At 54.1% G+C, this 139981-nt stretch overlaps 2 protein-coding genes and 1 non-coding gene across 4 annotated transcripts; 1 reads left to right on the top strand and 2 right to left on the bottom strand.

Annotated features, from left to right (window-relative positions):
* The first annotated feature begins 39308 nt into the window (after window positions 1–39308).
* Window positions 39309–51098, top strand: MEAK7 (MTOR associated protein MEAK7). Of its 2 annotated transcripts, none has more exons than XM_075537260.1 (8): window positions 39309–39361; window positions 40981–41143; window positions 43670–43900; window positions 45089–45233; window positions 46893–47321; window positions 48693–48811; window positions 49236–49412; window positions 49652–51098. In XM_075537260.1, exons 2-8 carry the CDS (start codon window positions 40991–40993, stop codon window positions 49763–49765), a joined length of 1368 nt encoding a protein of 455 aa, XP_075393375.1. In that variant the 5' UTR covers window positions 39309–39361; window positions 40981–40990; the 3' UTR covers window positions 49766–51098. The 2 variants fall into 2 exon arrangements, with proteins under 2 accessions (XP_075393375.1, XP_075393376.1); XM_075537261.1 differs by having other exon boundaries at window positions 48693–48816.
* Window positions 51099–55653: 4555 nt separating this feature from the next.
* Window positions 55654–103156, bottom strand: ATP2C2 (ATPase secretory pathway Ca2+ transporting 2). The gene is made up of 27 exons (XM_075536748.1): window positions 103061–103156; window positions 85176–85286; window positions 84006–84122; window positions 80668–80757; window positions 78629–78664; window positions 78433–78494; window positions 77682–77790; window positions 76025–76174; window positions 75865–75933; window positions 74194–74269; window positions 73204–73270; window positions 69535–69659; window positions 68764–68861; window positions 68069–68170; window positions 66031–66120; window positions 64429–64530; window positions 63237–63393; window positions 61123–61293; window positions 60557–60654; window positions 60343–60393; window positions 59698–59864; window positions 57787–57855; window positions 57588–57704; window positions 57230–57377; window positions 56289–56387; window positions 56058–56199; window positions 55654–55859 (listed from the first exon to the last, which is right to left on the bottom strand). Exons 1-27 carry the CDS (start codon window positions 103154–103156, stop codon window positions 55654–55656), a joined length of 2925 nt encoding a protein of 974 aa, XP_075392863.1.
* A 20724-nt stretch (window positions 103157–123880) lies between these two features.
* Window positions 123881–123941, bottom strand: LOC142432883 (U7 small nuclear RNA). Its single transcript, XR_012780980.1, has one exon. It is a non-coding gene; the product is annotated as a U7 small nuclear RNA (small nuclear RNA).
* Between the last annotated feature and the right edge of the window lie 16040 nt (window positions 123942–139981).

Here is a 139981-nt window from a genome sequence, read left to right as displayed (position 1 = left end):
CGACCGTCGATTGAGCAAGAGAGAATCAACTGCAGAAGACTTCTTTATGGTATCGGAGAGCAAGGATGTCACGAGGAGGACTTGGGCGCCCCTGGCCCAGGCCATGGTATTTTCGGTCACCTGGTTTGCACGTCAAATTTGGATGTTGAATAAGGAAGACCAGAGAAGAATCAGTGAATCTGAATCACGGCATTGTTGAGGGATATTGCAAGTATCATAGACGGACAAGAACTAATATACCTATCACTCACGGTAGGAAGCACAGCCAGAAGGCGCCTTAGAGGCCAGGACGGCGAGACTTCATCTCGCGTAGTTTGGACGTGTTGTCAGGAGGGACCAGTCCTTGGAAAAGGACACCGTGCTTGGTAAAGTAGAAACGAGCAAAGGCCTCAGTGAGCTGGATGGACCCAGTGACCACCATCCTGGTTGCAACACAGGGACGATTGTGAAGATGGAGCAGGGCCCGGTAGTGTTTGGTTCTGCTGCTGTGCGTAGGAGCACTGAGTCGGGACCTCACACGACAACATGTTTCCGTGAGGCAGGGACTAGCAGCGCTTCATTTTGTTGTATGTAAGGTCACTGTGGGTCTGAGGCACCGTAGTAAGTACCGGACTTACTGGGGGTCCTTCTAGACTGTGGCCTCTTTGACTCCCTTCAAATATGCACCTGGGCCCACCTGACAGGGGTCACCTTGCAGGCAAACACCAGACAAGCCTAGGAAGTGAATAGTACACTGTATATCCTCGTGTATAAGCTGAGTTTTTCAGCACACTTTTAATGCAGTTTTTGTGGTAAAACTAGGTCCCTCAGCTGATATTCAGGTCAGCTTATACTTGATTATATATGGTAACAGGATACATGCATGTAACAATATACCAGTATGTATTTGTCTATAACACGATGACAGTATGTATCAGTATGTAATACTATACCAGTATGCATCCATATATAACACTATGACAGTATGCATCAGTATGTAACAATGTAACAGGATAATGTGCTCTCAGAATAATTAACCATACAGACCAAAGGGGCAGCATTTTCCCGCAAAGCTCAGACAGAAAGCAAGAACGGCAACGTAACATGGGAAAGCCCAAGAAGGCAGTGGGCAGAGGGCTGTCACGCTGAGGGGATCACAACAAATGCCCCCATCCCTGCAAATCGTGCAATGGCTGAATGGGGAACGAATGTGCTCTATACATTTCCACCCCACCCCCCACATGTTTTAACAATGTTATGGGGTCATAATCCAATTATCATACAATTCCACACTTCACTCACATCAAGAAGTGTACCATCATCACCACAATCAATTTTAGAACATTGTCATTTTTGTTATCACCTCCCTGTTCCCCTCCAACCTCCCCCGCGTGCCCCCAAGGAAGCTTTAATCCAGCTACTGTCTCTATGGATTTACTCATCCTGCATTGCACAGACCGAGAGACATATAAAAATACACCACGAAGAGCCAAAAAGTCTAACAACGATCGAATAAAACAGAAAAAACTTGGAAAGAAGACAGAAAATACGAAAAACTAGAGCAACTTTAAAATGGGTCAAAGGAAGATCAGGCGGCAAGGTGTTCGATGCTCAACCTAGTTACAGCTGTCTCATCCCCTTGCTGAGAGCAAGGCTGCTCACATTCCCGTCTATGCTCAGAGGGAAGGTGCCGGAGGCGTGCGGCATCCACACTTAGTTCCTCTTCCCTCTTTTTAGTACTTTTAGATGTTTCAAAAGGAGATCAAGTCAGATGCTACATTTTAATCTCCTATAATCGTCTCTACACAGTGCTCTGTCTGGCATCCAGGCTGTTCGCATCCCTCAGCTATGTTCGAGGGGAATCACCGGAGGCTTCATCTATGTGTTGAGCCTGAAAATGGATTTGGGGGCTCTCACTGAGACCACTAGCCTTCTGTAAGGCAGCAGTTCACAATTTAAACTCTGGTACCATCCCCTCCTTCAGACTAGGATTATATTAGTTATAGTCCCGGGATCACACAGGCTGGTGTGCTGCTTCCATCCGGACTCAGCTGGCATCTCACTTAGATGGCTTCTTGTTTGAAGACAAGCCTTTTAAGATTACAGATGGTATGCTTTCTGATAGCTGGGCACCATCTAACTTCGTCGTCGCATTTGCTGTTAACACGCTTATCTTCACTGATCTCGTCATGAGGGTGAGTATCCAGCAGGGCCAGGTCATAAGAACTAATTATCCTTAGAGTGGGGCTAGAATTAAGTGTGAGCCCAACTCATCTTTCTCCCTTAGAGCAGCTGGTGGTTTTGAACTGCTGACTTTGTGAGTAGCAGCCCAACGTATCACCACTACACCACCAGGGCTCCCTTCCTAGACTGGAGCTGCTTTTGCCCATTTGATGGAGGCAGCCTGTGAGAGGAAGACTTACAGGTATTTAACTGTGGATGGGCACTCCTGAGCACAGAGATCCCATGGTCAACCTCCTTGGGACACGGCGGTCCCTCCCACACCCGCATGCCACAATGTCCCAGTGGTTTCTCAAAATGTTGACTGAGTTCTAAGTGCCAGATTGAGATGGCAGTACGGGTCTTGCAAATGTCAGTGGGGACTGCCATTTTCGAGGGGGACGAGCCCCTGAGTGTCTAACTGTGGAACCTTGCCCCTGATCTGGAAGCACTCCTGTGGAGGAGACAAGAGAGCCTTTCAGCAAGGGGTCCAGGGCGGACATTGCCAAGAGAGCTGGCTGAGGGTGGTGGCTGGTGCAACTTGATGAAGGTGCTTGGCTGCAAATTAAAAAGTAGGAGTTCAAACCCAGCCATTGGTGCGGAGGAGAAAAGGCCTGGGGGTCCTCCATTACATACCCTAGGGGTGCAGTCCTTCTCTAACTCACTGATGTCCGGAGGGGAGCAGCCCAGAGGCAGTTTCAAGCAGAAGGGATGCACGTGCTAAGGCTCTGGGGCTGCAGCTCAGTGGTACACTCAACTCACCTGGGCAGCCCAAAACAAACAACCTCAAATCCTGGCTAATTCTTGGCCCCACCTGAGACCAATTGGACCCAAATCTGGGGCTGGGCCAGTGTTTCCAGCTCTTGAGCTCAAGTAGGGAAGTCTGTGGAGTCTTCGCAACATTGAGGCTTTCTCCTCCTGTGAAGATTCACAGCCTCGGAAGCCCATGACCTATGGGGGCAATTCTACTCTGTCCTGTGGGGTGCCTATAGGTCTCGATGGCAGTAAGGTTATTTGCTTGTATGCTGGTTTTTGAGGCAATGCTGAGGGCCAGTACGTTCCAATGGGCAGGGCAGGGTAGTGATTTCACCCCACACAGAGTCGGAGCTATCAAGGGGTTAAAGCAAGGGGTGTTTGCACATGAATTAAACACATATACACACACACACCATTATTAGTCATTTCCGCTGGAGACTGAAGAATCGTTTCTTACAGAATTCTCAGATGCTGTGCTATCTCCATGACTCACATCAATACACCATCAAAGTAAAAGAAAAGGGCCCAAAGGTGTGAATCATTGGGGGTGATTGTTCCATCCTCTCATCTCTGAGGCTCAGCCGGGCAGGGCAGGTTGACTCAGAGGTTGAGACTCCAGAGCCCTCTGAAGGGCTGGCAGCTGGTGAACCCCAGAACAGGCTTACTGAAAACCCAGCCTTGGTGGGGGTGGGGTCACCTGATCCCACTCCCAGAGAACGTGTGTTTAGATGCAGAGAGACAAAACTCCAAGGGATAGACTCCCACCAGCCCCCGGGAGCAGGCCCACTTCTCAGGACAGGAAACACCCAAACGAGGGTGTTTATCCCTCTTTATCCCGGCAGAGCCTGGGGAGGCAACTGCCAACCACCTGTGGGAGCTTAGCTAGCTACGCACCAGTCCGGAGCCCCCTGGCCTCCGCCTGCCCGCTCCCACCCTAGTTGGTTCAAATGGGAATTTCTCTATCATGAAAATGAAGAGAAACATGATTTGATTGGATTTAATGTTTGTTTGGTTTTTTTTTTAGCGGTTTTATTTAGCTTTGTTTTCCCCAATATTGCTGCTCAATTTTGAGCTGTTTTCCCACTTTAGACGCATCTCTCTGATCCTGCCCCAAATGCTGGTCCAAGCCAGGCCTTTGTAGAAGCTCCTCCTTGTCCCAAGAAGCCCCGCAAGTGAAAGGTAAACTCCCGAGGGGCTTAGGGAGGGTGCTGTCTCTCTAGCCTTGGTCAGTCCTCTCCCCTTGGTGACTCCCACTAGCTGAGTATCCTCCCTGTGTCTTCTAGAATGCCCCAAGCCACCGGAACCTGCCCCAGAGCACCCACACTCCGGACGAGGGAGTGTACTGGTGGGCCCCCATAGATAGGCCTGCCTCCTCAGCCCTGCAGCCTGTGGGCACCACCCCTCATGGGAAAAGGTGGGACCCAGGGAAGGATCTTGGGCTGAGGTTGTCCTGGATTGGGATGGGGTTCTTGGTGCCCTGACATGAAGAGGAGGGGCCCCAGGCCTGGAGGAGAAGCCGCGTGAAGGCAGAGGCAGAGGCAGAATGGCGAGGATCCGGGCGGCAAGCGAAGAAGATGCCAAATGCCCTCGGAGCGGTAAGGGGACACGCGTCTGTGATTCTGAGCTGTTTGGATCACCACCACTCCGCCTCCCCCTTTTTCCTCCCCGGCTCTCTCTAGTCTTAGGGACCTGAGGAAGCCTCTCGGTGGGAGACTGAGGGCGGGTGCACCTGGCCCTTCTTGGTTACGGACAGCGAGCTGCGCACGGGCATTTTCTCTTTGGTTGTTTCCGTGATGATTTCTGTGGCACGCTCGGCGCGCTAGTTCTAGGTTGGACTTTGGAGGAACAACCTGACCATCCCCCTGGTACGCGGTCACTCGCGATGGCCGGAGTTCCAATCTCAGAGCCTCGACATATTAGCTGTTTTCTTTAGAGTCGTTCTAGTTCTGCTGTGGAATGAGCCTGTTGCCCCTGCCGGGGAAGCGTGCTTGGCTGCTAACTGCAAGGTTGGCACTTCAAGCCCACCAGCCGCTCCTCGGGAGGAAGAGGAGACTATCTGCTCCTGTACACCTGCAGTGCAGCTGCAGAAACCCCTGTAAGGTCAACTCGATGGCTGCGGGCTTTGATTTGCAGGAGCCTGGGGAGCATTGGGGCTGCGAACCAAAAGGCCAGCAGCTCGAATCCACTAGCCGCTTCTCGGGAGAAAGAAGAGGTTTCTTCTCCTGCAAAGAGTTCCGGTCTCAGGAACCCACAGGGGTAGTTCTACGGTCCTGCGGGGTCACTGAGTTGGAACGGACTCGATGGCAGTGGGAGTGGTTCGTGAAAGGAGCCCTGGTGGTGTAGGGGTTATGCATTGCACTGCTAGCAACAAGGCTAGTGGTTCGAATCCACCAGCTGCTTCGAGGGCGAAAGATGAGGTTTTCTGTTCCGGCAAAAGATTTATAGTCTCAGAAACCCACAGGGGCAGTCCTGTCCTGTCAGGTCACTATGAATCAGCATTGGCATGGTAGCAGTGAGCTTGGTTTTATGAGGACTTGGTGGCTGGGGCTTGGGGTAATGGTTGCGGAAGGGTCTTGGTGGTATAATGGTTAACTATCTAGCTGCTCTCCAAAAGTTTGGACCCGCCAACAGCTGCTCAGGAGGAAAGGCCTGGCTCTCTGTTCCATACGTTGACAGCCCTCTAAAACCCACAGGGTCCATTCTGGCACATCCTTCAAGGTCACCGTGGTCTGAACCGACGCCAGCACCCGGCTGCACTCTCACTACATGCTCGGTGGCCACTGGATCATCTTCTCACTGAACGCACCCCCACTTTCTTAATGGGGTGGGGTTTGGGGGTAGACATTTCCATATGCGAAGGGAGGATCCAAAGCACCTGTGGGAAACGCCGCTGTCCTTTAATTCCATTTGCCTGTGACCGACCCTTTCCAAGCCCCCTGGACGTACTTAAGCTGCAAAGTCGAGGCTTATCAGGCAGATGACTTTCAGAAATGCTCTCCCGGGCCTGTGCTTTCATTTTTTGCATGACGTTCTTTGAACATAAGTATTTGCGTGTGCGTGTGCAGACGAACAAGCGTGTGCACGGTGACAGTTTACTTGGATGGCGGCAGAAGCCCCCTCGGGAATCGTTGGCTTGGTGCACACGCTTCACATGGAGAAGAGAAGTCGACCATTGCAGACAAACCCCGCTCCGTATTTAAATGTTCCCGGAGGTCGCGGTGACCAATGGTGTATCCTGCTTTCCCTCTTCCTTCTTTGTTGGGATAACTGAAGCTGCAGCCTTGGCCTAGCAGAGGGAGGCTGAGGTCGGGCGGGGGTGAGAGGAGGTAGCACTGTGACCTGATGGACTGGGGTGGAGGCCAGCAGTGTGACTGGGTCACAGTGGGCTCCTGACCCCCAAGTCCGGCTCAGCAGTCATGGCCTTGGGCTGGACGGGGCACCGGGGAAGGGGCAGCAAGTAGTGCGTCTCTCTCAGGCCCAGCTGCTCTATGGATGAGAGCAAGGAGCTCACTCTGGGGTCAGGGCAGGGGTCCCAGCCAGGGGTCATGGCCCAGAAGGCATTTTATTGTTGGCATCCACAGGGCAGAAGAAGACACTCAAAATGAGTTCTTGCCGGGCTTCTGGAAGCTGGCACTTGTGTGGGAGACAAGGCGTGGGTCCACTCCAGCATGGCCGTTACCATCACTGCCCTTGAGCACCAAGAAGGTGGGCTCCTGGGCTGGGCAGTCCACCCTTCCTGGTTTCTCCTCCTCCTGAGAATCATCCAGAACTCTTTACCAGCCTGGGAGAGTCAGGCTGACTTGGGCTTCCTCCCTGAGCCTCAGTCTCCTGATCTATGAAATGGGGATATTGCTCTAGCCAGTGAAGAGCAGGGCAGCCAGCAGCCTGGGCACAGCTTCAGCCCTGCTGACTTTTCAGCACAGGCGCGTGCTTTTTCAGAGCCCTGGTGGCATCAGGGTTAAGTGGTGGGCTGCTAACCATTGGGTCAGCAGTTCGAAACCACCAGCCAAACCAAGGGAGAAAGATGGAGCTTTTTACTCCCCAACAGAGTTCTTATTGCCTTGAGTCAAGGCTGGCATATAACGACTCCCTATGGGTGTCTGAGACTAACTGGTGATGGGAGTGGGAAGCCCAGTGCTCCCTCAGAGATGCTGGTGGTTTTGAACTGCCCACCATGCAGACCCGGCTCACAGCCCACCACCCCACCAGGGACCCCTAACCGTTAGTCTCCGAAACCCACAGGGCAGTCCGACCCTGTCCCCACAGGGTCTCTGTAAGTGGGCCTCAGCTTAGTGGCAGTGAGTTTGGTTTTGTGCTTTTGTTATATCTGATACCCCTTCATTAAAATCTCGGCCCCAAGCCACGCCCCTCCTTTTTCTCCTAAGCATCTTGGGGTTTCAGCTTTCCCACTGAGGCCCTAGGCCCACTTATGTCTGTGCTCCTTTTGGGTAGCGCTGTCATTTTGCTTTAAGAGAGCGGAAAGAAACCCTGGCGAAGGCGCTGACACCTGCGTGAGGGGCAGGTGGGACTCTGCCAGGCAGTTCTTGTTCCCCTCGGGAATACAGATGTTTCCAAACGGGGTTTAAATAAACAAAAGGATTGGAGAGCACCTGAGCCACAGAGGAGAAAAGGTGACAGCACACCTGAGCAGGTGACTAGCTTTGAGGTCCACAAAGGCCAGGGGAGCGAGGGAGGCAGAGCAGAGAGGCCAGTGGCCTTCCTTCAGGGGGTGGCAAAGGAGAGCAAAGAAAGGTGGTCCTGAACAGAGCATTGCTCTCACTCAAAACGCAGAGGCGGGTCCTGCTGGGGACTACCTTGTCGCCTCTAACCGGGCTGGCCAACTGTGGCTCTTTAGCCATGTGACCCTGAAGCAAAACTGAAACAATTTTTTTTTCTTTTTTAACAATTTATTGGGGCTCATACAATTCTTATCACAGTTCATACATATACATACATCAATTGTATAAAGCACATCTGTACAGTCTTTGCCCTAATCATTTTTTTCTCCTCTTTTCTTTTTTTACATTTTATTAGGGACTCATACAACTCTTATCACAATCCATACATATACATGCATCAATTGTATAAAGCACATCCATACATTCCCTGCCCCAATCATTCTCAAGGCATTTGCTCTCCACTTAAGCCCCTTGCATCAGGTCCTCTTTTTTTCCCCCTCCCTCCCCTTTCCCCCCTCCCTCATGTGCCCTTGGTAATTTATACATGGTTATTTTGTCATATCTTGCCCTATCCGGAGTCTCCCCTCCCCCCCTTCTCTGCTGTCCCTCTCCCAGGGAGGAGGTCACATGTGGATCCTTGTAATCAGTTCCCCCTTTCCAACCCACTCACCCTCCACTCTCCCAGCATCGTCCCTCACACCCTTGGTCCTGAAGGTATCATCCACCCTGGATTCCCTGTACCTCCAGCCCTCATATGTACCAGTGTACAGCCTCTGTCCTATCCAGCCCTGCAAGGTAGAATTCGGATCATGGTAAAACCGAAACAATTTAAAGGACATTATTATTCAGATTGTGATGATGTCGTTTGTAAAAATATCCCGATGACTCTCGAATAGGCTTTAACTCGTGAGCGAGGGACAGGACCAGTTCCTCTGTCTCCGAAGTTTGCTGATTCCAGGCCTGGAGGAAGGCACAGGGAAGTGACTGAGACGGCCCCCAGGTGCTCCTAGTGGCCCCCTTAGGTGGCCTCCCTCAGGACCTGGGATCCCCACTGTTCAGGCCACCAGGCCCACCTTCCTGACATCACCAGAAGCTTCCCTGCTCCAGTCCATGCCCCACTTTGGTCTCTACCATCAGGCTACTGGGAGGGCAGGGCCTGTCTCCTCGCACACCTGCCCATCAACCTCAGCTCCTAGCTGTGACCTGGCCAGTTGCAGGAGCGCAAAAATACTCTTAACCCCTCTCCTGGTCCATACACCTTCGGCCTTGGACAAATCATTGTCGATCACAAGGGCAGTGTTGACCTGAGGGTGAGGTTCTGAAGGATTGGGAAACAAAACGGGGATACGGGGGATGTAGGATGAGTGATGGGGCCTTGCGGGGATGCAGTCAATGAGATGAAACTAAGTGTGTACTAATTGTCTCATGGGAAACGATCCTCTGCTTTGTAAACCTTCACCCAGTGAGCAGGAAAAGTTGCACACACACACACTCCCAGCGCACAATTCCCTTGATGGTGTAAGACTGGTGCCCGCCTCCCAAAATTTGTGCAGTGCCCAACCTGCACAACCATACCCAAAGGCCCTGCCCCCCCATTTAGAAGTCAAAAGGTTTCATATTTTAAAAAATTCAATTGATTTCCCCCTCCCCTTCCGCCCTTTGGCAAATTGGAAGTGCCTTAGTACTGGGGCCACCATTCCACAGAACAACAAGGGCTAGACGGAGCGGTGAACTGCCTAGTCCGGATGAGGGTGCCCATGCCTCCCCAAATGAACTCTTATAACTGAGTGGTTCCTGCAGGCATCTGAGTTGTGCTACCCTTAGCTTGAGCCCACAGCTGTCAGGTCGGTTCTGACTCACAGAACTGCCCATAGGTTTTCCATGGCTGTAAATCTGTCCAGAGGCAGACTGCCTCAGTTTCCACCTAGGAGGTAGCTGGTGGGTTTGAACTGCAGCCCTTTGGTTGGCAGACCAAGGTTTAAGCTAATTTACCACCCAAACCAAAAAAGTAAACTCACTGCCATCGAGTTCATGCCAACTCACAGTGACCCTACAGGACAGGAGAACTGCCCCTGTGGGTTTCTGAGACAGTCACTTTATGGCAGTAGAGAGCCTCATTTTGCTCCCTTGGAGTGTCTGGTAGTTTCAAACTGCTGACCTTGAGGTTAGCTGCCCAAGGTGTGACCCACTAGTCCCCAGGGCCCCTTCTTTGGGCACAGAGACCCACACATAGGACAGAGCAGCCCAGCCCCCAGCTTTCTCTCCCTCAGCATATCTGGGGAGGGGGGTGAGTCCCTGAGGTTGGGGTTGAAGGTTCAGCTTTAACCACAGTGCCACCAGGGCTGCTTGCAGCCCTCCCCTCGGCAGATGACACTTTAAAATCTTTGCTGAATGGATGAAGAAACCACTTTCCAAAGCCACAATAGCCCAGAGACAGAAAAGGCCTCCTTTATTCAAACAGCCCAGATGGGGTGTTGCTATGGCAACCCTGGGAACATATTGTAGCCTGCTCCAGGGGCAAGCAGTGTATCCTCCTGGGAAACAGCCCCCACCCATCCCCCTTCCACAGGGAGACATACATTCCCAGTGTGGAAGCGACTCCATTTGTGTTTCCCTTCGGGTGGGGGTGGGTAAGCAGGCAGGCTTTCAGGATCAGGCTAGACCCGGGCAGGGGGCAGTGGACAGAGATCACAGAGCACTGTCTGTCCTTGTATAGGGAGCCTCATGGTGCTGTGGGCTATGCATTAGGCAGCTAACCATAAGGTTGGCAGTTCAAACCCACCAGCAGCTGTGCTGACAGAAGATGAGGCTGTGAGCTCCTGTGAAGACATAAGTATGCTTTCGTGTGTGTGTGTGTGTGTGTGTGTGTGTGTGTGTGTGTGTGTGTGTGTGAGTGTGTGTGTGTGAGAGAGAGAGAGAGAGAGAGAGAGAGGGAGAGAGAGGTGTGTGTGTGGGGGGGGGGGTGCATGTGAGCTCCCTGTACTAGGGCGCCAATATAACATTCTATGTAAGATTTACAGCCTTGCAAACCTCGCAGAGGCCTACTTTGGGAGAAGCACAGTAACGCCCCTTTGCCATGGCCCCCACTGCCCCAAAGGTCTTGCTCGGGCACCCAGCCTCCAGCTCTGGCTCCTCCTCTAAGCTCCTTGACCAGGGACACCTGGGGGAGGGCAGCCCCACCGGTGGATCTCTGTCCACTGCCCTATAAGAGCCTAGGTGAGGCTGGGAAGGAAGTCTGAGCGGAGAGGCTAGAGGAGGACAGGTATGAATGCTCAGGTGAGTCCCGAGCTGCCTCCCTCCTGACCTCTCAGGTAGTGCGGGGACCATTCTCCTTGCGCAGAGAGAGAGGGCCCGAATGGAGGCAGCACTCCCTCGGCTGTACCTGGCAGAATGACGTTGAGGTTTGCACTTAGAGTCCTGGAGTGGCAGAGCATGGGGTAGTTAGTTTGGGGCCGGGAGGCTTTGACTGTCCAGGAAGTTGCCTCGAGGAGGATGGAGGCTGAGGACTAAGTGTCATTACCCTGGCCAGGGACTGGACCCTCACAGACAAGGATGCAGACAAGGGGCTGGGAGGAGTGGGACTAACCATAGACTGGGACAGACTCAGCCCAGGGGCTCACAGTAGGTTTCTCAGGACCTATAATCCAACCCACTGCCCAAGTCCATTCGGACTCATTGTGACCCCATAGGGCAGAGCAGGACTTCCCCACAGGGCAGCGTCCAGAGCAGTAATCATTACAGAAGCAGACAGCCTCATCTCATGGAGTAATGGTGAGTTTGAACTGCCGACCCTTTGGTCAACAAGAAAATGCTGTAATCACTCTTTCCACCAGGGCTCCTTCCTCTTACGCCCCTCAAACTCACTGCCAGAGGGTGGATGCTTATCATAGTGACCTCGTATGGGGTTTCCAGGGTTAGGGGCCTTTATCAGAACAGACTGCCTCAACTGTCTCCTGAGCGCGGCTGGTGGGTTTGAACTGCTGACCTTTCTGCTAGCAGCCCAGCATGGACTCCACTAGGCCAACAGGGCCCCTATGCACTTTAGAGGCAGGGGGGGGAGGGGGGGTAGAGGCTCGAACCAACTCAGCCTTATCCCCAAAGTACTTTTCATGGTTCTGCCCCACATGGAAGCCCTGCTGGTGTAGCAATTAGTGCTCTAGCTGGCTAACCACAAGGTTGCTGGTTCAAACTCACCAGTCACTCAGAGGGAGACTGATGGGGCCATTCTGCTCTGTCCTGCAGAGTCTCTGTGAGTTGAGATTGAATTCGGTGGCAGTGTTTTTTGTCTTTTTTAGTGGCTCCACGTGGAGGCTTCCGCCCCTCACAGGGGAAGCAGGGAGGTGGGGTAGAAAGCAGGGGACATTTTGTCTTTCAGCACCAGATCTCTTGCCACCAGAACAAAAAGTGTGGGGACAGCAGGTCCCCAGACTACAGGAGGCTTGGAGAGCCCCAGACGGCTGTACCCAGCTCCATCTCCATGCACAGCCTCAGATCCAGAACATTCTCTTCAGCTTCCCTAGCCCCACTGGCTGTTTCCATGGCATTGAGGGTGGCTGGGGAAGTAGCAGGCTTGTGTTGGTTTGGGGTTCTTGTCTTCCTCGGAGAGTCTGAGGGGAAGGCAGGCCTGTGCTGTGTTGTCTTCCTAAGAGCCTGAAGCATCCTGGAAACTCAGCGGACACACCCTCACCCCACCACCTTCCTAGTGCCATGGCTCCGCCTTTGGCCTTTGTTCTTATAACTTAGGGACCACCCTGAGCAGATGGGGTGGGAGGAATTGTGCTGAGATGATGTTGGGGGCTGGGGCTACTGCTTTGCAGAGAGTGAGAGAGGGACAGTCTCTCTCACTCTCTCTCCAACCACAAAGCCCAAGCTCAGCAATAGCCACTGTCAGTGTGGGCAGTGCCCTGGTGTCAGGAATGGGCAGTTTTAGCAAGTGCCCGCATGATCTCTGGTGACTGGGACTATTCTGTTTCTCTGGCTCTCAGTGACCCCAGCGGAGAGGCCGGTGTTCCCCGACGGTGGTGCCTGTCGGAGTGGGGATCTGGGCAGTGATTCCAGATGGTGCACCCTCATTTGATGGCTATGTAATTACTGGCCTCTGTGAACACTTCATCAGCGCTTCTGTGCTTCCCGTCTGCCCAGGACCCTGGGGAGGCCATGTTCAGGCAGATTACTGGGCCCGCTCGCCCTGCCTGCAGGTGGACAGTGTGATCACGCCGTGCTTGATGGCATTGCAGATACTGTGTTTCTTTATGCAACTAAGGCTGGCGGCTGCCCTGCACTGAGCAAGCCTTCTGGCGCCATCCCCAAGCAGGGGCTGCTTTGGGGCCTCTGTGGTCCATGTTGGTCATTCTCCCAAGATTTCCAACTTTTTCATACGATTAAACACTTCGAGCTGGACAGCTCACTGCAAGGTCAGCAGTTTGAAACCACCAGCCGATCCTCAGGAGAACGACGGGGCTGTCTACTCCCCGAAAGAGTTTCAGCCTCAGAAACCCACGGCGGCAGTTTACCCCGTCTGATGGGGCCGCTGTGTATTGGCATTGACTCGATCCGTGGCAGCGAGTTTGGTTTTTGGTATGAGGAGCAATCAAAGAATGTTGCTTTTCGTGAGAAAGTCTGTTTTCTTTTAAATAATAGTGGTCTCACGTGACGTTTGTGCTTTTGTGATTGCTTCCATTCACTCAGTACGCTGCCCTCCAGGTGGGTCCAGGGTAGGAGGCCTTTGCCAGGGTCACTGTTGGTCTTTTCCATTCCGCCATCGGCTGTTGTGTGTGTGCGCCAACTTTGATGGAGCGTTCTTCCACAGATGGGCAGTCAGGTTGTTTCATGTGTGTACACACACACACACACATGCATATTGCGGGCTCCTACCGCTCTTACAGCATTCCATGCATCAATTGCATCAACCTATTTGTACATATGTCGCCATCATCATTTTCTAAACCTCTACTTTCTATTGGAGCCCTTGGTATCACCTCCTCTTTTTTCCCTTCCCTCCCACTCTCGTGATCCCTTGATAAATTGCAAATCATTATTCTCACATGTTACACCAGCTGCTGTCTCCCCTCGCCCCCGTGTTCCCATCTTTTTGCTGTTGGGAACAGTGCTTAGACGACCAGGTGTGCATGTCTCTGTGTCATGGCCGGCTCGTGGCTCTCTAGGGTACATACCCAGCGGAAGGAGGGCTGGATCCTATGGTACTTCCCTTCCCACCTTCTTGAGGAGGCTCCACACCACCGTCCACAGTGTTTGGACCATTTTACAGTCTCACCAGCAGTGGTCGAGGGCTCCAGTCTCTCCAGACCCTCGCCAGCATCTGTTTTCTGTTTCTTTTGTATTGATGCTGGGCGGAAGTGATAGTTCATTGTTTTCTTAATTTGCATCTCTTGAGTGGCTAATAACCTCAAACCCACTGTCATTCAGTCGGGATGCTGCCTCTATAGGACAGGGTAGAACTGCCCCGGTGAGTTTCTGAGACTGTGACTCTCGATGGGAGTAGAAAGCCCCGTCTTTCGTCCTTGGAGAGGCTGGTGGTTTCAAACTGCTGACTTTGCAGTTAGCTGCCCGACTCGTCGCCAACACGCCAGCAGGGTTCCCGGCTATGATCTGGAGAGCATTTGTCCATATGTTTGTCGGCTGTCTGAATGTTGTCTCTGAAGCTTCTGCTTATGTTCTCTGCCCATTTAAAAAATTGAATTGTCGATCTTTTTCTCGTTGCGGTATTAAAGTTTTCTATTAAATTTTAGAGATTCTCCCCTTGCCCAATAATGCCTTTGTCAGAAACCCCCCCGCCCCCTGCCTGTGGTTCTCTTCTTACTCTTTTGGCGAAATCGTCTGATGTCCCTACACATGTGATTTCTAAGGGGTTCCAGTCACGGTTGCTTCTGTTGTTTGTGTGCTTTTCATTGTGCCATGTATTGGGCACCCAAAGCTTGTCTCTATATTTTTTCATGGATAATCTTTTAAAAATAATTCATTGGGGGCGCATACAATTCTTATCACAATCCATACATACATCAATTGTGTAAAGCACATTTGTACACTCATTGCCCTCATCATTCTCAAAACATTTGCTCTCCACTTAAGCCCCTGTCATCAGCTCCTCATTTCCCCCTCCCTCCCTTCCCCTTCCCCCTCCCTCATGAACCCTTGATAATTTATAAATTATTATTTTGTCATATCTTACACTTCCGACATCTCCCTTCACCCACTTTTCTATTGTTCCCCACCCCCCGCCCCCAGCCGCCAGGGAGGAGGTTAAATATAGATCCCTGTAATTGGTTCCGCCTTTCTACTCTACCCTCTGGGTATTGCCACTCTCAATACTCATCCTGAAGGGATCATCCCCCCTGGATTCCCTGTGTTTCCAGTTCCTATCTGTACCAGTCAGTGTACATCCTCTGGTCTAGCCATATTTATAAGGTAGAATTAGGATCAAGATAGTTGGGGGGGGGGAGGAAGCAGTTAGGAACTAGAGGAAGGTTGTATGTTTCATCGTTGCTACACTGCACCCTGACTGGCTCATCTCCTCCCCGTGACCCTTCTGTAAGGCCATGTCTACAGATGGGCTTTGGGTCCCCACTCCGCACTCCCCCTCATTTTTTTGATAGCTGGTCACCAGCAGCTTCACCACATTTGCTTATGCATCTGCTTTGTCTTCAGTGATCGTGTTGGGAAGGTGAGCATCACAGAATGTCAGTTTAATAGAACAAAGTGTTCTTGCATTAAGGGCGTACTTGAGTGGAGGTCCAATGTCCATCTGCTACCTTAATACTAAGCCTATAAATATATGCACACACATCTGGATTATCTTTAAAGTTCTAGGTTTCACATTTTGGTCTTTGATCCACATTGGGCTTGTTTTTTTGTATATGGGGTGAGATATGGACCCTGTTTCATTCTTCTGCAAATGGGCACCCAGTTTTGCCGGCACCATGAGTTGAAGAGACCATCCCTCCCTCCTTCAATGTGTGTAGTCCTTTATCAGAGATCCGCAGGCGGATGGGTTCACCCCTAGGTTCTCCAGTTTATGCCATGGGCCCGCACAGCTCTCTGTGTGCCAATGCCAGGCTGCTTTGACCACTGTGGCCGGGGAGTCGGTTTTAAGATTGGGAAGTGAGAGAGCGCCTACCTTTATCTTCTTTAGGAGAGTTTTGCTTATCTGTGGTCTCTTTCATTTCCATAGAACGTTGATTAGTATTTTCTTAATATCTTGTAAGAATGATGTTGGAATATGGATCAAGATTTCATTATATGAGGGTTACTTCACCAAAAAAGGGATTTTTTTCAAATCTATGTTTGTTTTTTTACAAAACAACCTTATCCCCTTCAAAGTACTCTACATTATACTTAATACATTTGTCCAACCTGTGATTCCATTGTTGGCAACATTTTTCATACGCAGCTGCTTACATGGCTGCCAGCACCTCCCTTGTGTTTTTTCTTCACCTCTTCTACATCGTCAAATCACTGTCCTTTCATGTCCCTCTGCATTTGAAGAAACAAAGAGAGGTCGCATCGAATAAGTTCAGGTGAGTAAGGTACGCGGGGCAAGAGAAACATGCTGTTTTTTTGCCAAAAACTGGCGCATTGAGATTGCTGTGTGAACAGGTGCATTGTCGTGGTGGCAACACCAGTCCCCTGTCTGCCACAAATCAGGCCTTTTTTGTCCCCCAGTGTTACGCAATCTTTTCAGAGCCTCTAAATAGAAAGCTTGACGAACAGGCCGACCTGGGGGAATGAACTCCAGATGCACTGGGAGTCGACATTTTTGTCCGTTCAGGAAGCTGACGACGTCCAGAATGAGGTTTGTCATCCTTCCGCATTGCATCCTTCTGCATTTTGTTGAAAGGAGAAAACCCCTCGTACACTTGAGTCTTCCCACAGCGCTGCCCTTGTAAGCCGTGTTCAACATCACAACAGTTTCTGCAGCATTTTTTTCCCCCAGCAGGAAACAAAAGTTTCACAGCGGCACACTGTTTTCTTAAGTCAGCCATCACAAAAAAGGAGGTTTAAGCAAAACTGCTTTGACGAAAAAATTCACTGTGACCAGAGAGAACCTTCTCGCTGGGTGCACTAACTCAGAGCAAGTTGCTTGATACTCGCCTAGCGGGAAAAAGTGCGTACTATGAAAGCTCTGCTCTGCCCAGCATAATTCTGTTTTTTGGGGGGCGAGGGGAGTACTCCCTAGTACTTGTAGATCGCTTTGAGTAGTATTGACATTCTTAAATTTTAAGTCTTCCTATCCACAAGTACAGTATATGTTTCCATTTATGTACATCTCTCTTGATTTCTGTAGTCCTGTTTTGTTTTTAATAAATCATTTTATTGGGGGCTCATACAACTTTCAGAATCCATCCATCTATTGTGTCAAGCCCTTTTATACATTTGTTGACATCATCATTTTCTTTTCTTTTAAATCATTTTATTGGGGGCTCGTACAACTCTTATCACAATCTATACATGCATCCATTGTATCAAGCACATTTGTACATTTGTTGCCATCATCATTCTCAAAACATTTGCCTTCTATTTGAGCCCTTAATATTGGCTGTTCATTTCCCCCCTCCCTGCCCACTCCCCCCTTCCTCGTGAACCCTTTGTAGTTCATAAATTATTATTGTTTTGTCGGCATCATTTTCAAAGTGTTTTCTTTCTACTTGAGCCCTTTGGTAGTTTTGTAATTCTCTTAATACAGGTTTTTGTTTCTCTGGTTGATGTATTCCTAAGCAGTTCATCTTTGGGTGGCGAGCATACATGGGGTCATTTTCCTGCTTCCCTTTGTCAGAGCTTTGTCAGCATAAAGGGTCTGAGGGGCTTTGTCTGCTGACCCTGGCCTGCACTTGGATGAGTCTTTCCATCCATTCCAACTGTTTTCTCGCCAAGTCCTTGTGGGTCCTTTTTCTTCTCCATTCTGTTCTCTGTCTCTCTCTTAAATCCTTTAAAATTCTCTTACAGTTCTTCTAACCATCCGTACATCCATTGTGTCGGGCACATCTGCACCTTCGTTGCCATCATCGTTTCCCAAACATCTTTCCATTTGAGCCCTTGGTATCAGCTCCTCTTTCCCCCTCCCTCTCCACCCCTCCCACCCCTGCTGTCTGCCGAGTGGTGCATTTAATCCTTTCAGAGCCTGTGTAATTATTGATAGGTAGGATTTATTGATGTGATTTTGTTATTCCCATGCACTTTATGAAGCCCCCTTCTAGCTATAGATCACTCATCCTGACCGGAAGATTGTATCCGCTGGTGTGACCACAGCACAGGCAGTTAGTTGGTCCATTCGACTGAGCCGCTGCAGGCTCTTCACTTGGGGGACACGTGACATACACACGCTAGAACAGTACATGTCCACTGCTGTGTAAGCACACACTTCTATGAGGATTTGCCAGGGAGGAATGCCTTGGTCACAGGCAGGCAGATGTTCTGAGAAAGGTGTGAAATGTCCTTCTTTTTTGCACGACAGAAGCCAAATTAGTTTTTTTTTTTAAAACAATGATGACATTTTGCAGCCAGATTGAACCTGCTGGGGCCACCTGTTCACAACCTTCCTCCTAGGTGGGACTGTACCTTTTCGACAGGTATAAACAACTTGTTCATTTTATCTACCTCTGGAAATATCGGGCTTTTTACCATGAAAGAACTCTAACCACATTATAGAAAATTGAAGGGAAAAAAATATATCCCTGAGAGTTTGGCTTCCTTACCTCCATCAGTTAGCCCCACATAGATGGTGCCCAGATGCCTCTGGTGACTTCTCTGACTGGGATCACAACAGAGGGCCTTGAACACGGGGGTGGGCTGGGGCATGGGGGCAACGTAGAACAACAACAAAATCAAATTCACACGAAAAGAACAGCGTCGCTAGCCTGACAGAGACTGGAGGAACCTCTGCTAGTCTTTGACCTCATCATGCCCGTTGGGCCTGAGACAGCGGCCATTCTTAGGGGCCGGTTCCACCCTATAGTGACCCATGGGCAGCAGAAGGAAACACTGCCCGCCCCGGTCCTGCCCCGCCCTCACCATTCTTCCTGTGCTGCAGCCCATGTTGAAGCCCCCGCGTCCGTCCATCCCATCGAGCGCCTTCCTCTTTTGCTGCCCTGCTACTTCACCAAGCACGACGCCCTTCTCCAGGGCCCGGTCTCTCCTGACAACACGTCCAAAGCTCAGGGGAGACCACGTCTCGTCCTCCGTGCCTCCCAACAGCTGGGCCCATGAAACAAAGCAGTCCCATGTGAGAGGGGCGGCTTCCTGGAGGCTATCACTTCTTGGAGATCAGAAGGGCAGCGGGCACCAAAGGCAGTGATGAGGCCGGAAGCAGGCAGAGAATTCAGACAACACAATGGGGGGTGCGGGGTGGCCCTGGGGCGAGCGCTGTGTCACGGTGGGGAACACGGCCAACGCCACGAAGCATTTCACCTGCTCAAAGGGAGGCGGGTTTTGCTCCATAAACGTTTCTCTCAAAGCACAGTCTCCACGTTTTTTTTTTTAATTTAAATGATGCACCCCTCTAACAGACACGGCAACATTTTCACGGATCTTGTTCTAGTGCCTTTTATTTTGGCGCGTGTATTTCAAATGCTTGTTTAATTTTACAATCCTGCACCAATGTGCTCTACATAAGCCAAAACTAAAACAAAAAGAACCACCCCTCCCCCACTGCTACTGAGTCGATGCTGACTCGGGACAGGGTGGAGATGCCCCTGTGGGTTTCCAAACTCTTGTTTTCCTTCCTCTCTTTTCAATGTAATTGATTATTAATTGGGATGCAATACATGTATCATTCCGTGGTTCAATCACGTCAAGTAGAATTGTACAGTTGCGACCACCATCAGTTTCTAGACATTCTTATCTACCTGGACTCCGTGACATCGTCCCCTCTTACCCCCGCACTGTAACCCCCTGCCCCCTAACCCTGTACAGGAGTAGAATGCCTCGTCTTTCTCCTTCAGAGCGGCTGGTGGTTTTGAACCGCTGTCCTTATGGTTAGCCGCCCAACTCGTAACCACAATACCACTGGGGCTCTCATGTTCTGCATACAGGCTTTTAATCTTCTTATAGGTTAGTTATTACATGGTTCTCACATCCAATTACAGTTGGTCTGAGAGGCATTTCATTTCCTGAGAACATAGGCTCTGATGCCTGCCTCTATTTTCGGGTTTGTCATTATCTCTATAAATAAAAGGCCTCCTGCAGGGGGACTGGTTTCTCCCATCAGCCATTCTTCCAGGGATACAGGAAGTGGTCTTACTAGGCTGGGTGTCTGCAGCCACATGACTTGACTTTGGAATCCCCGGCCTACCTGTTCTCCCTCTGGACCATTTGCCGGATCCGTTAAATGGGTACAGCAGGCAGCCCCTCCCTGCAGGTCTTCCTGAGGCTGGATGGAGGCAGTACTTGTAAGACGCTTGGCATCTCGAGGGGGAATCAACTTCAAAGCAGTGTGGCTTCCGCAGGTACCCGATCCCACAGCCTGTGCTCATCGCCCCTTAAGATACCCAGCCTGTGGGGGACCCAGGCCTCCTCAGATGACACAGGGACAAAGGGACCGTCCCTTTGACGAGGTAACTCTGCTTCAGCGGAGGCCAGCTGGGTTACTGCTGGGGCTGGCTCTTCCCTGGGGAAGGGGCAGGAGACACAGCAGCCCTGAGGGGGCCGGGGGGGGGGGGCCCTGCAGCTGTGTAGGCTGTGGTCGGGGATTGCCATTCGAGAACTTACAACTCCTTCCTGAAGAGGCCACCAGGTCGAGGTGGTGCAGAATGCAGAGGAGAGGCTGGGGGGAAGGGAGGCACCTCAGGGACACAGAGCCTTTGTTCCCTGCAGGGAAGACAGGCCGCTTCCCTTGAAATCCGTGTCCAGAGGAAGGAAGCAAAGAAGATTTATGTTCCCAGCCTAATAAGCTTCCTTCAGAAAGGGCCCCGCCTGCCTCTCACCGGCCTCTCAATGCCCGAGAGAACTCGCTGCCTCGAGAGATAGCGGGTCCGGCCCTGAAAGGTCAGGGATGGAGAGCCCCCTGTGCAGGCTCAGAAAGTACCCGCTGCTGTGTGTGTGTACCAGAGAACCTTCCGTGCAGACCAGCCAGTGGTACAGCTCTTGTGATGGCTCACACTTCCAGCCTCCGTGAGAATTTTTGTTTATATGGTTTTTTCAAACAGGAGGGGAAATAAAGGGATAAGAGAGACTAGGATTTCCCTCAAGGCCCCAGAGCAAATCAATAGCTGGGCTGGAAATGGAGCTTGGAGATCAAAGGCCAACTAATCAATCACCACGAACATTTGAGGCCCCCTTGCTGGAAGGGACAGGCTGTGGACGCGCTGCACAGGAAGTCTCGAGGCCTGTCAGCAGCTGGTGCGGCTGTGGGCCTCCACAAGGAAGCCATGTCTGTGTCTCCAGCTCCCACTTGGAAGCCCCGTTGGCACCGTGGGCGGGACCAAGGTGGGCAGAGCTGGGTGGAGCAGACTGTACACCTGACTCAAGCGGGGGCCCATCAGTTGCTCTGCCAAACAAAATGGCCATTGGATGCAGAGGTGCTGGTTTGGGGCAAGACCAGCAGTCTCGAATGACCCTTTCACAGGAGTCGCCCGATTTATCACAGTAGCAAAATGACAGTGATGGAGTAGCAACGAAAATAATTTTGTGGCTGGGGGTCACCACCACATGAGGAACTATATTAAAGGGTCACAGCATGTGGAAGGTTGAGAACCACCAGTGGAGGCAGAGCCTGGAACCAAGGAGATGGGATTCTGAGGGGGACAGAGAGACATGCTGTTTCTCTCCCAGAGAGAGGAGCACACGGACCCAAAATCTCAATCTCTCTCTCTCTCTCTCTCTCTCTCTGTCTCCCCCTCCCTCCCTCCCTCTCTCCCTCTCTCCCTCTCCCCCCCTCTCCCCCTCTCTTTCTCCCTCTCTCCCTCTCTCTCCTCCTGGACCCCTCCTGTGTGTCTCTGCTGCTAGCCCTGTGAGACCTAGCCACAGGACTGGAAATCTTGCTGTAGGGTTCTTTGAGATTCCGTCTGCCTGCCTGTCCGGTACATCTCCCCTGTGTGGTCATTCAGAGTACCAGCATGACTCTATGGAGAACCAGCCACACCGTTCTCCAGGCCCGGTGTGGGGGTGTGGGCTCAGCGTGGACTACTAAGGCCAAGGTCGGTGATTCCACCTTGTCAGTCGCGTCTTCTGAGGTCCTGGGAGTCAGAATCGCCTTGACGCGCAAATGGACAAATGTGGTTCTGAATCTCGCTGCTGACTGAGAAGACCGCGGTGTGAACCACCAGTGGCTCCATGGAAGAAAGAGGCGGCAGCCAGCTTCCGTGAAGGCCACAGCCTGCAGAGCCTGTCGGGATGGCTGTGTGTCCAGCCGACAGCAATGGGTTTTGTTTTAGCTCCTGAATGATTACCAGCCCAAGCTGTAACCCACGGTGCCACCAGGGGCCCTACTGATTGATAGGCATGGTCAGGTTTAGTTGGTTGAGGGATTGGTAGAGTGCTGGTTGGGCTGCCAATCACAAAGCCAGCAGTTTGAAGCCACCAGCTGCTCTCCGGGAGAAAGATGAGGCTTTCTACCCTGGTAAAGAATCATCATCTTGGAATCACCCCACCCCCTGACTCCCCGGAAAGTTCTCCCCTGTCCTATAGGGTGGGTGCGGATCAGGAATGGCTTGATCGCAGGGAGCTTTTTCTTCTCATTCTCCATAGTAGCTTCAAAGACCCCCTGACTTTTTTATTGGCGGGAAATGAGAAGTTGAAAAGGCCACGTCCCTTTGTGAATGGTGTATGCGAGTTGAGAGTCCAGCGCTCGTTTGCAGGAGGCCATACTGAGAGCCAGCATCCCTTTTGTGGCCTGTGTGCATTCCACCTCCACTGCATTTTGGTCTGGCCTTCCAAGGCCATGCTGCAGCCTTGCCTTCAGGCAGAGGGCATCAGACAGTGGGTTCCTAGGGATCCCTGAGCCAGTCCAGGGAGGGAGGGTCTCCCCCTCCAGGGCTGGCGAGGAGGTATACCCTTGATGGAACCTTGGGGTGCTAGGGTCGCACAGTTACACATCACATCCCTGACTCCCTGGACCAACCCTGGGAGTTTTTCTGTCCAGCATGACTTACGTGTCTGAGCCATGGCCCCACCCCTGCTTCTTCAGTCCTGCCTGCAACCGTGAGCCGCCCGAGGCCCCAGTCAGGCTCCTGTGACAGTTCTCTGTCCCCCATGTCCAGTGTAAGCCCCCGGTAACCTGTACACCCTTGGCTGCCATGAAGAGCTGGTGTAAGGGTCTCCCTCATCCAGATAATGAGACTTTGTCCTGAATTACTCACTGTCGTTGAGTCAGTTCTGACTCACAGGGACCGAGAGGACAGGGCGGAACTGCCCCTGTGGATTTCTGGGAGTAGAAAGCCCCCTCTTTCTCCTGGGGAGGGGCTGGTGGTTTCAAACAGCTGACCTTGCAGTCAGCAACCCAATAAGTAATCACGATACCACCCGGGCTCCAAATGTTCCCCATGGCTTATATTTAAGATGTGGTTCTCTCTCATCCCCTACAACACTTAGAGAAAGCTCTCCAATGGCTGGTGCCGGCGCTGGGTGCAAGGGGAGAGGCCAGTCCCAGTGGCCTCTGTCCACATCTCCCTGTACAGGGCCAGGGACCGACTACAGGGCTGGGGGACAGCCTGCCTCCCCATCTTCTTCCAGATCTCTCAGGAGCCTGTGTGGGAAACAGAAAGTTTTCCCCAGGTGGTCTCCCCCGTAACATACACCAAACCCAAGGCTTGACTATACACTTGGAGGTCAACTGCTTAAAGATGATCTGTCTGAAGGTTATCAGCCATCTAGAGCAGTGGTTCTCAACCTTAAAGATGATCTGTCTGAAGGTTATCAGCCATCTAGAGCAGTGGTTCTCAACCTTCCTAATGCCACAACCCTTTAATACAGTTCCTCATGTTGTGGTGACCCCCCCCCCAACCATAAAATTATTTTTGTTGCTACTTCATACTGTCATTTCACTACTGTGATGACTTGGCTGACCCCTGTGAAAGGGTCGTTTGACTCCCAAAGGGGTCTCCACCCACAGGTTGAGAACTGCTGGTCTAAACCAATCACCTCGTATTAATAAGCAGTTGGGCACCGCCTCAGCATAGCCTCGTCTGCCAGGTTAAGAAGCATCCGCTCACAACTACTTGTCCCTTGGAAATACCGCGGTTGTTGGTGTTGCTATGTTCCCCTTTGCAGGTTCAGATGCGTAGTGAGTGGTGCGGAACAGAAGGAAACGTAGCCCGCCCTGGGCCATCCTCATGATCACGGCTGTCTGAGCCCCTCGTGGCAGCCACTGTGTCCACCCACCTCCTTGAGGGCCTTCCTCTCTCCAGCTGCTCCCGGGCTTTACCCAGCATGAAAGCCTTCACCAGGGACTGGTCTCTCCTGGTCGCACGCCCCAGAGGCTCGGTGCTGTTCGACCATGAAAACCTGCACTGGGTGTGTCCTCTCAGCCTCCCTTCCTCCCCTGATGAAATGGTGAGAAGGGCCACCTCTCCCGGCAGCAGGGACTCTCCTGTCTGGGCAAGGGGACTTGTGTGCGTGCAGGCAAGGAGTGGGAACTCCCATGTGCCGGGAGAGGTTTGCAGAAGCCAGGAAATGAGCTTCTGGACCTGTTGCCAGCCTGCTTGCTGCTCCGGGGAATTCCTCCCAAACACTGGCCTCCTTTCCTGCAAAGGTCACTGGCGGGCTTGCTATCCCCGCCCCCACCGCCCTGAGCTTTGTGAATCAGACAACTCCGGGGTGGGTGGAGAGGTCTTTGCCAGAAATGCAAATCAGCAATTGAGATTTCCCAGAAATTTGCAGCTCAGGAAAATTTTTGCATATTCCTCATTCAAGTTCAATTTTTTAAAATTATTGATTCGATTGGCATAGCGGTCACCTATCATACAACGTCACCGTTCAATCGTACTGTGTTGCGCAACGTCACCACTAGTTTCAGAACGCTTTCTTCTCCTCATTGTTAGCTCCCCGCTGCCCCCATCCTCCATGCGTGCCCCTAGGCAGTGATCCATGCAGTTCCTGTTTCTATACATCTACCCATCCTGGAGTTCCTGTCCAGGAAGCCATATAGAACACAGACAAATGAACAAAACAGTAAGGACTAGACAAAAACTCAATCGAAAAGAAAGCAGAACAGATTAAAAACCTTCCTGAATGATATGTGAAGTAGACACCGATACAACCATTTAAAAAGAACATGAATGAGGAAATGCAACTTTGAAATGGGTCAAAGGAAGATCAAATGATAAGGTGTTGCATTTTAACCTAACTACACCTGCATGCTCGACTTTCCAGTGCTCTCGATGGCGAGGGGGTCACGTCCCTAGACTTCGACGGTCTCGTGGACGCTCCAGAGGCTTAATCCATGGGGTGGCCCTGCAAATGGATTTTAGGCTCTCGCTGTCTTCCGTAGCCTTCTGCAAGCCAGGTGTTTGGGATTTGAGCTCTGATACCACTCCCTCCTCCAGATATGGGTTTTATGATTTACAGTCCTTGGATCCCACAGGCCGGGGTGCTTCTTCCATGTGCACTTAGTCGATGCCTCACTTAGACGGCTGCTTGTTTGAAGACAAGCCTTGAAGACCCGACACTATCTCCCAGATGCCTGGCGCCATCGGCTGCCTCACCACACTGTGCTATGGCATCCACACCGCCGGTGATCGCTTCCTGAAGGCGGGCATCAAACAGGGCCATGTCTCGAGAACGGATTGTTCCTGGATTGGGGCTAGAATTAAGCATGAGCTCCAAATCCATTCATCTATCTATGTTTTATACATGCATCTGGTTCATGTTACAGACATCATCTTTTAGGATCCAGAACCTTATGAATCATTCCCCTGGGGTATAAGATCATTTTATTGGTAGTATCTTTCTTCCTTCTCTCTCGCTCTCTCTGTCTGTCTGTCTGTCTCTTTCCCGGAGTACTCACAGCGGCTCAGAGTAGTTGTTCTTGGTTCTATAGGAAGACACAGCTTCTTGCTGCACTAGCTTGTAACGAAGCTCGCCGTCTGCAGAAGCAGCGAGGGGTCAGTGAACGAATGCGTGCATAAGCCCACGATGAAGGCATGCATGAACACATGCATGCATTAGCACCCCAGCACCCCAGGCTGCACTGGGGTCGACCAGAGAGTGGAGTGAGGAGAACAAGCTTAGCGGTGCCGCACAGATGTGGTCTCCAGTTCTGTCTGGGTCCTGGTGAATGCGGCCGGGTCCTGGGACCACTCTGAACATCTCTCATGGGGCGACAGTAATTCGTGCCTGGAGTGTTGCTGAGTTTGTGTGTCTAACGTGTAGCATGGAAGGTCCTGCTAAGACTGGTAACTCCTCAAAGTTTAACAGGGAGGCATGCTGGCAGGGGGATGTGTAGAATTTCTACCTTCCTGAGGGCAGAAGAGAAGGGACATGTGGGAAGATCAAGAAAGCACCAGGAAGTTAGCATTCTCGCTCATCCCACCAGGAATGCTGGGAGGCTGAGCAGGGAGCTTCAAACTTGAATGGGACACAGGTTCCCTAGGGATCCGTTCAAACTTGGCAGGGGAGTGGCGGTGGGAGCTGAGGTTCTGAATCTCAGACAGCTTCCTGGGGATGCCGAGGCTGCTGGCCCAAGACCACAGGCAACTCTCACTTGCCTTCCCATTTCACAGATCAGGAAACTGAGGCTCGGAGAAGAAGCCCAAGTCAGTCTGCCGGTAAAGAGTTCTGGATCATTCTCAGTAGGATAGGAAGAGAAACCAAGGAGGAGAGGCCACCCTGCTCTGGGAGCAAAGGGACAGATAGGGGACACTGATGAAAAGCCCATGGTCATTGGGCTGAGTCTGACCCACGTTGATCTATAGGAGACGGAAGGCATCCAAAGCCATGGTCTTTGTGGATGCAGACTGCCCTGTCTTTCTCCCGGGGGCAGGGTAGGAGGGGGACTAGTGGGTTTGAACTCCCTACTTTGTGCTCGGCAGTGGACTGCTTAAATGTTGTCCACCAAGGCCCCAATTAGAACATGATTCAGGCAGTTAGGGCCAGAGAGGGGCCAGTCTTGGGCCCTTTATGATTTCATACAGAGGAGGGAGGAGACTTTGTTCTGAAAGCAGAAACTGGAGTCTGCCTCCCATGTCCTGTTTGGAGAAGCCCCAAGCCTGCCTCCCACAGAGTCGCTGGGTCAAGCCTGCTGCAGGACTGTCGATGGGAGCTGGCACTGATGCTGTTAGGGGCTGTCAAGTGGGCTCTGACTCACTGGACCCCGGGTGCGTACCACGTAGCACCTCCCGGCCCTACACGGGCTTGGCGACTGTTGGGACGTGTGAGCGCATGGTTGCAGCCACCGTGTCAGTCCCTCCAACAGAGGATCTTCCTTTCTCTACTTGACCCAGCAAGACGTCCTTCTCCAGGGTCAGGTTCCTCCTCAAGACGTGTCCGAGTACTTCCTGCCGATCAGGTTGGGTCATTGTCCTTGGGGTGGGGAGCAGGGAGCTGTGTGTGTGCTCATTGTGCGTGGGGTTGTTTGTATTTTTTGGCAAAACCATAAAACACTTCTGTAATGATGCTCTGAGTCTAAAGAAATCTGGTGGCCTGCCTCATAGCAAACGGTTTTATTTTTTAGAAGCTGGAGAGCATACATGATGTTTTGAGACCACTGCAGCATAGGCTTGCTCCTGTTATGTTTTTAAAATAACAACACATAGAAAAGATCCTGGTTGAAGAATCCATGCTCCTGTTCCTGGAAGGAGGATGAGGAGGTGGTGGTGGCATGTGTATGCGTACACATGGGAGTGTGCACGCTGGCACACGTGAGCGTGAGCAATCTACTTGGCTAAGAATCAGAGTCCCGAGTCCCGATCGTCTGGGTCCTGCCTCTTCCTCACTTACGGTGTGACTCTGGGCAAGCTTGGAGTCCAAGCCCCTGCACTGGCCTGTGCAGAGGCAGGCTCCAGCACCCTGTGTGCCGGAGTCCGGAGAGAGCCCGGGGAACTCGAGGCGAGAGGAATGGAAAGGCGTCTTTTCCTGGCCTCTCCTGCAGACAGAAACTCGGAGAAGAAAAGCTGGCCCTGCCCCCCTCCCCCCCCTCCCCCCTAGGGCCTGGGAGTCTGCATCTCACAGTATCACCCCTGTTTTCCACCTGGGGGCTGATGAGGGGCCAGGATTGTCATCATCAGCCTGGAGCTGGCAGCCGTGCCTGGGCCCTCGGGGGCTGACAAAGAACATAGTGGGCTGTGGGCCTCCGAGGGGTTCGGGAGCCTGTGCAGGTCATGCCAGCCGGCCATAGTGTCATGTGACTTCTCTAGTGAGAGAAAGCCCCCTCCGGGTCTGTGTGGTGAGGGGACAGCCTCTGGCCAGTGGGGCTGATGGTGAGTCCCATGACCTTGCTTGGCTGACTCAGCTGAATAAGGAATGAATGGAGGCATGGGGCTGTAGGGTGGGGCAGGGGCAGCAGGAGGGGACCTCTGCCTCTGGCCTGGGGTCAGGCAGGAGTCTGCACTGGGGCCAGAGGGCGGAGCGCACACTCCCCATGTCTGAGAGTTAGGATGGCTGGGAAAGGACCCAAAGCTGGCTGTGGAGTGGACACCCTCTGAGACTCAAACACTCGAACTCACGGCCATCGATTCGATGCCGGCTCATAGTGACCCTATAGGACAGGGTGGAGCTGCCCCTGTGGGTTTCAGAGACTCACTCTTTATGGGAGGAGCCTCATCTTGTCTATTAAGGAATCCGTCAAATCTTATCTTGATCCCAAAGAGAGGTGGTGGTTTTGAACTGCTGACCTGTGGTGAGCACCCCATCACCTAATCCACTTAGTACTGAGGTAGACCCCCTGAAAGGCGGCAGCAGACCACTGCGGGCCAGGGGCTCCTTTCTCAGACTGCTCTGGGTAGGTGGTTTCAGTCCTCCAAGTTTGATTTGAGGGGGGCTTCAGAAAGTTGGGGAGAATGGAATAAAAGGATAAGGAATATCCCATGAACTCCCTGACCCTTCTGCAATAAGGGATGCTGGAGTCCCTCCGTGCTCTGACGGGTGCTCACTCGCTCAGCTGCTGACCAAAAGGTGGGAGGTTTGTGGCTGCCCAGAGGTGCCGCGGAAGAAAGGTCTGGAGGACTACTGCCCAATCCAGCCTTTGAAAACCTCCTGGAGCACAGGTCTCTGCTGACACCCAAAGAAGCACTCTCTGCGAGGGAGGCTGAGCTGGTACGCTCGGGGCACTTGCCCCTGCGTAGTGGGTGCTGGGAGCTAAATTTCACTGGAGGAGGGTCTGTCTGAGGAGCAGGGATAATGGGCCTCCTGTTGGATGGGCAGGTTCTAACAGGGGCCTAAGGGCAGTCACCTGGAGCTGCAGATTCTATAGGGTGGCCAGTGCCTGTGTCCGACACAGAGTGTGGTTTCATCCAGGGGGTCCTCAGTGCCCCAGGTGGCCTTCCAGGTGAGGAGCTGGGGGCCCAGATGGCCCAGAGAGCTCACTGGCTGTCTGAGGAGCCGGCTAGACGGGAGTCCATGTTCTCACTTGGGGACAGGCGGCGTGCCTCTCTGCAGGCGGGTCTTGAACATGCCTGCCAGCTGATGCCAATGCTGTGACCCTTGGATTTAATGTCTCGTTTAGTGCCAATGGTTAAGTACTTGACTGCTTGCCAAAGGTTGGCGGTTCAAACCTGCCCAGGGTTTCTGATGGAGGACAGCCCTGGCACTCTGATCCAGTAACCATGGCAGCCGAGACAACCCAGAACTCTGGGCTGTTCTGATTCATCCCATGGGGTGGGGTGGGGTGGTGGTACTGAGTTGGAGCAGCCGCCACGGTGCCTGACAACACCTAGAGTTCATCACGTCCATTCTGACTCTTGGCCATGCTGGGGGACAAGGCAGAACTGCCCATAGGCAGCCTGAGGCTGTGGCTCTGCCTAAGCAGACGACCACCTCTTTCTCCAGCAGAGCAGCTGGTGGGTCTGAACTGCCAACCTCTGGGCTTTGCAGCCAAGCACAAAACCACTGCTCCACCTGGGCCCCTTAATCTCACATCAGATTGAAACGCCGGGCTTCCTGGGTGAGGCAGGAAGGTGCCGCCTCACAGACAGGGAGGGTCCAGCCTGTGGTCCATGCTTCCTAGCACCTGGGCAACGGGGCCCTCTTGGATCTACTGACCGGGCTGCTGGCTGCGAGCTCTGGCAGTCTGTTCACTGGCATGGACGTGGGAGGGTACTGCCAACGGATTGCTCGGTCAACAGCTGCCCAGATTGCTTGCTGGTCTCCTTACGTACCTGCTTGGAATCACCTTATCTAAGCAGCTCTGTCCAACCGCTGAGTGAGCAGAGAAGCAAGGGGAAAGGGCTGGTTTAACAGCACAGAAAGAAAGTCCTGAGCGGGCACTTGCAGGAGAGCTGGCCCCGGCTGTTGGCAGGCGAGCCAACCTCTGGGACACGGTGTGGGTGTGTGGAACCCTGCTCCCTGGGGACTGCCATCTGTCTTCCCTGGAAGAGCCGCCTTGCACAGCAGCCACGGTGGAGCTGTCAGTTGTCACTGGGCCAAGACAGCAAGCAACAAGGAGACCATGAAGGAAGTGTCCCACAAAACTCAATGCATCTAGTCTAGTCTTAAAACTGAGGGAAAAAGATAGCAATGATGGATGTATGACCCCTACCCCGACCCCCACCCCAAGGGGGACAAATAGCAGAAATGTGGGTGAAGGGAGACAGCGAGGATTCACAAGGGTGGGGGGGAGGGAGGGAAAAAAGAGGAGCTGATACTAAGGGCTCATATAGAAAGATAAGGCTTTGAAAATGATGGCAACATATGAACAAGTTTGCGTGGTATAATTGATTTATGGATTGTTATAATATCTGGTAAGAGCCCTACAGAAAATGATTTTTTAAAATGATTTTTGGCTGAAGTTTTAAAAAAAATTATTTTATTGGGGGCTCGTACAGCTCTTATCATAATCCATACATCCATCCATTGTGTCAAGCACATTTGTACATATGTTGCCTTCTTCATTTTCAAAATTCTTTCTTTCTACTGGAGCCCTTGGTATCAGCTCTTTCCCTGCCACCCCCACACCCCCCGCCATGAACCTTTGATCATTTATAAATTATTATTATTCATGTCTTACACAGACTATTGTCTCCCTTCACCCGTTTTTCTGTTGTCCATCCCCCTGAGAGGGGGTTATATGTATATCATTGTGGTCGGTTCTCTCCCCCTCCCCCTTCCCCTCCTGGTGTCGATATGCTCAATATTGGCCCAGATGTTTTTTTAATTTGATGAAGAAAAAGGTGACCTTGCCTTTGCTAAGATCTAGGTGTCTGGGATGTAGCCAGTTGATCGGCTCTTCTCGAGACAGTTCCTTCTGTGATGTGTCATCATTGGCGACTCCACCGCTGTGGTTGATCCCATTTGGGGGAGGGAGGTCTCTGAGCAGGTGGGCTATCCTGGTCCATGGAGGCAGAAGCTAAGTGGTCATGTGACTGGGCAGCCAAGGACCGGAAAGAGACTTGGCTGCTGGCTGTGGAGGGCTGCTGTACGCTTCCTGTGTATGGATCCCGACTTGTGCTGACCTGTTGCCTGTGCTAAGGAGCCGCGTCCCTGTGAGCTCTGTGTGGCCACTGCAGTGGGGACGGAGCCCCCACAGGAGATCGTGCCGTGAGAGGATTGGTTGGTGTCCCAGTAGGGAAAGATGAATGGACAGTGAGGGCATGTCCGGCCCCTGCCGCCTGACAATCGGGAAGCCAGATGTGGGCAGATACAGCCACCCCCTCCTCCCATGCAGTTTACCACAGTGTCCCCCAAAGGAGTCTGGCTGGGCTGTGAGGTAAGCGCTGGACTGCTCCACTGGAAGGCTGGTGGACTCCACTCTGGCAGGAAGAGGTGTCCCTGTGGTTTTGCTGACTGAGACAGAGGTTGATAAGTGACAATGAACGTGTGTAAAAGTGCCCTGCTATGGCCACACATGAAGTACAGGCCGCCTCCTGTCTGGCCCTGGGTGTTTGTCAATTGGCCCCTGAAACCCACAGGCCCGGAGACCTGGACCCCCAGCTGTGAGTGTGAAGATGCGTAGACATGGGCATCCACCAAGCGCAGCACTGTGTCCACTGTCTGTCTGCCCACCCGCCTGCCCAGTGGGGGCCTGGAGTGAGATGACACGTGAAGATGGTGCGGATTGGGAAAAGGCCGTTTTGTTGACGCTCGCCAAACCCACCCGCCGAGGAGTTGGAGCCACCCCGAGGGGCAGAGTGGAAGGGCCTGTCGGGGAGCAGGGCGGGGCTGGAATCGCCACTGCCACACTGCTCTCCTGCAGAGCAGCCGAGTCAGCCCACAGCCCAGGCTCTAGCCTCCGCACAGGCCGCTGCTAACGTCGGAGTGGAATTCCGATCCTAGTGACCTTATCAGGGGCCCTGGTGGCATAGTGGCTCATGTGGCACCAGCCAGGTCCTCAGAAGAAAGACGAGGTTTCCTGCTCCCGTCCATTGTGAAAGTCTCGGAAACCCACCGGGCCGGATCTGCCCTGTCCTACAGGTGGCCATGAGGCGCTATGGTCGGCATCCACTCGATGGCCGTGAGGGAGGAAGCGGTAGTCTAGAACAGAGAACGGGGACCGCACGCCGCACAGTTTCCGAGGCGGTAAAGCTTTATGGAAACAGACAGTCCGTCTTCCTTTCCAGCAGTGGCTGGTGAGTTCAGCCCACTGACCTTATCATGAGCAGCCCAAGGCTTAACCCACTGATCCTCCAGGGACCCGTGTGCGCGATGCACATGCTCAAGAGGTTGGAGTCGTAGTACTCTTTCCGCGTGTTGTGTTGCCTTTACTTCATGTCCGATAGTTTACTTCTAGGCCCTAATGTCTATCAGAACGGCTACACTGAACACACACCATCCATGATGAAAGGCTCATTAAGGGAGTTAACAGGCTGTAATGTTACCAAGTTCTTTCCGGTCTGCTAATAACTGCCCAAAGGGCATACCATTCTGCCCAGAGCCTCAGCCCACAGGCATTCCGCTCAAGCTCGGGGGTCAGCAAACCCGCTCCTGAACTAAGTGCCCAGAGGCCCCCCACTCCTGTAAGCCTCACACCGCTTGCTACTTCCTCCCGGCTTCCTTTTGCTATGCCTCCTTTTCCCTGTGTCCGCTTCCTGTCTGCTCAGCCTTGTTCGGAGGCGGGCCCTGCCCTCTGGCTGGCTGACCTGAGGGCCCGTTCCGCAGGAGTCCGACTGCTCCCTCTGTCATTTGGCTACAAGGGGATGGGGGCCTGTTGTTGTTCCTCCAGTCCTTGGCCTGGCTCCTGATGGCCACGGTCACAGCAGGAGGAAAGGCCATCCCGTCAGTCTCAGAGCATCGACCTCATGGTCGCCGCTCTGTCTGCTCGTCTCCCAGCTCGGCATCAGGCTCCGCCAGGGTTCTCACCGGCTGATTTTCAGAAGTAGGTTGCCCGGCCTTTCTTCCTAGTCTGTCAAAGTCTGGAAACCCAGTGACCCTGCTGGATGGGAAACCTCTGTGACAGAGCTTCTGCTCCCCCCCCAACCCCCCGACGAGAGTCCCAGCATCCCATTTGGAAGAGCCGAGGGCATCTGGTGAGGGTCAGGCATTTTTCAGCCCAACGTGGCAGAACAAGGGTTAGGTGCTGGGGGGTGGGGGTCATCGGTTTGAAACCCACCCAGCCAGCAGCTCTTGGGGAGAGAAGCCCTGGAGATAGGATCTTGTACAGATAAACAAACAAACCTACTGCCATGCGGTGTCAATTCCATTCCTGCTCCCAGCGGCTCTGTAAGAGCAGCACGGTCCCTGTGGCTGTCTCCCAGATGGCCACTTGTTACCAGAGAAGCAACCTCGTCCTCCTCTCTCCGAGAGCCTGGTGGGTTCGAATGGCTGACCTTGTGGTCCAGGCCCCCTTTCATAAAGAGGGTGGTGATTGTCAGGTGCGGGTGGGTCCATTCCAACACAGGGCAGCCCACTGTGAGACAGAACCGAGCCCTCCCCATCCCGCCCCGCCCTCACATGGTTCTTATGTCTGAGGCCAGGCTGGGAGCCTCTGTGTCCGTTCATCTCCGTGAGGGTCTTCCTCTTCTCCCCGCCCCTCCCCTCCCCCATGAAGATTACGGCATAGCAGAGTCACGGGCAGAGTCCAGCACGGTCCTTCGGAGTAGCTCAGAGTTGGAATCCGCTAGGTGGCAGTGGGATTTGGTTTGGGGTATTTTGTGTGGGACCAACCTGACAGCACCCAGCAGTGACAACGGCTCAGTGTAGCCTCCACACGCCACCTGTGTCCACATGCCACCCATGTCCACACGCCAACTGTGTCCACACGCCACCCGTGTCCACACGCCACCTGTATCCACACATTACCCATGCTGAAAGCAGGTGGAGGCAGTAGGGCTGTTGAGGGTGACCACTGTGGGAATGTACTCTGTGATAAGGTGACAGAGGATGAGACCCGCGGGATGCTGGGCGAGGTGGGTGTTATATAGGGGTGGGTGGGGGTGGCGGGTACCCAGGCCTCTGCATTCTGTCTTTGCATTGCAGCTTCCCTGGAATCTCACGGAACTTCCAAACAGGTTTTGACAGAAGCAGCCGCTCTGCAGGAGGATGGCGAGGCAGTCTGATTTGGTGAGAACGGGTGGACAGCCTTGGGGCCATGTTTGCTTGGTCCTGTAGGGTCTCTAGGAGTCAGAATGCACCCCTCCCCTGGGTGGGCCCGAGGGGAGTCTATGATGTGTGATGATGGAGTTTTGAAATGTTGTGACAGTGACCAGCGTAGGACACAGACGGAAGAACTGAGCTCCTGCTGCTGGAACAATGTGCCTACAGACCAGCCCAGGGGCCGGCTGGCCACCAACCTTCCATGTGTAGAGAGGGCAGTCCCTGCTAATCGCAGTAACAGGAAACCAGCCTGTGCTGGTGACAGACACAGTACCGGCTCCCCCCGCCCTCGCCCCCCTCCCTGGCTCCTGTTCCCCTGCAGGAGGGTCCCTGGGCGGTGCTCTCTGTCATCTGGCTGTAGAGCTAGAAGGGGAAGCCCCCTCCCAGTCCCTCTGGCTTTGGCTCCAAGCTCCTGGTTGCCATGGATACCTGGGCCTTTGGGGAAGCCAAGGCCTGTGTGAGGCCTGCCCATCTGCAGAAAAGGCTCAGGGCTGGGCAGATGGGGGACTTCCTTTCAGAAAGCCCTGTAGCTGTGGCAGCTTTTCTCCATATAAGGCTATCCCTTGACAAGCTGGGGCGACACCAGTGAGGTGAGGTGAGCTGGTGGCTGCGTGGGGCCCCTCGCACCCAGCAGAGTGCACTGGGGGTTGTACCATTTCAAATGACAGAGGAGGTGTGTGTGTTGGGGGGGGTGGGGGAGGGAGACGATGGAGATGGCAGCAAGACCACTGTTACTGGAAGGACTCACCCAGAAGTACTCTCTTCAAGGAGCCCCCCCACTGTTTTCTGCTGTCAAACCCCAAGTGTCTGGGGACCCCCTGCCAGGTTGCAAACCCCCACTTTGTTTTCACTGCTGCAGCCAGCTTCCCCTCTGCCACTCCACCCATCCTTTCTGAAGTGGCAGGGCTCAGGGGTTCCCATGGAGTCCCCTGGGTGGCAATAATGCATCAACACTGGCCATTACTGGAAAGGTGGGAGGTTTGGACGGACCACTGGGAGACTCAGAAGAAAGAGCTGGCAGTCTACGACTGATCAAGAGCAGCCGCTGTGAATCGGGTAGAGCACAACTTTCCCCTGTCAGCACGGGGCCTCCATGAGTCAGACCTGATCAGACAGCCGGGAACAACCTATTAGTGGAAAAGTCGGTGTTTCCAGCCCATCAGCCGCTCTTGAGGGAGAAAAATGGGGACCATCCGGTTCCCTAAAGATTTAAAAGGCAGAAGCCCCATGGAGGCAGTTTCTACTCTGTCCTATGGGAGCAATACAGATCAGCATCAATAGCAGTGGGTTCAATAGATCATGTCCTAACCCTATCGATTCGTGAGTGCCGTTGGGCTGATTGCACTCAAAGGCAACAGTGGTTGTGGTTTTGGGTGTTGTCTTTTTAAATTTTTTAATCTTTAGAAAAGCAGGCTGGAAAGAGGAGGTCACGGGAAGAGGGAAGCTGGGGAAGTCCAGAAGGGAGACCTGGAAGACTGGACTGTAGAGAGTACAGCCAGGGCGGTGATGGCAGAATGCACCTGTAAAGTCACGTGATGAGAAGGGTACCCAACCTCAGGTCTCTGCCACCCCTCTCCCCTCACCCTTGACCCAGCTATACTATGAGAACACCACTCGAAAAATACCTAAGACCTGAAAGCAGGTGTGTGTGTGTGTGTGTGTGTGTGTGTGTGTGTGTGTGTGTGTGAGAGAGAGAGAGAGAGAGAGAGAGAGAGAGAGAGAGAGAGAGAGAGAGAGAGAGAATGAACTTCTGAGAAGCTGCCACAGTCAAGAGGAACCTAGGAGACATCGATGACAAAACGACACGAGATCCTGATGGCATTAGGATACAGAAAAGGTGTGTGTGTGAGCTACAGAAATAGAAGGTAGGGGCTTTATTAGTGACACTCAAAGCTCCCTGCTATGGGGAACATTCGGCCTCACAGCAGCCCTGCAGGACAGGGGAGAACTGCCTCTGTGGGTGTCTGAGACAGGAACTGTTGACGGTAGTAGCAAGGCCCGCAGAGCTGCTGGTGGTTTTGAACTGCAGAACTTGTGGTCAGTAGCCCAGTCCATAACCCACTGTGCCACCAGACACATCAAACTCACTGCCATCAAGTCAGTACTGACTCACAGCCACCCCCCTACCCATCCCACCCACCCCCGGTGTCTGTAGAAGGCCCAGGCTTTTTCTCTGAACTGCCAACCGGGCGGACCGCCGCCCACTGTGCCACCAGGGCTCCTCGATTCAGTGGTAATGTCTCAATATTGGTTTGTGTGTGGTGCCAAAGGCCAAGGCCTGAGTTCTCTTTCCTTAAGTCTGTGTGTAAACTCTTCTGAAACAGGTTCTCCTGAGAAACAGGACCAAAGCCAGGTGTTCTGTGGTGTTGAGCGCCACCTTGTGGATGTCTGGCTCGTCTTGCTGTGACGGCTCTACGGAGAGATGAATGCAGTTTAGTGCTTACGAGTTGGGCAAACTGCAAGGTCAGCAGTTCAAAACCACTACTCCTGTAAAAAGTCATAGTCTAGGAAAAGCACAGGGGAAGTTCTACCCAGTCTCTTATAGGGTTTATATGAGTCAGAACAGACTAGATGGAAGTGGGTTTGGTTATACTAAAAAAATCACATGCTTATCTGAAATTCAAGTTGAACCAGGCAGACTTTGTTTCATATATGTGTATATATGACTAGAGGGAGGGGAGAGAGAGGGTCAGAAAGCCTGTGCAGGACAGATAACAAACTCGTGGTGGAAAGCAACTTACTTATTTCCTCTCTGTCCCTGTGGTCAGAAGGTTGACATCGCTCTAGGGCAGAATCTGTTCCTTCACATCCCTCAGCTGACCGAGGCCACATGTGTCCCTTGGCCCGGGGCTCCTTCCTCATCCTCACAATTGTTATTTGAGCCCGTTGCTGCAGCTCTGCGCCCATATCATCGAGGGTCTCCCTCTTCTTCACTGACCAAGAGAGATGTCCATTGCATATATGGAATGCTATAGAATAGAATGCATGTGTGTGTGTTTATTATATATGTAAAAGGCAAAGCCTCACTCGACATGCAAAATTTTAATTAATATAACCAACCTAACAAACTCACTGCTGTTGAGTCAATGCTGACTCATAGTGACCCCCTGTGAGGTTCTGAGACTATGGGAGTAGAAAGCTATCTTTGGCTCTTGGAGCTGCCGGTTGTTTCAAACTGCCAACCATGCGGATTCATCCCTTTACACGACCAGGACCCCTTATGAAATAATGTAAGTCTCAATTTTAAAAATTGAGAATACTTTCATGAATACGTTCTTTACAAGCAGGTGAGTGGGAAGCTGTTCCTGGTATTGCCACAAGGTGGCAGCCCATCACCCCTGTCTGGACAGAACTGCTCCACAGGATTTTCCTCATCTCTAGTCACTGTGGAAACACATCACCAGGACTTTCTTGCTTGGCGCTGCTCACCAAACTCCAAACTCACTGCCAACTCGTAGTGACTCTATAGCAGGCGTCCTCAAACTATAGCCCGTGGGCCACATGCAGCCCACCGAGGACATTTATCCAGCCCGCGGGGTGTTTTTGCCCCATTTGTTTTTTCACTTCAAAATAAGATATGTGCAGTGTGCAAAGGAATTTGCTCATAGTTTTTTTAAAACTATAGTCCGGCCCTCCAACAGGTCTGAGGGAAAATGAACTGGCCCCTGTTTAAAAAGTTTGAGGACCTCTGCTCTATAGGATGGTAGAACTATTCCTGGGGGGAGTAGAAAGCCATGTCTTTTTTCCTCAGATGAGCTGGTGGTTTTGAACTCCCAACCTTCTGGTTAGAAGCCCAGCATGTAACTAACTTGCTAACTGTCAAGCCCAAACTGTGGTGTCACTTGCAATACTTCCCAAGAAGGGGTGGTAATCGGTCTCTGACATTGCCACCAGGCGACACCACTTGAAACACCAAAACATCCAAACTCACGGCTGGCCCGGGCTCTGTTCTGACTCAAAGCAACACTTGGGGTCAGAGCGGACCTGCTCAGGAGGGCTTCAGAGGCTGCAAACCTTCATACGAGCAGACAGCCTCGTCTTGCTCCCTCTGAGAGGGGTGGGTTTGAACTCCTGACCTTTCGGTTAGCGGTCAAGTGCCTAATGCACAGTACCATCAGGGCCCCTTGATGTCATTTTAGCAGCTAGCGGTTCGCATCTCTTCACGCTGCCATGGCGGTGAGAATTCAGTCTGGAATTACGTGGGGCTGTGGGTAGTGAAGAACCTGGTACAGATGAGACTTTCTGCACCGGTAAAGATTTTCAGCCTCAGAAACCCACAGGGCAGTTCTTCTCTGTCGTACAGGGTCACCATGAGCTGGAAATAACACAATGGTGGTGGTGATGATTTTTGGTGTTTGACTTCTGAGCCAAAACATTGGCCTCGTTGCCGATGACTCTCAGAAGAAAGGCCTGGCAACCTGTTTCCACATGGCACCTGGAAACCCCGCGGAACACTTTTGCTCGGACACAGAGTCCCTGAGAGGCAGCTCAGGACATCAGGAGCCCTATCTGAGAATGATGGAAAAGGCCGCTCCGGTGACGTTTCCGTCATAAAGGTGGCGGGGTGGTTGGGGGATGTGTGTCCTTAATCGCCTGTGTCCAGGGTCTCACGGTCTTTGTGCCGCCCCACCCCTTCATCCACAACCACACCTGGCCTACCTGCCCCTCTAACTGCTATGTTCCCTTCAGCTGGGGTAACTGCCTCCCTCCTGCCCCACGCCCCCAGGCTCTCCTCCCTGCCTCCCCAGGCACTGCCTCCAGCTTCTCCAGCCTAAGGCCCGGCCCGTTCCCAGACTTAACCACTCCCAGAGGCTGCCCATCATAGACACACCCCTCCAACCCACCCTCACCACACCAGGCAGCTACCCGACTCCGGGCCAGCCTACCCAGCCCACTCCCCCCCCTCCCCCCGCGGCGAGCTGCCTCACCATTGGCTGACTCCTCCTTGGGCTCCACCCCTTTCTGTTTACTCTCTGGCGATTGGGGAGCATGGCTGCTTGTCAGCAGTGTTTCCTGGCAACAGGACAGGCCCCGCCCTCAGGCCAATCCTGCGCACCGCAGACCGGAAGTGTCTGGTTCCCAGCAGGGTCCGGGAGCAGGTGAGCTTCGGGAAGCCTGGCCAGCTGCGCAGGAGGAGGCCGCTGGGCAGGGTCCGAGCTGGTTGGGGCCAAGGCGGGCGGATAGGCAGCTGAGGGCTCAGATGGAGGGGCTCTGAGTGTGTCACATGGCTGTGTAGCCAAAGTTGGAGGTCGTGGAGGTGCGCCTCCAGCCTAAGACCTTGCGCTGGTTGGGGGAGTCGGGGTGGAGGGTGGGGGGTGAGTATCCCGGTGGGGGTGCGGTGGGGGTGATGAAGGCGCGGGAGCACGTAGGATCTTGGTCAGGGAAGAGTGTCCGTGTATTTGCACAGCGGGTGGAGAGGGGTGGGTCGGGTCACATTCCTGTCAACTGGGGTGGGGTGTAGAAGTCCCAGGTGGCCCGCAGGTCAGGTCGGCCAGCCCCACACTGAGACCAAATGTGGGGCCGGGCTCTAGGACCCAGAGAGGCTGCAAGCCGTCATGTCAGTCTCTCAGGTTACTGGGTCTTAGGGGAGGAGGGTGGAAGTGGATGGAGGGCACCAGACTAGGGTGGGGAGCCCTAGAGGGCCAGTTTGAGCACCTCGGAGTTGACTAAGGCCTTAGGACACCCACCAGCAGGGAAGGTGACCTCCCTCCCACCCACCCCCAAACAGCAGCCTTGAGCAGGCCCCTCTGAGTTTGTTCCACACGGCTGGCCTGCGGCAGAAACACAACAGAAGTTTGATCTGGAGCCCTGGTGGCTTAGTGGTGACCACAGGCCAGCAGTTCAAAACCAACAGCTGCTCCAGGGGAGAAAACAGAGGCTTTCTATTCCCATAAGAGTTACAGTCTCAGAAACACCGTCCTGGGTGTTTTGCTTTTGAGGTGGAATCTACCCCATAGCTTCGGGTCTGGGTGTCTGATTTAGAGTTTCATCGTCGTTACTCCCCGCTGCCCCGAGGTTGGTAGCACTCTTCCTCACTGAGGTTTGGAAAGGCTTAGTCACGCACACACAGACCGAAAACCATCAAGTGTCAGAACTGAACCCAGGGCCCCCCTACCCCCTCTCTTCATATCGACCCCCCAGTGTGAGAGCATCAAGCATCCTGGTGTAGGTGCACTTTTTCGGGGGGACCATCTACTCTGCCCCCTTTGCTTACATCCTTGGAAGGTCGCTTTCTCACACTTGGCCTGACTGAGGCTGGGGCTCAGATTGCTCTTCGTGATGGGGCTGCCTGCAGCGTGGGATATTCAGTACCGCCCCCTCCCACATGTACCAAAACCCAAACCCAGTGCCCTCCAGTGCACCCTGACTCATAGTGACCCTATAGGAGAGGGTAGAACTGACCCTGTGGGTTTGCGAGACTGCACCTCTTTATGGGAAGTAGAAAGCCTTGTTTTTCTCCAAGGAGCGGCTGGTGGTTTTGAACTGTTTACCTTGCAGTTAGCAGCCCAAGGTATAAACCCTCATGGTGTCTCCAGATACTGCTAATTAGGGCCCGGGTGGGGGGCAGGGGCAGCAGCGGGGATGGTAAAGCTGCCACGCAGCAAGCTCCGGGGAGAACTTGATCCGCCTATGAGTCAGCATCCATTGGACTGCAGCTGGCTTGGTTTTTGGTGTGTGGCATTGGTGTTCTCTGACGTGGCCTCTCTCCTCTCTGCAGAGCTCAGAAGATGGGGAACAGCCCCAGCCAATCGGCCCAGAGCTGCCCTTCCCAGCTCCTCCCTCAGGAGCAAGCCAAGGTGGACCGGCTGTTTGATACCCTCGCTGCCCATGGGAGCCACTCACACGGCTCACCCCGTTCCTTCTCCCTGCAGGCGCTGAAGGTGAGGCCCGAGGCCGGAGTTACTGCTGGGGCCAGAGTGGGGCCCAGAGCTGGGCCTGTCCCCCTCCGTGCCCTCTGCCATGCCCCCACCAGACTCTGCTCACCTGCGTGTGTTGTCGCACTTTGTATCACTGACAAGAAGTGTGTGTTCTGCAGAGGGCCAGGTTCCCCCCCCCCCCCCCCCCGAAGACCTGGGACAGATGTCACAGTCTCTGCGAAAGTACTCAGAAAGCAGCTCCCAGATGGTGTCCCCACTGCCCCCATGACCACAGTTTCCCGCCTGGTGGTGCAGTGGTTATACATTCGACTGGGATCCACAAGGGCAACAGTTCGATACCACCAGCCGCTCTCCAGGAATGCGGGACTTTCAGCTCCTATAAACAGTGACAGTCTCAGAAACCCAGAGGGACAGTTCTGCCCTGTCCTGCAGGGTTGCTGTGAGTCAGCATCGATTAAATGGCAGTGATGTTTTTTTTTTAAAGAGAGGAACTCAGAGCTGTGCCCTCGTGAACCACACCTCCTGATTTGGGGCACGTTGCCGACATGCGATCAGCACCCCAGGGTCAACCCTGCTTTCCTCCCTGATCCCTGAGTCTAGTGTCCCCCTCACCCCAGAGACAGGCTCCAGACAGAATGAGGGGCCTTCTCTGTAGGACCTTGGGGACATGACATCCCACATGTTCCTCTGCCTCTGACCTACTAGAGTCCTAGTGGCATTGAAGTTTCACATTGACCTGCTAACAACCAGGTCAGCGGTTCGTACCCATCACCTACTCTGCAGGAGAAAGATGAGGCCTTCTACTCCCGTAAAGAGTTACAGTCTTGGAAACCCACAGGGGCAGCTCTACCCTGTCCCTTAAGGTCGTTGTGAGTCGGCAGCGTCTCAATGGGAGTGAGAACGAGTGAGTTTCTTTGTGAAAGTAAAGCCAGACCTCTAGCCATACCATCGATGATCCTGAAGGACCCTGAAGAACTGCCCCTGTGGGTTTCTGAGACTAACTCTTTACAGGAGTAGAAAGCCTCATCTTTCTCCTGAAGAGTGGCTCATGGGTTTGAACTGCTGATCTTGTGGTGAGCAGCCCAGCATTTAATCCAGCAGGGCTCCTAAAGAAGCAGTGGAGGCTCAGCTCCAAGTCTCACGGAGCAGGTGTGCAGGTGCCGTCAGGCCACTTGGCTAGGTTTCGGGGAGAGATGGGGGAGAGCATCCCCTCACCTTCATTGAGTGGGGGAGGGGGTTATAACTGCCCTGCCCTCAGGATGGCCTGAGTGGGAGGTGACAGCTCACTGGGCACATGGGTGGGGGTGGTTACCGGGAGGGCACAGCTGGGTGGTAGATGCTGAGTGTGTACATGTGCATAGCTCTCTGTGCTTGTGCGTGTGTGTGTGTGTGTGTGCGCAGAAGCAGTCACTCTGGCCACAGGCCGGCTGGAGCAGCCTGAACAAGACGGGCCCGTTCCAGCATTGATGCAGAAACAGGCCCTGCTTCTCAATCTCGATCTAGATAAGCAAGGCTAAAGCTGATCTGAAAACTCTGCAACGCATCAGGCTTGCCTTCTGTGGGACCTTGGAAACATCAACAGCACGCTCTCTGGTGGTGTAGTGGTCACAGGTCGGTCTGCTAACTCCAAGGTCGGGAGTTAGCAGCGAGTTGAGTTGTTGAGTTCACATAAAACAAAAACAAACAAGTCTATGCCGACCCAGGGCGCCTCGTAGGACAGGGCAGAACTGTCCCGTGGTTTTCCCGGGCTGTAGCCCTTTATGGTAGTAGAAAGCCCCGTCTTTACCTCACAGCAGCTGATGGGTGTGAACGGCCCCAGGTAGTAGAGGCTGGCTATTTGTATGCTAAAGTCCCTAACTGGGAGGCTTAACTACAGGTGGACATGAGCTTTCTGCCCCCCCCCCCCAACAGTGACCGTCTCAGAAACCCACAGGGGGTTGCTATGAGTCAGCAGGGACTCGATGGGAGGGAGTGAGTTTGGGAATGATTCTGAGGAGGGCAATGTGTGTCCTTGGATTTGTCTCTCTAGTCAACCCGGTCTAACACATTATGGTACCAGGAGTGGGGTACTAGAGAAACAAATCTTGAAGATGGCGAGTAGATACTTGGCTGACCTCGGCCTCCTGGTAGTGTTTCTGCTTTGCCTAGCCAGAGGTCAGATATGTCCATGCAGTTTACTGGGTTGTTTTCTGGAAAGAACATGGGAAGTTAAAGTTTTGGCCATTTTCTTTGGTTGTTGTCTTTGGTTACTCCTGTGTGAAATGGTGAAAATGAATGTGATTCATGTACGATTGATCTTAGATACAAAGTTCTCTCTTACACACATACGAGTGTCTATGGATTTGTTTTTCTGGTCCACCCACCCCAACACAAGGACACTGTCCAGGATGCTGTCTGAGGGCTTCAGCAGGGCCTGGGCAGCACACTTGACTTTTTGAGAGGTCCCAAGACTGATGGGCATCCTGGACTCTTGAAGCCAAGGCTGTGCCCACCCCCTGATCTGGGCTTCCTCCCTCTCATCCCAACCAGGCCCATGTTGGAGGAGCACTCCCTGAGGCCATGGTCACCCGGCTGTATGATGGCATGCGGAGGCTGGACTTGCCGGGCAGGCACCCAGGCCCCAGCGAGAGGGTCTCCCAGGCACAGTTCACCATGGCCATGTCCCATCTGCTGAAGGGCAGCTCCGGCGAGAAGAGCCTGCTGCTGCTGAAGATGGTCCCTGGCAAGGGCAGCTCGGTGAAGGCCAGGGACATCCAGAAGGTAGCCAGGTCGCAGGGCCGGGGGTGGGGTGGGGGCTGCTGGGGGTCCCTGCACCAACACTTCTTTTGCTGTCTTGCTCTGTTGCTTTGGGTGAGAGCTTGCAGAGCAGAGCAGTTTTGAACTTCTTACTGTGACTTGAGCAGATCCGTTTTCTGTTGAGCAAGTCACATACCTTTGTTTCATCCCATTGACTGCAGTCCCCACAAGGTCCTGTCACTCATCTTTCTCCCTCCCGGTGGTGTCTCCCGGTTCCTTTTCTCCTCCCCTAACCCTCCCGACTCTGTCCTGGAGCACACAGAAGCTGCCTTTCCATCGCACACCATCGAGTCCTCTAAAGAACACCAGCACCCTAGTGTTACGGTGTCTCTTATAAGACCCGTCTGCTGGTTGGCTGAAAATCGAACCACAGCGGCGAGTTCAATTCCAGGCCCGAAGGGTGACTAAGGGACATGGATTTGGAGGGTCCCTCCAATCTCTAGCCCACCAGCAAACCTGGTTGGTTGGTTTGAAAAACCTGGTCTCCCGGTGCACGTAGATTTTTCCAGGCCATAGCTTGTACGCATTTTGTTTCGCAGCATTCCCTTAATATAACAGGACTCTCCCCACGTCCTTCCCAGAATCCCTCTATCACCCCCTTCTTTCTGCCCCTCCCTGGTCATCTTTATGATTTCAATTTTGTTTTACACTTTCTTCCCATTCTGCCCGGGGCCTCTGATGTCCCAGTCAGTTTGGCTGACTGTGGTAGAGGGGCACTGCCTAGTGCCTTGGGCCTCAGGGTAGTGTCGCCAGGGGGTTGAATGGTCCAATTGCCCTTTGGTCTAACTATCTAGTTGAGTCTTCTCGCTTCTTTCCTCTGGACAGCTGCCGCCTAGACGATTGATCCTTGGCTTCTAAGTTCCCTGTCCTTGCCACAACAGGACACCGGACATTTAGATCGGGGATTGCTGAGTTTAGAACTTTGAGACTAGGCTGGCCCAGTGTCTCCTTAGAAAAACAAATGCAGGTAGCTACGCTGAGGAAGACCCTCGACCCACTGGGCTGAAACATAAGAACACTCGTGAACCGACTTACAGTGCTTGATAGCAAGCCCCGACCTGAGGTGCACTGGGCTCTCTCGAGTTGGGGCCTCCTCTCTCTGACCTCACATGCTGACTCAGTACCCATGGTTGGTCACGCTGTGTCCTGCAGTTCACAGAGGAGCTGGTCAGCTCTGTGCTGCATGTGCTGGACTTCAGACGGGAGCTGAGGGGCTGGACGTGGAAGGAGACCCCGGGCACCCCGTCCAGGGTGCAGGTGATGGCTGCCCAGCTGCTCTCAGAGATGAGGCTACCAGGCAAGTGCCCTCTAGTCCTGAAACCCGTCCTGGTCTTGATGACCGTTGCTTTGTTCTGGGAGGGGTGGGTGTGGGGTTGGGCCCCCAGGACGGCCAATGGATGTGCTCTGAAAGGGGTCTAGAGAGGAGGGCGCAGTCTGAGGGCTGAAGTCCAACCACTGTCCCACAAAAGCATAGCGGGAACAGGCATGGCCATCTCACCCCGGGCTCTGAACCACGTATCTACTGACCCCCTGGAAAGAAACCAGATTCATGCGAATTATATGCTTATTTCACCCAGCCCAAGGAGCCCTGCTGGGGCAGTGGTTACGCGTTGGGCTTTTTTGTTTGTTTTTCCCTATAAATATTTCCAAGTCTGTTTTTTGACCTTTCACAGTGTTTTCCCATTGAGTCTGGTGGGGTGCCACATTCTGTCCCCAAAGTCTATTTTTGGTATTCCCAGGGATTTCCTTGCTCTGCTCCCCTTGCTGCTCTGCTGCATGCCCTTAGTGTTTCCCCCGCCCCCCAGTGTGATGGGGTCAGATCGGGCACAATTCCCACAGTGTCTTCAGTGTTGTCCCCATAGCACTATATATGGGTCAATGAGGGACGTTGTGTCTCGTGGTGGGGCTGGCCCTGTGGTCCTCTCTGTGCGTTGTCTGCTCTGAGCAGGAATATTGTCCTCTGGGCTTGGTGGGCCAGGATGTATTCCCCTTACCACCCCTCTTCATTTCTCTTGTGTGCTCTTACAAGTTGGGGTTCTAACTGCAAGGTCAGCAGTTCTAAACCACCAGCCGCTCTTTAGGAGAAAGACAGGGCTTTCTACTCCCATTGAAGAGTCACAGTGTCCGAAACTTGGAGAGGTGGTTCTACCCTGCCCAGAAGATCCCTAGAAGTCAGAATTGACTTGATGGCAGTGAGTTTGGAGTGGTTTGGATCGGATAGGATCCAAGGCCTGAGGAGCCCTGGTGGCAGAGTGGGCTGTGTGTTGGCCTACTACCCACAAGTTCAAAACCACCAACTGTGCCTTGGGAGGACAATGAGGGCGCTCTGCTCCCATAAAGATGGACAGATTTGGCAGTGGGCTGACTTGTTGGCAGTAAGATTTTTTTTTAGAGATCCAAAGCCTGGTGTTAACAGTGGGTTATGCATTGAAACCCACCAGCCGCTCCAAGGGAGAAAGAGACTCCCAGCTCCCGTAGAGTTCCAGCCTCTGAAACCCACAAGGACCATTTTACTCCCGCACATCCTCTGTCAGAACTGACTCAATGGCAGTGGCGGTTTGGTTCAGCAATCAAGACACAATTTCAGTAGGCAATCAATGGAAAACCAATTACCGTGTTAGCTTACGTTCTGCTCTACACACAAATTCCCCAAAGTGGTTGTGGGTCTCACCCCTACACCATTTCCCCCGGCCTCTGTTGGGCAGCGTGAATATCATTCACTGCCATCAAGTCAATTTCAACTCATAGCGACCCCGTAGGACAGAGTAGAGCTGTGAGTTTCCGAGACTGTAACTCTTTGCAGGAGCAGAAAGCCTCACCATCTTCCTGCAGAGTGACTGGTGGGTCCGAACCACCAACCTTGCAGTGAGCTCAGTGTATAACTGGTTCCGCCCCTAGAGCGAGGCTATAAGGAAGTGAGATGGCCCTGTTCACACCTTCCCCTCCCTCCCTGCAGGTGGCAAGCAGCTTCTGGAGGCCGAGCAGCTGGACTGCATGTGTGGCCAGGCCGAGGTCGAGGACTGGGTGTTCCGGGTCCCCCTCGTGGCCACGTTCCTGGGCGTGGTCATTCGCCAAGGCCTCCAAGTCCTGACGGCATCCCTCAGCCTAGCCGATTTGATCCCCAAGCGCCACGTGGACCCGGGGCAGGAGGTGGCGAGCCTGCTGGATGTACTGTCAGTCATCTACCTCAACGGCCACCTGCCCCAGGAGCATCGCCGGTCCTGGCGCCTGCTCTTCTCCTCTGAACTCCATGGGCACAGCTTCGCCCAGCTGTGCGGACGCATCACCCGCCGGGGGCCCTGCCTGCTCCTGCTCGAGGACCTCGCCGGCCATGTGTTTGGAGGTTTTGCCTCCTGCTCCTGGGAGATCAAGCCCCAGTTTCAAGGTAGGATCCAGAGAGCAGGGCAGCACTGCCCCCGGTGGCTTCCCAGGCTGGCTGCAGTCTGTCTCCGCTCCCTCGATCCCCTGCCTGTTCCCGCAAACGGCAGAGCTCTTCAGCTACTTAACCGGCCCACACCAGCAGCCCGGTGGAGTTGATCTGACTCGGGGACGGCTGTTTCACTCCCGTCAAGAGCCAGTGTTAGAAACCCACCGTAGCTGATCTACCCTGCCCTGTAGTGTTGCTGTGAACCTCAGTAGTGTTTTGTTTTCCCCTTAAATTTTCTTATAACAACACTATCGGACAGGGTAGCCCAGTCCACGGGGTTTCGGAGACTGTTGGTCTTTGTGGATCTTTCTCCGGCAGAGCAGTTGGTGGATTTTTGAACTGGCCACCTTTTGATAAGGAGGAGAGAGTTTAACCAGGTGCTCTCAGAGCTCCTCTCTGTGAGACTGCAGGGAAATGAAACGCCGCCCATCTCACCCTGTGAGGTCCTGTGGTCGGCTACCTGCTCCTTTAACAGAAACTGGATGACCAAATCAAACTCCCTGGCATTGGCCTATAGGAGGGATGGAACTGCCCCTGTGGGTTTCTGAGGCTGTCAGTCTTTAAGGGAGCAGCCGGGAGAGGTGGGTGATTTTGAACTGCCGACCTCAGGTAGCAGTTCAGTGTTTAACCACTACGCCACCAGGGCTCCCCGGGCACAGCAGCAGAGTGCCTGATAGACGGGGCTTGTTGAGGGGATGGGTTTGCCTTTGAGGGAGGGGTTTGCCTTTGAGGGAGGGAGGGCAGGGATAACTGTGCCAGGGGACCCTGGCTGTACCCAGAGCCTCAGCCTTTCTCTTAGTGGCCCAGGTGCCCACACGTAGCCCATGCCACTTGTTGCTGCCCACCACCTGCACCGTCCCAGGGACGACTGGGCACCCTGCTGGATATTGCATGTTTTCAGCTGGGGACTGGCCTACACAGCCCCACAGCCCTGCTTTCTGAGGGCTGCCCAGGAGGTGGGGGGCTGTGGACCAAGGTTGAGAGGTCAGGGACCCGATGTTCCAGGCAGCTTATTTCCTCCCGTCCGTCTGTCTATCCACTCTAAGCTTGTCACTGTGAATGAGGTGCAGCCTTACAGAGCAGGCCGTCAGTCTCACATTCAGTATTCTGTGTATGGCTCATGCACTGTGACGCCCTCAGGGCACCGCCATGCATCCCCTTCCTCCCCATGTCTCCCGTTCCATCCCCTGCCTTTCCCAACCCTTTTGGTGCCAAAAGAGTTGACTCTTCTCACAGGCCTGAGTTCACTGCCAGACCCGAAGGGTGGGTGACTTCCGGGCTCAGCTTGGAGACCGCATGGCTATTTCCTGTCTCTCTGGTCACTTCCAGGGGACAACAAGTGCTTCCTGTTCTCCGTGTTCCCACGCATGGCCGTGCACACGTGCACTGGGTACAACGACCACTTCATGTACCTGAACCAGGGGCAGCAGACAATCCCAAATGGGCTGGTAAGGTGAGTGGCTCCTGGCTCCAGCGTTCTCCTGTCCTTGTTTCCCTCCTGAGGCCCTCTACCCCGGCTCGGGGTTGACCCTGGGAGGTCAGCATGGCTGCCTTCCTCTCTCTGTCAGGAAAGCCACTGGCGGTCGGTCACTCATGGAGGCTGGATGAGCTCTTTGGTAACCAGGACAGAATCTGTCCCCTGGGCTGACAGGCAGGGCTCGGCTTCTGTTGGGCCATCTTGGGGTCTGGGGCTGTGGCAGGGGCCCCAACACACACACCCCTGGCCAAGCCTCCACCTGCAGGGCAGGCTGGAGTCACTGAGTGGCTGTGGCAGTGGCCTTGAGTGTCACTGCCTCCATGCCGCCCCCTGCAGGACAGGCTGGGGCCAGCCCCCAGGATGCTGACTGCAGTGCCATGGCTCTGTCTCTGTAGGGCATGGGTGGCCAGCATGGCTACTTCGGGCTGTGGATCGACGTGGACTTTGGGAAGGGACACAGCAAAGCCAAACCCACCTGCACCACCTACAATAGCCCCCAGCTGTCTGCCCAGGAGGACTTCTGCTTCCACAGGATAGAAGTGTGGGGCATCGGGGATGCGGAGTCTCAGCCGGTGAGCACAGACCGGCCCTTGGCTGCCCCTCCTCCTGGGGCTCCCCCACTGCTGTGTGCATATCTGTGCCTCCCATAACACCCTCACCCTCTCAGTGGTGGGGCCCCCACCCCTTTGCCTTGGGAAGTTAGCACCTTCGGGGCTTGAGGACTGGCAGGAGGCCCTCTACCTGCCCTTGGTGATGGGGTGAGGGAGGGCATGCCACTCAGCACTCCTGAGCCCCCTGCTTTTCCTTCCAGGCCAGCAGCAAGAAGAGCATCCTGGACAGGGACCCTGAAGCCACTGCCCTGCTGGAGATCAGTGGGCGGGGCCGCCACAGCGAGGGGCTCCGAGAGGTCCCGGATGATGCGTGAGGGTGCCGCAGGGGCTGCGCCCTCGAGTTCTCACAGCACCTTTGTCAGGATGTGGGGGGCAGGAGACTCGAAGGCCAACTGGTCCCAGGGGGCAGGAGCCCCAGCAGGTGCCGAGGTGGGGTTCTTAGATAAGGCCCACCTTTGAAGCCGTGTCTCCACGCTGTTTAACCAACTGTGCCATGAGCCGCGTGGGCAGCAGAAGTGCCTGCTTCTGTCGGGGCCTTAAGTGGGGGCAGCCAGGGGGATCCCAGCACTGGGGCAGCATTGGCACCGGAGAACGTGCTCTGGGGGTGCAGAGGGTGCTGCATGCAGCTGCTCACCAACGGCCCGGCGGTGAACCCACTGGGAGAAAGCTGAGACAGAGCCCTTCCATGAAGACCTACACCCTGGGAACCCCGCTGGGCAGGTTCCCTCCCCCTGCCCCCCAGTCCTCTGGGAGCCACCGGCATGGGCTTGGCTGGGCACACCCACATGTCACACGTGTGCAGCCATGCACGGCTCGTCTCTAACCAAACCCATGTCTAGCTGGGGCCTTTTGGAAACTGATAGCCATGCTTTTATTCCGCGGCACCTCTGGGGGGCATGTCACCAAGTGCCTCGTGTCTGCACCACCGAGGGACACCATAACGTCTCCAGGCTTGTCCCATGAGGTAGAGGAACTCACGTCTCTGCACACATGCCAGCTTCCAGACCCGCCCTGACACGAGCTCCTTCCCCCTACTCCATCAGTAGTACCCTACACGTGGTCTGGATCACCCCCAGGCTGGGTTCACTTAAACACTCCCCCCACTGAATCCACATGCCAAGAATCACCTAGTTGGGGTATCTGAGGGGCTGGGCCTCGGCAGAGCTGCTGTCTTCCAACCTGAAAGGCCCTCTAGCACACAGAGAGCCCCCCACTCGCACCACCAGCCGTGAGCTCCATGCTGGGGAAGCTGTGTCCAGGGGTCTCTAGAGACCCAGCCCTTCTCTCGTCTTGTGCCCTAAGTGCAGCCCCCTCTTAGGTTTCAGGAAGGCCTTGTGAAGGAAAGAGCCTTCAGGAGAAAGGTGCCCCCACTCCACCAGGTGGCCAGGAGATGTGGGCATGAGGTGAGGTGGGTCCTTGTGGCAGTTAACGACCTTCCTTCCTTCCAAAGTGTTGGGACCAACAGGGCCTGCGGAGTTCTTCCCCAGCCCAGTTCTTCCAGTATTCAAGTCCTCTCGCACCTCTACTGTAAACCCGACGATGCACGTAGGCTCAGGGTTCAGGTGGGGAGGGCATTGTTTCCCCTGGGATGTTCTCTACACCTATATAATTAAATACCTCATTCACCAAAGGTCTCCCATGTCCCTGCCTCTGCCGTCCTGGGTCTCACTGTCTGGGGCAGCTGCCTGGAGAGTGGGGACGCTGTCTGAACACACCATCCTGTGTCGGGCTGCAGGTGGCTGTGGCAGCTCACCACGGACAGCTCCCACCTGTCTCACAAGGCCCCCTACCTTACAAAGGGCAAGGGTGGGGAGTCCAGGGCCAGGTGTCTGGCGCCTTGGGAGACTGGGCCCCTGTGAGGGGTGCCGTGATAGCATCGGGCTTCTCTGAGGCGTGGAGCCTGTGTGGCGGTATTGCCGTGGGGTTCTGCACACACACAGACGCATCTGGCACCAGCCTGGGCCTGGGGGCCCTAGGCTTGACAGCTGCCAGCCTGTGCTGCACTGAGCCTGGGACACCACGGAGCTACTGTCACCCAGGAAGAGGGCCACTTTGTCCAACTGGAGGGAGAAGTCACGAGGATGCTGTTTGGTGCCCAAGGCCATTGTGAGCAGAACAGGGTCCCTGCAGTGTTTCCTAGACCGTGACCTTTGTGGGGCAGCCCTGGTGGCTCAGTGGGGAAAGCGCTCAGTTGCCAACTGAAGGGCCACTTTGAGTCCCCCCCTGCCCCCTGCTGTTCCGTGGGGGAAAATGAGGCTGTCTGCTTCCGTAAAGACCTAGCCTCAGACACCCACAGGGCAGTTTGGCCCCGCCCTGCTCTACAGCGTCTTGGTATTTTTTTGTATGTATATATTTTGTGTGTACACACATACGTGTGTGTATGTGTTTGGGGGGGGTGTTAATCTTTACTTTGGACATGTTACCAGGGGAGACCAGTCCCTGCAGAATGACATCGTGCTTGGTAACATGGAAAGCCAGTGAAAAAGAGGCAGACCTGCAATGAGATGGATTGACACAGCGGCTGCACCAGTGGGCTCAGGCTTAAGGACAATGGTGCTGATGGTGCAGGACCAGGTGGGCCTTCGTCCTGTGACACGTCAGGCTGCTGTGAGTGGAGCTGACCCGAGGCCCTTAACCACCTCCACCTCCACCAGCGCATACCCACTGCGTGGGCCTTGGTGGGATTCTCCCTGCAGGAGGGCCTCTCAGACGCTCAGGTACTGGTGTAGGAGGTGTGGGTTTTTACATTTTAAATGAACCCAGCCTCGCTCCGCTCACTTGACATGCCTGGTGGGCTGGAGGGGTTGTAAACTGTCTTCCCGGACACTGTATTCACTATCACCCAATAGGTGGAAGTGATCATTTTATTTCCCCTCTCAGGAGTGAGAAAGCTTCATCTAAGAAAAGAGAAAGCACTGGTGTGGGGGTCAGTGTTGGAATGCTAACCATGAGGTCTGCAGTTCAAATCCCCCAGCTGCTCCAAGGGGACAGATGAGGCTGACTGCTTCCAGAAAGATGAGTCTTGGAGACCTTATCACAGGGTCACTCTGGGTCGGAATGGACTTGGTGGCCATGGGTTTGGGTGTTCGGCCCTGGACCTTTCCTGCCCACTCCCTGCTTGTTGGCTTTTCCTGGCATCCAAGTGCTGGGGAGGGGGGGGAGTGCTGAGGGGGGCTTTTGGTTACTGTTTGTGAGGGTGCTTTGCCGCAGGGTAGTGCCTGTTGTGCGCAGTGTCTAATCCCCTCGCTGCACTTTGTACCAGAGCCCTGGTGGTGCGGTGATTACACATTGGGCTGCGATTTGCAAGGTCAGCAGTTCAAAGCCACCAACCGCTCTGCAGGAGCAAGATGAGGCTTTCTATTCCCATCACCATTACAGTCTCAGACAAACCCAAAGGTCCGGTTCTACTCTGCCCCATAGGGTCACGAAGAGTCCGCAGGGATCGTTGACAGTGGGAGATGTCTACATTTTGTAATTGCTTATTGACAAGACCTGCTCTGCCAGGAGAATGTTTCAGAAATGCATATTCTGCTCCATTTTCACCTCCCTTCCTCCAATGTTGTTCCTTTCACACCTGTTTGAGCTCTTCCGCTTTCTCCGTCTTCCCAGAGAAGTGTTGTCAAGAGCAGCATTTCTGTATCGTCAGAAAGATCCTGCTGGCCCCCCTCTTGGGAATTGGGATAACCCCGCACACCGGGGGTGGGGCAGGCCCGCAGTATAAGGCCCAGGAAACCATCCCACCAGCGAACCACCCCATGCCTCACCAGGAGAAGCCGCTCCAGCACTCACGTTAGGGGTGAGTTCATTCCATGTTGGGCCAGAGTGACCCGAGAGTGGCCTTACAAATCTCCACATGGCCCTTGGCAGAAAACAAAGGCCCAACCTCTGCTGTAGCTCATAGGCCCCATACTTACTTAGCATACCTACCCCCTTTTTCAGGAAAACGTCACTGGGTGCCCCTTTGGTGGGTAAAAAACTTTTGTACCGTAGCCCTTGATCCGGGATAGAGTGTAGACATCTGCTTTACAGCGGTATCATAGCCCACTTTGGGAGCTGCTGCCCTTGACCGTGGGGAGAACTGACCAGGCAACTACACTGGACGTTTCCCCCATGGACTCGCTGCCTCCTGCCCCTCAGTCACTTAGTTTCCCTCACGCTCTCTCATTAGCATTTGGTGGTTTTCCGCATAAAGGTTGTAGACATGCTTTGGATGTTGACACCTAAGTATCCCCGCCCCTTCCCCCCAGTGTTTGTGAACGGTTTTCTGCCAGTGGTCCATGACACAGATCCCGTCTTGGAAGTACAGCCAGGATGCTCCCCAAAGTCTCCTGTACTTTGAACATGTCATTGGGGACACTGGTCCCTAGAGAAGGGCGTCTTGTGATTGGTGGAGGAGCAGCAGGTACAAATGGGGCACCCACGATGCCCTTCCACATGGTAACCATTCTCTCCGCCCTTTTCCCCAGGTCTGAACACTGTGCACATCAACTCTGTGCCCCCCGCTCCCTCCCACCCTTGGTTGGCTGTGAATCATGTTTGCTTTCCCAGTCTCGGTTACTTTCCTAGAAGCGAGCCCATCGGCAGTCACCCTCTTGTGGCGGGCTTGTGTTGTGATTCCATTTCTTGGGCCGGCCAGGCCACCGTCCATTGTGATGTAGGGATGTACTGGTTTTGCAAAACCAACCCAACGAACAAAACCCCATGCCCTCAAGTCAATCCTGACTGTGGGACAGGGTAGGACTCCCCCTGTGGGTTTCTGAGGCTGTCGATTTTTACGGGAGTAGAAAGCCTCATCTTTCTCCTGGTGGTTTTGAACGGCTGACCTTGTGGTTAGCGACCCACTGTAAAACTTACCCTTCCAACGTGGGAAACAGAGAGGCTTTTAATATGTCCACAGGGTTGTGGCACCAATGTTGGATTCTAGAACACTTTCATCATCCCCAAAAGAAACCCCTTCCCTGTTAGATTCACCCTCTCCCTCCCAGCCCTCGGCAAACAGGGGTTTCATTTCCGGCTCTACAGATCCCCTTTTCAGGAGCCCTGGGTGGCACAGGGCCTCCCCAGATTGTGCTACCTCACTGCAGCGTGTAGGAAGGGTTGCCGAGTCCTGGATTATAGGTGTTGGTAGTAGTGTGGTCTTTTCCGTGTTTATTCAAGTGCCCTTAGATGGGGCTGGATCAGAACCTAACACCTCTGTGTATCCATCCATTTCTTCTTTGCTCCGCGGCTGCTGTTTCTAATGTCATAGAGGTCCTTGCTGGTTTCCTGCCCAAAGGAGGCAGTGGTAGCGCTGCCGGGTAAGCATGGGCTGCTAAGCCACAAGGTCAGGGGTTCAAAGCCACCTACTGTTCTGCAGGAGAAAGACGAGGTTCTCTGTTCCCATATGCTTTCCAGTCTCAGAAACCTGTTGTGGGGCCTCTAGGAGTCAGCATGGGCTCAGTGGCAGTGGGTTTGGCTTTTTTATTTTTTGGTGGGGGGAGGTGGTGGTGGTGGTGCTTCCAATCTCTTGTTAGATAGTCAAGGGTCTGATTGAAATCTTCAGTTGAGAGGGCTACTGGACCTGCCTTGCTGTCCGGTCCATTTCTGCTCTCGGGCCTAAGTGTTGAGGATGGTTAGCCTGCTTTCTGGACTCTCATTGATCCTTGCACCCTTATGATATAGCCCATCTTTGTACCTGGCAAATAGGACCCCTGGTGGGGGACCAGTGGGCTATCTGTTGATCTGCGCGAACTACAAGGTCAGCGGTTCCAACCCACCAGCTGCTCCACAGGAGAAAGATGAGGCTTTATGCTCCAGGAGAGAGTTACAGTCTCAGGAGGGTCGCTGTGAGGGGACCTGAGGCAGTGAGTCTGGCTCATCCTGACACCCCCTAAATGTTACTGGCGGGGGCACGTGTGAGCACGGTATGTGTGCATCTATTTCTATAGAGGACCCCTCCCCACTCCCCTTAATCCTTTACCAGGACACATCATCCGCCTGGGGCTGAGCCTGGATGGGGAAGAAGCATCAAGAGAGTGTGGGGCGGCAGGGGAGCCCCCCTATCCCCAGCAGGAGGCCTGTCGGGGTCACTAGAGGGCATTGTTCGGTGTGGCAGCCTCTGCACGTGTCTTTTCCTGTGGATCTTTGCTTCAAAGAACGTCTTGAGACGCGGGTCGTAAAAATCATGATTTAATAAATAGAGACGTGTTCCTGTCCATGCTCCTCACGGCGCATCCCCCAACGGAGGGGCCTTCCAGGAAGGACCGCATCCTGCTGCTTCCTCCAGCCGCTCCTGGGAGGATGGGGAGCGGGTCCCAGTCCTGGAGTGGGAGGGCTGGTGGGTGGCCGGGCAGCTGTACTGCTCACAGAGCTTCAGCAGCTCCGACAGGATGAAGACTGATGAGGCCAGGCCGGTGAGGAAGAGCAGATCTGGCCACGGGAGGGGAGGGGAGGGGAGGGGACCTTAGCCAGGAGGAAGCACCGACGTTCCCGCAGGGGAAGATAGAGGGAACAAACTGGGGGACCAGCTCCTGCCTGACTGCCCAGCAGTCTCAGCCCCCCCCCACCCCCATGAAAACTGCTGGATAATGAGACCCCGTCCCAGACTGCCTGGGGCCCCTCACTCACCGAGGGCACCCAACTGCTCTGTCTGGAAGACCCGCTGCAGCGGGGGCAGGTAGATGACAGCGAGCTGTCCCAGGAGCGAGCCCAGCACCGAGTAGAGGAAGGCGCGGTTCCTGAGGAAGCCCACCTCCCAGATGAGCTTGGTCTGCGGGGAGAAGCGTTGAGGAGGGGCATCGGCGGGTGGACACAACCCCTGTCACCGCTGGATCCCCCCCTGCCTGCATGAGGCCTCACCTGGGAGCGACAGGTGAGAGCGTTGAAGAGGTCAAAGAGCACAAAGCAGGTGAAGGTCATGGTGGTGGTGCGAGGTGTGCTGGCCTTGTTTTCTGGGATCTGAAACCCGGGGGGAGAGGTGAGCAGGGAGGTGAGTCTTGCCCATGGGCCCACCCCCCCTCCTGTGATTGTGGAGGACATGAGAATTGTGAAGGTGGGGGGAGGAGTTCCGAAGCTGGAATCGGAGCCGGTCACCTTGGGTACACTCAGCCAATTGGGCTGTTGACACCCAGGGGATTCTCACAGGACCGGCTCAAACAGCCACCCTTATGGGAGCAGAAGGACTCCTGGTCTGAGCGGCTGGTGGTTTCCAAGGACCGCCTTTCTACCAGCCTATCACCACCGTGCCGGGGGAGGACAGGTGTGTACCTCTATGCCTGAAGCCTGGACAGGTGGAGGGAGAATTCTATAGTGATCTCGTGGGGCAGTAGGACACCCCCCACCCCCCCGCCAGGTTTCCTCAGCCATCAGTTTTAGGGAGCAGGCATGCTTGTTGCTCCAGGGGTATACTCCAGAGGTGGTGACACCCCTATAATGAATCTGCCTTAAGTGATGACGGACCAGGAAGGCCAGGGAGTGGACTGCTGGGCCCTGAGCACTGCCTCCCCAGGAGTGGGACAGCAGGCCCCTCCCTAATAGGAGGGCTTAGAGGCCCACAGGCTGAGGTCACTTGCTGGGCTGCAAGCTCTGGGCCCAACCCTAGACTAGCTCCTAAGCTCAAGGAGTCAGCAGCTCAATCCCAGCAGCTCCTCTGGAGGAACCTTGCCATCCTTTGGGTTATTACACCCAGTGTCTGGAGGTGGCTCAGGTTGGGGCTGACGGATGGCAGTCAGCTGGATTAGAGATGTGCTGCCTTCAGCCTGCAGCTCAGTGGTCTCTGTACCACCCTGCCTGTCACGCACCTCCTTCCAGAAGACGAAGAGGGTCCCACTGATGACGACGGCTGCAGACAGCAGGATCTTCAAGATGAGGGATCGGCTAAGGATCGTGTCCCCAAGGCTCCTGGGTGGCTGGCGCAGGGTGTCCTTGTCCACTGGCTCCATCCCCAGGCTACACAGAGCAGGCCAGTGACACATGGCTGAAGGTCAACACTACAGGGCCCTGGGCCTGTCGTCCTCAGCTCTGGCACCCCCCGAGTCTGATCTTGGCTAAACTGGTCCTCACTCTTGGGACTGGTCCTCACTTTTGGGGAGGGAGCTGGCTCCAAGCAGACATCTCCTGCGCCCCCTTCTCTAACCACACATTTATTGGGGGACCCACCTCTGTGCTGGCGGCCCATCCATGATGATGTTAATCCACAGGATCTGCATGGCATTGAGCGGGTTGGGCAGGTTCAGCACTGTGGACAGCGTGATGAGGCTCAAGGCAGAGATGCTCCTGCAGGTGAGGGCCCCACTGTTAGTTCAGCCCCAGAAGCACAGACCTCCTCAGCCCCGATCCCAAGGGCCGGCTGACTCACGTGCTCAGCTGGAAGCGGACGAAGTTCTTGATGTTGTAAAAAATCCCCTTGCCCTCCTCCACAGCGTCTCTGGAGGACCGGAAGCAGCGGTTCAGAGAGAGGTCAGTTGGGTAAAATGAGGCTGTGGTTAGTGTGACATCAGGCCTTCTTGGGGGACACGCTGGCTCTCAATAGGTTGGGCTCTTTTAGACTACTTACTCATCAGCCCGGGGACCACCTGGTACCAACATTAGCGTGACCAGTCCAGGCAGTGCCCAGGATCCATAGGCCACTTGCTGACAATGGCCACCAAATGTATCTGCCCTGTGAAATGATCGAGCCTGTCCCTCTAACCAAATTCACCAACCTGCCCCTCTAACCAAACTCACCGTGACCCTGTAGGATACAATAGAGCTGCCCCTGTGCCTGTCCAAGACTGTGGCCCTTTACAGGAGTAGAACGTCCCCTCCTCCTCTCTGGGAGCAGCTGGTGGTTTCGAACTGCTGACCTTGTGGTTAGCAGCCCAGTGCTTAACCACTATGCCACTCTGCCTTTAAAGGCTGAGTCTTTTGTGCATTAAACCAAACTCACTGCCTTGCTGAGTCAATTGCCACTCGTAGAACTGGCCTGTGGGTCTGTCTGTCTTTAGCAGAGCAGACAAGCTCCATTCTTCTCCCATGACATGAGCCACTCACTGCCACCAAGTCAGTTCTGACCCACAGCAGCCCAGCTGCTTCCCCAGGCTGTCACACCAGCCTTCATGCGAGCAGCCGGCCTCACCTCCCCCTCCCTCCCAGGAGCAGTTGGGGGTTTGAGCCATCTGTGGGGCTGTGAGCAGCCCGACCCCTAAGCCCCAGGGCTCTTGCTCCTGCCTTAGGGTAAGGCTCTCTGAGGACGGTACCTACCTCAGGGACCAAGGGGACTGCCTGGCCGGGGCCAGGTGAAAATGGGGGAAGGATGGGGACCCTGAGTCACTGGATTAGACCCTGCCTACGTAAGACATGTTAAAAAAGAAAGGGGGTAAGAAAGGCAGGGCTGTAGGTGCAGTGGGCTGCCTCTCAGGCTTGCTCCGCCTCTTTGAACTGCGAACAGACCCCAAGGTTCTGCAGTGAACCCAGTGTGAAGAAACCCTGCTGCTGGTAAGTGGATCAAAACCCCACCCACCCACCTACCTCGCTGCACTCCTGATGGCTGTGACTGACCCAAGCAGCCTCTGTTAGGAGCTGGTGTGGATCCAGAGGGAAAGGATCAGACTGAGAGGACGACTACAGAAGCCTAAAGCAGCCCTGGTCTGCAAGGTCTGCGGTTCGAACCCACAGCTGCTCTGCAGGGGAAAGATGGGGCTTTCTGCTCCAGCAGAGAGTTACAGCCTCAGAAACCTACCCATCCTGTAGGGTCATTGTGAGTCAGAATCCACTCGAGGGCAGTGAGTTTTGTCTTTTTGAGTCATCAAAATATCTATTAAATGTTTCCCAAATAAGGCACGTTAATGAATTGGGGAGGGGGGGAGGTTAACGCAAGGACTCAAAGGTAACCAGTGCCCAGGAATGTACTGCTGGAAGCTGTCTTTGGGTGTAGACCCCTCAGTGTGTCTACTGCCTGCTCTACCAGACACTGACCTCATTTTATACCTGCCTGTGAACAGGGGCTGGGATCATGCCTTTTCTGCCTGCAACCACAGCGGTGTGAGTGGCATTTTCAATGACCTATGAGGGACACTGATGGCATTTCATGGTGTCCTTGGGACCCCTTCCAGAACCAGGCTACAGGGGGCCGGCTTTCTCAGCCCCTGCCACCAACCCAGAGCTGTGAGCCCATCTGAGCCAGAGCTCAAGCCCAGGGTGTGGGCTTCAGGGTATGTGGGTGTGGCCCTCCTGCTGCAAGCAGCCTGTTTCCGGCTGCATGTCCCACTCTGCTGAGGGCACAGCTTACACAATGGCAGAGAAGTCATCGTCCACCAGCACCATGTTGGCAGCCTCCTTGCTGACATCTGTGCCTGCCTGCCCCATGGCGATCCCGATGTCCGCCGACTTCAAGGCCACTGCATCGTTCACCCCATCCCCTGTCATGGCCACGATCGCCCCCGACTCCTGTAAGGCCTTCAGACATGGAGGGGAAGGAGGCCAGTCAGAGCCTGGCTTCTGGAACCTTCAGCCCACCCACAGCGGGTCCCCCTCTGGCAGACTGGGGCCTTGGGCAACTCAACCTCAATTTCTCCACCTGAAAATTGGGGTCACAGGCCCTGAACTAGATGGAGCCCAGCACACCATCGATGCAGTGTCTAGGCCAAACCATCCCCACCCCTCCAGGCCCAGTCTCCCATTTTTTGCTCAGCCAGCCCCAGGATTAGTGGGCACAGCCCCCTCCCTCCAAGCTGGCACTTGTACATCCCAGCATTCCTTGCAGCCAGACATGACAGGTGACCAGGCGCAGCCAATGGGGTTTGAGCACTGCATGCTCCTCCCACTGGCTGTGGAGAAGCAGTGGCATTGGGTGGAATGAGGCAAGGTCTGGACAGTGGCCTGGGGGGCACGTGCTGCCCAGCCCCTGCCCACCCCCCCACCTATACATACCCACCTTGATGATTTTGAGTTTGTGCTTTGGGCTGGTTCTGAAGAACACGGATACCTGGGGCAGATACACAGTGGGGCAGTGGGGCAGGGACAATAGTGCTGACTCAAGAGCCCCCCATGCATCTACCCTAGGCTCCCTACCACCCTATAGCCAGGGAACACTTCCCTGGGCCCCCACCTCCACACAGAGCCCCCCCCCCCCATCTGTGAAGTCCTACCTTTCTGACGTGCTCGGCCAGCTGGCCCTCCTCCATGCTGTCCAGCTCCTCCCCAGACATGGCCCTCAGCTGCCCATTGCACAGGCCAATGCTTCTTCCTTGGGGAGGACATCCCTGAGGGCATGCTCCAAGGCCTGAGAGCTGGCCACCTGCCCCCACTGCCCCCAGCGAAGAATAAACACCACCCACTGCTGACCCAGCCCTGGCTGTGTGCCACCCTTTCCTGCAGAGAGGAAATAGAGATATGCCATCCCCCCCAAGGGCATGCTGCTGAGGAGTGGTCTCACTGAGGCCAGAGCCACCATCTGCCTTGGGGCAATAATGAGAACAGTCCACTGGAAGCAGAGCTGCCCCTGGAGACAAAAGTCGGGCTCCGGCAGATACTCAGACACAAGGGCTTTCTCCATTTGGGGGACCCCTCCCCCACAGGCAGAGGGGACAGAGACCCCATGGATGGAGGAGCACTGGTCCAGGACTCTCAATCTTTTGCCATCCTAGTACCACACCTGTTTTACAGGGTGTGGCTGGGGGGCTTTCACTCCTCCACCTTCTCCCACCCCACTTACCGATGGCCAGGGCCGTCTCCAGGGCGTCCCCTGTAATCATCTTCACGCACACCCCCGACTCGGAGAGCACCTGCACGGCCTCCCTCACGCCTGCCCTCAGCGGGTCGATCATGCCTACGAGCCCCAGGAATGTCAGGCGGCCTAGCTCGGGCCCAGACGCCAGAGCCAGCACTGAGGAGAGAGCGAGACAAACGGGTCCTTGGGGCCGAGGGGACATTGCACAGAGGTGTTCACCCTGTGGACCTCAGGCAGCAGGCCAGTAAAACACATAGACATTCTCTTCATCAGTCTCCAGGAAATCAGTAGCACTACCAGGACCCACAAGAAGGAGCTTCAAACTGCTGACAGATGTTTGTTACAGTGTAACATCTTATAACATCAACAATGTTACAGCGTAGCGCCTTATTACACGAGCAATGACACAGTGTAACCTTATTACACGAGCCATGCTACAGTGTAGCACCTTATTTTATGAGCAATGCTACAGTGTAGCACCTATTTTATGAGCAATGCTACAGTGTAGCACCTTGTCATCTGATCTCCCTTTCAAGTTGGTTTCCATTTTCAATGTGGCCTGCTTTTCCCTTGGGGTTTTTCTGTTCCTGGTTGTAAATGATTGAATGATTACACCCTATCAGAGTGAAGTAAATGCTGTAAAAACTTTTTTTTTAAAGCTCGTGGAAAAAAGACTTCTGTTGTCTTTCCTTCCCTCTCCTTGCATTTTTTATGGCCCCTTAGACAAGGCCTATCTGCTTTCTGGCTGGTTCTTGTGAACCAAGACATGGGCCACGGACTCTCTCCTAACTACCAGAGTGCCTTCCAATAACAGGAGAAACGGAGGCACGCCATTCACCCTTGAGCCCGAGGCAGCCATGCACCCTGGAATTGATCCCAACTCACGGTGACCCTCTAAGGCAGTTGAGCTTCCTGGGTGGGCCCCTAAGGGACTGTCTCTAAGGCTGGGATTGCCAGGTCTTCCTCGGCAGCACACCGGGAGGATTTGCACCACCAGCCTCAGGTCCCCAGGCCAGTGCTTACCCGAGGCTCCCCCAGGACCCCTGCTGCACTGTACAGACTCCCCTGGGGGGGTCAGTAATATGTGAGACAGCTCTGTTGGGGGGGTAGGTAGGTACAATGGCTCTGCCCCAGTAAACAACAGTATCCCACACCCGAGTTCTGCCCCAAGAAAGGGGAACATGCAGCGGGGCCCGGCAGGCAAGCTGGCGGGGCATGCAGGGAGGCGTGTGTGTGTGTGCGTGTGCATGCATGTATATGTGTGTGTGTCTGCACCACTTCTCAGGAGGGAGATCGGCACTGCTCAGAAAACCAGACATGGCCACGTGCTCATACAACTGGCCCTCTGGAGCCTGTGGCAAGGAGGGGTTCCCTCTCATCACCCTGGAAACCCACGCATGGTTACGCACGCTGTCACACCGATCCCAACAGGGGCCCTGAAGGGTGGCGCAGATCCTCTCCACGGGCCTCCGATGGGGCTAGGCATCCTCATTTTCTCCCTGGGAACGGCTAGCAGACTCCACCCACCGACCTCTTGGTTCCATGTTGAACTGCCAACCACAGGTCAGCAGTTCCAATCCACCAGCTGCCCCGTGAGAGAGCGACGAGGCTTTCTACTCCCATAAAGAGCGAGTGTCTCAGAAACCCAGGGGGCAGTCCTACCTATCTCGCAGTGCTGCCCCTTGGGCGTCAACTCGGTGGGTTTTTGTTCAGTTTGAGGTTAGGAGCCGCCAGGGCTCAGGGCATTTAGGGGCGGGGGCCGGGGGTCTTTATGGTCTGAAGAGGCTCAGTGAGGGAGTTGCTGCAGGGTGCAGATGGTGTTAACCCACTTTGCTGCCCACTGAGAGGCTGGAGACCCCACTCCACCCAGAGGGCACCTTGCAGGAAGGTGAGCTACTGTGGACCCTGGTGCACAGCTCTGCTTGGGCACACAGGGGCACCACACTCAGTTGGGGTCCACTCTTGGGCCCCAGCTTGCTTCCCCTCCACCCCCCCCCACACCTTGACACAGCAGTGCGACGGCCTTTCTGCTAGACACCCTGATGGACAAAGGACCCCTGGCTGGTGCCCCTGAAAGCTCAGCATGCCAGGCCACTGACCTCGTAGGCCCAGTGAGGCCAGCCTGGTCTCCTCCTGCCCGTACAGTGCCTGCTGCTGGGGGGTCAGCGGCAGCGGGAGGCCCCCGTGGTTGTAGGCGGTGCAGTGCCGGGTCACTTCTTCCAAGGCCCCCTTCATGAAATAGACCTCATCCTGCTCCTGGGAAGAGATCAGAGGGAGGAACCCCGTTATGGGGCACATCCCTGCTGGGCAGCGTGCACCTCACTACCTTGCTCCAGCATAGTCATAGTGTGTGTGTGTGGGGGGGGGTGGGGTGAGGGGCTTGGGGGTCGTTATTCAACGATTGGAGAGCAGTGATCTCACCATGGAGCCCACCCAGAGTCCCCAGGGAACACAGTATCCGTATGGCCTCATGCAGGGGTCTGGGGAAGGGCCCAGGTGAGGCTCGCCTGGCTGGCCCCCCGGCCTAACCTGAGCCAGTACTTTAGACCGAGGGCCCCAGGAGATGGCCCCAGACAACCTCAAGTTCCAACTTGTACTTTAGAGTCCCTTAGAAACAGATTTCAAAGAGGCCTGGTAGCGTGGAAGTTAAGCACTTGGCAACTAACTGGAAGGTCAATGGTTCCAACCCGCCAGGGGACCCACAGGTAAAAGATGTGCGTTCGTAAGATGCAGCTCAGGAAACGGTGTGCCAGGTGACATGCACCAACAGCTACAGTGGGGGTCCTGTATGTGTGGGTGGGGGTAAGTGGGAGGTGGGGGTCATTACTCAGCAACTAGGGGCCAGTGGTCTCACCCTTGAGCCCAGTCAGAACCTCAGGCTGTAGATGTTGTACAGTCTGCAGATCATTGCTCTGTCACAAAGCGTTGCTAACTCAAAAAATCAAACTTGCCACCATCCTGTCAATGCCCATGTACAGTGACCCTATAGGACAGGGGAGAAACGCCCCTCTGGGTTTCCAAGAGGGTAACTCTTGATGGGAGCAGGAAGCCTCGTTCTCCCTTGGAGTGCCTGGTGGTTTTGAACTACTGAACTTGAAGTTAGCAGCCCAGTGCATGGCCCACGGTACCACCAGGGCTCCTACACAGGGTCGCTGTGAGTTGCAAACTACCGGGTGCTTAACAACAATGGGGACACCCCGGAGCTTGAATACCTTCTCTCCCCCATCTGGGTTTTGCTGTACATTTTAGAGGGGCCGGGCAGGAAGGGGCAGGGGAGCCGCCAGCACTCACCCCGTTCTTTGGACTGCATCGCACAGCCATCCACTTCTGCTCCGAGCTGAAAGGGATCTCTCTGCTCCTCACATAGCCATCTTTAACATCGCTCATGCCCATCTGTGAGGAGGAGACGGCGAGGGGTGTGGGCCGAGCCCACAGAGCCCAGTCCACATACCACCTGTGGCCAGGGGCATGTTGGGGGTGAGGGTGCCCCGGTACCAGACTCTCTTAAATGCCCCACCCATAACAAACTCCTGCTGCCTTTGTCTGTTTTGATGTGTGGGATCTGAAATCTACTTACAGACAAAAGGCCGTCAGGAATGTTCCAGACTTGCACCCTGCCTTGCCTGCACATCCGGTCCGACCCGTGGCAGCCAGGGCAGTGAGTCAGGGCAGAACTGTGTGCCACGGGGTTTTCACTGACTGGGTTTTCAGAGCTAGGTTGCCAGTCTTTCTTCTGAGGTACTTCTGGGTGGACGCCAACCTCCACCACCTTTTAGTTTAGCAGCCAGTTGGGCTTAACTGTTGGCAGCATCCTGAGACCCCTCTAGACTTGACTTCCCCCAGATGGGATCTTGTGTCCACCCTGGGCCAGTGAGGTGGCCCTGATGGGTTATCAACCCAGGATCCTGAGCCAAGGCTAATGTTTGTTCTGACAGCTTTGGAGCCAAACCTGTCCTAACCCAGGCACCCCATTACTCCTACAGTGGGCAAAGAACGGCTTCTTGGGCAACAGAAAATCCTTCTGAGTGCATGAGACACACACATACACAAACACACATATAAATCTATAGACACACAAACACATATACTAACACTAACACACACATATACCACAAACACATGCACACACACAAACACATGCACGCACATTTACACGACAAACACACACAATACCTAAATATATGCTCAGGGCATCTTTGTCCCTAAAATTTCTAGTGTGTGGTGGGGAGTGACGAGGGGGTGGGGAAAGTGAAAAGTCTTCCCAGGAGAGCGAATCAGGGAATCCTCGTTGGAAACCGAACCTCTTAGCCGGAGCGCTGGCTGCATGGGGTCAAATGCTGGCTGCTAACCCACAGGTCAGCAGGTCCAGGAGGATGAAGAGAACAGAGTCCTACAGCATGCTAATGGCACAGCGCAGGAACCTTAAACCCACCCTGCTGAGCACAGGAGCCGGCTGCACAGGGACACACGTGGTTGATCTCTCGTCCATGAGATAGGTGGTAATCCAGACACCAGGATGATCAGTGGCCATTAGGGGTGGGAGTGAGGGAGGAGAAGAGCTTTTGCTTCGAGGACACAGCATGCATGCTGCCGAGGGAGGTGGGGGAAGGGGGTGCGCTGGCGAGGGATGCAGAAAACGACGGGGAAAATGGTTCCACACTTGAAGAACATTGTTGGTCACTGAGTCACACACAGTTGCTGAAAGCGGTAAATGTTTCTACTGTGCGTGTTTTCACTGTAATAATAATAATAAATAACATCGCCAAAGAGGGGCAGATGGCCTTCAGTGTCTTGGACATCCTTCCCATGGGCAGCGCAGGCAGAGCATACATGCTACCACCCACCCAGCGTGGAACGGAGAACGTGCCCAGGGTAGACTGCCAGCACCCCTACCTTCATGGCCAGGGCGACCAGAGCCCCCTCCGTGGGCTGTCCCAGCACTGTCCCCTTCCTGATGATGGCGTTGTTGGCCACACAGCCTGCCTGCAGAGAGAAGGCCCAGGAATCTCAGTGGAGGACCCCGAGGCAGCATTCCGGGAGCATGTTAGTCCCTGGAGACTTGCTCCAGTTTCCGAGGGCCGTGGGACAGCGGACGCTAATTACAACAAACACAGCAAGCACTCAGGGGGAAGGGGTGGGGGGGGAGGGGTGTGTGTGTGTGTCTCTCATAACACAGGTGGGACGATGTCATGATCTTTTCATCCCGTTTTCCCACTGTCTTTCGGAAGCCCTCTCTGACTGACGGACATTTCAGTGAGCTTGGTGCTTTTCCTTTAAAAACATGCCCCCCCCCCCAAAATAAAAACATGTCCCCAGTACAAGGGCTCAAGGAGAAAGCAAATGTTCTGAGAACGATGATGGTAACAAACATACTAATGTGCTTGACACAGTGGATGGATGGATGGATGGATTATGGTAAGAGTTGGATCAGCCCCCAATAAAATTATTAAAAAATAAAATAAGAAGAGCTTATGACACGGAATCCAGGACAGATAAACCACTCAGGAGCAGTAATGAGATTAGTGATACTATGAGGGTGGGGAAAGGTGGGAGCGAAGGGGGAGAAAGGGAGGACTGGTTGCAATGATCAACGTACAACACGACCCCCACCCAGATGAACAATACAACAGAAACGTGGGTGAAGGGAGCTACTGAACGATGTAAGATAGGACAAAAACAATAATTTATAATTTATCAAGGGTTCGTGAGGGTTGGAGGGGAGGAGAAGGAGAGGAAAAAAGAGGAGCTGACACCAAGGACTCAAGTAGAAAGACAATGCTTTGGAAATGATGATGGCAAATGTGAGTGATACAATGGATGTATGGACTGTTATAAGAGCTGTAAGAGCCCCCAATAAAAATTATTAAAAAAAACAACAACATGCCCCCAAGTCTCCCGGCTCCACTCTCCTTTGGAAAAGTGGACTCTAACTTCCTGTGAGTGTGCCGTAGGCTGCCATGTGTAGCTTGCTCCTTCTAAGGGGCTTCCACCCCCTGCGGACCTGTCCCACTGCGGGGCCGCCAGGATGCTGGAGGAGATGCTGCTGGCAGTTGCAAACCCAGCAGGGTCTCTGGGGGCGGACAGGCTTCAGCAGAGTTTCGAGACCAAGATGGTGAGCAGCCAACACTAACCTTGAGTTTCCTACAGGATGTGTTCGGCTTCATGCTTTGGGAATGTCATCGGGGCGTGGGGGGAGGGGCGATGAATTGTAAGAGAGAGCCATTGTTTGGGGTGATGCAGAGGGCCAGGAAGGGAGGTCCTCCATGAGAGGGGCTGCCATCGTAGCTGCAGCAATGGACTTGAGCATCCTGGGGCATGTGAGGATGACCTGGGACTGACGTGTAGGGAGGAGCCGAGGGCAGAGGGCACTTAGTGACCAGGACCGTGTTGCCATTAGTTAGTTTCAAGGTGGCTCCAGGCACCACTGCCCCGCCCTGCACTACCCCCATGATCAGACCTGGGCCCCTGGGGTTCTCCCCAGCTGGCTTTAAGAGCTAGATCACCAGGCCTTTCTTCCAAGTCCAACTGGGTCTGGCAGCTCTGCTGACACCTACTCAGCCTCGAAGCAACACGAAAGCCTCCATGGGAAGGCGGGTGGAGGCTGGGCCTTGGCTGGGAATCGAAGCTGACTGTGCTATGTGGAAGGCAAGAATTCCATACCTGAAATACCAGCCTTCACCACAACAACCAGAAGCCTTTATCTTGTGCCCCCTGGCCAACATCCGATTCTCCGTGTCTCCCCAGGAAAGCATTCCAGCTCAACCCTTATGTCCCTCGGGCATTTTGTAGGCCTGTAACACTGCACCCCTGAACCCTGCAGTGGCCCAAAGGTCCCCAAGCACAAGTAGGTCTAAAGACTATCTCTCTTTTAAGAGAATCCCCATCTTAAACAAGTCATCATGAACCAAGGTGCTTTTAAAAATCTGCTTACCTCCACCAATTTTCCCACAGAGACGTTGGAAAATTCCTTAAGAACTTCCTTGCATGGCAAGAGGCACACGCTCCCTTTGCCACTGTATCCAACTCCGCTGACCTGCAGGGGGAGACCAATGGGGAATGTCACCAGCAGGAAGTCACCAGCAGTGCCTGGTCTGGGAAATCCTGGCTTCAGCCCAGCTCTGGCTGGCTGTCATGGCCGACTACACGAAACCAGAAGAGACCCGAATTTGTAAAATTGGATGCCATGGAATGATCACCAGAGTGGGAAAAATTCCTGGCTGGTGCCCTAGAATAAGAGACTTGGAAGAGGAATGGTTAGTACGTTCAGGAGCCTGATGCAGGAGACTGGATTAGCGGCCAGACTGCAGAGAGCAACACACACTGGCCGCCATATTTGAGCCGGACACCATTGTTCCCCACTCTGTGGGGCAAGACTTGTTTGCTAAGCAATGTGCCCATGGACCCATGAAAGGAAGATTAAACTTCTGGCTGGACTGCAGCTATAAATTTCTCTTGTTCCGGTTATCACACTGGGTCACTCCCAGTGTAAAACTTTGGGGTGGTTCTGATGTCACCCACCACACTTTGTGACGGAAAGGGGTGGAACCAGTTTGAAGCCCTGGGAGACACAGGATCTGGGCAGGGCAAACCTTTGGCTTACACGGAATCCGTTCTCAAGGGACCCACCTCAGCGTGGAGCCCATCGGAGGTCACCAGTTGGGTCACAGTCATCTCATTGGCCGTCAGAGTCCCTGTCTTGTCCGAACAGATGATGTTGCAGCAACCTGGGCCCAGGAAAGACACATGAATTTGTGGGAAAAGACGTCATATTACCACTAACTCTCAGGCTTACAGTGGTGTGTGAGAGACTCCATGCCTGCAGAGTCCCGTGGTGCATGATTCAAACCCACCAGCCTCCCTCATAAACAAAGGTGGGGCAGTTAACTTCCATAAATATTCATAGCCCGAGACCCTATGGGACAGGAACTCGACTCTGTCATACAAGGTTGCTATGAGTCAGAATCAATTCAGGGGCAGTCGGTTTGGTGGATGGAAATGAAGACTCATGGTGGCATCATGATGAAGCATTTGACTGCTAACAGGTCAGTGGTTCAAACTCACTAGCCACTCCTTGGGAGAAAGATGAGGTTGACTGTTTCCATCAAGGTTATAGCTTTGGGGAAACCCACAGGGGCAGTTTTCCTTTGTCCTCTAAGATTGCCATGTCAGAATTGACTTCATGGCCATGGGCATAATTACTAAGTGGTTACATGTTCTGCTAGCCACTAGGTTGGCAGTTCAAACCCACCAGCCACCTCTAGGGAGAAAGATGAGCCAGTGTGCTTTTGAGAAGATGACAGCTTTGGACCCCCCATGAGATGGTGCTCCTCTGTCCTCTAAGGCCTCGGGGAGTTGGAATCCCAGCACTGGCAGCGGGCAGGGCCCACAGTCCCTCACCTAGCGTCTCCACGATGGGCAGCTTCTTCACAATGACCCTCTTTTTGGCCATCCGCAGCACTCCCAGGACCAGTGTGACCATGACAACGATGGGCAGGCCCTCCGGGATGGCAGCCACAGCCAGGCTGGGGAGAGGACAGATGGACGGGTCACCTGTGATACATACACTGGAACGCCATGTACATCAGAGTGGTCACGTTGCCCGGCTAAGGAAGTGTGGCCTAGGTGTCCTCTAGGCCCACCCTCTCCCAGTCTCCACTCCTAATAATGTGACATTCACCACCTCCTCCTTCAGGTGTCTTCCTATCACACACCCACACTGTAGTCTGAATTAGTCTGACAGCCAGGTTCCCACTGAGTGCTTCTGTATTTAAATATGTCTCATTTGTGGGGAGAAGAAAAGGCGCTCTGGTGGCAAGTGGGTTAACCATTGAGTTGCTAACCACAGGTGGGTGGTTCAAACCCACCAGCCACTCCGAGGGAGAAAGATGAGGTTGTCTAGTTTGAAAATGATGGAGAGTTCCGGGAATCCTCCTCTGTGCTGGAGGGCTGACGTTTGGGTGAGAAGAGGAGGAGGACATTGGTGACCGGCGGGTAAGCTATGAGCACAGCTGCTGGCCAAAAGTTCAGCCCAGCCCTTCCTCAGGCGAGAGCTGAGGCATGCTGGCTCCATCAAGACTGAGGGTCTTGGGGACTCTGTGGGGCTGTCCTACCCTGTCCTCTGGGTGACTGCGAGTGAAAATAAACTTGATGTCAACAGGTTATCATGATGTAGAATGTTACATAACTATATTGCCTATCACATCACTATTATCGCTTATATACCGATATACAACACAGGGCTGATACACGACACAGGCTGAAGTTCATTCATCGGAATGAACTTGATGGCAACAGGTTATCATGATGTATAATGTTGCATGATAATATCACCTATGACATCACTATGAACATGATTCCATCACCTATTAAATCACTGTTAATGTATTTAGAGGTGTCGGCAATGTTCATGGCCCAGGGCCTTCCCGTGAGGGAGCCACCAAGGACTGAGGCGGGAGTGGGGGAGCCAAGGCCCTCATGTATTGCAGCACATAAGTTTAGGGGTGTCTGCTGTTCTTTCTTTGAACAACTTTCCACACCACAGGGCTCCATTCCCCCATACATGGTACTGATTGGCTGAGAGGAGGGCATGTGACTCATGTTGAACCAATGAGAGTCTGTCTTGGGAGTTTGGAGTGGGGCAGAGGCACATGGACGCCCCTCCTGTGGCTGCTCTGGTCAAACCTACTGCCTGCAGTAGGGAGTCAGGACTGGACTCCCTCTGTCTCTACTTGACCCATGGCTCCAGGACATGGAGGCTGGCTGGTTGATGACCTTCCAGTGGGGGATGAACTTGAGATGGGTAAAAGGTGCTCCAGTGAGGGGCTTCGAGGGGACCGTCAACTCTCTGGAAGGTGCTGTAGGGTCCCTCCTGAATCAGGAACTGCCACCAAATATCCTGTGGGCGAGTGTTCCCAAGACAAATCCCTTGGGGCTCGTCCTTCTTAACACCTTTCTCCTAGCCCCTCTGGTGCACGGAGTGACATATAAGACCCAACACTGCCTTTGTTTTGTCTTGTTTTTAATGAAATAACACTGGCCACCCCCCCAACAGCACGAAGCAGCAGAATTTCTCTTCAGAGAGGTGATCAAGTGAAAAATCACCGTGCCTCCCAGAATCAGAGAAATATAGGTTTGGTATGGTGACCTTTCACCTCACCGTCCAGGGAACACCCAGGATGGGTGAGGTCAGCCAAGATCACCTTGTGTGCCATTTCCATGTTCTCCGTGTCCTGGGGCAGTCTGGCAGGAGGAGCTAAACTCACCCTCCTGAGAGCTATCACAGGGAATGCCCTGTACACAGACCTCTGGGGTCTCAGCAGGGTACACACAGGTTTGGACCCAGTAGCTGCTCCCTGGGCGAATGACGAGGCTTTCTGCTCATACCATCTTGGAAATCCACAGGGGAAGTTCTACCTGTCCTAGGGTGTGGTCCCCCTGCATGGTATGGGAAGGGCAGGCTTTGCAGGTACTCCAAGAATCCCATTGTAATAAAAAAGTGATCCCACCAACTAGACAAGATGAGACCCGGCTAGTAGAATCAGTACCAGCACCTCCCTCCCACCAGAAATGCCAGGGGCCTGGCTCCAGACCACCTCAATCCAGCACCAATCATTTCCCAGCGCGTTCCACAGTGCATACGCACCAAAGTGACTCTGGCCCTACCCAGTGGCCTGGGAGGTGTGTGACAGCATGACAAAAATGTCTTAAATACTGTGAGAGTGACGCACACGGGGCGCAGACTCACAGATGAGAACATGCTGTTGGGAAACGGTGCTAGGGACTCACTTGACACACAGATGCCACAAAGGCTCCAATGGCAAGACGGAACAAAACAGCCCCGCAACCTCCCTGAAGCCTGATGGGAAATTCATTCATATTCTCTCTCTCTCTCAGTGCTATCGAGTTAATCCTGACTCATAATGACCCTATAGGGCAGGGTAGAACTGCCCCTGTATGTGTCACCGAGACGGTTCATCTTTCTGGGAGTAGAAAGCCTCATCTTTCTCCCAAGGAGTGGCGGGTGGGTGTGAATTGCTCACCTGTGGGCTAGTAATCCCATGTGTAACCCACTGCACACCAGGGCTCCGTCTCTGAAGATCTACTATCTCTCTAGAGCAGCGGTTCTCAACCTTCCTGACACCGTGACCCTTTAATACAGCTCCTCATGTGGTGGTGACCCCCCCCCACCATTAAATTATTTTCGTTGCTACTTCATCACTGTCATTTTGCTACTGTTATGAATCGGGTGACCCCTGTAAAAGGGTTGTTTGACCCCAAAAGGGGTCTCAACCCACAGGATGAGAACCGCTGCTGTAGACAGTAATACCCCCTGCTGGAGTATTCCTCATACAACCAAATGGGGTGCAATTCAATGAGGTATCCCTGAATCTTGAACCATGCCATCGGGAATGCCTCTCAGCTCATAGGGGTTTGGGATAAAGTATGAAAAGGGACCGCTCTCCACGGATTGGCTCTAGAAACTTCTCTTTCCTGCCTGCTGGCTGTTCTGTCATCTTCATTCCTTTCCAGATTCAGTGGTCCCTGGGGCTTTTGAGGGTTGCTGAGAACTGGACCAATGCCATGCGTGGCCAGGTGAGCACTCTCCCCGTGGCGTGTTGCCAAGTCAGGTGAGCACATCAGAGAGGCAGATCACAGGCCCCAGCGGATAAAGACTGGTGCACCTTGAGGCAGTGGCCCTCATTCACCCTGCAGGCCTGAAATGATCTCATGCCCTTGACTCAGCCTTCAGCCAAACCATACACGGGCCTCGAACGACTGCACCAGCCCCAGGCAGCTAGAAACACTTTGAAACCACGAGAAAGCTCAGAGGAGGCCGCAAGGGAAAGAGGAGGATGGGAAACAGGAAACACGGGCAGGAAGTGGGCAGAACCACATCACACTGTAGGGCTGCCACCCGGGTCACACAGCGCAAAGCGTGCAAGACCGTGCAACGGAAAACCAATTTGCCCTACAGAAATTCACCCAAATTACCAGAAAAGTTAAAAAAAATCTGAAAGGACCAGGAGTATGTGGGGACACATGGGCCTCTGCAGGTGGCGGCCTTACCTGACCCCAATAGTGAACATGCTGAGAAGCGGCTTCCCTTGTAGCCAGCCAATGAGCATGATGAGCCCTGCAGGGAGGTGAGATGGAAACACGCGTGACTTCACCAACATCCGCACAGATTTCCTCACCCATGGCTCTCTCTATAAGAAAGGTACTGCGGAAGTTACATAATTTCATGTGAACCTGAAGACCTAAGAGTGTAGGGGTGATCTAGCCTGCCGATCAGGTCACAGCCTGATGGTATCTCCTGGTGGGTGTGGCCTGCTCATAAGGAGGATCTGGGTTACTTCCTCTCTCTCTCTCTGCCTTCACCTTCCTGCTGACGGGCCACGTGGAGACCTGCGGAGAGCTATGATAGGGCCACCACCACTGGATCCACATGACTCTGCACCCACTGGCCTGTGATATTCCAGTATGCGGCATCGTTGCATGATGCTTCATGAGTCTGAAGAGGGACTTAAGGACTAGTGTCGGACTTATGGACTCGATTTGGACTGGGCGGGGATGTTTTATTGATGCGTGATTACTTCTTGATAGAAAGCTCTCTCTTACACATATGCTGATTTGCTTCTCTAGTCAGCCCGGCCTGACACAGATCCCTTTGGGGTGTCCTGTGGGGTGTCCACTGGCTGGCCTTGTGATGTCGATTGCCAGGTCTTTCTTCCTAACCTTAGTCTGCACGCTCTGCTGAACCTGGTCAGCACCCTAGCAACACAGACACGTCTCCAGGGATGGGTGGGTGGTGGCTGATGATGAATAGAGCCTCCGTCCCCCACGTGGGAGCGGGGACTTCTACTGAGTGACCTCTCCATTTAAACCATTTCAATGGAAGGACTGTTGTCTACGGCAGCCCGCTGGGTCAAACTCAGACAGCAGCCTCTTTTTGCTGTCTATGCTCCGACCTCAGTCCGCAGAGCATTTGAGAAATGGTGAGGTTGTTCCAGATGGCCACATGGAGCCCCCAGAGCCCACTCGGACAGCCCCACTCACCGATGATGCCGAAGGAGAACAGCGTGAGCTGCTTTCCCAACTTGTCCATGCTCTTCTGTAAGGGCGTCTTGGGCGTCTGGGAGAGAAACAATAGCCGGTTTAGGAGATGGGGACTCAGGAGCAACCACACCAGCTCTGTCGGTGGCCCACAGGTGGTTTTTATTCTGGGTGATGGTTACACAGGGGTGCAGACATGCGAAAGTCCCCCGACCTTGACACTAGATGCCTGTTTCCTTACTGTAGGCTAGTTCCTAACATCTACATTACACTGAAAATAATCATTTCAAATATGTGCTCCCAGGGGTGGGGTGGGGCGGATGAACAGGTGAAACACAAGGCATGTTCAGGACAGGGAAACAGTGTTGCCGGACATGTGACTTTCCATATTGTCAAAACCCATAGGGCTCTGGGACGTCTAGGCAACTGCCACACCATCATTCTAAAAGACAATGATCTGTATGTCTACTTCGATGAGTGGTGTCCAGAGTCTAAAAGTTTAGGAGCCATCATCTAAGATACACCGTGTGGCCTCTTCCAGAGCAGAGAAGAGAGAAGAAACTCCAAGACTCCAGGAGACACTTAGTCCATAAGACTGATGGACCACAGGATTATAACCTTCGCAAGCTGGAGATCAGCAGAACTAGATGGTACCCAGCATAGGGGTCACTGTAAAAGTCCTGGACGGGTGAGTGAAAAAATGTAGAGCCAAATTCAAAATCATTGGAAAGATCAGACTTGATGACTAATGGGGACCCCCCCCAAAACTGTGGCCCTTGAACCCCCTTCAACCTGGAACTGAATTTACTCCTAGAAATAGTCATTCAGCCAAACAAGGGTCAGACCTCTAACGTAGGCACCTGCACTCATCAGGAACAGCCTCCTCGAACAATCAACCAACAGGCCCCAAAGAGATAACATTTGCCCCAAGACAAAATTTAGGTGGCGGGAAAGGGCAGGAAAGATAGACGAATGGAAATGGGGAACACAGAGAAGAATTGGGGTGAGTGCTATCTCCTTGTGGGGACAGCACTCCATGTCACCAAACAAAATGTGCCTGAATTGTTGATGGGAAACTAACTTGCTCTGTAAATATCACCCAAGCCACAAGAACATGGTTAACAAACAAACAAAAATCCATCAGGCTACCTGACGGACTGAATCCTCTCCCGAGCTATGCTGTACTGTTGCCGAATGCCTGAGTCCATTCTGTGTTACAGCAACCCCGCAGAACACAGCGGAGCTGTCCTAGGGTGTCCAACGCTGCAATTCTTTCCAAAGCGGCCTCCCCCATGTCTTTCTCCCAAGAGCAGAAGATGGGTTCAAACTACCAACTCTTTAGAAGGCAGCAGCCCAGCACTGACTGCACTGCGCCTCCAGACCCCTCGAAGTAGACTATCGACTCTCGTCAACAGTAAGACCTTGAGATGGTATGTCACTTGTAAGAGACGTTCAATCAGAGATGAGATTGCGTATGGAAGAAAGGGGGCACATATTTTTCTAGAACCCTAAACAGCTCTAAAAACAAATTTCACTAACAAAAAACCAAAAAAACAAAAACAGGTTCCCAGGTTAACCACACTATCCTCATACCAAGAGATGGGCACAACTGGTACCGCTAACTTAGAATAACCTTAAAGCCCATGTTATATGAGACCAGAGAACCTTCCTTACCTCTTCTGCCTGCATCATCTTAAAGACTTCGCCAAACTGGGATCTCTCTCCTGTTCCAATTACAATACCCTGCATTCAGGAGAGAGAAGAGTGAAATTGGAGGGCTAGGGGAGGTGCTGGGGAGGGAAAGGGAGGCTGGGGTCTGGGACGCTGGGTTCACCTGGCCTTTCCCGTACTGCACCAGTGTGCCCATGAAGACGATGTTACTTAACGTGGTGAGGTCACCCCCACCTGGCAGAGGGCCGTCTGTCTTGCTGCATGGTTCAGCCTCGCCAGTAAAACTAGACTCATCCACCAAGAGGTCTGTCACCTGTGGGGCAAAAGGATAAGCATGTGAGACCTCCCTTCTCACCTTGCGCATGGTGGCTTTAAAAGCTCAGCATGCAATTCCCACTCTCTTAGTGTTATTTGATAGTGGATGGCAAACAAGGAACATTCAGGGACTGGGGAACAGGTAGGATTGGGGAAGGGGTATCAGAATACTGGCCAGAGGCTTCCAACTATCAGAAACTCTTCTGAACTACTTTGAGTGTATGGTCCCTTTTGGAAAAATAAATAGATAAAATAAAACTCTTGCTTTCTTTTAATGCTATATGGAATTTTGCTACAATTTTAAAATATTAAAGTGGTGGTTAACATAGAATGCACGTTTCAAAGCACTTTTGAATTTCCTGTGGCATTCCATGCCCTGCCCTCTTTGATGATAGCCACATCACCTGCACTGGAACATGACTGAACCCAGCAGTAGAGACAGCTAATGTTCTCTTACAGTTTGTGGGAGGTGCACACACTTAACATATTTGGTTGCTCACTAAAATCCTGCCATTTGAGCCTATGCTGAAGTGCCTCAGCAGAAAGGCCTGGTGATATCCTTCTGAAAGAGCAGCCACTGAAAACCCACTGGAGGATGTCTCCCTGCTGACAGTGGGCAGTGACTCCATAGTAGCCAGACACATGGACAGACATATGCAAGAAGAGAGGTGCTGAGGGACCCAGCTACAAGTCAGGTCCTGGGCTAAGCACCTCTCCCAAACTTCTCCCACTCTGCATGGATGGCGCCAGCATTTGTTCCATTTGCCATCAAGGAAACAGAGGCACAAAGCCGTTCAGTGACTCACTCCATGGCACAGAGTTAGTGGTGGCAGAGCAGGCATTTGAACCCTGGTTCTGGTCCCAGCCCTGCACTCTTAACCATCTTGCCAAACTGCCTCTTGCCCACAAACCCAGTAGGATGACCTGCCAACACCTAACCTCCCACGCTACACAGGAGAAAGGGAGGTGTGCCTTCCTGTTGTGTGTGTTTCAGGAGGCTCATCTGCCTGCCTGATGGGACTTCTTTGAGTCACTCTGTATCTAGAAGCCACTCTCGCCTCACTGCCCAACCTCACCCCAGTTTGACCTGCCATCGTGGCCAACCCTGGACTGGCCAGCCCTAGCCCAGTTGTGATGGGCTTACGAAACCACTGTGGCTAATGGGCCATGGACTGAGAGTGGAGCCCCTGGTGGTGTGAATGGATCCACTGCTAACTGGAGAGGTGGTAGTTCCAGCCCACCCAGAGATGCCGCGGAAGAAAGGCCTGGCAACTCACGCCCAAAGGATCAGCCTCGGGAGATCCTCTGGAGCGTCCTCCCCAGGCACATGAGGGTGCAGCAGGGCACGTGGTGATCGGGAAACACTGGAGGCTATCTTCTCCGTGCACGGGCACGTGTGAACACAGGCCCACGTAGTGTAGGGGGACCGAGGCTACGAAGTGAGCCCCCTCCCTCTAGGAGGTCAGGGTCTGCGCGCCCCTCGGGGCAGGCTTCGAGGTGCTCACCTCTGTGAGGCGTATGTCGGCCGGGATGCGGTCTCCGATGGAGAGGGACACAATGTCTCCGGGAACCAGGTCTCGTGCAAGCAGGTGCTGGAGCCTCCCTTCTCGGGTGCTACGTTGGAGGCGGGAAAACAAGAGGTGGCCCTGGGATGGCTGAGCAGAGGTCCCAGCACCCAAGCTCCCCCTTGGTGATGGGCCAAGCTCAGGCAGCCCTGTGTGTCACCTGGGAAATTCAGCCAAGTGCTGCAAGACTAAGCTAAAGGTGAGGGGTTCAACCCCACTCCACCCCCACCCGCCAAAAGCGGGAGATGAGGCCTGGCAGGTCCTGCTCTGTGAGTGTGAACAGACTCCACAGTACTCGAAGACCAAGACACAGACACGCGAGGGTAGAGGAAATCGGCTTGTGAGCCACTTGACTGACAGCTTCTGTGGCATCCCCCCTCCAGTCCAGCGCTGATGCTTCTGAAAGCCCAGCTCCCTTCTTCTGAGCCCCCCTTTGAGGATTCATGACAAATTCAGAGCCTGACCTCTCAGGGATGGGGGGACAATTGACGCCACTTTACACACACATCAGACATCTCCTAGACCATCCTGCTGGACCTGCAGCCCTGGGCTAGGCCCCGAGATGGCTGCCCAGGGATGAGGTGAGGCCCAGAGAAGTTGTGTGAGACACACAGCAATGCAATGAGGGCTTCTCCGGAGTCATCCTCCACAGGACACACCTGATGCCCAATGGTCACGGGCTCTGACTTACCAGTTACATTCGGGCGGGACCAGCTTGGTCAGCTCTTCCAGAGACTTCTCCGATCGGTACTCCTGGAAGGAAGCACATCGGACGAGGCATTCACGAACGGCCTCTCGTTCGGTCCCTGTCACTCCGGTCACCACGGCACAGGCTCAGGACTCGCGCCATGCACGGTTACCCTGCCCCGGCCTCGGAAGATACGCACCTGGATGAAGGCCACGGTGACCACAATCAACACGGCCTAGAGAGCAAGGAAGGGGCATCGGGTTAACACCTGGCACCAGGTGTCTGGCAGGTGGGGTGGGGTTAGAGAGGGACAAGTGCACTGTGCAGAAAAGGTCACAATCTAGCAACCAGAGGGAGCAGAGAAGCCATCCTTCACGCCGTCACCCAGGAATTCACGATGGGAGCCGTGTTGGTTTCTTTACACACACACACACACACAGCATTATGTTCTTAGGGAAACCACTATTTGCACTCAATGACATCTCCTTGTCATCGCTCCTGTGCAGTGTTCACTGGATGTGACCTCACTGAGCTAGAGAGGGGCAGAGTCCCCCTGCTCCTGGGTCTGAGGAGGGGGCTGGCTCCACAGAGAGAGGGGAATGATGCCTATTGTGAGTGAGTGAGGGGCTGTGACACAGCCCAGGATCTGGCCCCTCACAAGAGCTTAGGGCTGGGTCGTCAGGAGGGGGCTGCCACTCTGGTCTCTGCCGCAGAGCTGGAGAACCATCTAGAGTCAGTGAGGGCAGGGGCCAGGCAACCAGACACCCGAGGGCCCAGAGGAGAGGCTGGATAGCTTTGCTCTTGTTCTCAGGTATAGTATAGAAGGGGAGATAATAAGGCAGGTAGGTGGATCCACACACAGACATACACATATGCACCTGCCTTTATGTTGTGTTGGTAGGTGTGGTCAAGTACAATTCTGAACAACAGTGACCATATGGACCACTGAATGAAAGACGAGTCGGTCCTGCGCCCGCCTCACAATGCCTCCTGTGTTTGAGCGCATGGTTGCTGCCATTGGGCCAACACATCTTGTTGAGAGTCTTCCTCTTTCTCATGTATGTACACGTAAATGCATCCACATATAGGCCTCTCACCTCTGTTTATACACAAATAACTGCATGCACATACATATATGCCTCCCACCTCTCTTCATATACACATGACCGCATCCACACAGATGCCTCTCACCTCTCTTCATATACACGTAACTGCATCCATAGATGCCTCTCACCTCTCTTCATACACACATAATTGTATCACATATATACCTCTCACCTCTCTTCATATACACATAATTGTATCCACATAGATGCCTCTCACCTCTCTTCATACACACATAACTGCATCCATAGATGCCTCTCACCTCTCTTCATATACACGTAACCGCATCCACATAGATGCCTCTCACCTCTCTTTAGCTATACCTGAGAGCAAGAGGAGAGCTGATGCATATTTTCATTATATACATACACACACTCGTACACATTTGTATGTGTATATATGAGTACATGGAATGAAAAGGTCATGGAATTTTTCCTCAAAATTTTTGAAATCTGTGTGTGTGTGTGTGCGCTTCACAGAGTGTGCAAAAATTTCCAAGATATTTCAGCTCCCTCTTTCCCGGAACTTCTTTTCCTTTTTTTAACTGCTTACAGTGAAGGTGTGCTGGTTGACCAGCACCTTTGCAGCCGACCATTCAGAAGCCTGCATCGCTGCCCCTGGGTGAAGCGTCCTGTCTCTTTCCCTGCTCCATCCCTGACCCTTTGAATCTCAAATGGCTGAGGAGTCTAACACTGCACGAGTTCCAGACGGGGCGGGGGTACCTCTCGGGGGGGGGGTGTCCTACCGGTCTCCAGCAGATCAGTAAGCTTGGCCTCTTTTAGGATTTGGCAGTTTTGTCCACTCACACTCACACACTCCCCCTCCCATCCAAGACCTAATGGTAGCATGTTCAGAGCAGTTTCCATGAACTTTTTAACGCCCCCTGTGTGTGTACACACACAGTACACCCATTTATGATTTTTTCCGACAGCAAGCTTGCAGTGGGTTGGGCTACGAAGCTGCCAAGTCAGTGGTTTAAACCCACCAGCTGCCCCAAGGAGCAAAGATGAGGCTTCTGTACAGAAGTCCTCCTGGGGGTTGCTGTGAGTTGGCACCGCTGGGAATAGGTTTTAGAGAAACAAAGCTTGCATAATAAAAGTCCCAGGAGCCACTGGCCTGGTGGTCAGCACTCACCATGGTGATGCTGATGGCGTCTTCGTACTCCTTGATGAGCACACTCACCAGGGCGGAGCCCAGCAGCAGCAGGATCAGGGGGCTCTTAAACTGGAAAGGAAGCACAAGGTGGGGGCCGGGGTTTCCAGTGAGGCTATGACTGCTGTCTCTGTGGCACACACAGTTAAGCAGCCGGCTGCTGATGCCAACCCACCCAAAGGTGCTTCGGAAAAAAGTCCTGGAGATCTGCCTCTGAGAGGCCACAGGCCTGAATAGACCCAGGAATTCATGCCCACCTGAACCAGGTAGCTAGACATCAGTCAACTAGACAGGCAGGGCTTTGATTTTACTGGATTTTGTGTGACTTGGTCATGCACCCAGGTCAGTCTTCCAGAGAGACCGAGGGCCAAGGTGATGGTGACAGCCTCTCCATGGGTCTCGGACCTACCCGGGAGCCCCTCACTACAGCTTCATTAGCAGTGGCCACCTAGGGCTGCTGGTAACGCACCCCGGAAACAGATGTGGCCGTTCCCTGACACCAGCCCAGGCTCATCTTTGGGTGGTTGGGTTTGTCTCACACCCTTATGGTCCCACAGGTCAGGACCTGTCCCTTTTGGCAGGATGCCAGTGCTGCTCCTGCATAGCCAAGGGGTACCCTCTCACCCCTCCGAGTGCCCCGATCCTGCACGTCCCCTGTGTCCAGTCCAGGCACCACCCTGCTCATGCTAATAGCCACCCAGGGTTCCAACTGTGTCAACTGCTCCGAAAACACCCGGAAAAGGATTTGTTTGATCGATGATCTGCTCCCTCTCCTCACAGCCACAACTGTCCCGGGTGGCTCATGTTACAGACACAGGAGGAAGGAGACACAGGTCTTATGATGGATCTGAGCAAGGAGGACCGGGATCAGGGAGATGGCCGGAATGTGAGCCGGTAGGACGTAGTCCTGAAAGCAGGGCTGTTTGTGTGGCTCTGAGCTTCCTAGCAGCCAGAGCAAAAAGGGAAAGTGGCTCAGAAGCGTGATTCATACTGCTCATGAAAAGAAGCCCTGTAAGCCCGCCCCCATGTTGCCTGCCTCTGGGAAGTGCTCTGTGGTCACCACCCACACAGCCCCGACCTCACCACCATAGTGGTTCTAAGTCCTCCAGACCAAGGTCAGAGCCAAGCTGCCTTCGTAGCAGACCACCTTATAGACATTCGAGTTTTCCTTGTGGTTGTTACTGTCTTCTCTGGTAGCATGCCACCTTGCCAAGGGCACAGACTGCCTGTCCTGTTGTCCACTAACCCCAACCAAGAAAGTCCTGAGCCAATAAGAAGACCGCTGACATGAGAGCCTTGTCCCCTCCCCAGCCAGGGCCTCAGGAGGGGTGACACTCATAATGGAGGAAGGGATGGTGCTGCAGAGGGTCGAGGAAACCGAGGCAGGGTCAGCCTTCTGGAACATTCTCCCCATTAACTGGAGTGTTCTGGTCTGGTAAGGGGTAGGTTGTAGGGGTACTGACTCTCAGATGTGAACTTGCAGGCAGTTCCATGTCAAAGGCTTTAGCCCAGCCATTCTCAACCTGTGGGTCACGACCCCTTTGGGGGGTCGAATGACCGACCCTTTCACAAGGGTTGCCTGATTCATAACAGTAGCAAAATTCCAGTTATGAAGTAGCAATGAAAATAATGTTATGGTTGGTAGGGGGAGGGCATGGCAACACGAGGAACTGTATGAAAGGGTCACAGCATGAGGAAGGTTGAGAACCACTGCTCTAGCCCCTTTCCAATGGTGCCCCGGGGTCAGACTTCTGCACCTGCCCTTCCGAACCAATCCACAGGTGGGGCTGTGGCGGGATCCCAGGACGGAGTCTCTGGGGACAAGTTGCCTCCCAGCACTGCCCTGTGGCTATGGGCTCTGGCTGCCAAATCAAACACAGGACACGGAGTTCATTTCAGATGAATAATGCAGCGTGATTCTTGGAAGAAGTAGCCAGAGAGGCTTCCTAGAAGCAAGGGTGGCAGGACTTCTGCTCATGTACTGTGGATGTGCCATCCGGAGGGGCCAGTCCGCGGAGGACATCATGCTCGGTCAAGCAGAGGGGCAGCAGCGGGGGAAAGGACAGACTCTCGACCAGCTGGGCTCACCCCAGGGCTGTAACCGTGGGTTCCAGCAGGGCTTCGTGGGTGAGGATGTCAGAGGACTGGGCGGTGTTGCGTTCTGTTCTACACTGATGGCTACGAGATGGAACCGACCTGGCGACACCGAATGGCGACATGTCCCCTGCAGCTGTGGGGGCTGCTGGGACTAACCAATGGCTCCCGATTCCCCGAAATTCAAAGTGCACACTGCGTGCCCTGTATGTGTATGTGCTGAGCCTGGCGGCTCTGGAAACCCCAGGCAAAGATGTCCATCTCTCTGGACTTCAGCCCCTCACCTGTAAAACGAGGAGGAAATGGCCGGCGGGTGCTGTCCATTGCGGGCCAGTCAGTAACCGGCTCCTGGGGCCTCACCCACCTGAGAACGAACTCCACCCGCCTCATTTCTGTCTTCGAGCTGGGGTACCGGCCTCTGTGTAACCCCTTTGGACCGTTCCCACGATGGGGTGGGGGGGTGGCTCAGATCAGCTTCATCTGGAGGCTGCTTTGGCATCTGTTCAACAGCTTGGCACCACAGTGCACCCAGCAGCCACTGCTGCCCATGGGGAGCCGATGAACTCTAAGCTAGGTGGGCTAGGAGGAGCCCTGGTGGGTTATGCACTGAGCATCTTCTTTTTAAATCATTTTATTGGGGGCTCATACAGCTTTTATCACCATCCATCCATCCCTTCATCGTGTCAAGCACCTCTGTTCCTACGTTGCCATCATCATGTTCAAAACTCTCTTTCTACTTGAGCCTTGGTAACCCTAACCCTAACCCTTGGCTTCTGGTGGCAAGATAAGCAGTTGGAGCCCACCAGCTGCTCCCCAGGAGAAAGGAGAGGCTGTCTGCTCCCTTAAAGAGTTGTAGTCTCCGAACGCCCGGGGGCAGCTCTAGTCTGTCCTGGTGGGTGGCTGAGTGGCATCCCCTCAGGGGCAGTGAGTGAGGTGGGAGCTGGGTTCACAGGAAGATGCAGGGAGGGCCTACAGCACTTAGCAGGGTGCCTGGCACACAGTCAGCGGTCAGCCAGCCAGCCAGTCACCGGGAAGTGATGATCCCTGCTGTCTCCTTAAGTGGCTGAGAGCAGTTTTCACAGACGTGACAGGGAAGGGAGGGTTCTTTATCTCTACAGCAGCCCTGCCCCAGGACACCTTGATCAATATTTAATCAAGAGATGGCTCCCCTCCACCTACCCTCACCTCTGGCTGCACTGAGGGCAGACCTGACACGTGGGCCCTACCTGGTCCAAGTATTTCTTCCACACAGGCTCCGTATTGTCGGCCACAAACTCATTCCAGCCGTGGACTAGCCGCCGCTGTGCCACCGAGAACTCCGACAGTCCGTTCTCCAAGTCCACCTAGGGGAGACCAGGCAGGGTGAGCTCGCTGCCGCCGGGACCCAGGCCCCAGCCGCAGGACCCCCACCCAAAAAACATTGTCTCTGATGATGACAATGAACACAGGCTTGCCCACTGAACACTGGGGTTGGTTCAGACACAGCGCTGGGCCCCAGGGTTCCACTCGGACTCAGCACTGGGCCCCGGGGTTCCATTCAGACCCAGCACTGGGCCCCGGGGTTCAAGGACCCTGCACTTGAGCCCTGCATAGACCAACTAGAAGATTGGCAGTTCTTTTTTATCAGAAGAAAGGCCTGGTCATCGAGTTCTGAAAAATTCAGCCCCTAAGCCAACTGACAAGAACTGAAGAGTAATCCAAAGGAAATGGCCTGAAAGTCACGGCAGGGCCATCTTGAGCCTAAGTCCCCCGAGAGAGCCCAGGGAGCTGGATTTTCACCAGATCCCCAGGGGATCCCAAGGATCAGCCACGTTTGGGAACTTCAGGTTCACAGGAGTCAGCCAACTCTGTGTAGGAGACAAAAAAAACCTCACAGCGACCCTACAGGACAGAGAACTGCCCTTGTGTGTCCCCGAGGTTGTGAATCTTTACGGGAGCAGAAGGCCTCATCTTTCTCCCTCAGAGCGGCTGCTGGCTATGAACTGCCCACCATCACACATAACTCACACCAGGACAGTGGTTCTCAACCTTCCTCATGCCGTGACCCTTTCATACAGGTCCTCATGTGGTGCTGACCCGCAACCATAACATTATTTTCATCGCTACTCCATCACTGTCATTTTGCTACTGTAATGAATCGGGCGACCCCTGTGAAAGGGTTGTTGGACCCCCCCCAAAGGGGTCGTGACCCACAGATTGAGAACCGCTGCACTCGGAAGAGGGCGGGAAGAATCACCACTCACCACCCGTCTCTACATGGGACCTGGGCGACATCTAACACTGCTCATGAATACGCAACATGTGACTTGAATTTCAAGGCCATGTCTGTTTTTTCCTGCATGCTTAACTAGAACACCTCTGTCAGGCTTGGCGGTAGAGGCCAATGCAATTCTTACACAAAACGCCTTGGCCAAGTCTTCTTTGTGGTACTTGCACGCTTCCTTGGGGGCCAGGGGGACCACCGCCTTCTCTTTCTCGGTGGCCTTCAGCTCGCATGGTTCGTCAGTCTGTGGGCAAAGAGCAAGCCAGGATTGGGGCGAAGCAGACTCAAGTTCTGTACCAAGGAGGCTTTTCAACCTCTTAACTCGCATACAAAAAATACCGTAACGTTCACGTTGACAAATCCATTTATGAGCTCTCGCATAAAGAGACAGATATGCCAGCGCCCAGAAGCTTCGTCATGCCCTGCCCAGCCTATCCACCCCAAGAAAGGTCGCCAGTCCCATGTCCTTAACCTCCTAGGTGCGTCCTGCGTGGGCCTGGGTGTTGTGTGTGTAGTGGCGGGGGTGGGTGCCCAGGAGTTGATTCCTGGGGACCCTGTGTGATGGCATAGAGACGCCCTGTAGCATTTTCCAGGCTGAAATCCTGATGGGAGCTGATTGTCAAGTCTTTTCTCATGAAGCAGCCTGGGGGGGGGGGTGTCAAACTACTGATGCTCCCATCAGCAGCTGAGAATCTCACCTCTGCACGCCACCTACCTTCTTGCCATCGAGTCGATTCTGATCCCTAGTGGCCCTTCGGGGCACAGTGGAACTGGCCCTGTGGGCTTCCAAGGCTCTAAATCTTTCCAGGAGCAGAAAACACCATCTTTCTTCAACAGAGAGGCGGGTGGATTCGAACCCTGACCTTGCAGTTAGTAGCCCCATGTGCACCCAATGTTCCACCAGGGCTCTCATTGTATCACCGGGGCTCCGTACATAAGTGGTAACATACAACGTATGGTCTGGTGTCTGGCTTCTTTCTTAACGTTGTTGGTGCCCTTCATGGATGGCACCGCGTTTAGCCACGGTTTACACATTTCTGAGGCTGTAGAGAGCCCCCGTTCGATGATGAATCACAACACATTCATCCCCTCTACTGTCAGTGAGCATCTGAGCTGCCCCTAGTAATGGGTATGACTGGCATATCTGGTTTTAAGAAAATGTGTTGAACAGAATTGGATCTTGCAAAGGCGATACAGGTGGAGATGCTTTACATATTCAAAACCAGGAACCTCGAACAACCAAGATTGCTAGTAAGTGTGCAACACTGCTTGAGCCAAACAGTGAGCGGTGAGGGTGGCACAGGCCTGGGCAGAGTTCGGTTCTGTTGTACATAGGATCGCTTGCTAAGAGTCAGAACTGCACCCCGACCAACAGAGCATTAGAGAGCTCCTCCTGCTGGTGACCAGTGGTACAGCAGCCTGGCTCTGAGACTTTTTAAATAGCGCTAAGAAAAGGGGCATACTGCCAGCCTCCGGGAGCACCAGTGAGCGTTCATTCAGTGTTGGGAGACAGACTCAGGGAGAAGTCATGGAAAATGCCCGGAGGGGTTGAGAGAACAGGTCACTCAGAAGAGACGGCATCAGGAAGTGCTGGGAGTTTTTGCAATCCTATTCCTAGAATTCTGATCTCCAGGACACGATGAAACCCCCCCTCCTTTTTTTTAAATCATGAGGAAGGGGAGTGACCTCTTCCTCCAATGGGGCACCATGACAAACTCTTCTTTCACTCCCTGTCTGTCCCCTCTCCTCCTTCCTTGAAACAAACACAATGGGCCAACCCCTGCGTTTGCTTAGACAAGCGCTCACACCCAACACCCAGGAAGTTCTGTGACAATCATCAGGAGCACTCACCTGGCCCCTAGGTTTGCTGCCAACTCCCTGACTCAACAAGAGTCACCCGAATCCCCCGGAAGTTGCAGCTCCAGCTGAGAGCATTCTTTCCCTCATGACCACCACAGTCACACCAAAGAAAGTACAGGGCTCTTGCCCACAGATTGGTGGGGAGGGGACGGGGTCTCCTCCTGGGCCTCGATGACTGACCTGCACTGCCCCCACCCTTCTGCTCTTGGTCTTATCAATTCTTTTCCACCAAGTCCACATGTCACACAGCAGCCTGAGTGACTCTGGGATCCCGGGGGCTTCCAAAAGTTCACGGGAAAATGGAACGAAGAGATCATGGGATTCCCCCAGGAACTTTGGAAGCCCCAGGTATAAACCCATTCTCCCCCCCCCCCACAGTCAGACATACCAGTCCCGGCTGGGCATATGAATAATTCCTATTCCACTCCTAGCATCCACCCAAAGCCCTGAAAGCAGGATCTCAAAATCTCCATCGGATGCCAATGGTCACTAAGGCTTTCTTCAAAAGAGCAAAAGGTAGGACTCACCCAAGGGACCCTTTTAGCGCTGGGGGTGGGGAGGAGAAAGGGGGTGTACTGAAAAGCATACGACGGAGTGTATTACCCAGGTTGAAAGAGAAATGAAGTCCTGGAAGGATGGCCCTTGACAGCCGAATGCTGTGTGAAATAAACCAGACCCAAGGCCACGGACACGAGAGTCCCACCCGCATGGCACCTTCAGGACGGGAGAATGCACAGAGACCAAGGGGAGGGCTGGGTGGGGTGGGGGTGGCTCTTGTCAGGGGCCGTTGGATCGGTTCCAACTCAGCGGCCCTCCGCCCAACAGAAGGAAACACGGTCCAGCCCTGCGACATCCAGACTGTGGTTCTTGTCTGAGCTCATTGTTCCAGACGGTGTCCCTCCGTCTCTTTGAAGGTCTGCCTCATTTTGACTCTGCCCTCCAGGTGACCAGGCATGTCCTTCTCCGAGAACTGGTCTCTCCGGAAACTGGTCTCTCTGGACAACACGTCGGGGGCCAGAGGTGAAGAATTTCTGCTGAAGTTTGCCGAGTTTCTGATGAGAACTGTCTGGGGATGGATCGTGGCAATAGTTGCCCAGCACAGTGAGTATATATTAATGAATGCATACTAATGAGTGCAATGAAGGCATATTAATGAGTGTTATGAATGCATATTAATGAGTGCAATAAAGTATACACTTCAAAACAGTTGTAATGGCAAGCTCTGGGGTGTCTATTTTTTACAGCAAAAAAAAAAAAGTCATTTCCTGTTTGAAACTCCAATGGCCCCGTCTGGGTTTAAGCTGAAGTTTGATTGGGTTCTAAATACTGCTCACATGGTGGGGTAGGGGTGGTGGGGGGTGTCTTGGGTCTTCATCGATAGGTTCCCCCATTCCGCTCCTCTCCCCCACCCTCAGATTTTCCAGAATGTGTACTCGTGAGGTGTCTCTGGGGTGCAGCATTCACTGTCCTCTAGGTGGGCTTGCTCCCTGCCATCGAGTCGATGCTGACTCACAGAGACCCCACAGGACAGGGTAGACTTGTCCTTGTGAGTCCTTCTGTGGTGCGGCTGGTAGGTTTGAACGGCTGCCTTTACGGTTAGCAGCTCAGGGTGTCACCACTACGCTCCTCCTATGGTTCACTAAAACAAGGGCTTGGTGGGGATGGCTGTCAACGTTGTTCTCACTAGCACGAAGGCATGCCCAGAAGTCATCCAAGGCCAACCACTCTTGCCGACAGAACTGACTCCACCATGCCACCCACATCCCTCGTCACCATCCCAGTTCAAGATGTCACCAGAACCCCAGCTTGGCATCCAGGGGGCTTATGTAAATTTGGAGTCCCCGGGTGTCACAATAGGAATCCTGGGAATTCAGTGGCTGTCTGCCAAGGTCAGCAGATTAAACCCACCAGCCACTCCAGGGTCGAGAGATGAGGCAGTCTGCTCTCCTAAAGATGTTCAACCGTGGAACCCCTCAGGGGCAGGCGGTGCTGCTCGGTCCTAGAGGGTTCTGAGAGCCAGAGAGGACTCAATGGCCCTGCTTGTTTTTTGGGGGGTTTTTTTTGGGGGGGTGTATCACCAAGAGCTAATCTCTCAATCAGCAGACGAAAGGCCAGTAGTTCACACTGGAGCAGAAGGACTTTGGGAGAAAGGACTGGCTATCCCTTTCATCAGGACCACCAGCCCCAAATCAAACCCACTGCCACCAAGCCCAGCCTGACTCAGCGGGTTTCTGCAGCTGTCAGTCTTTAGGGAAGCAGACAGCCTCTTCATTCTCCCTAGGAGATGTTTGGGAGTTTGAACCACCCACCCTGCGGTGAGCAGTTCAATGCCTAACCCACAGTGCCACCAGGGCTGCTTGCAGTTCCTCTCTGCACACCTGGGGCGCCCAGAGCTGAAACGGACTTCATGGCAGCTAACATCAACGCCCAGCAGCACCGAAGATATGGTGCCAGCTGCTCCCACTGGGATCACAGGCACAGGAGTCAGCCCGCTGCATCTGCCTCCAGTCCTGAACCATGGGGTCCTATCCGAGACACCTGTCTGCCCTGAGCACCCCACTGCCCTGCCTCCCCAGCTCACCCCGAGCCAGCAGGACCTGGCTCTCCTAGCCCTGGTCAGACCTCAGCCATGCCCCTGCCCCTGCTGGCTCACAGGGATATCAACTTGCTGAGAGTCCACCTGGCTGGCCTCACCCAAGGGGCCTGCCCTTCAGGTGAACAGCAAACATTTGGGACCATCAGCCAGGTGCCAGCCTGGAAAACAGCCACAGCAAACAGTGCTTCCTCCCAAGCCACCTCCTGGACTCACCACTGGGCACCTCGGCACTGTGCTGGGTTCGAATTCCAGCTCTCCCTGTTAGAGCCCACCTCATGGGAGAAAAAACCTGGTGGTCAGTCTCAGGAAAGTTCACAGCCAAGGATAGCCCAGGAGAGGCAACACTCAGTCATAGAAGGCTGTGTGCTTGTGCTCCAGAGGCTAGCCAAAGTAGACACAACCACCCCAGGACAGCGACTGCACACTGACGACTGTTTCCATACTGCCCTGGCAGTGCAGTGGTTGCATGTTGGACTGCTAACTGCAAAGTCAGCAGTTCAAAGCCACCAGCTGCTCCAAGAGAGAAAGATGAGGCTTTCTACTCCCACAAAGAGTGACTGTCTTCGAAACCCACAGGGGCAGTCCTGCCCTGTCCTACAGGGTTGCTGTGAGTTGGAATCGACTGGGTGGCCATGAGCTTGGCTTGGGTTTTGGGTCGGGGCCCTGGTGCGAGGAAGTCCTGGTGCAGAGTGGGTGGCATGTTAGACTGCTCCCTGAAAGGTCATCGGTTCAGAGCCACCAGCTGTTTCCCAGGAGAAAGAGGAGGCTGTCTGCTCCCGGGAAGAGTTCCAGCCCCGGGCACGCACATGGGGTGGCTCTGTGTTGGAGTCCGGTTTGGTTTCAGGGAGACCCACGTTGAAAACCCACGTTCTCAATCATTTTTACGGTCACACAGTCACGCACTCCTCAGAGAGCCAGACGGAGACCACCACCCACAGGCCCACCAGGCAATGACCGCCGATAAATGGCACGCGCTCCCTCCACCCAATGGAACGTCACTCATGCACGGGTGGACCTGGAAACCATGATGCAGCTGGACACAAAAGCACACCAACTGTCCATGTCCCTGCTCCCTCTAGGCACAGAGAGAAAGCACTGGTGTGGCCACAGCACCCCCTGGAAGGTTAAGCCTCCCTCAAACGCACTGCCATCATGTCCAGTCTGCCTCACAGCCTACAGGACAGGATGGAACTGCCCCTGCATGTTTCTGAGACGGTTAATCACTATGGGAGCAGAAAGCCACATCTTTCTTCTGCAGCATGGCTGGTGGGTATCCAAAGCCACACCTGCTGACGTCCAGGTCATTTATGGTTCACAGTGGCCCTAGAAGACAGGGTAGAGCTGCTCCTGTGGGTTTCTGACGCTGTAACTCTTTAAGGCAGTAGAAAGCCTCCTCTTTCTCACAAGGAGCAGTTGGTGGTTTTGAACTACTGACCTTGTGGTTAGCAGTGAGCCCAGTGTATACTGGCCCACCACGCCACCAGGGCTCCTTACACACATACAGTCCCTCCCTCTGTCCACAGATCCTGCTGCATGCCGGGCTATGCCAGATGGCGCCACTCTGTTTGCACGTGGCTGGGCAAGGAGCTAGCACCCGGTCTGTGCAGCTATAAACAGCACTGCCCTGGAGAGTGGAGGGGGCATCCTGGGAAGGACACGAGCCCTCAGATCTGCTAGGTGCCTACCAGGAAGGGGAGCTGCCTGGCCAGGAGCTGACCCAGGGACTAGGTACCCACGTGTGCACAGGGTTTTCCCAGGAGCCACAGCCTGAGAAGAACATGAGGAGGGAGGACACCCGAGACTGCAAATAGGACCGGGGACACAGCACCAGCAGGAAGAGCAGGCCTCTTACTCGGCTCACAAGAACTGGGAGGGCCAGGAGCTGCCCGGAGCCTGGGGCCCACCGGACTGGGAGATGGGCGGGTGGGGTCTCTTGCTGAACACCCTGCAGCTCCTTCTTGGGTTTGGGGCCACCAGTATGAATCGCTGGTTCAGGGGGAGGGACCCGGTACTGACCAAGCCTAGGGTTTGGGGAGGAAGGAGGCGGGGGACCCCTGTGAAGGATGCGACCCAAAGAGCTGGGTGGAAAGTAGCGAGGAAGAGAGGACAAGAGGGGGAGACACACACAGGTAGGGACGGCACGGTCATCTGTCCCCAGGGACTAGGAAGTGGCTCGTGTGGCTGCCGCAGAAAGAAACTGGGCTCTAGATCTGGCAGGGCTGAAGGCCCCGGGAGAAGGGACTAGGCAGAAGCTCCACCTGGCTCCAGAAAGCCTGTGTGCACGTGTAAGCGTCTTATGTGATGGCCACAAGGCACAACACACCACCAGACCTGGGTCTGGCTGCCCCCTCCCGTGACCCACCCCACACCTACCAGTTGTAATGTCGTCAGCAAGCCCCTTGCTCTCTGCTCTCCCTCGGGATGCCCTGTGCAGTGGCCATCATAGTGCCACACTCCCAAGACAGCAGGGCAGCAGGCCCCTGACATCTGGACCGTCAGGTCCGGAGGGGCCCATAGCCCATAGGTTCCCACACTTACTCGGCCCACAGCCCACGGCCTTCTTTCCAAAATGAAATACTCAGCACCTTGCCCCCTCCCTCCCCCTCCCTCCCAGCAACTGACCGCTCCGTGCCATAGACCATCACCCGGGATTAAAGGAAGGACTCTGCTTTTGTAGCGTCCAATCCCCCACCCCGGATCATTCAGTGTTTGGGAAACACCAACCTAGCCCAGGATCCTTCCTATCTTATCAGTGGTGGCTGCTAATGTCTGTCTGTGTGTGTGTGTGTGTGTGTGTGAGACAGAGAGAGAGAGAGAGAGAGAGAGAGAGAGAGAGAGAGAGAGAGAGAGAGAGAGAGAGAGAGAGAGAGAGAGGGAGAAGAGAGGGAACAGGGAGAGGGGAAGGTGGAGGGGAAAGAAGAGAGATACGTTAGTGGTGGTGGTATGGTGTGTGTATATATATATCCACACACATATGTATATATATACATATATACACATATACACACATCATATATAGATGGTATATATGACCATCTACATATGTGACCCCATAGCTAAAGAATCATCAACAGGACAATGTGAGTGCCATGATTATGTTACGTGTCTTGTTCTGGGGCGGCCAGTGCAGTCAGAGGCCACGGGAGGAGCAGGCCGAGCCAGACGGTGACCAGATTGATCAAGGCCAAACTGGTGGGTGGCAACTCACTGCCAGTGATGGAGTAAAAAGCACCCACGTAGAGGATCATGGGAGCCAGGACTCTCAGCACTGGTGAAGCGGTGGCACGCACTCGGTGGGAGAGGATTAGAACTGGTGACTTTCCACACAGACACAGACACAGGCAGGCAGGTGCGGAACTCAGGCCAGCAACCCCCCAGGATCTCTGAGCACCCCAGTCCTTGAGACTGGATTCCCCATCTCGCTCCCTACTAAAACAGAGCAACAGCTGTGGGGTGGAGTTTGGAGTGACTCACCCCCCCCAAAAAAAACCCCCCACAAATGTACACACGAGAGCCGTCGCCACAAGGGAGAGCCGGAAGCCAGTACACCTGAGTGTTCCCTGAAGCCCTGAGACCCATCATGAGATGATGGATGGACCCACAGAGGGGGCACAGTCCCCACCCCTCACTCACAATGAAGTCCACTTATTTTAAAGTAAAACAAAAAAAGATGGCACGTATGCAGATGATGGAATATCACTCCACCAGACATTATCCTGCACATGGAGAGATGGCATTTAGGGGCATGGAACGACATGGGTGACCAGCGAAAACCAGATGCCACGGTCTCAAGACTTGTGCCTGCTACCAGTGACCTCCCTGCCCAGGCAGGGGTGCTTGGGATAAATATGCAGGGAGCGAGGGTCTTCTGTACCCCACCATTGTCTGTGAACACCAGACACCAACTACCACACCACCCCGAGCCCCCCAGACTTGGGACTCACGGCACAGCAGCGTGTGTTGTGAACCGGTGAGCGGTGTGCCCCCGGGTGCGTGACAGAGAAAGCCGAGAAGAGCCCGGCAGTGCCTGGGACGTGCTAGCCCTGCTGGACAGAGAGGACGGAACTCACACAGGTGGAGGTGGGTTGGCAAACGCTTCAACATGGAAAGAGACAGCTGCGAACATCCGCTAGTCACTGGAGCGGGAATGTGTGCACAAGAGGACGGACAGGGTAGGGGGTAGTGGGGAGACAATGGAAGGTGCCAGAAATGAAATGGAAACAGAAAGATCCACAGGCCGGGCGTGGGTGGGCAGACACGGACAGGTGCTGGCCCGTCTTGCGCTGCTCTGGGCTGAGGTGTCATCCATACTGAAGGTATCGGTCGTCCTTGAGCACCACCAGGAAGGGCCTCAAGCATCTTTCCTTTCAGCAGGCACCACGGTGTCACGGGCGCATCTCAAGTTGCTCGTGGGTCTGCCTCCCACCCTCCAGCTGAGCCATTTTTCTCCGCAGAGTCTTCTCCATACAGCTCGGGGTCTCTCTCCGCATGCAGACCCACTCAGCATGACGGAAGGACGCAACCGGGATGCCCACCTTCCCCACTGTAAGCCACAGGGCACCCTCCTGCGGTGCTCTCTTCCCACGTCTGCCTCTTGGTCACGTACAGGTTCCCCATGAACACCATTACGTGCTGTGGAATTCATATGCTTTTTGGGGGGTGGGTTGGGGAGGGTGGGACCCACACAGTGAATGCCCTTGCACAGTCAATAAAACACAGGCAAACACCCTTCTGGTAACTTCTGCTTCTGGCCAAGACCCACCAGCAGTCAGCAGTGATACCTCTCATTCCCAAGTCCTTTTAGGAACCGAGCCTGAATTTCCGGCGGCGCCCCATCAATGCGCTCTTGCAACAGTTTCTGACGCATCTTCAGAGAACTTTCACTGGAGTGTGGTGCCACTGATGCCATCTGGTGATGCCCACACTCTGCTGGCTCGCTTTATTTGGAGTGGGCACCTGCTATAAGCCCTCCCAGTCATGGGTGGGTGGGTGTCTTCCAAATCCCCTGGGGCAGACAAGCCAACATTTCCAGAGCTGCATCCCTTTGTTGGGTCATCTCAGCCGGGTTTCCATCAGTTCAGAGAGCCTTGTTTTTGGCCAATGCCTTCATGGAGCTTGGTTTTCTGCTGTCAACGTCATGGATTCTTGACCATATGCGCCCCCCCCCCCGCGAAACCTGTGGAAACAAAACACCAAGTCCATTGCCCTCCCCCTACTCAAGCCTCCTCCCTCCAGGCAAGAACACTTGGTGAGCACTCTGAGACCTCACTGCCCGACAGGATCCCTGAAGACTGATGAATGGATAGGTGCATAAGCAAATGTGAACAAAGTTGATGGTGCCCAGTTATTAAAAGATATAGAGTCTGGGATCTTAAAGCCTTGAAGTTAAACAGCCATCTAGCAGGGAAGCAACAAAACCCACATGGAAGAAGCACACCAGCCTGTACGATCATGAGGTGTCCATGGGATCAGGTATTAGGCATCAGAAGACCCAAAACAATTATACCGATGTGAATGAGTGGCGTCTGAGTGGAGACCCTAAGCCCATTTGTAGACAATTGGACATCCCTTCACAAGGAAGGGATGAGTCAGCCAGAGTGCAATATAGCACCAATAAAACACACAACATTCCTCTGGTTCTTTAAGGCCTCCCCCCCACCCTACTCCCCACTATCATGACCCAAGTTCTACTTTACAAACCCAGCTAGATCGGAGCATGTACAGATAAGGGCTCTTGACACATGGAATCCAGGACAGATACACGCCTCAAGAACAGTAATGGGAGTGGTGATACCATGAGGTTAAGGGGAAGGGGGAGAAGGGGGAGACAAAGGGGAACCGATTGCAATGATCAGTGTCTAAGACAGTGTACAGTGTAAGACATGAGAATAGTTCATAATTTATCAAGGATTCACAAGGGTGGGGGAGGGGAAGGAAGGGAGAAAGAGGAGCTGATACCAAGGGCTCAAGTAGAAAGAAACATATTTTGAAAATGATGGTGGCAACCTATGTACAAATGTGCTTGATTCAATTGATGTATGGATTATTGTAAGAGTTGTAAGAGCCCCCAATAAAAATATTGATTTTTAAAAAATCCATTGCCTTTGAGCCAACTCTGACTCCTGAAGACCCCCACCTGGAGAGCCCCAAGGTTCTCTAACTTCCTTAAGATTCAAGGCTTCTTCCTCCTGGAGGGAGCCTTCAACAGATGGACCACCAAGGGGTGCAACCTTGGACGTGGACCTAGGAACAATGGTGAGGGTGGCGCAGGACCTGGCAGTGTTTTGTTCTGTCGTGTGTCGGGCCACTGTGGGTTGACAGATGGGATGGCACCACAAGGGTCCCTGGTGGTGCAGTGGCCCATACATTGGCTGCTAATCACAAGGTCAGTAGTTAGAATCCACCAGCTGCCCATAACAAGTGTCTGGGCAGACTCAGCCGGAGCGCGCGCCAACTCAAAAAACGCAGGGAGTCTAGAGAAAGGCCAGGACTCCAAATGACTGAGAATGCACACAAAAATCGATAGGGACTGAGCAGAGGCCTGAAGATGGACACGTAGGTTTGAATGCCAGGGCTGGTGGAGAAGGTGGACTGCTGGAAGCACACACAGATCTGTGTCGGAGAGCTCCTTAGAGGCAGGGATGGCAAGACTTCCCACGTACTTTGGACATGCGGCCCGAGAGGCCAGTCCATAGAGAAAGCCACCATGCTGAGTACAGTAGCGGGCAGGGAAGAAGTCCTGCCCACGGTGGGTGGACACAGTGGCCGCGATCATGGGCTCAGTCAAGGCAGTTGATTGTGTGGGCACGTGTGTGGGCGAGCCTCCACAGTGGGTGGGCAAGCCTCCGTGTTCCCTCCTGTCCACTCCCTTCCTGCAACCGAAATGAGCAGCTCTTCCAGCAGATGACCCTGCCTCTGCCGTGTGCTTGCAGCCTGGCTAATGCCTAACAGCTGCCAATGACGACTGACCAGTCATGGTGACCTGAGTTCTTCGCTGCTCTCCTTGCCCTGGCGACAAAGCCGGTATCCCAGGCTCTGCAGGTCCCTCTCTCCTCCCCCAGACCCTACAGCCTGCCCGTGTCCACTTGGACCACTCCAATGACCCCCGCCCTTTGTCCTGAAGACTTCGAATCCTTGCCACGTCCATTCATCTGAAGCACCCCTCCCTTCCCCACCTCTTCTCGTCCACACCCACCATTAAACCATCCTTTGTGGGCTGGCAATTTGGGGCCCAGCTGTCCACAGGGCGGAGCACCATAGTGAGGGTGTGTGGCTGTTCCCCCTCCCACGTCCTTGGGGAAACAGCAACTTGGTGCACAGGTTGGCTTGGAGAATCCTGATGGGACACATGATGACCACCCGGCCATTTTCCTGGGGGAGCTTGTCCTCTGCTGGGGAGCCCAGGAAAGTGAAGCAGCTTGCAAGCAGGAAGGCTGAGTGAGGCGGGTGGAGCCGTGACTGGCCCCAGTGAGACACCAGAGCGCTGAGGGATAGACTGCCTCCCTGGTGTCACACCCAGGCCTGGGAAGCAGGAATTTCTGGTCCAATGTTCCCCTCGCTTTAACTTTCTGCTCTGCAGAGAAACTGCTTTCAGTGATTAAGCTGAGGAGGTGTTGTGGGCTGGACTGTGTCCCTAAGTAAGTCATCTGGCATCACCTTCCCGTCCCGAGTCTGTGCTGTTGTTTGGAAATAGGGTCTCGGCTGACACCAACTGTCAGCATGAGGTCATTCTGCATCCGGTGGCCCCCGGATCCAATGGCGGGAGTCCTGATCAGAGACACACAGAGGAGCTGAGGCAGTCACTGGATTGGGATGTGTCCACACGCCAAGAGACACTAAAGGCTACCAGCAGCTTCCAGAAGTGGGGAGAGCAACTTGGAATAGGCCGTGCCTTGGGCCTCAGAGAAGGGCTCTGAACCGGTTCATTCCAATCCTCCCTTCTGCTGAGAATGTACAATTCTACCCCAGGTAGACTGAATTGGGGTCTACAATGTAACAAGAACTCCAGGTGAGTCTTTTCCAAAGTTTTACTTCAGAGACCCCAAGACTGCCCAAATGTTGATTTTGAACTTCTGACCTCCAAAACTATAAAACACCGATTTGTTTTGTCTGAAGATTTCCATGACCTATGGGACAGTCAGCACCCACCAACATCCCCACATCTGGGGTTTGGTGGGACACTGCTGTCCCACTTTTAGTGCACATTGCCATGTGGTGGAGAATGGTGTAAATCAGCTGACATGTGGCTGTCCATCAATCCCAGTTCCACATAACCCATGGGCCCTATATAGTCCACTAATTGCATTAAAATCCATATGACCTCAACATCCCCCTCTCCCTTTATTAAAAACGTGTCCCATGGCAAAAAACACATGACTTCACACACCCCCAAATAATCTAAAGCAGAGGGTAATTTGAATTTGAAAGGGTTAAGTTGCCCAGTGGGTAGTCACTTCTTACAGAACCCCTGAAACTCACCAGGAGTGGGGGGGGGGGCCCTTGGAAAACCCTTCCTCCCCACCACACAGGAAATGCAGCCGGTGGAAGAGCCAGTGGGGTCCCTGTTCAAGTCCAGTCTCCACTGCCTCTCCAACACCGAACGCCTGTCCTTGTTGGCTGCCCCCACCTCCCAACTCTACCTGGCACCCAGGCCTCCTCAGCACCCTCAGCCAAGATTTGTGGAGAAGTCACAAGAAGACGGAGGCTTCCCACGTGGTGGAAACCCTCCCTTACCCCCAGTGTCAGGAGCGCTGCCGGAAGGCAGTTGTCACATTTGACTTCGTAAGTGTGGTGGGGTGTGAAGAATGCTATCCACGCGTCTCGGAGCCCCAGTGGCCTCATCTAGCCCACAATCCCACTCGACTCCTAGGGAGGGGAACTGAAGGGCAATCCCAACCCAGGCTGGCTTGGTGGCCAGTAGGAGCGGCCCTCCTTCTGGGACCACTGTTTCTCCTAAAAAGCTCTTCTTCAGGTAAAAACCCCACCACACCTCATAGGGGGTCTACATAAATACGTAATGAGAACAGACGCATGATCAGACTGGTTGGCTGTTGATATCGAGCAACTGAACACGGGCACGGTTTGAAGACCTGACCCATAAACTTGTTAGGGGTGGGGCGACATGACGATGTACATCCTCATCCCCAAAGGTGGAAATGCCTTTTTTTTTTTAATATGAAAGTGGGAAAACTTTGGAACTTACTTGGAGGGAAGTCACAGCAAGACACTCCCCCAACTGTGTGATTGGCGTGGCAACAGTAGCCGAGCCAGGCTGTGGGCACCGTGGGCAAAGCAGGCTTGGCAAGCAGACAAGCTCAGAAACGGGGGCCGTGGCACCTGAGGGAAGAGCCGCCACAAGTGAGCAGCACCTCCGTGTGAGTGTTCTGGAGAGAGGGGTGAAAATAATCCCACACACAGGCACTGCGGGTGAGCGGATTCTGACTCCTTCGGGGGCCCCAACAACCAGTGCTTCACCACTGCTCCCCCAGGGCTTCTTTCTTGGGACGTGGAAGATGCACCTCTAAGAGCAGAGGGTCCCCCGGGTGGGGCTGCCGGCGGCCCTGCCAGAAAGCAGGTTGCTTGGCTCCAGCAGCTGGCTGGTTGGTCAGTTGGTCAGCTGGCCACCTTCCTGCTCTCCCTCCCTCTCTCCCTCCTCCTTCACTGTACTTCCTGTGTTTGCACAAGGCACCTTGGACACAGGATACCTGTTTCCCTGTTGGCTGCCCACCACCCCCACTGTGGCCTGCCAGGTGTTGCTGAGAGCACCCCACCTCCCCAGCCTCGCCAGGCAAGGTCCTCACCCCTGGACTCGGAGCATCTGGACCATCTGAAAGTTTGGTCTGCAGCATCCACACCTCAGGGATGCTTAGCAAGCACCCCCAGGCCCCCCAATTCCCACCACTGAGGCTGTTCTGACACACAGTGACCCTTTAGGACGGGGTAGAACTGCCCCTGTGAGTTTCCAAGACTGTCATTCTTGATAGGAGGAGAAAGCCTAGCCTATGTCCCATGGAGCGGCTGGTAGTTTTGAACTGTCAACCTTGAGGTTAGCAGTTCATCACAGAACCCACTCTGCCACCAGGGCGCAGTCGGCAGGCATCCCCTGGGCTTCAGAAATCAAAGCACAGACAGCGAGGTGGGAGACAGGGATGCAGGAAAGACACAGAACCTCAGTGGTGAACTAGCCTCAAACAGCTTTCATGACATGCCAGTCGCACGGCAAAGCCACCCACGCCTCTAGCCCACCGAGGGGCCACGCACGGCACTGTGGAAGGACAGAGGTTCAATGCAAACTGCTCATTCATGAGGACATGGGGGGGGTCACTCAGTCCTGACACTGGAGCATCCCCGCAACACCGTTTTATGACAAGAATTGTAAGTGCACACTCATTTCAGGGTCCTGAACAAAAAAGCTCTCGTCCCGTGCATGGGGAGAAACCTGTGTTTAATTGCAATTTTTTCCTCTGGTGGAACCTTTTACATTAAAAAAAAGGAAATTTAACTTTCAGGCTGCCTTTCACCCGTCAAGCAGTCATAGGAGAACACAGAACTGTCATATGACCCAGGCACCCCAACTCTAGGTGCACCCCCAGAAGTGAAGGCGGGAACGTGGGAATGCAGAAATCTGGATGCCTGGATTCATTGTGGCATTGTTCACAACAGACAAAAGGTGGAGGAAGAAACAATATCTGCCAAGCAATGGACAGTGCGTCCACAAGCAGTGCGCACAAGCAGTGCGTCCACACAGTGAAATATTACTCGGCAGTGAACATGTAGTCATCACACTCACTCACTCAACACGCACTGCCATCGAGTTGATGCTGACTTGCTGCGACCCTCCAGGAACTGGGTAGACATAGCAGAAGGAGGGATGAGTTTAAGAGTCTAAATGTGAGGGTCCGGTTTGCAGAAGGCTATGGAAGACGGTGGGAACTACATAGGAAACAAGCCCCCGTGAGCTCCTCTATTCACAGTGGAGGAATGGGGGGGGGTGAGGGGCTACTAAACAGTGCATTGGAGAGATGAGTGCAGAAGATCAAAGGCAAAAATAGGACTTGGACAGTTAAAACCTTGTCAGTTGATCCCCCCTTCCCCCCCTAAGCCCCTCTGATGCATGCTGGATCTGATCTGTTGTTTTTAAAAACACTTTCTGTGTTTCTGGTTTGTTTTGTTTTTGTTTGTTGATACTGGGGTGCATCTCCGAGGTGTTATATCATTGGAGGCCACCCTTGTGAAAGTTGTGTTATATGTTTTTCTCTGTTTTGGTATATGAAAGCCAGGACAGATGAACCTCTAAGGACAAAGTCCAGGAAGATGTCAAAGAGTCCAGGAAGAAAAAAGTATGTTTGGAAATCAACTATGGTAGCAATTGTATAATTCTCCTTCACGTGATTGAACCATGGAACAATCTATGTATTAACCCCCAATTAATAATGTTTTAAATCAAGGAAATTGAAAATTTTTTAAGATTTAAAAGATAGTAATATAGGTGCTTATTTATTAACACATGAAATAGCAAGATTTATCAATTACTCTCAACTATTATAATTATAAAGATGTGATGGATAAACATTGTGCTTAAATATCTACATTTCTAATGTGATATCTACTGATGAGAAAAATTTGCATGTATTAATACTACCATGGTGATTGATAAAAATATCTATGCATTTTAAAATATGTATGCATTTTTTTAAAAAAGAACAGAGTAGAACTTCCCCTGTGGGTGTCTGAGACTGTAACTCTTTACAAGAGCAGAAAGCCTCATCTTTCACCTATGGAGTGGCTAGTGGATTTGAACTGCTGGCCTCAGACCTAACCAGATACAGCCTATACACCTAACCCGATACACAGTGAAATATTACTCAGCCATAAAGAGACATGAAGTCCTGGTGCACACCATAAAACGGGTGGACCTAGAAACCACCGAAGGACATGTCCTGTCTGGTCTCACGAATACAGAAAGTCACACATCTATAGAAAGCCACACGAGATGGGTGGGGAGATGGCATCAGGTGTGATAGTGGTGAAATGCTCCCGGCGGGTGGGTGGGTGAGGACACTGGCAAATTGGTGGCCAACAAGGACAGGGGCACCAGTGTCACTGAATTAAGAAGGCGGGGCCTGTGCTGGCAGATGTGTGGGTGTGCACATTTTTACCATTGCTAAATTCAAAAGAAGGCTGGAGCAGAGGGGTAATGCCCAGGGAAAGCCTGGCAGTTTGTTTCTGAATGAGAGAGAGAGAGAGAGAGAGAGAGAGAGAGAGAGAGAGAGAGAGAGAGAGAGAGAGAGAGAGAGAGAGAACGAGAACAGGAGAGAATTTTGCAAGACCTCAGCACTCTCTCTGTCCTTAGCTCTTGCAAGGAGACCCTTGGGCAAAACAGAGCAGAAAGGGGAGGACACCAGTCACCCCAGGCTTTCAAATGTCCCGAGTCATTTAGATGGCAGCTTTGCCCCTGGTCTGCTGGCAAAGCCATGGCCTTTCCAGTCGCCCCCTCCACACGTGTGGGAGTTGGACGGGGAGTCAGGATGAGGAAAGAAGAATGGAGCATGTCCAAGATGGTGCCGGGAAGGTACTGGAAGCACTAGGGAATGCCGGAAGAACCCACAGATCTGCCGGAAAGACAAACAGCCAGGCAGCTCCTTAGAGGCAAGGACCGTGAGACTTGGTCACAGGTCCTTTGGACGTGTATGTTATCAGGAGAGACCAGTCCCTGGAGAAGGTCTTCATGTTTGTGGGTGTGTGTTGGGGGGCGGTCCAAGAAAAAGAGGGCTGAGCTCCCAATGATGGGCTGCAGCGATGGGCTTGAACAGAACAATTGGGAGGAAGGTGCAGGAAGCGGGGGGGGGGGGGGGGTTACTTCCTTCTGTTGTGACAGTGACTGGCACCTATACACCCCCAGACCCGCAGTCCAGTGGTGTATTTTAAGGGTGTCCTGGAGGTCAGCTGGTCCTACAGGCAGACTGGTTTCTGGAAAGACTCGAACAGGAAACTGCTACTAGTCCTGCTGTAACTTTTGAGCAACAACTTTGCTTGGGCTTTTCGGTGGAAGGGACTTTTAAAAACCACTGTAGCAGCCTACAAAAACCCTAAACACACTCCCTGCCTTCGACTGGACTATGACGCACAGGATCCTAGAGGTCAGAGTGGAACTGCCCTTGTGGGTTTCCAGGATTAGCTCCCACCCCCACCCCCCTAGGAGTAGACAGCCTCTTCTTTCTCCAGCAAGGAGGTTAAATTCCCCCCTTCCCCCCCCCTCGAACCAAACATACATGGGAAGGGGGGGCTTTCCCAGCTACGGCGTCTGTAATAGCTATGTGGCACTTTGGGGGTATACTCTGCCTCTCTCAGGCCTCAGTTTCCTGTGTACAAACTGGGCTCTGGCAAGGAGGTTAAATTATTTGGTGTCCTGCCTGGAGGAAAGGACAGCAAAGCTTCCAAGACTCTGAAGGCGTCTCTTCCTAAAGACAGGGAGAGCGAAGGATGGGGACAGCGTCTGGGGTGCCCGGGGGCCCAGGGGGTGGGCTAGAGTCCGGGGGTCAGGCCCCCTCGCCCAGACTCACCAGGGCGTCCCACTCGCCCCTCTCCAGCGGCTCGTACTGGTGGGCCTCGCGGGAGCAGAGTTTGCGCAGGAACTTGGAGAAGCGTCGCTCCGCCATGGTGAGCGGGCCCGGCCCCACGCCCGGCCTCCCGCGCGGCTCCCACGGTCCCTGGCGAGGCCCGGGCTGGCTGCGCGCGCCCAAGCCTCCAGGGCCAGGCCCGCGTTTCCTAGCTGCCTACCTGCCCGCGCAGGTGAGGACCCGCCCCGGGGCGGGGCTACGCGCTGGGCGCCCCTGGCCCCGCCCCAGCCCGTGCGCTCCCAGGGAGGCCGGGTCCCCAGGGGCCGCGGAAGCCCTGGAGAACCGCGGCGTAGGACCCAAACAAGCGGGTTCATGGAAATTACCGCGGTGGGGAGGGGCGGGTAGGTGGAACAGGGGGGTAGGGTTAGAGGTCGCGGCCCCGCCGGCCTCAGGTGCAGGTGCTGGAGCTCGGGCGGGCTGGGTGTGCAATGCGCGCCCAGGTGATTCTCCTAGAGGCAGCGCTCCCGCGCTGGAGCCCGCGGAGCTGCAGCTGAGTTGGGCTCTGCCGTCCCTCACCCGCGGGGGCCGTCCCCAGTGTAGCGGAAAGACCATCTCACAGAGCAGAAAACCAAGGCCCCCGTCCTTCAGGAGCCTGTCTGAGTGAGGTCCATCCAAGATCACAAGATGCAGGGCAGCTCGATTTTCAAACTCACCCCCACCCCCAACCCGTACCAGACCGCCGCTCTAGGATTGGCTACAGCTGAGACCACCTTTTGGCTGACTTGCGGTTCCCCACCCCCCCACCCCCCACACACAGGTACACACACACCCTTTTGATTTTGTAGCACTGGGATGAGAAAGTGACACCCCTCCCCAACACACCACCACCAACCAGGGCCACCCCCTTCATTACGTGATTGAGGCTTAGTGCCTGATGTGTGGGCAGTTCTTACTTACCTTTCAAAGTTTGTGCATTCCCCTTTGCAGGGGCTTAAACTTGTCCTGTATCCGTTCCGGCCCCCTCCCAGCTGCACCGTTCATGTGTGATCCCGATGGAGAAGCCCTAGTGGTTAAAGCGTTGGGCTGCCAACCAAGAGGTTGACGGTTCCAACCCACCAATCCCCTCTGAGGGAGCAGGATGGGACCGTGTGCTTCCGCCAAATGTCCAGCCTTGGATGAAACCCAGGGTTGATGAGCCTGGAGGGACAGCAAGTACACTAAGAGTTTCTGGGGAGGGAAATGAGGGTGGGGGGGCGGGGGTTGTAAAAGGGAGAGTATGTCCAGGAGTCCATGCAGATGAGAATGTCTGGAAACTGATGGTGGTCGCAACTGTACAATTCTAATAGACATGATTGAAGTATGGAATGATACATGTATTAACTCCCAATTAATAATACATTAAATAATAATAAGAATGTAGAGCCTTGGAAACTCGAGGCAGTTCTACTGGACCCTACAGGGGCAGGAGGCAGTGAGTTACCTAGCAACAGGTGCACTGTGCTCCCCCTTGCCTCCCCAAACCATGTTGCAGTGTATTCAAGAATGGGCCCTGTTTGGGAATGGGGCAGTATCTGTGCTGGGTCTCCACCCACTTCTGAGTGGTGTCTGATAAAGGGGAGGACATGACACACAAGCAGGGTGATGCCCCACGGGACAAATGCTTCCACAAGGTGAGAAGGGACCCCAAGGGTCATCAGGAAGGAAAGGGGAGGCCCCAGGAGGCGACCTCCAGGTGAACTTGTAGCCTCTGGCCTGTGGCACAAAGCATCTGTGTGTGGTTCAGTCCTGGGCGGTCTGCTCGCTTTCTTCAGTTACGGAAGCATCAGGTCACCAAGACAATGCCCTCATTGATGTTAGACTGTGAATTTGACCTGACCCAGATGGCAGGAGGGAGCTGAGACTGTCCCACTCCGACTGCTCCCCGTCCACTCTGTCCTGGGTGCCTGTGGGCATGGGTGCGTTTGTCTGCAGCTCCGTGGGTTAAGCAGCATCTCCCCACTGAAGGCTGCTTTTGTCAATCTGCATCTTGAACTCAACTCCTGTCCCCGAAGGTCCACTGTGAAGAGCTCACAAGGTCCTGTGTCACTCCCCTGGGGGCTCCTGGTTGTGTGGTCCAGGCCTTTTCCAGATGGTAAGCTCTCTGAGGTCAGGGAGTTGGATGTTTCACAAATGGTGTCCAATGGTACCCCCCCTCCTCAGAGGTGTCTGTCTCTCTCTACTGAGATTGTTTTCTCTGCCACAGGTATTTTAGTGTCACTAATCATACACACATTTTTCTATCTGACCCCAGGGCAGACCGAGGATGGGGGGGTTCCCTCAGAGACCCGCATGAAGCCCCTGGTGCGCACTGGTTCCAAGCTAGGCTGTGATCCCCATGGGGGGGGCAGTTGGAAACTGGCAGCAGCTCCTCAAAAACTGGACTTTCTCTCCCCCCCCCCCCCCCAGTCAGCAGTGATGGTCTCAGAACCATGCAGGGAGTCGTTGAGAACCAGCAAGGACTGGGTGGTGGTAAGGTCTGAGACCCGCAGGCCAGTGGGTGACATCGGCCCAGAGTGTCCAGCATCACAGTGCAGGTGGTCCCTCGTGTCCACCTTGCAGTTGACTCTTCCTCTGTGTCAGTCTGGGAGGGAGACATGGAGGTGGAGGATCCTGCAGGATAAGGAGATAGTAGCCCTCCGGGTCTCCTGCTCAGTGAGATCTTGGCTCTGGGGCGTGCGATCATCTGGGTCCACAGCAGGGCCTTGTTGAAAGTGGCGATTCCTCCCCCGGCCTTGTCTGCCATCATCTGAAAACTGTCCACGGCGTCTGGATCCCGGCTACGCTCCTGGGCGCTCCCACTCCAGGGGCTGCAGCAAGTGACCGGTCCCCTGAGATTTACAAAATCTGGTCGAAATGCCTTGCTCTGCCGCCAGGTGTGTCCTTGTTTGCACCCCGTTAGTTGCTCAAGTCAGACCTGTAGGACCCCTGACTTCCTCTTTAAGGATTTCAGCCACATGGGGGGCACGGTGGGTGGGTGGGGTGGGGGGCTAAGGAGGCCTTTGCTCAGCTGTCCCTGCAGTCATCTTGGACTTTGATTTCAGAACACACACTTCAGATCCCATCAGGAGCTCTCGGGAGGCATTTCCGGGGTGTGGGCAAATATTTATATAGTCTGTCGATTTCCTTTTGCAGTTGGGAAGGGATTTCGTTATTTATTGGCATTTTTGAATTTCTGTCGGTGGCTTCTTGCTATCACACTCTGAATGATTCATTGAATTACCCCTTTGTCTTCCCCTTTTGTTCTGTCTGTGTATCCTCCGTTCCTAGATCTCAGTAACCACTGCTATTTGTCTTCCTTCTCAAACATCCTTGGTTAGCACCACAACCTTGTTTGGTTCCAAGGTCATTCGCAGTGTTGGCAAGACCTGTTTCTTCTGAGAAGTTTTCTTCCGTCTTCGGCCGCAGAATTCTAGAGGCTACTCTCCGGGTGTCTTGTCACACAAGATACGTCCCTAAGGTGCGCAGCTCGGAGGGAGTCCTAGTTACATGGGACAGCACTGAGGGTCAAGGTGAAACCAGCCAGGCCTCTAAGGTCTTGAAACATTTGCTCTGAGCAGCCCCAGGTTCAAGATGTTTCCCGCCCCGCCCGTCCCTCCTCTCTCCACCTGAAAGTGGTGCTGTTTCATCGCCCACCAATTATCCCCAGCTAATGCTCGCTGTTCACCGGCCTCCGTGCCATCACACGGCACCTGGAGCTCATTTGGAAAATAAACTCACAGAGTGGAAAGAGGTGACATCTGGGAAGCATTTCCTGCAGAAAAACAAAACAATCCCCCAACCTCACTGCCACTGAGTCCATTCTGACTCAGTGACCCCACAGGCCAGGCAGGGTGGGACTGTCCCTGCATTTGGAAACCAACCTTTTTACAAGGAGTGGAAAGCCGCCTCTGTCTCCCAGGGAGCAGCTGGTGGTTTCAAACTGCTGGCCTTGTACCTTTAGGAAGGGGCTTGGCGTTGTGGCTCCTTAAACAGACCCTCGTGTGTGTGTGTGTGTGTGTGTGTGTGCATGCGTGTGTGTGTGTACGCGTGTGTGCGCATGCCCTGGCCTTGCATGCCAGCAGCTAGTCTCATTTTGTTGAAGAAGAATTTGGGACTCAGACAAAGCCGCATGCATTCGCCCCGTCCCCACACACTGTCTGAGCTGGTGTCGTGTGCCAGGTCCTGTTCCAGCCCTATCCCTGCCGGCCATTGTTTTGTATTGTTAAATGGATGAGGTTCGTTGCACATACACACAGGTCTACTGTATCACCAGGGAGCCTGCACAGGGAGCGGGGGAGGGCGCTGGAGGGAGAGGACCTGAGAGAAGGGACCCAGAGGCTTGAGTGAAGGAGAGGGGACCGCAGTGGAGACCTCAGTGTGAAGCATTCCAAGCAGAGACAAGGGCCAGAGGCAGGACCCCAATGGTATGGACTCACCCATCCGTCGCTGCTATCATTCCAGGCTGGGCCCCGCCTGAGCATTTGCTTGTCTGATCCAGATCCACTGCATCTGAATCGGCACTCCTACAAGATCCCGGGTGAGTCTCCTAGATCAGGGCTGCTAAAACTTTTCCCCCTCAAGACCCCTTTCCCCCAAGGAATGTCTTCCAGAAACACCTAGGAGTCGTGGCACGTTGGTTGTTGGGTCAATTTCTCACCATTGTGAGTTCAGAACCCTTTGACTGTTGCCAAACCTTCTCCTCCACACCCACATTCATTAGCACCCCATTTAGGGTCCCTACCCGCAGGCTCTCTGTCTGTTTGTGGTTCTTTGGCAGCCTTGCTATTGCTGTGGTGAAGAAGGCAATGTCGCCGGTATTTCAAATACCATCGGGTCCCCCCACGGGAACATGTCTCAGCAGAGCTTCCAGACTAAGGACAGACTAGGAAGAAGGGGCAAGCTGTCCACTTCAGAGGAAAGAGCCCTGAAAACCTTACGCAAATAGCATGGAAACATCTTCAGATACCGAGGACCTCACGAATAGAAGCCGGCCACTGTCAGAGCCGCTGCCAGCAGATGAGCCCTCGGGTCAGATGGCTGGCTCTCAAGATAGGACTGAGGGGGAGCTGTCCCTCAGCGCACAGCCCCTCCTGATGTGGACAGAGCGGCACTTTCCTTTGCTGGTGAGCCGTGACTCAGAAGGAGAGAAACAGCTGCCAACGTCGATTAACAATTGGCACTTGGACTGTACAAAGTGTGAATCTAGGAACACTGGAAGCTGCTAAAACGAGATGGAATACTCAGGCTACGCAGGCTTCAATGAGTTGAAAGGGGTATGGAGTTGAATGAGTGGAAAGGGTATTGGATTTTGAATCGGAAAATCACCTGGCTTCCCACAGGAAGGACACAATCCACAATGGCGTGCCTGCATCGTCAACGAAGACATTTCAAGATCCAGCTCGAAGCCCCGTGCTGTCTCTTATAAGGTCTGTTGCACACAAAGAAGGCCAGTCCATCTGATTGTTAGTCACATGTGCGCACCCACCGTGAACGCTGGTGATGCAGACTTTGAAGCGCTCTGCCACCATGAAAGTGGTGACAAGGGGTTCTGATTTCAGTGACCCCAGAAGGAACACCACCCGGCCCTGCGCCATCCCCACACTTGTGGCGCTTGAGGCCAGCGGTGCTGCCCCCGTGTCCATCCATCTTGCCGGGGGCCTTCCTCGTTTGTGCTGCCCCTCCACTTCTCCAGACCTTATGGACGCATAACCAATTCCTACAGCGTCTTAGAGTCCAGCAGATGCCACAAGAGTCACCCCGGGTCTGGTTAAACTGTGCGTTCTGACTCAGGACGGCGAGGATGGAAACACAACTTTGCAGAGGGGCTAAGTGAGAGGCCTGGTTCCATCCCAGCGAGCCTTCTTCAATGCGCATGCTCCTGCACTTACCCCAAAACCAAGGCCGCCTTCCAGAGCCCGAGTCTGCATTTCTCGGGGCGCCCTCCACAGGCCCTGTTGGCCCCAGGATGTGGAAGCATTGGCCAGGCTGGGCTTGCCAGCCACATAGATCCTCCTGGAGACCCAGGGCCAGACCCTTGAGACACAATTCAGGCACAGAAGGAGCATGCACTGAAACTTTCTTCTTTTTTCCTTCCTTTCTTCCTTCCTTCCTTCCTTCCTAAAACATTTCTATTCATCAGACTCATGGCAACCCTATGCAGTGGTCCCCTAAGTGGGAGCTAGGGGCTTGGGAATGACGGGATGGGGGGCTACCAACAGCAGGGCCCTGGTCATTCCCGGGCTAAGGCTGGAGGATGAAAGTCGTCCATTGCCAGGGAGGGTGCTAACTTCATTGTTCTGAATTGAGGCGGCTGCCCAGGAATGTTTGGGAGCCTACAGTCGGTCCCCGGGCCTTTCTTGGCTCTCATATTAGTTCTGTTTTTTAAATAAACTTGCACGTCGCTGAAGGATCCAAGTTCCCTTCCGTTTTACTTCTCTGCTTTTGTAGCTGCTCGGACCAGTGGTTAGCTCTGAGGGGCGAAGAATCTGGGGGCTGTTTCAGGCTGTGAGCCTTCTCTCTCTCTCTCTCTGACTTTGACTTCATGCATTCCTTTATTTACTTATGTTCTCTTGTTTGTGGAGAGCTCAGGTGGCGCCGTGGTCACACGTCTGACCTGTGATCAGCAAGGGCTGCAGGTGGAACTCACCAGCCACTCTGTGGGAGAAAGACAAGGCTTTCGACTCCAGTGACAGTTACGGTCTCGGCAATGCAGGAGTGCCGTGAGTTGGCATCCACCGGGTGGCAGTGAGCCTGATTTTGGTGGAAGTTCCAAAGGAAACCCGATTCTAGGTAGCTGCATCGCCCATGCCAGCAGATCCCATTAGGAACTGTATCCCACTGAGACCACACACACACTTGGGGGCATCTTTATGCATCTCCAGGTCTCCACTAGGTGCTGCCCTGGCTGGATTCAGATCAGCTACTTTGGGTTAGTGTCATCAGGGGCTGTTAAGTCCACGTGTTCTCATCGCAACCCATGTGACTGTTCCGGGCGGTCGTCCTTAAAGATGAGCACCCAGCTCCCAGTACCCAGCACCCAGCCTTTCTCCTGCGGAATGAGTGGTGGGGTGGGATCCATGAAGTGAGCAGCCAAGAACAAATGGTCTTTCTCCTGGATCTGAGGCCCCACCCGAGAACCTTGGATGAGACTTGGGGCCTGGGGTAAATATGTACACAGACACCACCCTGCCTCCCCTGCCACGTCCGGCAGACGTGGCTGGTTGATGCTCAGGTGCCGTTTCCCCCTTGGCTGGGCAGGCATCCCATCCTCCTCCTCCCCTTCCTCCTCCTCACGCATCCCGTGGGCCAGCCATTGTGTGTGCTGGGCACACAGCCAAACCTACTTCCAAAAGAGTTTCTAGAACGACCTTGTGGGGGTGGGGGAGAAGTCACGGCACTTTCTAGAGGGCGGTGTTCAGGAGGAAGGAGAAGACCTTCACAGGTGGAGAGGAGAGTGGGCTGGGGGTGAGGCTGGGGAGGGGCAGCGAGAACTTCCTGGGGCAGAAGCCAGCCTGTCTCAGGGTCCCCAGACCCCACCTCACCGTCTCTTCTCCAGCCCACTAGGCTGCTGCTGCTGGCTGGCCAGGTTTGGGTCTCTAGATGAATGGCATTTCTTAAGTACTAGCTGACTCCCCTTTAAAAGGGACTCTTGCTGTGGATTGGCTTGTGTCTCCCACCTCCCCCCCCCCCCCCGGCACCCCGCCACCCCAAATATGTGTCCACTTGGCTGGGCCGTGAGTCTCTGTGATACTCTTCATTTTGTGGTCTGATGTCATCGACCTCAGTGTGGGGATGTAAATCCTCACCTGTAGGACATTCACGAAGTCGAGGCCAGCTCCAGGATGAGGTGGTACCTTGAGTCAATCTCTCTGGGGAGATAAGAGATTAAACAAGCCCTTGGGAGACATGTACAACCAGAATGCTGCTTAGAGACAGGGAGGTCGAGGCTTGGTCTGACACACTTTGGACATGCTGTCCGGAGAAACCAGTCCCTGGAGAAGGGCCTCAGGCTTGGTCAAGTAGAAGGGCAGCAGAAAAGAGGGAGGCCCTCGACAAGATGGATGGACACAGTCGCCGCTGTTGGCTCAGGCGTAAGAACAATTGTGAGGATGGCTCAGGACGGGGCAGCGTTTTGGGTTGTGGTCATCGAATTGCTATAAGTTGGCACCAACCTGATTGTACCCAACAACAACAACACCAGTCAAGCAGGCAGCAGAGATCAGAGGAACCTCGAAACCACCGTGTAAGAAGAGCCAGGAGCAAGTGTGGCTTTTGGACCTGGGTCCCTGTGCTGAGAACCTCCTATACCCGGGGGAAGATCAATGCAAAGACAGGTGGAGATAGCCCAGGGACACTGGGCCCACAGGTGCGGAAAGAAGACAATGACATTCCCACCGAGGCAACAGAGAGAGAGAGAGAGCCTTCCCTGGAGCTGTACCCAGAATTCAGACTCGTGGGACCCTAACCTGGGAGAGAATATCTCCCTCTTTGCTAAAGCCACCCGCTGTGATCACTCTGCTACAGCAGCGTGACAGCACTGAGCGCCTCTTGGTTTAGCATTCAAAGGTGTCCAGTCCTGGTGCTCGTTGCCCAGAGCATCCAGGCCCCAGTCAGAGGGCGTGGTGGTGACACCATGTCATGTCAACTTGATAAATAGGAACAAAGGGCTGGAGTCTAGCCTGTCAGTCTGGTCAACGGCCTGGTGATTTCCCCACCCTCCGTGAGTGTGGCCTTGTCATGAGGATTCTGGGAGCTTTCTCTCTTGATTCTGCCGTCAGAAGAGGCAGGCCATCTGTAGACAATGGGCCATCCACCCACAGAGGGGTCACAGGGAAGGGATGAGTCAACCGGGGCTCAGTAAAGCAGTGATACAACAATGCACAATAGTCCTCTGGTCCCTGGAGGCTTCCTCACTCCTCACTCTCATGAGCCCAGTGGCTGCCTCTCCCTTTGGACTAGACCAGAGCAAGTGCACAGGTACAGATAAGAGATTATGACACATGGAATCCAGGAACAGGAATGGGAATAGTGATACCAGGAAAGTAGGTGGGGAGAGGAGGGGAGGAAGGGGGAAGCAATCACCATGATCAACACATAACCACCACCACCCCACTGGGGAAAGAACACACAAACCATGGGGGAAGGGAGACAGCAGTCCATGTAAGATATGAAGATAATAATAATTTCTCATTTATTAAGGTGTTATGAGGGGGTTGGGTGAGGGAAGAAAAAAAGGAGCTGTACCAAGGGCTCAATAGAAAGTAAATGTGTAGCAAAAATAATCATGGCAACATCTGTACAAATGTGCTTGATACAATTGATATATGGATTGTTATGAGTTGTAAGAGCCCCAATAAAATGATCTTTTAATTAAAAAATAATAATAAATGCTAAAAAAAAAAGAGGTGGGCCACTGTCTCCCTGATGTTTCCACCACCAGTGGATCCACAGGCTTTCCACCCACCAGCCTGTGATCTCCCTGCATTCGGCATCACTGCATGTGCTGCATGAGGCTGAAGAGGAATTCATAGGCTCATATTGGACTTACTGACTAATATAGAACTTACGGGCTTGATCTGGACCAGGCTCAGCTGTCTTATTGATGCATAATTACTTCTTGATATAAAATTCTCTCTTACACACATATGAAAGTCTCTGGATTTGTTTCTCTGGTCAGTTGAGTCAAACACAGATGGCCATGGCTCTCCCCCAAATTCCCCAGCCCATGCTCCTCACGGTGACCCTGAGGTGACCAGTCACCCTAAGCACAAACTGCTCAACCCTTGGCAGCTGCTTGGAAGACTGGTTGTTCCAATCCAACCAGAGCTGCTTCAGAAGAAAGAATCCCCACCCCCACCCCCGACCCCCGCTACCACCAAACCAGGCCCTGGAACCTGGTGGAGCGCAGTTGCACAGCACACATCCGTGTTGACTCCCCGGCAACTGGCGTGTTTGGGTCTGGGTCCCAGCTTTAGCAGCGGTGGTCCCAGCCTCATGGAAAGCCCCCCAAGCCAGGCAAGGGAGGCACCCCTTTCCTCCCGGCCCCAGGATTGTTCTGAAGCACACACCTGCAAGGCTCACTGATAAATGGGGGTGCCACCAAGTCGAACAGGGGAGCCTGCACAGACACACAAGGCAGGACTCCTGTTGGACTTCTTTGACTCGATGAAGAACACAAAGTCCCTTGTGCTCCCTTTGAACGTGGTGCCGTGGTTACACACTGGGCAGCTAACTGCAAGGTCAGCAGTTCGAAATCACCAGCCACTTCCTGAGAGACCCGCAGGGCTTTCTACTCCTGTAGAGAGTGACAGTCTCAGAAACCCACGGGCAGTTCCACCCTGTCCGAGAGGGCTGCTCGGGTCAGAATCTCCTTGATGGCAGTGAGTTTGGTTTGGGTTTTACTTTACAGGCCCAGGTTCCAACTCTGCCTGGCTCGGGTGGGACAGTCACACCCAAGCCCGAACCTGTCCTGTGCGTGAACAGAGTGGAACTGCTTTGGGGACACACCTGAGGGAAGCAGCCTGCCAGGCCTTTCTCCCCAAGCACCTCTGCCTTGTGGGTACAAACCACCACTACCCTCTCGGTTCACAACTGAGTGCACACCATCTGTGCCAACAGTTCCTTCTGACACAAATCCAGGGCCACCCCAGGGTCAGTCCTTCATCCAGTCGGTCACTGTCAGACAGGAGGCTGTGGCCTAACCTTCCCACCCAGGTTTGGTGCAGCCCGGCTCCTGGACGGAGGGATTCAGAGGGATGTGGGAGGTCCTCCCGGCAAAGGAAGACAGGGCTGGTCCCCTGTTCACACAGTGGCTGCCCCAGGCTCACGCCCCCCAACCCAAAGTCAGGGTGAACCTGCAGAGCTGAAAGTCCACCCCATGGCGAAGCCCCCAGACAGCTTCCATGATCCTATCACCCATCTCCGTCCCAGCTGAAGGAGGCTGGGAGTGAAAAAGAAATAATAGTCACACACCCACACCCACACTCAAGTACACACACTCTCGCACCCACACTCACACCCATGCACCCACACAATCTCACACTTACAAACCCATGAGCACTCACACACACAAATATCCAGGCACTCACACACGCTCACACCCTACCACACACTCACACTCATGCACACGCACACTCACACCACACACATGCACACACGCACACACACACATACACACACATGCATGTGGACTCACATATACATACACACTTGAACATCATGCACCCGCACAATCACACACACACATACACACACGTACTCATACGCACACATGAACATCCATGCATGCACACACACACTCACACCCACATGCACACTCACATTCATGCACACACAATCTCACACCCACCCACACATGTGCACTCACACAAACATATGCACACTAACATCCATGCACTCACATTCATGCACACACACATGTGCACTCATGCACACACACAAACATCCATGCAGTCACACACTCACACCCCACCCCACACTCACACTCATGCACACACACTTTCACCCATGTACACCCACGCAAACATATGCATGTGCATGCCAGCATGCATACATACACATTCACACATGCACTCACATGCACATGCATTCGCACACATATTGGCACATGCACATATTTGTATGCACACCTAGATCCCTGTACTCATGTGCATACACACGCGCACACCAGGAGCGACTTGGAGAACCCGGAGAAAGACATTTGCAATGATCAGCCCCATGGCTGCCACCTTGCAGGTGGTGTAGTCAGGTGCCCTTGAGGTGGTCCGACTCACAGTGACCCGTGTTCAACAGAAAGAAAAACTCCCCCATCTTGTTGAAGCCCATTGTTGCAGCCCTGTGTCCATCTGTCTTGTTGAGGACCTGCCTCATTCTCACTGTCTCTCCACTTAACCGAGCATGACGCTTCTCCAGGGACCGGTCTCTCTGACAGCACATCCAACATACATGAGACACAGTCACCCCGTCATTCACCTTGGGTGAACGAAGGAGCCAAGCCACAGAGAACCCTCTGTGGGCACATCCTCCTCCCACACTCGGGGTCCCTGCTGCTCAGAATCGGCTTCACGGGCAGCAGAGCAAGCTTGGACTTGCTTGTTTGTTCGCTTCTTCAATATAGCCTCCTCTTAGCTGGATGGGTGCCCGGTGGACTGGTGAGTCCCAGGTTGGACTACCACCCACAGGCCAGTGCTCAGAACCCCCGGGTGCTCCCAGGGAGAAAGATGGGGCTGTCTCCTCCCGTGGACGCACAGCCTCAGAGCCCCTAGGCAGCAGTCCTCCTCCGTGCTAGAGGGTGGTCACGCTGAGTCACGGTGGGCTTGACTGCAGTGGGTGGGCTAGATGCGGCTGTCTGCTCCTGTGCAGAGAGTTACAGGCTCGCAATCCCCCAGGGCCAGTTCTACCCTGTCCTACAGGTGGGCTGTGAGTCAGAATCAACTCGATGACAGGGACTTTGAGGCGTTTCTCATTTGTTTGATTTTTATGTCGGCACTAAAGAGCTTATGTCCAAATAAGATCCCACCTATATGCACCCAGTGGTGAGGGCGTGACTATGTCTTGTTGGGGACCCAGCAGTGGCTGTGTCCCTGCTTCAGGCCTCCCTGAGCTTTTCATTAGCCAGCCTGCAAGCAAAGGGACCTTGGGGCAACAGCCTGGGTGGTGGACGGGGTGGGCACTGCCAACCCAGTTCTACCAGGAGGAAGCTGAGTCGGTGGCTCATGCAACAAATATTTTTGGCGAGCCTGCAGAGAGTGGGCCGGCTCGGAACAGACAGGGAGTTGGCAGTGGCACAAGAACAAGGACACTGAGCAGGTATCGGGGGCAGGGCCAGGCCCTGCCCTCAGCCTCGGCCTCTCCTTGTCAAATCAAGGATGCTACTTTGAGGACTAAAGGGCCCCAACCCAAGCCCTGGAGTTTTCCATCGGTCACCTTGCACGCAGGCGAAAGCCAGACAGTGGACAAGGAAGCGCGGAGAACTGGCGCCTCTGAAGGACGGTGGAGGACATCTGAGTGACCACGGCCAGCTGAGGAACAAAAAGAGAGCCCTGGTGGTGTGGTGGTTACGTGTCTGGCTATGATCTGCTGGATCGGCAGTTCAAAACCACCAGCAGCTCTGTGGGAGGAAGGCTGGGCTCTCTACTCCCGTGATAGTCTCAGAAACTCCCAGCGGGTCGCTCTGAGTCAGCCCTGAGTCGACGGCAGTGAGCTCGGTGTGGGGGTTTTTCCAGAAGAACGAACCAGTCTGGCTTGGAGGAAGAGAGGGCAGGCAGCTTCTTCCTTGGGAAACCAGTTTCATCTCTCACCCCTGGGGCACCTCACAGCGGGAGGGGAAGGGGGCAGAGCCTGGAGGAGCGGGATGTGATGCCTGGGCAGCTCAAAAAGTGGAGGGTCTCAAGGAGACGTTGAACACAGAGGCTGCAGTAGCTGGCTCAGACGTACCATCGTGAGGACGGCACGGGCCAGGCTGCGTCTCTTCCTGCTGCGCCCAGGGTCCCTGTGAGCCAGAACCAAGCGGAGAGCACCTAACCACCCCCGCCCCTCCTGATGAACACCTTATTGTGCATCCCAACCCACTCTGCAGCCGAGCAGACACTCATGGCTGTGTGGTACTGCCCCAGCCCCCTTTGGTGGGCTCCTTTTCGAACCCCGGGCACCTGCATCTCCAGGGGCTGGACCTCGGCTCCGGAGAAGGCATTCTTGGAAGTGAGGAGACCGCATGTCCGGACATGTGCTGCCCCTGCTGGGAGCCTCCGTGGGTCCCTCAAAGAGAGATGCTCAGTACCTAGTGTGACTGGCTTGGAGCTGGGACTTTGAAGATGCTCTTGGCGACCACAATGTCACACTGGCAGGGGGTGGGGGGTGGTCTGAATTCAGCCTTTGCAGGGTCCTGATGAAGTGGAGAAGAGACACAGAGACGGAGGGCCTGGGGCACCAGAAGCTGGGACAGACCAGGAAGGGTCTCCTCTAGAAGTGTGTGGCCCAGCCAGATCTGAGAGAGAGAGAGAGAGAGAGAGAGAGAGAGAGAGAGAGAGAGAGAGAGAGAGAGAGAGAGAGAGAGAAAGGGAGAGACTGTAGATGATTTCTGTCTTCTGAAGCCACTCCCCTTGTGGTCCGATGTTATGTATGATGGCCCCACGGTGAGACAACCCCTGGCTAGTTACACGTGCCTGCAGGAAGCCCAGCTCCTGAGCTCCAGCAGGGCCGGCCTGTGTGGGCAGGTGGGGCCAGGCCTCGACCCTTCTCTGACCCTGCTCTCTTCCTTCTGGAAGCACTTTCTCTGTCAGCCCCTCCCTGGACCACTGGCAAGGCTCTGCTTGCGGAGAACCCAGTTGAGGTGGAATGTAGGGTGTGTGGGGGCTGAGGGCTCTGAATTCTGGGGAGGCCAGAGTTTGAGTGTGTGGACTGGGACCACGACTGCATGTGACACCCTCTCCAGAGAGCGCCTCCTGCGTTCCTTCACTCACTCACTCACTCACTCACTCACTCACTCACTCACGCACGCACACACTTTCACTCACCCACACATAGGCACACACTCATACACACACTCATGCCTGCACACACACATGCACACATTCACTGACACACACATGGACATACACGCACACATATTCACTTCACCTGCACACGCACACATATTCACTTCACCTGCACACACACACACACACACACACACACACATGCACATTCACTCTCTCGCTCAGAAACACGCGTCACCCTCTCCTGTTCTGGCGATGAGCTGCCCGAGGGAGCCAGCGAGCACCAGTGGGTGGTGGCGAGACAGCGAAGATGAAGTAGGGCAGGTGACAGTCCTTCTGCTGCACCTCCAGTCGTCTGGAGTCATAGAGGGGCTTGGTGATAAGACACAGAGGTTAACTGCCAGGTTAGCAGTTTGAATCTCCGAGCACCAACAGGGGCTGGCTGGGACCCCAGAGGCGGCTGTGGCTGTGGCAGAGCTCTGGGCAGGGAATACATCATCCTAAGAGACCACAGCTCCTGGTGTGTCACAATGTTACTGTGCACATGCCACAGGGACACCAGGGAAAGGGCCCTGTAGCCTTCTGAGGAGGGGACATGGAGCTGGTGAGAACATGCGGGGGAGGGGGCAGGAACAGCTGGGGGCAGGGGACCCTGCTCCAGGAGCTGAGCCCTTCCTTGCACAGCACCCATGGCTTCTGGCCAGGGCAGAAGGAGAACAGGAGACTCTAGCTAGCATGCTCTTGCCCCACCCAGACAGACACTCCCTGAGGGGTGGGTGCTCTGCACATCCCCAGATAAGTGCCTGGCAGCAACACACCCTCTCTTGCATGGGAAACCCTGCCTTGTGGGCTGGGTGTCCAGGGCCTAGTTGAACCCTGTCTCCATGCCTCTAGGAAGATAGGTCCCACTTCCTGCCCTTTGAGGTCAGATCTGGCCCTTCTCTCACCTTGAATCATGACCTGTCTGCCCACCCCCACCCACAGGCCATTGATGGCACCCAGAGGAACCCCCAGCTATGGCAGCGTAGGAACACTCGGGGTCGCTGTTTGCATCATGTGTGTGTGTGGTGTGACAATTCTCATGGATGGCAGTGAGGAGCATGTGTGTGTGTGTGTGTGTGTGTGTGTTCTACAAGCTTCATGCATTTGTTTTAATCTAAAAAACATAGTCGTATCCATTGCGCAGGGTCTGGCCGACAGCACAGGGCTCTCACCACCCCCGTCTTCATGCTGACTCACAGGGGCCCTGTGGGACAGGGGAGATCTGCTCCTGTGGGCTTCTGACACTGTAACCCTTTACAGGAGTTCCAAGCCCCATCTTTCTCCCGTGAAGTGACGGGTGGTTTCGAACTGCTGACCTGGAGGGTGGCAGCGCCGTGTGCAGTCGCTGTGACACCAGGGCTCCTTGTCTATCACGGGGCATGACAGCCTGAAGAGAGTGGGTCTGTTTGCTGGACTGCACACGTCCTTCCATCGGAAACTGCGCTCTGCGAGGCACGGGGTCCGTGCTGGACCAGCCCAGAGCATCAGCTAGCATCGTCTAGGTCGCAAGCGACAGAGGCTGCCCTGGCTCTGTTAAGCCCACAGGGGACTTAGTGGAAGGATTGCAGGCGCTCATAGAAGTGAGGGCAGAGGTTCTGGTTTGGAAAAGAGGACAGACACACAGACACTTGACCTGGGGGTGGGGGTGGGGGTGGGTAGGGGTGCGGAAAGACAGGAAGCACAACCCTCATCCCCATGTGGGGGCCTGTCTTGCCTGGACCCTGCCTGTTCTGGGGACATGAGTGGGAGCTGCCCTTTGGACTTTCCTACTGGAAAGTGGGCCCTTGTTCTCCACGCACCCAACCCTCGCTTCTCCAGTACCTACTGTGCCAGATGTTGTCTGTGTCAGATGTGGCCTGCGGATCTAGGACAGGGGCCCTCGGGCAGCTCATCGCTAGAACAGGAGAGGGTGACACATGTTTTTGAGCCAGAGAGTAAATGTGCATGTGTGTGAATGTGTGTGTGCATGCATGTGTCAGTGAATGTGTGCATGTGTGAATGCAGGCATGAGTGCGTGTGTGAGTGTGTGCCTGTGTGTGGGTGAGTGAAAGTATGTGCGTGCATGGGTGAGTGAGTGAAGGAACGCAGGAGGCGCTCTCTGGAGATGGCGTCACATGTAGTCGTGGTCCCAGTCCACACACTCAAACCCTGACCTCCCCAGAATTCAGGGCCGGGGCTAAGGAACAAGGTGGTCTTTCACGTCTCTGCTCTGTGAGCCCTCAGCCCCCACACACCCTACATTCCACCTCGACTGGGTTCTCCGCAAGCAGAGCCTTGCCAGTGGTCCAGGGAGGGGCTGACAGAGAAAGTGCTTCCAGAAAGAAGAGAGCAGGGTCAGAGAAGGGTCGAGGCCTGGCCCCACCTGCCCGCACAGGCTGGCTCATTGGAGCTCAGGAGCTGGGCTTCCTGCAGGCTCATGTGACTGGGCAAGGGATGTCTCACCTTGGGGCCATCGTAAGTAATGTAGGACCACAAGGAGAGTGGCTTCAGAAGGTAGAAATAATCTATAGTCTCGCTCTAGGACAGGGAAGAACTGCCCCTGTGGGTTCCGAGACGGTGACCGTTGACCGAGTAGAAAAAGCCTCATCTTTCTCCTGAGGAGCCGCTGGTGGTTTCCAACGGCCGGCCTTGTGGTCAGCAGCCAAAGGAGTAACCACTGTCCCACCAGTCTCCTCGCTCTCTGTCAACCGGGGTCTAAGACTTGCTTGTTAACTGAGCCTTCCCACCGCCTCATTGTGCTCTTCCTCGCCACACCTGTGACCTCTCCCTGGCCAGGTCGCCGCTCCTAGTCAGGGGCTCTCCACAGAGTCAGGGTCTGGACCCCTTTGAGCCTAGGGGCCTTGAGGTGAACCCCAAACCCTAGCGATCCTCCAGGAGAAGTGGACGACCTCCTGGGGATTGAAGGCAGGGTCCTCACGGGAGCAGCGGGGGGGAGGTTCAGTCGGCAGACCTGATCTTCCAGGTGAGAGCCAGGTACTTCTTTGCACCACCAGAGCACCTCAGAACCTGGGAATGGGGGCCAGGGGATGTTTAAGGGCAGAGGGCTCCACCCTCGTCCCCACATGGGGACAGGCTTGCATGGGTGGAGGGAGAGAGCAGTCCTGTCTCCTCCCTTACTGGGAAGTAGGACTTTGGCCCCCCACCCAGTCTACAAATATTGACTGAGCTCCAGGTGCCATCTGCAGAGCTTGGCAGGGGCCATGGGGTGGGAGGTAGACAGGCCCTGAAATGGCATGATGGTTCTCAACATAGAGAGCTGGGATGCTGGTGTGGGGGGGCTTAGTTTTGTTTGGAATATTGTGTGACCACGTGGCCTCGCCTAGTGTGGCAGTTACATAATTTCATGTCAACTTGAAATGTGGGGGTGGAGTCTAGCCTGTCAATCGGGTCACAGCCTGACGGTGCCTCCTGTGGGTGTGACCTCCTCTCTCCCCCTGTTCTCCCTTCCTGTGACACCATACTGAGAGCTGCCCAAGCCCTGTGCTGTGGGTGATGTGCCCACCGCCATCGGATGAACAAGATCTGGCACCCACCGGCCGCTGGTGTTCCTGCATTCTGCGTCATTGCATGAGGCTTCGTGAGTCTGAAGAGCGGCTTATGGACTTGAGTTGGACTGGGCTGGGATGTGCTCTTGATAGACATTTAATTACTCCTTGATATGAAGCTTTCCCTTACACACAGACGAGCGTCCTTGCATGAGCTTCTCCAGTGAGACCGGCCTAACACACCTTGTCACCTTTTCATTTCATCCCAGCTGCAAAGAACCCTAGATTCTAAGGCTTAGAAAGTCAAGTCTGAACCCTTTCTGGACACTTAGCAGGTGCTCACCTTGACGCTAATTCCAACTCACAGCCATTACCAGTTGGGCTGCTGAAAGGTCAGCGGTCAAAACTGTAAAGACGAACTGAGGCACAGGACGAGTGAGAGGTAAACTGAGGCACAGGAAGATTGGACAAAGATAACTGGCAGGGAAAAGGCAGAGCAGAATCATAAATAGCTTAATTACGGGAGAACTCCTGGGTGAAGCTACATGGTCTAGCAAGTAGCGCAGGGGAATCTCGGGGGTTGCCCGGGGTCTGGGGTTTTTAAAGGAAATTGGAGAGAGGGAGGTCCACGCAGCAGCAGCAAAGATTATGTCCATGTCAGCAGTGAGGTTGATGGCCTAGGAGGTCAGCGGGAGGGTTTATGGTCCAGGGTGAAGTTTATCAGCTCTGGTAGGCAGGTTGTCCGGTTATCAGGGAGTCAGGCATCCCTAGCACCATTTCTCGGTCTCCTCATTGCAGGGACAACTGCTGACCAACAGGGATGCACAGGGAAGCAGGGTCCCGGCCTGCTTTAGCTTAGGCCAATCAAAAGCCAACAGCCGCTCTGAGGGAGACACATGAGGCTTTGTGTTCCCTTTGGGAGTCACAGTCTCAGAACCCACACGGTCAGGTCTCCTGTCCTGTAGGGTTGCCGTGAGTTAGAATTGACTCAATGGCAGTCACTGCAGTAACTCACACCTGGAACTGCTTCTCTTTGGTCAGGGGGGCTATCAGCTGGGAGTCATGTCTTCTCAGGCCGGCTGTCCCCCAGCCCTGCACCAACCTCTCTGTTAGGGACTGAGCTTCCTAACCATTTAACCCCGCCCCCCGCCCCCAAGGAGCCCCTCTTAAGTTCATGAGGGGGTTGAAAATTCAAGTCAAGCCTGAGTCAGGGAGCTCATTTGCATCTGTTGAAGGACAGGTTTATTTCCATGTTTGGGAATGGTAAAGGCTTTCCAGATTCACACCTGGAAGGGAATCTGGGCATGGCTAAGAGGGAGACCTCTGTCTCAGAGGTCATCCTGGATCCCCAAAGGAGGGGTAATTACAATGGTGAGAGGTCTGCAGGGTCAGGTGGGCAACATCTACTGGGAACGTGGGGAGCCAGAGAGCCATCCAGGTAAGGGCCCATTGGGGACAGAGACTCAGGCATCTGGAATCTCCGGTCCCGGGAGTCACGCTCTGGGATTGAACTGTTTCCACTGGACCCTTTTCCAGGCTGAGCAGAGGTGGAGGAATGTCCTGCAAATGGGCTGCAAGGACAGAATTAACGAGGGCAGCGCGTGCACAGAACACTCACTCCTACCCAGTCCAGGCCCCTCCCTGCCAGAACCATATGGGGGTCACCTCTGCTAGCAGGCACTCCCAGAATCCATTTGCGGTGGGTGGGACCCATGAAACCTGGTTACTCTGACATCCTTCTAGCCAGTCTCCAACTCCCCCCCCAGAGGACCTTGCCCTGCACGGCTCTGGGAAGACGGTGGGGAAGATATGGAGAGGATTCCCTGGAGCACCATCCTGCTCTGAGAATCAGGATGAGGGGAGCAGGGTCTCATTGTCAATAAGAACCAGGAGTGGAGTTCATCCTCCGGATTCAAGGCTCCTGTATGGTGATCCTCCTCGATCCAGAAGACAGCTGTGACATCGGAGAAACAGCAGCAGAACCAGGAGCCAGAGCCTGGAACAGAGTGATGGACGGCCCCACCACGGAGCAAGCGAAGCTGAGTGCTTTTGTTCAGGAGGCTGGCTGTCGGGGTAGGTGCCTCTGGATACCTAACATGGGGAACTGGGTGCACTGACTCACAGAGTGTGAGCTCGAGGCTTACAGAGGAGTGTCGTGCCCTTTGGCACTTATTGGCAGCCCCAAAAGAACTTTGTAGCATGTCCTTATAAACAACTGTGTCCTGAGCATTTCTGACCCACAGAGCACCTGTTAACTTCCTTCATGAACCCTTTCACCATGAAGCTCGCCTGAGTGGTGTGGTTACAGCAACCCATTTTAGAACCCAGTGGGAAGAGAGGATGCGCGGTGTGGCAGCTACATGATCTCCTGTCAACTCGAGAAGAGGTGGAGTCCAGCCTGCCAATCAGGTGGCACCTTGATGACCTCATTTGGGAGGCACAAACGGAGATACATAGCTCACTGAGTCCAGATACAGGCTCACTTCCTGTGAGACATTCCTGCTGACAAGACACATGGAACTACACTAGTGCCCTGGATGTGAAGGAGCCATGTGGAGACTCCTGCTAGCGCTGAGATGCTTCCACTGTCACTGGATCCACAAGACCTTCCACCCACTGGCCTGTGCTCTTCCTGAATTTGGCGTCATTGCCTGTGTTGGGTGCATCTGAAGTGGAATTTGTAGATTGGTATCAGATATGTGGGCTAATGTCAGACTTATGGACTTGATCTGGACTGGGCTAGGATGTTTTTTCAATATTCAACTGCTCTTATGTGTAAAGCTCTTTCTTTCTTTCTTTTTTTTAGGGGTTTTCCGGGAAGACCAGAAAACCTGCTAGACAAATTCTAAAAGAGCTGTAGCACTGTAAAGCTCTTTCTTATACATATATGCACCTCCCTAGATTTGTTTCTCTAGTCTACGTGGCCTAACACACAGCGAGACACAGAACTCAGAAGTTTACGACTTAGTAGAGTCTGAGAGTCCGGCCCAAGGAGCCCAACAATGCTCCCATCAATCCACACACCCAATATTCTAATTTATTTGCTTTAAAACTACATTAATAACAACAACAAACATCTCGCTGCCATCTAGTCGACTCCGACTCACAGCGACCCTAGAGGACAGGGTAAATTGGCCCTGTGAGTTTCTGAGATGGTCACGCTTCATGGGAGTAGAAAGCCCCGCCTTTCTCCCGAGGAGCGCTTGGTCGTTTTGAACTGCTGACTCTGTAGTTGGCACCGCAACCTGTAATCACTATGGTATAAGCTGGAGCCCATATAAAGTGTGAGGTAGGAACCTTTCAGTCAGAGCAGGAAAACACAATGCTCTCCACGAATGGACAGTGGATGGAGAATTGAGACTGCACCTTCCAAAGATGGACGATGGTGAGACTTGGAGAAACACGGCAGCCCTTCCCCCCACCCCACTCCCCAACCCCGATCCTGTTCCAGCCCTCACAGGTCATGTTTTTTGGTCACCTTCATTCAGAAAGCAACCTTGACGCAGATGCCCAAGCCCGCTCTTGCCACCTACCTGCATGCTGGGGCCTCATGGAACGAACCTCACCTGGGGCCGGCCTGGTTCCTCCTTGGGGCTGCCTTCTGTAAAGAGAGTGTGTCCATCAGGCAGGTGTGTCCATGTCTGCTCCTAGGCTGGCCACAGCACACCAGTGACGGCCAAATGAAGGCCAAATCCCTCAGTCTGACCTTCTCCCTGCCCTGGCCCTCCAATATTTGCCCCAACAAGACAAGTCCCACCCATAGCCTCTTCCCTCTCCTCACCGGGGCCCCTGGCTTGGGTGACTGGGTCCTGCCTCACAGCCCTTGGCTGACCATGCACTCCATCTGCTTCCAGCCTCAGGGAAATGGCACACACTGTCCCTCTGTCCCCTGCTTCGTATTCTTAAGGCTGACATTCAAGTGGCCACCTAGGAAGCCTTGCTTGACAGTGTCCTCTCCACAGAAAGCCCTGTAGGTGACCCAGTGACCTTCGTCATAATGATCATTATTGGTGTTTATTTCCTGCTTCATATTAGCTGCATGTTGGCAGGGCCAGGGGCTGGGCCTTTCAGGTGACAGCTGAAGTTTCACACCCTCACCCCGACCCCAGTACAGAATGAAGAGTAATGCTTGACAGAAAGGTGCTATGCGTTCTCGTAAAGGTTGCTTGGTCGGATGGATGGTGATAGGAAGAGAGAAGAGACAGAAGAGGAAAGAGGGGCAGGTGGATGGATGGACAGTAGGACGAGCTGGGAAAGAAAGGGTGGATGACAGGAAGGAGAAAAGTTAGAAAGGAAAAGTATGTGGGTGGATCCATGGATGACTGAAAGAATGAATGGGGAACAGGACGGACAAGATGGAAAAAAGGAAGAGCATATGTCTAGAGGGATGAGTGGGTGGGTGGATGCATGGACGGATAATAGGAAGCTTTGGGAACGTGATAGATGAATGGATGGATAGAAGGAAGGGTGGGTGGGGAGATGGTCGGAAGGAGAAAAGGGTGGAAGGAAGGTAGGTAGATGATGGATTATTGGATAGAAATAAGGAAGGGCAGGTATATGGATGGACTTTTGAGTGGATGAATGGAAGGATCGATAAACAAATGAATGAATAGATCAGTGGGTGAGGAATTGTGGATGATGATGAATGGATAGGTAATTAGCTGGATGGATAGATGGGTGGAAGGATAGGAGGCTGGGTAGATGAATGGATAGGTGATTGGATGCATAGATGGCTTGAGTAGATGAGATGGATGAATGATGAATGATGGATGGATGGATGGATGGATGGATGGATGGATGGATGGATGGATGGATACGTGATTGAGTAGATGGGAGGATGGAGGGACGACCGAGCAGATAGATGGCTGAATCAATGTTTGCATGGGAAACCGGGGGTACTGTCTTGGGTCTATTGAAAATGAGAACAGTAGGATGGCTGCAAATGAAAAAGCAACCCTCGAGCCTGACTCTCCGCGCCACCACGCCACAGTCCTCTCGGGCTTCCCTTTCCTCTGCTGAAAATGGAAAGAACACGAGTGCCTCTTAGAAGTTATTGGAGGCCCCCCACGTCCTTGAAAGCCTGCGTGGGGACATGAGGTGCAGCTGCACGCAGTAGCTCTGCCTGTGGGCGAGAGGTCATCACTGTGGGCAGCTGCCCTCCTCCAATGTCACCTGCTTCCCACTGCTGCTTGTCCTTACCCGCACCTCTCCCCCACCCCACCCGTACTCTATTGAGAGCCGGAAAGCACTGCTGGGAGGGAGGATGGACGCCCACCCGAAGCTCACAGTGCCTCATCCCCAATCCAGCCACGCTGCATCAGGCTCGCTGCAGCCACTGACCAGTCCATGGCCACAGCCGCCGTCGCACAGCTCTGTGTGTGTCCTGCTTGGTGGCCTCCCTGAAAGCCAGCAGGCTGTGTGCTGGAGGGCCAGCGATGGTACTTATTTTACACGGTGATAAACTCCACCAGCGCCAGCCCACTCCCTCAGGGGGACTTCACGGCAGCTGGTGTGGTGGCAATGTTTTCCCAAGGTGTGGGAGTGGAGCTAGCCACTTATTCTCAAACAACGTGGACACAGACGCACACACTTACTAGGCTGGGGCAGGTGCTGGGGAAGCAATTGAATGACATTGTCACCTTGGCCAACCTGGGAGCAGGGTCCACGGGACCTCTGAAAGCTTGAGATGTCTTCCAGGAAGACACTAAACACATCAGCCTGAGAGGAAAGACCCCCATCCTCCGTGAGAGGGGGTCTGGGGCCTGAGTGCTCGCCCCTCTTCTCTCTTCCCCTCCTCTCCCTCCCCCTCCCTGCAACTGGGGAGTCTGGGGATCTGAGGGGAAGTGTGAGCACTTCCCGTGTTTCTAGACTCCAGCAGGATTGCCCAGTGACAGTCTCCTGGGAACAAAGCCGGGCTCCGCTTATGTTTCACTTACATGTGAACCACACCCGTCTGGAAGGTTAACTCCCTCCCTGGGGAGGGAAGGTCTGCCTCTGTGTCTCTGTCTCTCTTGGTCTCTCCTGGGGTCTCTCTCTCTCTCTCTCTCTCTCTCTCTCTCTCTCTCTCTCTCTCTCTCTTTCTCTCTCTCTATGTCACACACACCACCACCACCACCACCCTGTGCCTTGGAGCTGGCAGACAGCACACAATCCCTCCCCCACCACTTCTGAGCCACGTGCATCTAGACTCGCTCTCAAAACGCAAGCCCTCCTTCCTCCCCACACCTTACATGGAGACCCTCTGTGCCCAGCCACCTGCTAAGCCCTGGGCCAGTGTTTCTCGCCAGCCCCCTGCTCCTAGGCTGTGTGTCAACTACTCGTGTCCCAGAGGGCCCTACAGAAATACATGCCCACTGGCTCACAGCCAGCCTGCTGGACATGCTGGGACTGACCCCCAGGGGTCAGAGGCTGCTCTCTTAGGAAGCAGACAGCCGCATCGAGGAGCGTCTGGTGGGTTCAAACTGCCAACCTCTCAGTCCGCCGGAGAAAGAACCACTTGATGTTTGTTGGGACTGGCTCTGAGGACTCATCTACACGACCCCAGTCCCTGAACAGGAGCCCTGGTGGCATAGTGGTCACATGGCTTGGGCTGCTAACTGAAAGGGCAGCAGTTCAAAAGCAGCAATAGCTCCGCTGGAGAAAGAGGAAGTTTTCTCTTCCCATGGCGAGTTACAGTCTCGAAAGCCCACAGGGTCAGTTCTACCCTGTCCTGTAGGGGTGCTGTGAATCCCCATCAACTTGATGGCTTTGAGAAGAAGAACCCCCAAACAGCATGGAGACACCCATTTTACAGACAAGTAACCTGAGGATGGCCTACAGGAGGCCGTGGGCCCATGGTCACTGGGCTGAACATGGCAGAGACTGAGCTGACGCCAGGGCCTGGGTTGCAGTGGAAGAAGTGGGTGTTCAGGGAAGTTGGTGCTCTTGGGGTACGTGTCGCTGGCAGGGGGTGGGGGAGGGTGGCCGGCAGGCCTCGGCACCCGAACTCACCTGTCTCCTTACGGTGCCTGACATCCTCCACGGGGACACCATGACTCCCCACACATGTGCATGCACACATTCAACATACGTGTTCCCACTCAAACCCAGCCTGCCCATGTACTCATATGTACAGTTACACACACACACACAGGATCATCTATATACAGATCCTCCCACATGGGTATGGTCACACCTGGAGGCTCATGCTGGCTCTCACACCAGTCCTGACATATAGCCACATGTGAGCACCTGCCTGGGAAGATTCCATTCACTTTCCATCCTGTTTCCTACAAGCAGTCTGAAACCCTTCATACAGGCTCCCCACCCTCACTGCCACCACCCCCCACCACGTGCACACCAACACACATGTGCTCAGGCTAGGAGCTGCACAGAGCCCAGACACACAGCACTGAGACAGCCACAAAGTGTGGGTGTCCTTCACAAATGGCTCCCCAGCAGGCGGCCCCATCATTAGAGGGCACTGAACCCCAATAGGGGGTGAGGGATTCTGAAAGTCAGCTCCCTGCTCCTGCTCCTGCCAGGACACCTCATTCTGAGGGACAGCCCCAAGTCTTCTGTACTGGGCACCCTGAGAACCTCCCCCTTGACCCTTCGGTGGGGACGTGGGAAGGGACAGTGAGGGTGGCCCCATGAAGCAGGCTGGATGAGGGGTCAGGCTCTGCCACCTTCCAGTCTGGGACCTCCCTGCAGGTACCTTGTGACACCTCCTTGGACATGTCCACCAGCCCGTCGTGGTCGCCACCAAACATTTTGGGTTCCTGCTGGTCAAAGTCTAACACAAAAGTGGGGAGTCAGTTAGGTGTGCATCCTGCAGCAGAGAGATGCCCCGAATTTGTGGGTGGGGAGCCCACATGTCATGAAAACATAGAGGCCCCTCATGAGAGACAACTGCTTCCCCAGTGCTATTACTCCCTCCATGCCGCCCTATCAGATCCCAAATCCCTGGGTTTCAGTTGGGCCCTGGGCTGTGGAAGTAGAAACATCTCTTCCCAGACTCCCTTGCAGCTGGCTGTGGGCATGGGACTAAGTTCTGACCAATGAGAGGTGAGCAGACGCTCCTGCCTCTCTTCCTTCTTGCTGGGGGCAGCTCGGACCCTGTGCTGGGGCAGTGGGCTGAGTACGGGGCAGGTAACCGAGAGGGCAAGGTTACCCCACTGGTCACTCCACAACACTGTCAGCCCCCATGAAGATCGACAGCTCAGAAACCCCGTGCAGGGCCTCTGGGGCAGAGTGGGCTTGATGGCAGGGAGATGAACTTGACTTGGAGTTCTGCTGTGTGTACTCCCCTTCTGGGTGGGAGGTCCACATAAAAATGAGAAGCTGATACCAAGGGCTCAAATAGAAAGAACATATTTTGAAAAAGATTGTGGCAACATATGTACAAAAGTGCTTGACACAATGCATGGATGGATGGATGGTGATAAGAGCTGTAAGAGTCCCCAATAAAATGATTTTTAAATAACTAAAAGTGTCCTTTCCACTGGGTCTGCACTTTGAACCAGTTGGCTCCAGTTTGACTCCTGCTGGGAAATGGCCTAATTCTAGGCCAGGGGTAGTGAATCTCGATATAAAGCTCCCCCGGTGAATCGTATTTGTACAGGTGGTACAAGAGCATCACCCAGGGGGTTGGTGACCCTGCAGAGCCTGAGTCAGCACACCTGGGCCCCACTAGGGGGCCGAACTGACTTCTCAGGTTCAAACTCTGGGCTGCTCCAGGCTGAGACAAGGCTCCGGACTGGAGTCTCACTAAGGCCTCACTTGTGTGGCACATGAGTGCACCACCTCTGTCATCTGCACAGCGACAAAACCCACAATCATCCTGTCGATTCCAACTCACAGTGGCCCTGCGGGGGTTTCTGAGCCTGCACATCTTTACGAGATAAGACAGCCTCATCTTCCTCCCTTGCAGCACCTGGTGGGTTTGCACTGCTCACCTGGGCTCAGGAACCCCACGCCTGACCCACAGAGCCACGTAGGTTCCTCTATCTACCTGACCCACAGAGCCACGCAGGCTCCTCTGTCTGTCTGACCCACAGAGCCACACAGGCTCCTCTGTCTGCCTGACCCACAGAGCCACGCAGGTTCCTCTATCTGCCTGACCCACAGAGCCACGCAGGCTCCGCTGTCTGCCTGACCCACAGAGCCACGCAGCCTCCTCTGTCTGAAACAAGGGTGCCTTTTGGTGGAGGGGCAAGGGGGAAGGAGCCCTGGTGGTGTAGTGGGTTATGAGCTGGGCTTCTAATTGCAAGGTTAGCAGTTCAAAACCTCCAGTCACTCCGCAGGAGAACGATGAGGTTTTCTACTTTACTAAAGAGTTACAAACTCAGCTACCCACGGGGCAGTTCTGCCTGCTCTAGGGGTCCATAAGCATCTATGGCCTTGGATTTGGAATTTTGGGGGGAGGGGTAGGGTAGCTGGCCTTCCTACCTCTCTCAATGACCCCACGGGCTCCCCAACCTCCTCACCAACCCTGCTCTGAACTGCTTGGAATAGAGAGGGTGGAATCCCCTGTCTGTCTGGACGCAGTCATGTGTACACTGGGGCTTCTAGCCCACAGTCTAGGTGACTCCAGTCCTGGTGTTGGACTCTGTACCCACTCCCTGGGGCACACCCCTCCAGAGTAACAGCACCCACTTTTCTCAGTGCGGGAAGGGGTCCCTGCTCACTTAGATAGGGATACTTGAGGTTCCACCAGTAGAGAGAGGGAGAGAGAAAGGTTCATTCTTCATAGGAATGGATTGCAGGAGCACAGAGGTGATGCAGGTAAACCCTCCCTCGCCCGCTCTCCCACCTCCTCTCCGGGGCAACACTTCCGGCAGGCAGGTGAACACACAGCCATTGAAACAGCAGCGATGGGACTTCTGTCAATTGATGTCCACCCGGCAGACCATCTGCAGGCAGACTTCAGGGGGCAGCTCCATCATGGGCTAAGGGCAATACTCCAGGTACAACGGTATGCGGCTAGGTTTGGGGGCGTCCCTATCCTCCGCCTGTGGGGTGGGAGACTGGGAGGGAGACAGAAGACATGGGCGGTGGGCCAGGCCCAGCCATATGTCTCCGGGACCTTGGACCTCCTGAGGGGAGGGGTGGAGGGTGGACAGAGAGAGAGGCAGGTCCCAGACAGGGCTGCCTGGGGCAGGGGGCCTCTGAGGGCTGGAAGCAGAAGACTCAAAGCCAGTCAGAACTTAAGCCATGCTGACATTTTGATAGTTGTATCCACACGGTGGGCAGTCACCCCTCCTCAAATCCAACATGTTGACAGTCCTCATGGCAAGGGTGGTGATGCTGCTGAAACAACCCCAGTTAAACAGAATGACAAGCTCACGGAGAGTCGAACAAACATTCTTAAGTTCACACACCCGGATATATGAGATGCCCAAGATCAAACCCATGGCCAGCCAGACACAGCTCGTAGAAACACTATGGGACAGGGTATAACAGTCCCTTTGGGTTTTCAATGCTTTAACGCATTATAGGAACAGACAGCCTCAACTTTTGCCCCGGAGCAGCGGTGATTTCAAAGTGCTGACCTTGTAGTTAGCAGCCCAGTGCATGGCCACTGCTCCACCAGGGTGCGCGCGCACACACACTCACACTCACACTCACACACACAAATAGATAGGCATGTTATATGTATAATATATATATATATATCTACACACAAATCTATAGGTATCCTATATGTATATAGAGCCATGGTGTCACAGTGGACTATGCATCCGTCTGCCGGCTGCAAGGTGGGAAGTGGAACTCACCAGCTATGTGGAGGGAGAAAGATGAGGCTGTTTGTTCCCATAACATTTTGTCTGAGAAACCCCCTGGGGCAGGTCTCCTCTGTCCTCTATGAGCCAGAATGGCCTTGCTGGAGGTGGGCCGCCTAGATGTTCTCTGTTGCACAGAAATGTGTGTGCGACATGTGACCTCACTGTAGGAGGGGCTTCCCGAAGTGCGTGGAAGCATGTAATGAGGAGATCAGGACAGTTTCCCATGTGGAAGCATGTAATGAGGAGATCAGGACAATTTCCCATGTGGAGGGATGCAATGAGGAGATCAGGACAATTTCCCACAACCTTGTGAAACTCCCGCAGACATACAGAATTCACTCACAGGAAACAGTGCTTGGTTCTCTGCGTTTCTAACTTGTAGCCCAGTTGGTGGTACAGAACCAGGGTGATGCCGGCAGTAAAGAGACAGCACACAAGATTCTTGTCTTCCAGGGGAGTCCATTTCACAGTGGCCCGCAGGGCAGGCAGAACTGCCCCGTGCGCAGTTTCTGAGACTGTAACTCAGGGGTTCCAACCTTCCTCATGCCGCGACCCTTTCATACAGATCCTCATGTTGTGGCGACTCCCAATCATAAAATTATTTTCGTTGCTACTTCATAACTATAAGTTTGTTACAATTATGAATTGGGCGACCCCTGTGAAAGGGTCATTTGACCATCCAAAGGGGTGGCGACCCCCAGGTTGAGGACCGCTGCAAGTGTACCTCATCTGTCTCCCCAGGAGCGCCTGGTGGGTTTGAACTGCCAGGGTTCATTTAACCTGCCAATCAGATCGCAGCTTGATGACCTCATTTGGAGGGGCTAAGGAGATCAATAGCTCACCTGAGGGGCGGGCACACGCTCACTCCCTGGGAGACATTCCTGACTGAGATGAGCCTGCCCATGGAGCCACGCCGGTGCAGCCAGCGTGGAGAAGCCTGCCATCGCTGAGATGCTTCTCCCGCCACTGGATCCACAAGACTTTCCACCCACTGGCCTGTGATCTTCCTGCATTTGGCGTCATTGCATGGCTGCGTGACTCTAAAGAGGAATTTATGGACTAGTTTTGAAAATGGGCTAATGTTGGACTTAAAGACTTGATCTGGATTGGGCTGGGCTGTTTGATCAATATTCAATTACTCTTGTAGATACAGCTTTCTTCTACACGTATGAGTCCCCCTGGATTTGTTTCTCTAGTCCACTCAGACTAACACACAACCCAAAGGTGTCACCCACGAGACCCCAGGGCTCCTGCACAGACTGGTCCTGGTTCTCCACAGGATGTCCCTCGGCCTCAGCAGGGCCACCAGTGTGTCCACACACTGCCATAGATGAGACAGGGCACTTAGCACAGGGGAACGGGGTCAGGAGCAAGCAGTAGCGCTGTGCGGGGGAGGATCAGGCTCGCTGGCCACTGGAGGCTGCTCCACCCACGCTGCTACCATGGCCTGGCTCTGCACTGGAGAGTGGGTGCCGGTGGAGTGGGGAGGGGAGGGGAGAGGAGAGAGAAGAGGAAGAAGGAGGAGGAGGAGGAAGGCTGAAGGTGGGGAAGAAGGTATATATCAACCCTGAAAAGCCCACCAGCTGTGCCCTCCACCTTTGCCTAAGCCATTCACTCCTTCCTCAGTGGCACAGGCTGCACCGCAGGGCACTGCCTCCACGGCCTGCAGGGGAACAGGCATTGGAGAGCAGGTCCCCTGTGAGCAGATCAACAGGGCTCCTTGGAGGAGGCCCCATGGGAAGGGGGGCGGCCTGGGTCCCCACCTCCAGCCACCTAGCGCATCCTTCTTGTAAATTGTCAGGAATTCTCACATCATGTTCCCAAAGTACAAACGAACATGGACCCAGCTTGGTGGGTCTCCCTAAAGACAGAAGGGCCACTAACTAGGGGTTCAGCCTCTCATGCCCCTGCCATGCCCGGTCTCCCTAACACCTGCACCATCAGGAATCCTCCCCAAGCTGGGAGCAGGAGGCACAACCCCATGCCATTAGCTCCTAGTTCATTTCCTATAGCACGAATGGATTGGACTCCAGTCAGGGCCGGCTCTCTCTAAGCTTAATGTAACCAGACAGCCACCCCTGCCCCCTGAGGGCGGATTAAGAGTGCTTTGGGCCTGGGGGTGACACATTTTCCACCCACCTGCTTCCCACATCCAGCCTCATTTGTGATATTCACTGGAAGCCTGAGATGAGGAGGGAACCCACTCGGCCCCTCAGGGGACTCCCTGCGAAGCGCTTTACAGCCAGTCCTCAGATGAAGCCCAGAAGAAGGGGGTGGGGGTTGTATATGAAGGATGACTTTGAATTCTGAGAAAGTACCTACTTGGCCTCCAACAAAGATAGAGACCCACTTCCCCTCTTGGGTTCAAGGCCCCCCAAAGCTAAAAATGAAACTCCCTGCCCATCTCAAGTAGATTCTAAGTCATGGCAACCCTATCGGGACAGGGTAGACCTGGCCCTGTGAGTTGGCAAGGATGCCACTCTTTACAGGAGTAGAAAGCCTTGTCCGTGTCCTGCAGAGCTGCTGCTGGCTTCAAACTGATGACCTAATGGTTAGCCACCAGTGTGTAGCACTCCACCATCAGGGCTCCTCAAGGCCTTGGTTTATATGTGAGACCAAGCCCCCTCTCACCACTGTCCCCTCCTGCTTCCTCTCAGCCACATTGGTTCCCACTCTCTGCTCCCCCAGACAGCCCTCACTGCCCCCACCCATCAGCTGATAAAACAGCACCCTATACCCTGTGGAGAAAGGTGGCAACTCACCCAACTTGATAGCATCCTTCCAGAAAGTTCCAGAACAAACATCTTCTCATCACCTCCCTGAGATTCCCATCCTTGATTTCCTGCCTGTCTAGGGTTCCTGCAGTAAGTCGGGTCTAAACACCTGCCCAGTGTGAGCCTCCGAGCCTGCTCAGTCTAGGACTTGCCAGCCACGTGGGTCTTACATGGATCTGGGCAGTCCCCTGCTGGTTATGTTTAAGTCTTCCCCCACCACTCCCAGGAGATGGATTTGGAATGAAAAAGAAATGATGTCACTTGGAAGACCCTGACCCAAGCTATGGTCCTTTCAGCAGCCTCATGCGCATGCCAGATCAGACCAAGGCCTAGAGCAGACTGAGCAGGGGTTGGTGCATTGGAATGACAGTGTTGAAGATCGGAGGAGCTGTGTATTGCAGGATAAACAGGTCTGTCTTGAAGGAGGTCCAGCCTGAATGCTCCTTAAAACCAGGATGTCTGCACCTCATTTCAGGGACGGTGCACCCAGTGTCCTGGAGAAGGACATTGTGTTAGTCTGAGTACTTTAGAGAAACAAATCCTCAGAAACTCATACATATAAAAGAGAGTTTTATATAAAGGGTAAGTGCACATCAAGAAAACAGCCCAAATCAGTGCTGCCCAAGCCCACAAATCCAACATTAACCCATATGTCCAACAGCAATTTACAAAGTCCTCCTGCATCTCACAAAACACATGCAATGATGCCAACTGCAGGAGGAAAGCTGAATCAGCGAGTGTGTAAGCATCTCAGCGCTGGCAGGGGTCTCCACACGGCTGCTCCAGCACCCAGGGCTGCATCGGGGTCGGTCCATGTAGCTTACCCTCAGGGATGTCTTGCAGGAAGTGAGCTTTGCCTGCTGAAGCAGGGACTGACTAAGCCAGCTTCCCCTTAGTCCAACCATCAGAAAGCAAGAGACCCAAGCACTAGAAAGGCGAGGCTCACTCAGCTATTTATCACTCTGCCCTTCAATTAACCCCACATGTGTTTATCGGCCAGGTTGGCACAATAAACTTGAACTATCTCAGCCATCCTGCTTGGTAAAGCAGAGAATCAAGGATTAAACTTGCAGCATGTGGACCTCAACCCCTGTGGGTGTCAAAAGACCCTTTCACAGGCGTTGCCCAATTCATAACCGTCAGAAAATGATCATCATGAAGTAGCAACAAAAATAATGTTATGGTTGCGGGAGGGAGGGTGTCGTCACCACCACATGAGGAACTGTATGAAAGGGTCACGGCATTCGGGAGGTTGAGAACCACCGGGCTCAAGGAAGCCCCTCGAGGAGATGGACTGACACAGTGGCTGCCACAATGGGGCTCAGACTGAACGAGGGGCCTGTGGATGGCACAGGACCGGGCAGCGTTTCTTTCTGCTGTCTGAGGGTCACTATGAATCAGAACGGACTCACTGGCATTGGATATCCATGACCGCGTTGCCAAGCCTGTTGTTTCTGCTGGCAGGGGGTGCAGGATGTGCCCCTGCTGGACTCCTTTGGTGGGGAGTTGAGCTCAGGATGCACAAATCTGGACCGGGCCCCCAAGCCACCTCCTCTGTCAACCACAGGTGCAGATACGTAGATACCAGCGCATGCACTCGGGCTCTGTGGAGACCACGCCATCCACCAGGTCAGTGCCTTCACCCACAGTTCTGATGGGAATAGCTCTCTGCCTTCGAGTCAATGTGGACTCACAGCAGCCCCGCAGGACAGCGAAAAACCGCCCCTGTGGGTTTCTGAGGCTGTAACTCTCTACAGGAGCCATACCTCGGCTTGCTCCTCTGGAGCAGCTGGTGGATTTGAACAACTGACTGGGCAGTTAGCAGCACGATGCTTAGTGTCCTGTACAGGAGGGTTCCAGAGGACACATATATACACACACACAATGTCACCTGAATTTACATGTTGGAGGAAGAGTTTAGAAAACTTTTGCTTATTTAACATTTCTAGTATTGTCAGACTTAAAACAAACAATTGTCAGTACTTGAAACATCAGGAAAAAGAAAGTGAGCCACTTCCTTTGGGGAAGAAGCATCCAAACCCTCAGGCTGTCCTCATGTCTGGTGATCCCTCCCGGCCTTCCCTTCCAGTGAAAGCGCTGCCCTGCCTTGGGCTATTCCAATAACTAACTGTCAGCCAGACCAATAAAGAGGTAGCCCAGACCATCCATCCATCTAGATGTCTCCTCAGACCCCAAACCAAACTCCATTCTGACTCACCACGACCCAGTAGGACCAAGTAGAACCACCCCTGCGGGTGTCTGGTAGTGTCAGTCTTCATGGAAGCACATGGTGGGTTTGCATTGCCAACCTTCTGTTGTAAACCAGTGCTTTAACCACTGTGCTTCAGGGTGCCCTCCTTTGAGGGTACCTGTGAGGCTCACATAGGACTAGGGTTAACATGGTAGGCAAGCCCCTGATGAATGTGCTGGAGATACACATGGGACCCTTAAACAGCCCCACCCCAGCATTCCCCGCAGCGTGCACCCCAGGTTCTCTTGTGGTTCACTCCTGGTTTGAACACCCTCTCCCATTCCCACATGGAAATCCAGGGCTGGGACCCCTGGGAGGAGGCAGGGGTAAAGGGAGGTTGTGAAAGCCCTATGACTCTTTCCTTCTCCCTGCTCCCCTCCTCATCCTCCCTTCCCCCTTTGGTGCAGAGGCTGTGCCAGGATGGGCCACAGACAGGGCCTCTGTGTCAAAGCTTTGCTGGGCTAGTCCTAGCCCTTTCTCCTGTCCCCTGCAGAGCCCAGGGTTGGCCAAGGTGCCTCTGTCCATAGAATGATCCTGGAGACACTACAGGGCTATAATCTCTCATCTTTCCAGGAGTAGGACACCCCTGCCCCTGCCCCTCTCCCCAGGACCCAAAAATCCCTGGGGAGTTTTGCCCCCTCAGTCTCTCCGTGGGTCAACAACGCAACCAGTTCCTGTGGTCTCCGTCCCATGTGTGAGAATGTTCTCTCTCTCTCGCTCTCGCTCACTCTGTCTGTCTGTCTATCTGTCTTTCAGCCAGGGCTGCAGGCTGCAAGCAATAAAGCAGGCTGTTCTTCGCCAGGGGCCAGGCCTGTGTGGACGGAGTTAAGCTCTCAGCTATACTCTGAAAATGAAGCAGTTCACCACTGCCCAGAGGTGCCTCAGGAGAAATGCCTGATGGGGTTTCCAGAAGCAGAGTCGGCTGGATAGAACCGGTATGGTTTGGGGTGGAGTGTATTTGGGCAGGGGTCCATGAAAGCTCAGGCCAGGGGGCATGGGAAAGAAGGCAGAAAGGGGGGGGCGACAGTGGGTGCAAGGGCGTGGGTCACAGGCTGGGGCTGCTCTGGGCCATTGGAGCTGAAGCCCCGGGGACTGCTGGGAAAGAATGCAGCTTCAGACAGAGGAAGCCTGCCCAGGGCGAGGGGCTTGGGCTCCATCTCCCTGTGTTCTATGGGCAGTGGGCCCAGCCCCTGGGCTGGCCTTCAGGGCACAGAGCCAGGAACCAGGCAGCATCACAGAGAGCAAATAGCTTGATGGAAACCTGGGGGTGGGGTGGGGGCAGGGCATCGGCCCTCTCAGCCTTGCATTTAGGCCAAGGATAAAGATAATGAAATATATATATATATATATACACATACATATATCAAATGAAGGGGTGGTCTTGAGGCAGACGAGCCAAAGCGACTTCATTGTTGTAAGCTGCTAAGTGACTTGCCCGTTCCTCCCTCCGCCCATCTCAGAAAGGTGACTGCTAGTTGACCTGCCCGTCCTCCCACCCTCTTTATGGGAAGTCTCTGCTGGTGATTAGTTTTAGAATGTACTCCCATATTCCCAGGTTCTGGACACTGATTCAATACTCTTCCCTTTGACGTTGTCATCTGAATGGTGTAGTTCATCTTGTCACGATCACCAGGATGTTATGTGATGGTAACCAGGATGTTGTAATCACCTTGACCCTCTGTGACCAGCGAGCCTCCTGGTTCAGGCTGTCCCTCTCTGGTCTGGGAAGAAAACAAAGCCAACCCACGCCCGTGGAGTCAGTTCCAGCTCACATCGAGCCTGGAGGAGGAGGAGTGCCTCCCAAAGGGTGGTCAACACTGGGTGTCTTTAGGGAAGCCGACAACCTTATCTCGCTCACAAGACACAGTTGGAGGATTTGAACTGCCGACCCCCTGGTTCACAGCCTAACACTTAACCTTCTGTGCTACCCTCAGCATTCCCTCATGCCTCTCCTTTCTAGTCCCTGGCTCTTTTTCTCTCCCCCCCTGGCATTTGCCATTCAGCACGTCAGCACGGTCTTTCCATTGTTTGATTCTTCGCTGCCACCCAGGCCTGGCATCCTGGAGCTCCCTGGGGCAGGGACCCTTGTCCATCTGCCAGGGCCTGTGATCAAACAAACCAACAAATATAGGACGCATGGCCAGCAGGTCCTTGCTGACTCAGAGCCACCCTACCGGACAGGATAGCACTGCCCCTGTGGGTTTCTGAGACTGTGACTCTTTCCCAGAGTAGAAAGCCTCGACTTTCTCCCAAGCAGCAGCTGGTGGGTTAGAACCGCTGCTCTTGCAGTTAGCAGTCCAACGTATAACGGCTACGTTCCTTAGGGTTTGTGACAATCCTGGGTTGACAGAGGCTATCAAACGGATGTGTTGAAAGACGTGCGTAACCTGGTCTTTGACAGCTGAGCTCACAGGTCCTCAGAACCCTGTGGCACGGGCTCTACAAGCTGGGCTGCGACCCAGAAGGGTGGCCGTTTGAGAGCACCGGGTGCTCTGAGGAAGACAGATGGGGCTTTCTACTCCCCTAAGCAGTCACAGTCTCAGACACCCACAGGGCAGTGCTCCCCTGCCCGGTGGGGCACTGCGGGTCTGCACTGACTCAATGCCGGTGAGTGGTGGTGGGGGGTTGTTGTTGTTTTCACAGATGTCCACAGAGGTCACGCCGTTTCTGGAGGCACACAGCCGAGCCCAGTCTCCAACCCAGATGGGCTCCAGGACGCTTGCTTTCTCTGCTCCATCTTCCCTCCCTTCTCCTGTGCCCACCTGTGCCCCCTCCTCCGGCCTCCCCACTCTGCCACGAGACCCTGGAGGGCAGGAGGGAGCTGGGGTCCCCACCCTGTTCCCACAGGGCCCTTCACAATGCCTGGGTCTATGAATGCTTTGTCCCCAGAGAAGAGAGAGCCACACCTGTGCCACTGAGGGTTGGCACAGATGTGCAGAGTAAGGCCTTTGCAGGAGGAACCAGACAACTGCTGCCTGGCTAGGGAGTCCCAGCCCTGCCCCCCACCCCCACCCCAGCTGGGACACAGACACCTGCCAGCCTGACCTTGGTGGAGAAGGGTACAGGAGTGCACAGTGCAGTGACCCCGTGTCCCTGCAGCACTCACAGTCATGG

The sequence above is a fragment of the Tenrec ecaudatus genome, chromosome 18, assembly GCF_050624435.1.
Source record: "Tenrec ecaudatus isolate mTenEca1 chromosome 18, mTenEca1.hap1, whole genome shotgun sequence".
Lineage (NCBI taxonomy): Eukaryota > Metazoa > Chordata > Mammalia > Afrosoricida > Tenrecidae > Tenrec > Tenrec ecaudatus.
Note: the sequence above shows the minus strand (reverse complement) of the source record. Positions and strands in the feature narration are given on the sequence as shown.

Excerpts from the sequence above, each read along its gene's own strand:
- ATP2C2 (XM_075536748.1), bottom strand. The coding sequence starts at position 103,156 with ATGGCGGAGCGACGCTTCTCCAAGTTCCTGCGCAAACTCTGCTCCCGC. Across the intron at positions 61,294-63,236 it reads GGCCTCACTGGGCCTACGAG|TGCTGGCTCTGGCGTCTGGG; the intron begins GTCAGTGGCCTG and ends CTCTCTCCTCAG. Across the intron at positions 57,378-57,587 it reads GATGGGCCGCCAGCACAGAG|CCTGGGGATGGAGCCAGTGG; the intron begins GTGGGTCCCCCA and ends TGCTCTGTGTAG.
- MEAK7 (XM_075537260.1), top strand. The coding sequence starts at position 40,991 with ATGGGGAACAGCCCCAGCCAATCGGCCCAGAGCTGCCCTTCCCAGCTC. Across the intron at positions 41,144-43,669 it reads TCTCCCTGCAGGCGCTGAAG|GCCCATGTTGGAGGAGCACT; the intron begins GTGAGGCCCGAG and ends CATCCCAACCAG. Across the intron at positions 49,413-49,651 it reads GGGATGCGGAGTCTCAGCCG|GCCAGCAGCAAGAAGAGCAT; the intron begins GTGAGCACAGAC and ends TTTTCCTTCCAG.